The sequence below is a fragment of the Delphinus delphis genome, chromosome 4 (genome assembly GCF_949987515.2).
Source record: "Delphinus delphis chromosome 4, mDelDel1.2, whole genome shotgun sequence".
Taxonomy (NCBI): domain Eukaryota; kingdom Metazoa; phylum Chordata; class Mammalia; order Artiodactyla; family Delphinidae; genus Delphinus; species Delphinus delphis.
Genome location: NC_082686.1, coordinates 143,277,825 through 143,422,003, shown reverse-complemented (window position 1 = coordinate 143,422,003; position 144,179 = coordinate 143,277,825). Strand labels below are relative to the sequence as shown.

General features: G+C 43.3%; 1 protein-coding gene across 1 annotated transcript; it reads right to left on the bottom strand.

Annotated features, from left to right (window-relative positions):
* Nucleotides 1-26,414: 26,414 nt before the first annotated feature.
* Nucleotides 26,415-121,069, bottom strand: LRRC3B (leucine rich repeat containing 3B). Its single transcript, XM_060010112.1, has 2 exons — nt 120,772-121,069; nt 26,415-27,668 (listed from the first exon to the last, which is right to left on the bottom strand). The coding sequence occupies exon 2, from the start codon at nt 27,502-27,504 to the stop codon at nt 26,725-26,727; it is 780 nt and encodes a 259-aa protein (XP_059866095.1). The 5' UTR covers nt 27,505-27,668; nt 120,772-121,069; the 3' UTR covers nt 26,415-26,724.
* Between the last annotated feature and the right edge of the window lie 23,110 nt (nt 121,070-144,179).

Below are 144,179 nucleotides of genomic sequence, written 5' to 3'. Positions count from 1 at the left end.
CGGGAGGCGGAGTGGGGGAGCTTGGGAGCCGCAGAGGAGAGCACAGCAACAGGGGTGCGGAGGGCAAAGCGGACAGATTCCAGCGCAGAGGATCGGGCCGACCGGCACTCACCAGCCGAGAGGCTTGTCTGCTCAGCCTCTGCTGAGGCTCCAGCTTTTGTCGGAGCGCCGGGAGAGGACGGAGGTTGGCGGCGTAAACACAGCCTGCAGGGCGTTAGTGCGCCGCGGCTGGCCGGGAGAGAGTCCGGGGAGGGGTCTGGACCTGCCGAAGAGGCAGGAGACTTTTACGTCCCTCTTTGTTTCCTGGTGCACGAGGAGAGGGGATTAAGAACGCTGCTTGAGAGAGCTCCGGGGACGGGCGCGAGCCGCGGCTGGGAGTGCGGAGCCCAGAGACGGACATGGGACGCTAAGGCCGCTGCTGCCGCCACCAGGAGGCCTGTGTGCGAACACAGGTCACTAGCCACACGCCCCTCCGGGGAGCCTGTGCAGCCCGCCACTGCCAGGGTCCCGGGATCCAGGGACAACTTCCCCGGGAGAACGCACGGCGCGCCTCAGGCTGCAACGTCACACCGGCCTCTGCCGCTGCAGGCCCGCCCCGCACTCCGTGACCCTCCCTACCCCCCGGCCTGGGTGAGCCAGAGCCTCCGAATCAGCGGCTCCTTTAACCCCGTCCTGTCTGAGCAAAGAACAGACGCCCTCCGGCGACCTACACGCACAGGCGGGGCCAAATCCAAAGCTGAGCCCCTGGGAACTGTGAGAACAAAGAAGAGAAAGGGAAATCTCTCCCAGCAGCCTCAGAAGCAGCGTATTAAAGCTCCACAATCAACTTGATATACCCTGCATCTGTGGAATACCTGAATAGACAACGAATCATCCCAAATTAAGGAGCCCTGTGGATGAAAGGCTCTTGGTGCTGCAGCCAGGAGTCAGTGCTGTGCCTCTGAGGTGGGAGAGCCAACTTCAGGACACTGGTCCACAAGAGGCCTCCCAGCTGCACATAATATCAAACAGCAAAAATCTCGGAGAGATCTCCATCTCAACGCCAGCACCCAGCTTCACTCAACGACCAGCAAGCTACAGTGCTGGACATCCTATGCCAAACAACTAGCAAGACAGGAACACAACCCCACCCATTAGCAGAGAGGCTGCCCAAAATCATAATAAGTCTACAGACACCCCAAAACACACCACCAGACGTGGACCTGCCCACCGGAAAGACAAGATCCAGCCTCATCCACCAGAACACAGGCACTAGTACCCTCCACCAGGAAGCCTACACAACCCACTGAACCAACCTTAGCCACTGGGGACAGACACAAAAAACAACAGGAACTACGAACCTTCAGCCTGCAAAAAAGGAGACCCCAAACACAGTAAGATAAGCAAAATGAAAAGACAGAAAAACACACAGCAGATGAAGGAGCAAGATAAAAACCCACCAGACCTAACAAATGAAGAGGAAATAGGCAGTCTACCTGAAAAAGAATTCATAATAATGATAGTAAGGTTGATCCGAAATCTTGGAGATAGAATGGTCAATAGAATGGACAAATTGCAAGAATCAGTTAACAAGGACCTAGAAGAACTAAAGATGAAACAAGCAACGATGAACAACACAATAAATGAAATTAAAAGTACTCTAGATGGGATCAATAGCAGAATAACTGAGGCAGAAGAACGGATAAGTGACCTGGAAGATAAAATAGTGGAAATAACTACTGCAGAGCAGAATAAAGAAAAAAGAATGAAAAGAACTGAGGACAGTCTCAGAGACCTCTGGGACAACATTAAACGCACCAACATTCGAATTATAGGGGTTCCAGAAGAAGAAGAGAAAAAGAAAGGGACTGAGAAAATATTTGAAGAGATTATAGTTGAAAACTTCCCTAATATGGGAAAGGAAATAGTTAATCAAGTCCAGGAAGCACAGAGAGTCCCATACAGGATAAATCCAAGGAGAAATACGCCAAGACACATATTAATCAAACTGTCAAAAATTAAATACAAAGAAAACATATTAAAAGCAGCAAGGGAAAAACAACAAATAACACACAAGGGAATCCCCATAAGGTTAACAGCTGATCTTTCAGCAGAAACTCTGCAAGCCAGAAGGGTGTGGCAGGACATATTGAAAGTGTTGAAGGAGAAAAACCTGCAACCAAGATTACTCTACCCAGCAAGGATCTCATTCAGATTTGATGGAGAAATTAAAACCTTTACAGACAAGCAAAAGCTGAGAGAGTTCAGAACCACCAAACCAGCTTTACAACAACTGCTAAAGGAACTTCTCTAGGCAAGAAACACAAAAGAAGGAAAGGACCTACAATAACGAACCCAAAACAATTAAGAAAATGGGAATAGGAACACACATATCGATAATTACCTTAAATGTAAATGGACTAAATGCTCCCACCAAAAGACACAGATTGGCTGAATGGATACAAAAACAAGACCCATATATTTGCTGTCTACAAGAGACCCACTTCAGACCTAGAGACACATACAGACTGAAAGTAAGGGGATGGAAAAAGGTATTTCATGCAAATGGAAACCAAAAGAAAGCTGGAGTAGCAATTCTCATATCAGACAAAATAGACTTTAAAACAAAGACTATTAGAAGAGACAAAGAAGGACACTACGTAATGATCAAGGGATCGATCCAAGAGGAAGATAAAACAATTGTAAATATTTATGCATCCAACATAGGTGCACCTCAATACATAAGGCAAATACTGACAACCATAAAAGGGGAAATCGACAGTAACACATTCATAGTAGGGGACTTTAACACCCCACTTTCACCAATGGACAGATCATCCAAAATGAAAATAAATAAGGAAACACAAGCTTTAAATGATACATTAAACGAGATGGAGTTAATTGATATTTATAGGACATTCCATCCAAAAACAACAGAATACACATTTTTCTCAAGTGCTCATGGAACATTCTCCAGGATAGATCATATCCTGGGTCACAAGTCAAGCCTTGGTAAATTTAAGAAAATTGAAATTGTATCAAGTATCTTTTCTGACCACAACGCCATGAGACTAGATATCAATTACAGGAAAAGATCTGTAAAAAATACAAACACATGGAGGCTAAACAATACACTACTTAATAATGAAGTGATCACTGAAGAAATCAAAGGGGAAATCAAAAAATACCTAGAAACAAATGACAATGGAGACAAAACGACCCAAAACCTGTGGGATGCAGCAAAAGCAGTTCTGAGGGGGAAGTTTATAGCAATACAAGCCCACCTTAAGAAGCAGGAAACATCTCGAATAAACAACCTAACCTTGCACCTCAAGCAATTAGAGAAAGAAGAACAAAAAAACCCCAAAGCTAGCAGAAGGAAAGAAATCATAAAAATCAGATCAGAAATAAATGAAAAAGAAATGAAGGAAACAATAGCAAAGATCAATAAAACTAAAAGCTGGTTCTTTGAGAAGATAAACAAAATAGATAAACCACTAGCCAGACTGATCAAGAAAAAAAGGGAGAAGACTCAAATCAATAGAATTAGAAATGAAAAAGGAGAAGTAACAACTGACACTGCAGAAATAAAAGAGATCATGAGAGATTACTACAAGCAACTCTATGCCAATAAAATGGACAATCTGGAAGAAATGGACAAATTCTTAGAAATGCACAACCTGCCAAGACTGAATCAGGAAGAAATAGAAAATATGAACAGACCAATCACAAGCACTGAAATTGAAACTGTGATTAAAAATCTTCCAACAAAGAAAAGCCCAGGACCAGATGGCTTCACAGGCGAATTCTATCAAACATTTAGAGAAGAGCTAACACCTATCCTTCTCAAACTCTTCCAAAATATAGCAGAGGGAGGAACACTCCCAAACTCCTTCTACGAGGCCACCATCACCTTGATACCAAAACCAGACAAGGATGTCACAAAGAAAACTACAGGCCACTATCACTGATGAACATAGATGCAAAAATCCTCAACAAAATACTAGCAAACAGAATCCAACAGCACATTAAAAGGATCATACACCATGATCAAGTGGGGTTTATTCCAGGAATGCAAGGATTCTTCAATATACGCAAATCTATCAATGTGATAAACCATATTAACAAACTGAAGGAGAAAAACCATATGATCATCTCAATAGATGCAGAGAAAGCTTTTGACAAAATTCAACACCCATTTATGATAAAAACCCTGCAGAAAGTAGGCATAGAGGGAACTTTCCTCAACATAATAAAGGCCATATATGACAAGCCCACAGCAAACATCATCCTCAATGGTGAAAAACTGAAAGCATTTCCACTAAGATCAGGAACAAGACAAGGTTGCCCACTCTCACCACTCGTATTCAACATAGTTTTGGAAGTTTTAGCCACAGCAATCAGAGAAGAAAAGGAAATAAAAGGAATCCAAATCGGAAAAGAAGAAGTAAAGCTGTCACTGTTTGCAGATGACATGATCCTATACATAGAGAACCCTAAAGATGCTACCAGAAAACTACTAGAGCTAATCAATGAATTTGGTAAAGTGGCAGGATACAAAATTAATGCACAGAAATCTCTGGCATTCCTATATACTAATGATGAAAAATCTGAAAGTGAAATCAAGAAAACACTCCCATTTACCATTGCAACAAAAAGAATAAAATATCTAGGAATAAACCTACCTAAGGAGACAAAAGATCTGTATGCAGAAAACTATAAGACACTGATGAAAGAAATTAAAGATGGTACAAATAGATGGAGAGATATACCATGTTCTTGGATTGGAAGAATCAACATTGTGAAAATGACTCTACTACCCAAAGCAATCTATAGATTCAATGCAATCCCTATCAAACTACCACTGGCATTTTTCACAGAACTAGAACAAAAAATTTTGCAATTTGTATGGAAACACAAAAGACCCCGAATAGCCAAAGCAATCTTGAGAACGAAAGAAGGAACTGGAGGAATCAGGCTCCCTGACTTCAGACTATACTACAAAGCTACAGTTATCAAGACAGTATGGTACTGGCACAAAAACAGACAGATAGATCAATGGAACAGGATAGAAAGCCCAGAGATAAACCCACGCACATATGGTCACCTTATCTTTGACAAAGGAGGCAGAAATGTACAGTGGAGAAAGGACAGCCTATTCAATACGTGGTGCTGGGAAAACTGGACAGCTACATGTAAAAGTATGAGATTAGATCACTCCCTAACACCATACACAAAAATTAGCTCAAAATGGATTAAAGACCTAAATGTAAGGCCAGAAACTATCAAACTCTTAGAGGAAAACATAGGCAGAACACTCTATGACATAAATCACAGCAAGGTCCTTTTTGACCCACCTCCTAGAGAAATGGAAATAAAAACAAAAGTAAACAAATGGGACCTAATGAAACTTAAAAGCTTTTGCGCAGCAAAGGAAACCATAAAGAAGACCAAAAGACAACCCTCAGAATGGGAGAAAATATTTGCAAATGAAGCAACTGACAAAGGATTAATCTCCAAAATTTATAAGCAGCTCATGCAGCTTAATAACAGAAAAACAAACAACCCAATCCAAAAATGGGCAGAAGACCTAAATAGATATTTCTCCAAAGAAGATATACAGAGTGCCAACAAACACATGAAAGGATGCTCAACATCACTAATCATTAGAGAAATGCAAATCAAAACTACAATGAGATATCATCCCACACCAGTCAGAATGGCCATCATCAAAAAATCTAGAAACAATAAATGCTGGAGAGGGTGTGGAGAAAAGGGAACCCTCTTACACTGTTGGTGGGAATGTAAATTGATACAACCACTGTGGAGAACAGTATGGAGGTCCCTTAAAAAGCTACAAATAGAACTACCATATGACCCAGCAATCCCACTACTGGGCATATACCCTGAGAAAACCATAATTCAAAAAGAGTCATGTACCAAAATGTTCATTGCAGCTCTATTTACAATAGCCCAGAGATGGAAACAACCTAAGTGTCCATCATCGGATGAATGGATAAAGAAGATGTGGCACATATATACAATGGAATATTACTCAGCCATAAAAAGAGACGAAATTGAGCTATTTGTAATGAGGTGGATAGACCTAGAGTCTGTCATACAGAGTGAAGTAAGTCAGAAAGAGAGAGACAAATACCGTATGCTAACACATATATATGGAATTTAAAAAAAAAAAATGTCATGAAAAACCTAGGGGTGAAACAGGAATAAAGACACGGACTTACTAGAGAATGGACTTGAGACTATGGGGAGGGGGAAGGGTAAACAGTGACAAAGCGATAAAGAGGCATGGACATATATACACTACCAAATGTAAGGTAGATAGCTAGTGGGAAGCAGCCGCATAGCACAGGGAGATCAGCTCGGTGCTTTGTGACCGCCTGGAGGGGTGGGATAGGGAGGGTGGGAGAGAGGGAGACGCAAGCGGGAAGAGATATGGGAATATATGTATATATATAACTGATTCATTTTGTTGTGAAGCTGAAACTAACATACCATTGTAAAGCAATTATACTCCAATAAAGATGTTAAAAAATAAAAATAAAAAAAATAAAAGGAATTGTATATTTAAAAAAGAAAAAAAGAAAAACAAATGACCTTGGGAAAAGCAACACATGGAATTCCTTCGTTTTACAAGTATTTATTGAGCAATTAGAAAATGCCGCGTTCTGGGCTAGCTTGGGCACTCAATGAAGGGGAAAAATGGCTTCGTTCCTGGGAGGCGCTTTGGGGAGGCCGACAGATGTCACTGGTTTTGTGAGGTTCAGGATGAGCACACTCCTCTCCCACCTTCTTCAGAATGGATCGTGTGCTGGGTGTGCATGGAGGAAAGGACGTGAGCCTAAGTTGGGATCAGAGGGCGGAGGGCATGGAAAGCCAAGCTGATACATTTGAACTTTATTTCATAAACCACAGAACTTTATTTATGAAACTTTATTTCATAAACCACAGACTCGTGAATGGAGTCTCCAGGACCTCTGCTAAGGAAGGAGCCCCCGGAATGATCTTGCCACAGTCTCTATTTCATTGAGGGACTGCTTGACAGACAAGGCGATGGTTTGTCTGAGGCCACCCTGCTAGTGAGTAGGACCCCGGGCCTCTGATTCCTGGGCTCGCTGTACTACATGGTTCACATGAATTCCCAAATGCCTGATGGGTTGGAGCTAGAATTACAATGAGGGGCAATGTGACCTAGACAAAGCTGGCTCGTCACCATCATTGTCTGTTTATTTTATTTGCTTTGTACGTTCCGTCACAGCAAACAAGGGCTACAGCCAGCATATGGACTGACACGTGAGTGAGTCACGAAGGGACTCTCATCACCCCAAGGTGCCACTTCCCTTTGCCTCAGAGAACTGTTCAGTGAGCAGGGCGCTGGGCCTGAGCTTGAAGGGACCCAGCTGGATACAGAAAGATGATGCCGTTGTCATGAACATCAAGATGCTACTCCCTGCTAGATGAGGGCATTCTCCTTAGCACAGAGACTCTGTGTTTTTGGTGAAGGTGAAGGTTTTGTTTCTTTTGGCCGTGCAGCTTGGGGGACCTTAGTTCCCCGACCAGAGATTGAACCTGCAGCCCCTGCAGTAAAAGCGTAGAGGCCTAACCACTGGACTGCCGGGGAATTCCCAGGACAGTTCTTGGAGCTGGTTTGAAGGGAGACTTTTGCGCCCGTAGAATGTTATGTTCTTCCATTTCTCCCAGGGCTCTGGCCCCATGGGTCGCCCCATCTAGGGGTGTATCTCCTTCAAGGAGAATGAATTAAAAATAGAACTTAGTGAAATACCAACCTGAGACCTTCAGGCAAAATTGGAAATAGCAATGAGACACAAGTATCTAGTTAACACAATTTAACACAATTAAAACTTTCCTCCCTGGAAGAGAAGAGTCAATTACTTTTTTAAGCAGTAGATGAATTCTGATGCATAAATTCACTGAAGCTAAGTAAGTGTTAGCTTCAGTGAATCGAATGTAGGAAGACCCTGAATTAAGTCAATAGGTAAGGATCACATAGTCATCTTCCAGAACATCGATCAGTGGCTCAAAGATGCAAGAATGATGATGTGAATAGGGCAATAATGGAGTAGACGGGAAGAAGGCAGTTGGTGGCTTGCTATTGACTCTGCAGCCATACGCAACCTGTCACCCAGGCCCTTACTTCATCAGAGATTTTGAAAAATGTGGCTGTCCTGAGATCTCTGAAGATTTCCAGTCAAATCCTCCTGGCACCCTCCACTTTGACCCTGCATTTCAGATGTTCAATTTAGACACCTCTTACTTCTAGTTTTGCTGCTGAACTCTTCACTCTGCCAATCCTGGTAAACTTCTTAAGAAAGCCAGCTTGTGTTTGTTAGAGTTTTGTAGGATCACAGGAGAACGAGGGCCCATCTCATGCTCCCCAACCCATGACCTGCTCCTCTGAGTGCTTGGCCCATGCAACGTCCATCCATTCCACCTACCACCTTGTCTCCAATGAGCTGCCCTTCCCAGGAGACAAGGGAACCCACAACTCTGGTAACAGGATGCTGCCTGGCTATAAGAGATAGGATGGTACGCTAGATAGAAAGCCAAAGGAATTTCCTTTTCAATAAAGGAGGCAAAATTTACCTTCATTTTCTTCAATGTACAGCATTTACGCTATTTTTCCCTACCTATTTTCAGGAAAGATCTCTCCTGGGTGATGGTTAGCGACCTCACTCAGTTATTTCTAGGCAGTGATTTACCCCAAAAGTAAATTGTTAAACAGATAAAACATTACTTTTCTGTATTGTCTAAATATTTTCAAGCTTCCTTGAAAGCTTGAAAAGCTGTCATTTTTGAAATGGCCGATGGTGTAAGTGAATAAAAGAATAAATGAATGACATAAAGCCAGAGAGTTAGTACTTCATCCACCCACCCTTACCTACCACGTGGATTTGTAATTAAATACCCAGGGTATTATTTAAGAAAGGTTATAAAAGTGAGGTCAGTTTTGTTTCGTTTCAGGAATCTTGTCTGTTTATGTATGTATAGATTTATGTATTTATACTGAAGTAGAGTTGATCTAGAATATCATGTTAGTTTCAGGTGTAGAACATATTGATGGTTCAGTATTTTTACAAATTATACTCCGTTTAAACCCCTCGCTCCCCAGGGAGGATCGCCAACCCTGGGGTATCCCCCTGCTCTTCTGTGTGGGTTCTGACCTGGTCGCTTTCTTCCCTCCCTCCCTGATTCCATGCGAATCTTTCTTTACAGCCTTGGCTGTATGGGAGTCTTTCTTCCGGTCTCCAATCTGTTTTCAGTGAGAATTGTTCCACATGTAGGTGTATTTTTGATGTGTTCATGCGGGGAAGTGAGCTTAGCGTTGTTCTACCCTGCCGTCTTGATTTTCATTTCTCCCGTCTTTTTTCCTCCCCTCTTCCAAAAGCACCATGACATGTATGATTAATATGCTCAATATAGAGAAGTCAGTCTCAACAAGAATCGTAACTGATGTTTTTGTTTTCCGTTTGTCTGTGGCTGTTGTATATTTTTCTGTCAATATTATTTGAGAGCTTAAACCCTTTCAGTACTGACATTTGATCCACACTTCTGGATACAAAAAAAAAAAAAAGTTTTCCTTAGTATTTTTTAACCTTGAGGTGCTTTATAAATTCAAATTTTAAATAACTTTTTACTTTAAAAAGCCATCAGAATGTGACAGCTCTAACTTCATATATGGGAGACCATGACCCACCTATGTAATCTATGTCAGTGACGGATTTTACAAGGTCCTGGGACTCCTGCTTTACAAGGCTTTGGGTGTCTTCAAAGAGTTGCTCATGAGATGGACCTAAGACCACCATAGCTAATGTCACTGCCGTGGGGAACCACTAGAGTTTGTATTTATATGAATGGTTCCCCTTCCCCTTTATTCCTTCACAATAAAAAGAGTCCCAGTAAGCCTTCACTCAACAAATATTTATTACTTTTTAAAAACAAATGAAATTTATTCAGAGCCTAGTTTGAGCCAGGCTCTAAGTTCAGCACTGGAGAAATAAGAATAAAAGTAGGGTTATAGGATTAATAGGAATTCACGTGGATTGGCTATATATTGACCCTGAATTGAACTACAGCCCTGATGCCATCTGCCAAATTCCAACGTGGTGGGTCTTTCTGGAGCTGACCACTTATTTTTCCTGGTGTATGAACTCCAGTTGAATTATAAAAATCTCCACCCTTTGGACACCTGCTCATTCTTGCAGAAGAATGCTGTAGAATCCCAGAAACCTCTCAGTTGAAAACAATTTTTCCTTGAGAGGGCATTATTTCTACAAGATTATCACAATTGCTGTAGTTCTTTTCTTTAGAAAAGAAGTGGATCAGTCTTTGTCCTCTTTAAACTTTTAAAGTGATAAAAATCATCTGCAAGCAGAGCTGTAGATGTCAAGTGAAAGTTTCACAGATAAAAATAGAAAACTTTTCTCCCCCTTCATCTCCAGATCCAAAGAGGCTGAGAAGTCTAGAAGCATCTTATAACCCACATGCACCTTCCATTGCAAAGGAGGTATGATTGCATAAAAAGAATCTGTCTCTTTGAAAATTCATGAAAAATCTATTTCTCTAGAAATGTCCTATGGCATATATGTTAGGGTGGTCTGCCCTGGGAAGCAAAAGGGGTAAAGGGAAGAAAGGCTGATGAAACAGAGAGCAAAGAATAAGAACTGAAAACATGAAAAGATAATGACAAACACAAAGAAGGGAAGCAATAGGGTAAATCGGTAATTACAGGGATAAGACAATTTTTTAAAATTGTCTTATCCCTGTGACACCTACTATTCCTTGATCTTACTTTTTAGTGCGGCAATATTTTAAGTGAGATAAAAAACACTTTAAATCATGTAGTGTGTTAGGCAGCTTCACAGAAGGCTTGCTTTTTGAGAATAAGGTAGCAAAACATTGTGGCAGAGAAAAGCTTTTATGAAAGGTTCCCTTTGTGTTGATTGAGGTCTGCAAATCTGCCCCAACAGAAGGGTTTGCAAGTGAATTATCCGCAGTCAACTCGCTGAGTCAAGAAATGGTTTGTCATTTCATCCTGATTTTTAAAAATTAAACAACCTAATGTTTAAACCCCAATCCTAGAATGATCAAATAAAGTTTGTCCATTGGTGACTTAAGGAGCAGAATTCAATGGCTGGGACTCAGCCATTGGGTTGAGTGACTCAGCCACTGTAGTTCTCTACAGTGAGAACTGAGCTACAGTGAGAATAAAAAAAAAAAAAAAAGTCTGGTGGATTGGGTGAGGGATTCATTATTAATTCTAATGAAAATAATACTGTTTCCAGAATAGTTTTACAGTAATTTCAAGGAAACTAACTTTTTACAAATGGGTCATAGCATCACTAGAGACCCACATGTAATAGTTATGAGAACTAACATGTAATAGTTATGAGAACTAACTAAGATATCGTTAGGAAATTCAAGCTGAGCTTCACTTGGACAGAATGAGTGAAGCGTGAAAATGACACAAAGGATGTTAAAGTTTAAAATCCTTTCAAAGATGCTATTTTTAGAAATATGAGACAACTTGATTCTCCTTTCCCACCCAGGCCAGCACTAAGTACTGGCCACTCTGGAGCACACTGGGAGGGTGTGTGCTCTAGTTATCAGCCCTAGTTATCTGGTGGAGATTCACCAAGCCTGTGAGTAACTAAAGGAGGGAACTCCTGCCATGCGCTGGAAGGACCATAAGAAAACCAGTTCACCTTGGTCACCTTTTAATGGACACGAAGCCCAGCTGCTGGTCCCAGGGTCTGGGCTAAGGCAACGTGTCTTGTTCTTCAGTACCAGCGGGCATCTTAGTCACATGGCTGGTCACATGTAAAGATGTCCAGTCCGATCCAAAGTAATTTGCCCAAATCCATCCTCTACACATCTCCTCTTCCAGTCTACTGACCGGGGGGTGAGGGGGAGAGGTACTGATCATGTTTCCAAGGCTTTATTTTTGCCTCTTGTAGTTTATTTTTCAGTGCCCACTTCTTTCTTCAATCTTCCCTTTTATTCCTAGGTTGTGATTGTGAGATCCTTTCCCATCAGTTTCTCTGAATGTCCCCTGGGACGTTTTACCTCCAAGGCTCTGGGTGACTCCTGTCAATTGTACCCCAGTCTCTAGATGAGCACATTCAGCCCCTGCCTCCACTTAGATGTGTGGTTTTACAAAGAAAAGAGGGTCTGAGAAATCCGGAGTCACCTTAAAATTATTCTTTTCATCATAGACAAGACAATGACCATGTAGCCTGTGATGCACCCATGAGTGTTCAGATTTGGCAGTTCTCCTGAGTCTGTCATCCTCTGCTCCTACCCACAGCCATGATCTTCCTAGCTCTCCCCTGACAAAGTGTCACCTACTGCCCACGTGAAGATCCCTGAGAGGATGAGGGACTTGCTCTGCATAGCAACGCTCAGTGTGTGTGCAGGGATCTCTGAGCTGTGAGTCCCCTCCGGTCCCGCTCTTTTCTGAGTGAGATCTGCCTGCCAGTAAGTATCACCCCTGGGGCTGAGCTGACTTTCCGGAGAGCTTGAGGAAATAAGTTCCAACCCACTTCTGAATAATCACTCTTCCCATATTTGAAAATCATAGCAAAATTTCCCCTGTATTTCAAACATCATCGTATGTGTAGATTTGTGGTTCTAATGACAGCCTCCTAAAGATACGGGTTTTGTCAAGGTTCCTCTTAAGGCATTTGTTCCAGAAACAAACATGCTCCTTGTGAAGAGAAGAAGTGAGCACATATGGCTTTGCCTCAAGACTCTGTACTTCATTTCTCATGGCTAGATTATGAATAGATGAAGGACAGAGATCCTGTTTGATTTTCTGTACGCACAGGGTTTAACACTGGACTTGACCTAGATTTTTTCTGAATGATTGAATGAATAAATAACAGCAACCTTACTCTATTGACTTAATTTGCACTTGCATTTCAGCTAAAATGTGCACATATTTTATATTCATTATTTCAGATCTCCTCAACCAAAACTTGGGTTATTGATTTCTTGGACCTAAGGTGTGGAATATTCCATTTATTACATTACAGTTTATCATTTTAGATTTGATCTAATGGACTGTGTCTTTTGCTTCCGAATTCTTGAACACTTTTCAATGGCTGGACAATTGTGTACTAGCTACTTCACGGTGTCCCTTTTCCCACCATTCCACTGAAGGAAGGAGGACCTGACACAGGTTATACTGCAGTGTGTTCCTGGGGAGATTTGATAGCTGGAGAACCCTGCGTTGTCTTTCATTTTATTAGCCACATCCCCACTCTTGGGAATCCTGCCTTTTCCTTACGTTTTCCATGTGAACCTACAAACACCACCTTCTTAAAGGTGAGTTCCAAACTCACTTCTTGGAGTTGCACGGTCATGTAAAGGTAGAAAGTTGCTCTATTAGCCACAGCATAACTAGCAAAAGTGAGACCTAGTGCAGAAAAGTCGTGAGGACCCACAGACCACAAAATTCTGAGTACATTTTCTCTCCTGTGAGCAGGGGATTTAGACTTGGTTATGAAAGAATGTGGTATTGAGAGAGGCCATGATTTTTTTTCCATTTTTATTGAGATATAATTGACATATAACTTTATAATTGTTTAAAGTATAAAACATAATATTGTATATGGTAATGTATATGTTGTGAAATGATGACTTTGGGGTTTTTTCTTCTCCCTCTCTCCCTCTCATCACTGGCAAGAGCACAGGGGCTTCTCTGAAACTCCCAAGGCAGCTGCTGACTTGTACATGTGCCCCTCGTGTCTTACTGACAAGAAAATAGACCAAAGCCAAGTGTTGTCCATGGACCAGAAGTGTCAGCATCACCTGGGACCTTGGGAGAAATGCAGAAGCATGAGCTCCAGCCCAGACCTGCTGAACCCGAGTCTTGATGCTATCAACATCCACCAGTGATTTCCCTGCCTATAAAACTGAGAAGAAATTAAGCCATAGAAACGGGACCTGGAATAACCCAAGAAACTTAAAAAATACTGATACCTGTGTTCTGCCCCTATACAATTCTGACTTAATTTGTTTGGTCTGTGACCTGGCCAGTGGACTTTTTAAAAAAAGAAGTCTCCCCCATGTGCAGCTAAGTTTGAGAACCATTGTCACCCGCAGCATAGTTTCTGTAGACCTACACGTTACCACAGGGGGTTCCCAAAACTCCTAAGCTGCTGAGGGATTGAATCTGTGCTTCCTGGTAGATTCCTGACATGAAAATGTACAAGTGCTGTGATTCACGATCTTGGCTGCATGTTGGAATCACCTGGGGACCTTCAAAAATACTGATGCCTGGGTCCCACCCGTGAAGATGCTGAGCTACTTGGTCCAGGCGTGAACACCAGGACTTTAATGTCCTCCCAGGTGACTGTAAGGTACAGCCAAGACAGGGCCTCCCTGGACCAGATTCTAAAGGCCATAGAGCTCACATCACTTGCCCTAGTCACTCCTCACTGCCTCCCTCTTACCGATCTCCATCCCCTGCTAAATTTTCACAGGGACTGACGACATGACAGACTCGAATGAAGAAACTGCTACAGAGACCTTGTCTCCACGTGGAGTAAGTTGGGCGCTCAGTTCATGAGGCCTGACGGAGGGCGTTGGCTGCCAGGCGTGGTTCCCACCAGCTATTTGACTTGTTGGTCATCCTATACATCATGCCCAGATTTCTTTCTTCTATTGACTGTCTCATATCTATACAGTCAGTTCTGTAACTGCAGAACATAACTGGAATATTAACCGAAGAAGAAGCCCTGTCTCACTCCTGTTTTTCTGCTCTCACTTAGGCTCTCTAGCTACGATCTGTGTGAGGAGAAGCTGGCAGCTTGTAGGGACTCAGCCTTTGTGTGTCTCACACCAGGTAGTTGGTTTCAGATAGAAGCTCCTTCCTTTCCCATGTTGTGTCTAGGGAGCTACATCTAGTCACCAGGGATCAGGAAGGAAGGGAATAGCTTCTCCACTCAGTAGATCTCAAAGAGGCCTTTAAAAAGTCCTTAACTGAAGGGGTTTGTGGGACCACCCCAAAGGAGTAGAGAGCCGAGGTAAGAGGACGGAGGGTATGGCAACCCATCCTACACCCACTTCTGGGAAACGCACATGAAATAGCTAATACCCTGTAAGCCTCAGAAAGGAGGTGTCAGCCATGGACCTCCTTGTTACTTGTTTGCTTTTTTCTTCCCACTTCCTAAACTTCTTCCCCTAAACTTTTCCTACACTTTTTCATTCACGTCCCCGTTGTCCATTTTTTCTTTTGGGAACCACCAGATTTACCAAGAACATGAGGAAATCTTAGTCTCCATCTCCCTCTCCTTTTTTAAAAATTTTATTTTATTGAGGTATAGTTGATTAACAATATTGTGTTAGTTTCAGGTGTACAGCAAAGTGATTCAGTTATACACATAGACATATTCATTCTTTTTCAGATTCCTCTCCCATTTATGTTATTACCGAATATTGAGTACAGTTCCCTGTGCTATACAGTAGGTCCTTGTTGGTTATCTATTTTATATATAGTAGCGTGTGTATGTTAATCCTAGCTCCTAATTTATCCCTTCTCCCCACACTTCTCTCTCCTAGTGTCCTGTAAGTTTTATAATCTTTATAATTTGGACATTGGTTGTCAGTCCTTTTTCTCCTCTGCCTAGTTGCTGTTGCTCTGGTCTTGGTGTCCAAGACACACAGCAAAGAGGTTGATCTCAGCTCCCATGCATTCAGGGTGGGGAAGTACAGAAGAGGGGAGGGAAAGAATGAGAAGGTTGTTCTTCTCCAAGAAATGGATGGTTCTCTCCAGGAGTATCTAAATTCAAACACACCACATGACAGCAAAGTTTAATTTCCTTCCTGGATTCTCAAGTCCGGACAACATGAAACAAAACCAAACCAAACCCAAAAAGCCAACCAAACAAAAAACCCACAACTGTTCCTCATATTAACTTTGACTTTCTTTCTTATGAACTAATAGCTTGACCTTATAATTCCTAAGAAACCATTTACCACTTTCCCTGAGTTCTATTGAAAAGCATCCCAAATTGCCATGACGATGAGACTTTCTAAACCCAAATCTCAAATCCCTAAGCCCTGGAAGAGGCTCAGTCAACACCACAGAATGTTAGTCATCTAGAGTTTCTAACTAAAGGAAGGAATTACATGCTTCAGATTATCTGGAAATTGTGAGATACTGAGACACAAACATCAGACATAAACAGATAACGTTGTCTGTTTGGCTTAAAAATGAAACCTCTATTCCAAAATAATAACTGAGGAACTCTGTGTATGTATGTCTGTGCATGTTAAACATTGATACTCAGAAGCTATTTATAGCAGCCATAAAACATTTTAAAAATATCAGTAAATGGCCTATATCTTTCCTATCTACAATAAAGTTGGGATAAAATCTCAAAATGTAACTATTTTATTTTGAAATTTAGCCATTCTTTTTAGGTTGGTAATATGATCTTGTCCATTAATCCAGGCTTTGGAGACTATATTTCAACTTCTAATCCTAATATTTTGACATAGAACCACACTCCCAGAGTAGGAGAGAAAGAATTTGGCTTCAATTCTTTTCCTAAAAGCATGACTCCTGGTTTCCTATTTCTATAATGAGATTTGGGGGGGAAAGTTTGAAAGGTACCATTATTTTCTTCTAGTGATCATATTTTATGTCACAGATATTTGTCAAGCTTTCATTACACCATGACTCCCTTTTTATTCTGTACATAATGAAAAAAAAAAAACATCAAGGGAGAATTGACACTTTCCATGAGTTTATCCTGAGGCTGGAATTCATGTACATCATATCAATGATATTTTAGTAGTACACTGGGTACAGTAAATTCCATGGCTGAGAACAATGAAAATTGATAATGTTTCTGTTCAAAAGAAAGTTAAATGGGAAAAAATTGCTGTCTCTTTCTTTCTGCAAGAATCCTTTGATTTAATTTACATTCTTTGAGTATGACAATTTGTTTTAAAGGCACACGAGCATTTCCTGCATGACAACATAGACCCATTCAGCCACATTTTTGCTTCCTTCTTCTGGAAACAGGGTGCAAGAAATGTGGAGGCCAGCCTTCAATGAGATAGCACAGGAGTCAGTTCACCCTCCTCACTCCTGGCTGACTCCTTGCTTTCCTCTCCTTCCCTTTTCAGACTCAGTCTAATCCCCACCTTCTTCAAGGAGCCATCACCAGCTCTTCCTTCCCAGTTACTGTCTCTTCAGATTGACTGTAGTCTCCTGAAGTTTAGGGACCTTGTTTCATAATTCTCACACTCTTACAGCATGTTAGGTACACGGCAAATTCAGTTGACTTTTGCATTGAATCAATAACTCATTCAACACATGTTTGTGGAGAGTCCTCTGAATGTGAGAATTCCTCTAAGTACAGTGAAGGCAACAGGAGACAGCACAGTCCCTACACCTTATTTAGTAGAATGGTTGAAACTTCAGGAAGAAGTATCCCTTAGGGAGCTGTAGCAACCAGCAACAGGAGATGTACCATCTCCACTTCTGTCCTCTAAGAACTCTTTACACTCCAGCTTCGCTGGGGGTATAAGTTCAGGCTCACAGAGCAGGAAGGTGTCAGGATGCTGAGACACAGCCTGGCATGTGGGTGTGGTCCTGTCAGATCACGGTGGGGCAAGACGCCCTAGAAATGTTGAGATAATTATCATGGATGGAATCTGACTTTTCATTCCTGTGTCCTTTACATTATGGGTCACGTCGAGGAGGAATCAATCATGCAGGCACCTTGATTTCTCCCCAGCTGTGGTGCTCACTCCTCTCCTTTGGCCCCAGTATTCAAATGTCAGCTCTGGGTAATGACAGATAGAGAATGAGCACCTCTATGTCTTAGAGAAGGGCAACTTTATTAAAGGGGTTTCTAAGAGGCTGAGAGCAATTCTAGGGTTTCTTTTTCTCAAAAACTATGACATTATTTACCATTTATTACTTGCAGTGTGCTAGGTATTTGTTTTCATTGTCTCCTCTTTATCACATTGTGGAGAGAAATTCCTACCTTGTAGGGATAGCCAAACAGAAGACATCCAACAATGGGCAGATCAGGTTGACATATATTTATTAGTCACATGTACTCACAGCCCAGGGAGGAGAACACTGCATGTGTGCAGAGTTAAATAGGGGTTGCGCTAAGAACAGAGTAAACAGACAAGGGCTGTGGAGGCAGGCTTTGTAGTACCAGTGAGACAGGCTGGGACCTGGGACCTGGGCCTCTTGGCTGCAGTGCTTGCACCTGGGCAAACTTCTCCAGCAACAAAATACAAAGAAACTATGAGGGACTAAAAATAACTGCATGCATGCACAGCTGGGGCAAATTATGCACAAGATACAAAAAGACCAACTGCCACTTCTGAGGAGCCTGGAGCAAAAGCAGGGCACTGCGCATGCCCCCTGCACATGACACCACCAAAGGGGGCAGGCAAACCACCTAAGGCACCCCTCCCACCTGACACCTGGACCCGCCCCTACTCTCACCCCATATAAGGAATCAACTCACTCGCCTTGGGGAGTGAGCAAGGGAACCTGTTACTTGTTCTCACTCCCTCCTGCTGAAGCAGGGGCCCCAATAAAGCCTGCCTGAATTTCTCGGCTGGTCTCATCAATTTCTATCGATTAAGGAGACCAAGAACCCTGGCTGTTATCACCAAGAAGGTGGGGAACCCCTGCTTCCCACAGGAAGAAGTGATTGGCTTGTAGGAATAATTCTGTGGGCTGGCAGGAAGCTGAAGCCTGCTATTCAGGGGTAAGCAAGGACCGTGACAGGCTCCCAAGATAAGGAGAGTTGTTTGGCCTGGGGAACTCATCCATGGGAGCAGAGTGGTGGGGAGGGGAATGAGTAGTTAAGCCATTCATGCCCGTCCCAATTTCAACAGCTGTCAAAGCAGCACATAATATTGAAATTTACTTATTCTTAGGTCTTATATCTCAGTATTATAGCTTGACACACAATATCTCATTTAACCTACATAATAACTCCTGTAGTTACTCTTATTTCTTCTTACTTTACAGTAAAGAACTGAAGTTCATAGAATTTAAGTCACCTCAGGTGACTTCTCAGGAAATGGAAAATCCAAGCTTCAAAGCTGAATATTACACTACGGCTGTGATATATACAGTGATACAGCTCTAAGGGATTCTTTGCTAATAAAGAATACCAGGCCATACTTCCAACCAAGAACACATTTTGACACCATGATGTGAACGAGAAAGTGAAGGGGAGATTCTTGATGCTTCTGCCATGTACATAATGTCTTCTCAGGGAGCTGCAGCCCCAATGATGGGAAGCCTTTGGATACAGTGAATACCTTGGGCCTTAAGCAAAGTGCTAATTATCTTATAAAACCTCCGCTCCATGCCCCATGGGTTCAGTGTCCTCTGAGTTTTATGAAGTTTGCAGGCCAGTCTCAGGGAGACACTTTAAAATGTAGACACGTGACTTGGAATGATTCTAATCAACTTTATCTATGGTGAATTTTGGAAATGAGCTAAATATTTACTGATATTCATACCTACAGTTATTTGCTTTTTATATGAGAATCAGATTGAACACAGTGGAGTGACATTTTGATACTGATGAAAGGTTTGCCCAAAGAATTTTACAAAGTAAGGGCATAGCTTTTTTCTATGCACAACACACGCATAGTTTATTTCCCCTTGAAATGAAGTGTGTCCTCCAGTCTTAGAATACAGTAGAACTGACCTCTTTCTCCCCACTGATCCTGGGGACCATTCACTTACAGCAGTAGGCAGATTCCTTTAGGGCACCTTTTTGCTCATCCCTATTGGTGTACTTTTAGGATTATTTCTTAGGGTTTGTAGTAGTCAGCTATAGTGACATAATACCTCATAGCAAACAACCAAAAAATCTGTGCCTTAAAGGAGAGTTATGGACTGAATTGTGTCCCCTTAAAATCCGTATGTAGAAACCCTAACCCCCAATGTGATGGTATCAAGAGGTGGGGCCTTTGGGACATAGGATCAGATGAGATCACAAGGGCCAAGCCCTCACGAATGGGATTAGTGCTGTTATAAGAATCCTGAAAGGTCCTGCTTCTCTCTGCTCTCTGCTATGTGAGGATACCACGAGAGGATGGCCATCTGTGAACCATGAAGTGGGTTCCCACCAAACACTGACTCTGTCAGCACCTTGATCTTGGACTTCCTGGAGTCCAGAACTGTGAGGAATAATAAACTGTGTTTGTTTTTTAAGGCAACGTGTCCATGGTGTTCTGTTACAGCAGACTGAACAGATTAAGACAAGGAGGAAACATTTATTTCTCTTGCTTTTAGTTCTGACAGTCAGCAGGGGTGACTCTGCTTTAAGCTACTGAAAGATCTGCTTCAGGAAGTTTAGGGAGTCTGCTTCACGGGTCTTTCATCTTCTTTGGGCCAGTGGCTACCTGACACATGTTTTTCTCATGATGAGTAGCCGGAGCACAGGAGGGTGAGTGCAAGTATTTGATGTCTTTTAAGGCCTAGACTAAATCAGCACACTGTTCATTCTTTCCAGAAAGAGGTAGTGCTGGTCACATGGCCGCAGATAAGATGTGACGGTAGCATGGTCCGATGTACCACAGGAGTATTTGTTTTCTTCCTATTGGTTTTTTAAATTGGGCCTTCTGAATAATACATTATGTATATGAAAGGCCACTTCAAAGTGTCATTTAGTTTAGGCAGAGCTAAAACTCCAGGAAAAGGAAGACTAAAATCATACAGGGACTGCTTCATCCCCCCAAATGCTTATTTTTTTTACTTTCGATTTTTTTTAGATGGATCACTAAGTTGTGTTTTGACGATATCTCTCCTGTTTAGGAAAAATGAGAAACTAAATTTACTATATACTTTCCCAAGGAAAAGAGTGTGTGTTATGGCTAACAGCACCCAATCTGTCATGGAGAAGAGCAATTGGAACATTAATAAATTGGGATTCAGCACGTACCCACAATGTAATACACTGTAATTTATTATCTTAAGACCTTTTACCTTAACTCCAGCTGTCAACTCTCAGAATGGTTGGCGCTTTCTCAGTACTAACACGTACTGTAATATAGGTGAAAATCAAATATTCCTGTAGTTATTAAATTGTATAGTCTGTTCCTTACGATGGACAAGTTATTAAATCCTGGCAGCTTGGTTAAGACATACAAATTGTTAACCTGGATAAAGTCCAATGTCACTTAATTCACAAAATGTCCAGCTAGGCCTCCCCATGACAGGCGGTAGCTAATTTCAAGAGTGACGACACAGGCTTGGAATGACGTATACTGATACAAGAAGAGGCAGCCTAGCCCTCTGTGTATGAGATGACTGCGGTTATGGTTCCTATTCTGCCTAACTCAATCGTGGGACCTGGTGAGTCACTAAAGGCTGTTGGGTATAAATCCTTATGTAGAGAATGAGGATAATAATTATATATAAGGTTCTCAGGCTTAAAAGAATGAACCCACGTGTTAATTATCATGAGGATGACAAACATGGAGACACGTGTTCGCCTGGCATGGAGCAGTAATGTGAGGCTGCCGCTGGAGTCCGATCATGGTACTGAAATCCCTGCTGTACCTTGGAGAAGTCGTGGCCTCAGTGTGTTAATTGCTCTCTCCATGCTGCTGTTGTGAACTATTATGTGAACCATAATAGTTTCTACTTCAGGGACTTCCCTGGTGGCGCAGTGGTTAAGAATCCGCCTGCCAATGCAGGGGACACGAGTTTGAGCCCTGGTCCCGGAAGATCCCACATGCCTTGGAACAACTAAGCCCATGTGTCACAACTACTGAGCCCATGTGACACAACTACTGAGCCCGCATCTAGAGTCCCTGCTCTGCAACAAGAGACGCCACCGCAATGAGAAACCCACGCACCGCAACGGTGCCCCTGCTCACTGCAACTAGAGAAAGCCTGCACGCAGCAACGAAGACCCAATGCAGCCATAAATAAATTAATTAATTAATTAATTTTAAAAAATAGTATTTACTTCAGAAGGTTGCTCTGAAGAGTAACCAAGGAAGGCCAGGAAGTGCTCAGCATGATACCTAGCACATAGTAGTTGTTTAATAAATGTTATTAGCTGACAGTGATAAATTTCCATTACTTTATGGTAGATGTTAAATTTCTGCAACACAAAAGGGTCCCAGGGACAATTTTCTTATATTGAGTCTCAAAAACGTTGCAGTTAATCTTATTTTTTGGCAACTAGGTTTACCTTTATAATAGAACATTTTTTTTATTGGCCTTTTAGACTCCATGAGATGCCATTTGAGTGGCGTGGGTGAGGTGAAGGTATAGGCGTCTCAACCTCTACTCTCCTGAATGAAATACAGAGGTTGCCCAGGTCTCCCAAGAAGCAGGTCCCCACGTGTGTGGTAGGAGCTAAAAAGACAGAGATTCCAGCTGGTTGCAGCTCTCAGGTCAAGTGTTTGTTAGACGAGGAATTTAATAAACTGCGTTAGCCAGAGCTCAGTCATCTCCCTGCAAGGTGACAAGCAGTTACAGCTCTTGATTTAAAGCCTTCATTAAAAGAGGTCTTCAAACGAAATGAACTTCATCCTTTTATGACAAACAGAGGAAAAATGTAAGACCATTAAATCTGTGATGCAGTTGAAATCAAACCTATTTTTGGCTACATCAGGTTGAACGTGACAGTGAAATCATGTGGCCCGGCTAGGATAATTAGGCTGGTTTCCTGAGGCCTCTTTATTGATTCCATTATTTTCATGTATAATCATTTGACTTTAGGATTGGAGCACGACCCCAGCAGTAACAACTATGATGACGATAGTGACCATGACGACGGTGACCACGATCATCTCCCTAACGTCTCTCTAAGTCACTGAAACTCCATCTCCACTGCCACATCTCTGCCCAGTTCATCAGCGTGTTCTACCTGGATCTGGTGCAATAAATACCTGGGCTCTTCATCCGCAATCATCCTACCGCTCCTGACAATTCATTCTGACCACTTCTGCCAGGTATCTTCCAGAAATGCAAAAATCGACTACCCTCTCATCTGGGCTTGAACTCTCCAAAGGATCCCACCACACGCAGTGGGAGTTTCCAGGAACTTCAAGATGGGAAAGGCAGAAGCCTAGTGGGTTTGGGGGATAGAGGCAAGAGATCTGTCGCCTCTGCTGGCTGCATTGATGCTGTGATAGCCTTTAGGTGGCCCCCTCTGACTGACCAAGATCATACGGAAGGGAGTCTCTAAGCCCAGGCAAGATGAGCTTTGACAGATGTATGAAGGCCTGTGGGTCGTCAACCCATTCCTCCGGCAGATGCAAGAGAGAAATAAAAGTATTTCCTGCATAACAAACTTCCAGTACTCCAACCAAGCTCCTCAGGAAAAGCTTCACGTTATAACTCCCTTAGTTTAAGTTAAATTCCGGGAAGAAATTTGGTTTGGAGAGAGTGTCCATTCATTCAACAAACTCCAGGTATTTAATGATAGAAAGTAAATTTTCTGACTTGATCTGAGTTACTCCCAACCCTGTACATTGTAAAACTGTGTAACTCAAATCTCTCCTTTTTTCCTCAATGCATTTTGTTGCGTATACAGATGCTTATATATGTATAACTGAATCACTTTGCTGTACACCTGAAACTAACACAACATTGTTAATCAACTACACTCCAATATAAAATAAAAATTAAAATAAATAAATAAATAAAGGTTGAAGTTAAAAGAGTGATGCCAAAGGAGAGAGCTGAGCAAAGAAACTGTTACGTGGAATATTTAGAAGGGAAGATGCCATGTGCCTCAGATAATAGTTCGTTTCAAAAACCTTACAGCTCTAAAATAAGTTGCTCTCCATGTAACGTAAACATGTGCAAGGGTTTGGAAATTAAAGAGCATGTTGGGATCAAAACCAGAGTGTGCACATTGGGCCTTTTTCTATATAGCCAGCCGTGAGCTTCAGGAAGCTCTTTCCACACCCTGGCATCATTCCTATAGGCTGATGGGAAGAGTATTTCCTTTCAGTTTTGGCCCTGAAGGGGTCCTGTAGCCTGTTATTTGTGTAAAGAAAGAAGAATTAATTTTCCCCTCCAATGGTTTATATATTCCAATTCATGGCAATTTAAAACATTAGGTTTTTTTAAGCACTTGCACTTATGGCACTGTTAACTGGAAATATACAGGCAGGGAAAGGGTTTAACCTAGGATGTGCTTTTAACTCTACGTATGTGGAGAATTACAAACTAAAATGTGGGAATTGAACTTGGCCACATCTGGACAAGACCAGGACTATACGTCAACACATTTCAGAGGTTTTCTTCCCTTGACAGGTACTTTCACTCGACTAATGTAATTGGGCAGTAGGAAAATAAGCTCTTATTCCTAAGAATATACAGATTATTTTGGAAGAAGCAATCTGAAATGGATTTGGGGATTTATGAAAGATTTTCTGAAATGAATGTGTTTCACACACTCAGATAACACAATTAATTTATTGACTATTTTAAAGGTTATCTTAGCAAAGCCTTGATTTTTCTACTCTTTAGGGAGAAAAGAAAGCGTATTCTGTTAGTCATCTTTCCATGGTAATACTCACAGAGATATATTATAAGGTTGTCCTCCAGGGGGTGTTAAATCTTCAGCAAAGCTCCAGTGTTGCTGAAAGGCGTTCAAATCCAGTTAGCACAGGCAGACAATGTGGCTTCCTCCTCGCGGGGGTGCAGGAGTTCTAGGGCCCACATCCTGAATTTCACATCTCAGGCTTCTACACGAGACCTCATACTTTTTAGTAAGGCTAACGCGGGCATGAAAAGCCGGTGGCCGTGAGGTGCGTGCCACGAGCCCAGCCGTATGCTCTGAATGTCAGATGGCAAATCTTGGGCTGGCTGATCCTCAGGGTTCACACTGCTAAACTTTTCAAGACACTATTGTTATGGATAGAAACCATGGTGCTTTCCAAGGGCAGAAGTGTGATTCCTGAAGGCCCAAAGGTAACCTCATATGAGCTGGAGAAGGCTATGTCCGTCAAAATGGCAAAGGATCCTTCCTTCCTACTTAATCCCCTCAAAGGGCTATTTTTGCTGTTATTTCTTAATGAAACCATCACTTGGGAGTCTGCAAACCTCTAGGTCTGGCGAACCAGCAACTTGCAGTGGTAAAAGTCTATGACTGCAAAGCATACATTATAGCAGCTAAGAGGTCCGTTGGTTCTGCAGTTGACGGACAGGGTTTCAATATCTGCAATACTTCTTACAAGCTTATAATACTTCTCTATAATAATCCTTATCCTGAATTAACTACTTAAACTCCTGCGTCTCTGACTCGTCATTCACAGAAGACTATCTCATAGGGTAAATGGTAGGATTAACCAGGACAACCCAAAGAAAGTGCTTGCTGTATAGTAAGTGTTCCATAAACAGTATTGTTACTTTTATTCGTTAGTCTGGGGTCGAGTCCCCATGCTGTGGCTCCAGCCCTTTTCTCGCTTCCTGTTACATAGAACCCTTCGTCCCCCACACCTCCCTACTTTTATCCCTGTGTTCTGCTTCCTTTACCTTCCTCACCTACAGCATCTGATGAGATCCCACCCAAGTCTCAAGGATGACCTTAACTGCAGCTTAAACCCAAAGAAACACAATTCCCTCCTCCAAGCACCAAATGAGCTTTCTCCTATCTCTGAACAATATCAGGGACAGGCTATCTTGATACACAGGTGTTTGCATTTGTCAAATATATGGAACTGTACACTTAACACGGGTGCATTTTTTAATATGCAAATTATACCTCTAGCAGCCAACCCAGTCAGAACATAATGAGAAGACCTCAGTCTTTGGAGTCAGGGAGACTTGGCTCAAGTTTGAGTTCTGTTACTTTCTACTTGGCAGGTCACTGGACTTCTTTCGCCCACGGCTTCCTCCTCGCAGATGGGGTGGTTGTCACTTTCTCCTCTGGGAGTCAGGGTTTGGAGTCATAGTATACAAATGCCTTGCACCATGCTCGCACACAGTTGATGCTACGTGATTATTAAGACCTTCCTTTTTGGCATGGCTATTTCTATGTTGGTCACACACCTCTGTCCACCAGAAGGTAATCTTGAGGACAGAATATGTGCTCCTTTTTTTTTTTCCCATGTGTCTAGCATAGAGTAGAGGTAGTGTGTTTTGCTAAACACGCCGACTTTTAGGTAGCAAACACCTAGAGACATCCCAATTTACGCCTCTGCAGGTTGCCATGCGATGTATTGCCACTTAAGTTTGCTAAGGCTTAGTATTTTGAAGTCTGACAGGTATTTTACTTGGCTGATAACTCAGCTATGGCGCCCCAGTGTACAATAGAACTTAATAACATCTCTCATTGTGATCATTCTTTAGGTTCTGTTTCTCTTTAAAGCAATGGAATGACTGTACCGTTTTCGGGACCAATAAGTCACTCTGTTTTTCATGGTTCAAAGTTAGGCTTTTATTTGGTTTCAAATTAAAAAAATAAATTTCATTATTAAATACTGAGATGGATAGAACTAAGGTTCAGGGAAGTAGCTGACTCAGGAATATACCACCAGGAGTACAACGGAGGGGTGGATTACCGAAACGCAAATGATTTATGCTGTCATGTTTGTTAAAAGTTCAACAGTGGCAGGATTCAAAAGAAACTGAGATACAAAGTTTCAAATGTTTACAATGGATGAGAGAAGTAAACCACTTATTCTACTGCAATCCCAAACGGATTTCTTTTTCCATGCCAGTCAGTGCGGACACTACACCACTGTACTAATATCGTCGGGTTCGTCGGCTTTCTTTTGCCTGCTCGGCAGGGATTTCAAGTATTCGAGGTGTCTTCGCGCATCTTCCTGATTTTGCCTCACGTAATACACCACATACGAGATCACCATGGTGAACCAGCCAAACATGGTGACCAGCATGGCATAATCAGTCGTTTTTTTAGGGAGGTTACAAAGGTCGGCGTCATTGGCAGCGTTGAGGAACGGTCTCCCGGCGTGTTCATCCAGCACGGAGGTCTTGCAGATCACATTGTGGGCTGTCTCGTGATTGGACACCATGCCCCTCAGAACTTGCTGGAGCGTACAGTCGCAGTGCCAGGGGTTGTTGGCAATCCTGGCCCTGGCCTTCAGGTTATTGAAAGCGTTTTTGTGCACGCTCTGAATCCGGTTGTCAGACAAGTCCAGAGTCTGCAGAGTTTCGGCGACTCCTTTGAAGGCATGCTCATCGATAAACTCAATGCCATTTTTGGACAGGTTGAGAACTCTTAGTTGATGGAGGTCCTTAAAAATCTCATTGGGGATGGATGTGATCTGATTGGAGTCCAGATACAGTAAGACTGTTTCAGGAGGAAGATCTCTAGGTATTTCCTTGAGATTTGCATTGCTGCAGGTGACATTTAAACCCCCAGAGGAAGAACAAAGACAGCCCTTGGGACACATACTGGCGGAATGAAAACACAGTATCATAAGAACAAAACTTTGTAGGAGGAGACACATGGAGAGGGAACGAGTTAACCACAGGTCCACCAGATTCATGCTGGGATGTCAGCATAATCACAGGCCCATGCTGCATTTATTCCAACAAGCAAGTGTGGTAACGCTTCCAGCCCTGTCCACACTGTTGACTTCCTTCTTGCGTGGTTCAAAGGACTGCAGCTAATACACGTATCCCTTCATTATTCCGGTCCATGCTTGGGTACCTAAAGGAAAGGAAAGCAGATGCAATTAGCTCTTTTGCAAAGGGAGGTACATTGCAATTAAAAATGCTCTCAGGCATCTGGCATTTTATGTGGGCAGGAGAGTTGGTTATGCAGGTAATTTCCATCAACACCACTGGGAGTTATCTGCGTAATGGGAGTCTCCTGCTCAAATCCCAGGTCCCGGGGGAGAGGACTGTCAATAAATGACATTTCCAAAGGATGTTGACTTGTTGTTCGTTGTGCAGAATTAGAGCAGACAGTCCAGATTTCTCTCATTTCTACTGGCCTTCACCACATCCTGAACCCTTTGTGAATTTTACAGCAATAAGATTTAATAACCACTTTGCTTCTTCCGGCAATCAAGAGGCATCAAGGCAACCGAGCCCTTCCCTTGGGCAGCAGTGAGAAATCATACCGATATTTTAAAATTAATGACCATAGATAACAATATCTTTCATGGCTTTTGAATGGATGCCCAATTTGGAATCTTTTCTGTAAAGAAATCTCTTACTTGAACTACAGAACGTATGAGTGCATTCCAACCTTCACAACAAAATGTTGCTAAGGACCTACAGCATGGAATCTCCAAAAGGGTTGCCTCCTTTGTGACCTCTTAAGTTACATTATACCCGGAAGGATGTCCTTAACTGAACTTCCAAAGGACTCTCTCTTTGTTTTCTAAACAATGTATCCCCTCTCTAATAGATCTTTAAATATGACACACACATCCAAGCCTTTTTTTTTTTAGTATAGAAAGAGAATTAAGAAATACGAGCCTCTTATATGTAAGTCAAATCATTATGCTGTGCACCATAAACTTATACAGTGCTGTATGCAAATTATATGTCAATGAAACTGGAAAAAAATGATGTAATTAGCGGCCAAAGAAATGCAACTATAAAATGAGATATGAATGTTTTTCTTCTATCAATATAATTTCTGAAAATACCATCCATATGCTTATAAGAATAGTATAATATAGCATCCTCATTAACACATCTTTTGAGAATATGTTTTGGAAAGAAATTTGGCAAAATCTATTGAGAATATTAAATTTTATATACATATACATCTCTCTCTATATATATATATCTTTTGACATTGTAATTTTCTTTCAAGTAATCTGTTCTAGGGAAATGTTCTAAAATTAAACAAAAATTTAAATCCCCTCCAAAAAAGAAATACTAGGCTCTAAGACTTCCTCAATAGCTTATTTTTCTTTCTAATCGTATATATACACATGTATTAGTGTTGGAAAAAGGCCAAAAGTAATTGCAAAACTTTAGTGATATGAGCAAAGTTATGAACTTACCCCAAAATAGAGATGAGAACATAAGTGAACATTCAAAACTACTCTCTCATGTAAAGAGGACAGGCATCCTCACAGGTTAGGCAAGTGGATCTTGGACAGATTATGTGACTTGTCCAAGGTCAAATAGCTTGCAGGTGGTAGAGAAAGGAATCAAGCCAAAGACTTTGCTCTGACTCATTAATCTCACAATTCTTTCCACAATTCTTTCTTTACCCCTCTTTCCCAATTCCATCTGCTCCATGAGGGCAAACAGAATCCAGGGATTGCTGTAACTTCCGATGCTGTTACGTTGCTGCTCTATCCCACATTGAGGACCCCATCGGATCCCAGGAAGGGGGCCCTCTGCCTTGTGGAGGGGATCCATGCCTGACTTCCAAGGATTGTCTCTCAGGATCTGAGAAACAAGGAGAGCATTCATTCCTCTTACAGCAGTGAGCAACAAATGACTCTCTGCAAACTTGTCTTTTCTAAAGATCCCAGATGGATAAATACAGAGGGAAATGACTCCAAATGTTACCAAACTCACAGAAAGGAAGATTAATGTGAGCTGAAAACATAATGAACTGGGTTGTTCATCATGGAAAAAAGTAAGATTAGCAACAGCAGAATGCAATGAATGTACTTTTGGAATCCTGAATCCCTCCAATGCCAGAGATGCTAGAGATGAACCCCTAGGCATACTAAGCCCTGCGTCAACAGCTCATTTCATCTGCAGTGAAACTTTACCTCCCTTCCATGTTTTCCTTCCTTCAAAACTTCATCGCATATCACCTGGGGACTGTAGTAATTGTCTAGATGGGAGAAAAAAAGCATGAACAGGTGTGAAGGGGGGGACACTCAGAGAAGAAAGAGTGTGGCAGTAGGACAAGGCAAATGTGGCTGTGAGGAGGACATGAGAAGGACGCAGGGGATGGGAGAAATGAGTGTGATTAGAGAAAACAAAGGGAGTCCCTGTCATCAAGCGACTTCCATCACCTGAGTAGGTGCGACCTGAGTATGTGCTGAAAGAAGGAACGCCTTCTCTGGAGGACTCTCCACATCTCTCCAGAGACTGATTCCAAGTCTACCTGGAGGGAAGTGTTCTCTAATTTAGACTCTAAGTTCTGGGAGGGCAGGGACTTGTTTCTACCTTGTGTAGAGACAATAGTGAACAATTAAGAAGGAAAAAGTACACTGGGTTTGTATTTCAACTAATCCTGATGAGCATTATGCTATCTAAACCTCACTCCCCTTCTCTTCATATAGAGATTATAAAAGCATCTAATAACAATGTTGACTTGAGCATTACATGAGATAATCCATGTAAAGCATTTTGCACAATGCCTGATAGATAGTAAGTGCACAAGACTCGTTAGCTAGAGTTATTATTATTATTCCAGATACATTCCGAACTCCTAGCATTGTGCCTGGCCTGTATGAAGGGCTAAATGAATATCTATTGTATGAATGAACCAATGAAGTATTGAGCAATCTAGCTGTGGTTTTCTTCCCTATGGTAATTATTTTTATTACCTCGAACATAAGCACTGGCTCATCAAATGTCTGTTGGTCTTACATGTCAAAACGGTGGCCTCTGGAAAAATCACAAATGCACGCTCTTATTTGGAGAATAGAACTTTTTCCCAGTACACGTCTCTAGACTTAATCTATTGTTTCTCCAGAATGATCAGTCCAATGGTCATGGTCACAGACAAGAAGTGGTGCAAAGTTTCTTGAGATGAAATCCTTCAAGCACCAAATGGTCCACCTGAACACCGGATGGAATGCCTATTGGGTGTACAAATACTGAATATTCCTTGCATTCAAAGAGGTTGGACTCAAACTATTTCATTTTCTCTCTACGATTCATAAAAAGGGAATAAAATCTTCTGGGTCTGGCCGGATCACTGGGTTGCCATGACAGCCTCTAGAGCCTCCACTGTCATCCAGTATAAAGTGACAAAAGTTGCAAGATGTACAGAGCTGAGCCCTTAGATGTCCAAATACATCGAATCAAGGTTATCTTCAGCAGGAAGGACAGAAGAGCTGCCTCTCTGCTCTATTGTGCTGAATTACTATTTTCCAAAGGGATTATCAGCTTGGCATTGCCTTAAAGTACTGGAAAGGTAAACAGTGATTCCTAGGAGAGGAAGCTGTGGGGAGATGTGCCTCAGAGGAAAACACGGGGCATTCCGCAGAAATCAGTGATCATCCAGCAGAGGACAGAGCTAAAGAGAAGCCTGGAAACCTAAAGCTCCCTCCTGCTCTGTTCGTCATCAGGTCTACCCGCAAACCCAAAGGAGCAAACGAGCCATACTGCTGGTGGAAAAACTGCCTCCTTGCTAACTTCAGAACGAGCGGGTGGAACACAGTGAAGGCTTGGGGTCACACTGGTGATGCAACAGTGGTGGCAGCAATTCCCGCCTGCCCTCCTGAAAAGGAAGAAGACCCACCAAGAGGAGAGCCCAAATTAAACAGCATCTTTTCTACCTCCTGACTCGCCCTTCAAATTTCTCAACTCATTATACCACCCTATCCTCATATCCTCATTCCTTTCAAATATGTCTGGGGCAACCAAGAAGCTACAGGATTTCTGGATGTGTTGTTCAGGTCTGAGCTGAGCCCCCAAAGAGGGCCATTTTACCCCTCTATCCATGTCTTGCTCCCATTTCCCTGTCACACGAGTTTCAGAGCTACAGCAATTAATGCTGGGATTGGGTGTCAACCATCAAATGCTGTTTCCAGAAGAAAAAAAAAATTCACTTGGCAGCCTGCCTGAGAAGACCGTTCTTTCAATGGCTGATTAAAAACTCTGTCTTGTTTCCTGTTTCTTTCTTCTCATCATTAGGGGATACCCGGGGACACTCAGGGCTTCATGAACTCTTCGGAGATAGCTATATGCCTTGATTCAGAGAGAGATACCAGACACACCAATTTCTTCCATGCAACTCTGCTACCAAACAGAAGGATTTGATTAAAAGGCCAAAAATGGAAAAACAGGAAGGTATTTCAATTTAGGACATAAAATTCAAACCAATAAAAAACCATAAAAGTAAGTACTTAAAACTTCAGTATGGCAAATATACAAAGTGAAATGACCAATGATAAAATAAAAGGCTGATTTCTCTAATATACAAGAAGGTCTTGGGCTTCCCTGGTGGCGCAGTGGTTGAGAGTCCGCCTGACGATGCAGGGGACGCGGGTTCGTGCCCCGGTCTGGGAAGATCCCACATGCCGCAGAGTGGCTGGGCCTGTGAGCCATGGCCGCTGAGCCTGCGCGTCCGGAGCCTGTGCTCCGCAACGGGAGAGGCCACAACAGTGAGAGGCCCATGTACCGCAAAAAAAAAAAACAAAAAGAAGGTCTTCCCAGAGGAATAAGAAATGGATCCAATATAAAAATGGACAGAAAAACAATATATACAAATGGACAATAAATTATATGAAAAGATTCTTGATCTCACTGACAGTAAAATGAATTCAAGTTAAAGTACCTCTCATTTTGGTTAAAATTAGGAAGACTATCTAGTGTCAATGAAAGGGTGAAGAACAAAGCACTCTCAGACACTTGATGAGGGAATAAATGGGGCACTCTTTCTGTAGGAGCAATTTAGGAATATCTATTTCAAATTTAAGAACAAGTTAGATTGACTTGTACTGATGTAAAGATCTCCAAAGATGACCTCCAAAAACAGCTTGAAAAAGGGTTAATAGAAAAGGGATTATAGTATAATTGCATTTGTGTAAAATTTTTATAAAGAGGAGGTAAATATGAAACCACAGGTATATAATTTATACATCTACATATGCATAGATCACTTTTGAAAGGATGTATAAGAAACTATTAATAGTGGTTAGCTCTGAATAGTAGAACTCAGAGGCTGGTAGGGGGAGAAGAGGAATTGTCTTTTTTGTTTTATACCCTTCTGTACGGTTTTAACTTCTTATGGTATAAAGGTGTTTTGTTTGCTTTTGATTTTGTTTTACAATAAAGATTTAACTGATTTAATACAAAAGGACCAGGGGTTAGCTGAAAAAAGCAATCCAAATGTAATGCCTCCGAAAGCAAGTTTTGAGCCCATGAGTTAAACAATGGTGGCCCAGGGGGACAGGCAAATGAGAAGATGATAAATTTTGAAAAGCTGAACATTTTCAACAAGAAAGACTGAATATACAAAGGGACAGTGGTGAGATCCTATATAAAAAGAGAACCCTAACCCACAACCTGCAGCAACCAGCCTGGAAAGTTAAACTATGACCTGTAGTTTGTACCAAAATCGCCAGGATTTGATCAATAATTCCAGCTTCCCTGATCTCTGTCCCTGCTTCCCGTAGGACCAAACCAGGGAAAACCAAATCTGCTCCCATAACCAATCCCATAGGACGCTCTGCTTCTATTTTGCCCACCTCTAGCTTGCCCACGCCAAGAGCCTCCCATCAGGGCATATTTGAAGGTTTTCTTTTTTCCACTATAAACCTTTTACACACCCCTGCCTTCATTTGAATCTCTGCCAAATGCAGAAGACGGTGGTTGACACCCTTGCTATAGAAAGCGCTGAATAAATAGCCTTTGCTTGTTCTCAGTTGGTCAGTTTTCATTAGTTTCCAAAAGACTAACATTTGAGTACATGATATTTTCAATGCCACATTTCCAAAATTAGCTTTCCAACCTATTAGAGAGATTATATACCAATTTCTTTATTCTCTATCAACTAAGCATGGGTTGCATATGCCATCAATCTGCTTAACTCCTAACCAAAAATTAGGGGAAGTGAGTTGGAACCTGAATCATTCAGGTGAATGAACTGCAGAGGTAGTTTTCGCCACTGCTCTTGGAGGCCACGTTTGTATGTACAACGCCTTATTCCACATCTTTAGCACAGAGCCCTGCCTTGAACTTTAGTTCTACATTTCCATCCACAGACACCTACTGTAACAGGGAAGAACAAAATCTGGTCCCACGGTGGATCTGTTTCTTTTACTTTGACCTTTGCTTTCCACTGCTTTTGTTCTGTCTATAGCTATAGGCATACATAATGGCCTGCCTCAGGGAGCCCTGCCCCTCTGCCTGAATGTTACACGGAAGTGCCTTTGTTCAGCTCACAGGGAAACCCCCGGACCCCACCCACCTGTGGATGGCTGCAGAAAAGAAGAAATTAACACATCCCCTCCCTGAGGCCGGCCAAAACCAGGAGATATTTTGCAAGATTCGTGGCCTTTTTACTTTACTTCCTCACCTCCTCCCACACTCTGTTCTATAAAAGAAAGTAGCATCCAGACCCCGATAAGATGGTACTCTGGGACGCTACTCCGCCATCTTCTCAGATGCCCGGCTTTCCGAATACAGTCGTTATTCCTTGCCTCAACACTTCGTCTCCTGATTTATTGGCCTGTTGCGCGGCGAGCAGAGGGAGCTTGGACTCCGTAACATCTATCAGCAAAAGATTCCACCGGGGCTTCAAACTGGGCATCCCTAAAAGCAAAATCATTTTCACCCTTCCACCCCACCCAACGACCTCTCTTCTACCACAAACCATATCCCATATCCTTAACTTGAGATGTCTGGTTTTTGTTTGTTTGTGACTACAGTAATCTTTTGATTGACTACCTGGGGTTTTTTGGTTTGTTTTTTGTTCTTTTTCAGCAAAAACTCCTATGTGTCTGGGCTCCTCCCTTACCTCTTCTGAGCAGTCCCTCAGAGCTACCCGAGAGGCTGTCTCTCCTGGGCTATAGTCCTCAGTAAGGTCCCCGAATAAAACTTAACTGGAAACTTTTAGGTTGTGGGGGTTTTTTTCCAGTTGACACTAGCAAATAAACAGCACCTTTTGTTTGAACCCAGCATCTATCCCTCTCTGGGTACTAACAAAGATTAAAGATAAGATTATATCTTGGCTAACATCTGTATTTATTATTCAACATGCTGCAAGTTTATAGGAAGGCTGAGTGGGAACCCATCTGTCTCAGTTTCCTTCTGCTTCTCTGTTATTATTTCTCCGTAAGTGCCTAAGGCATTTACAACCGTGAGAGCTTTGCAAACTCTTAACACGTAATCTACATAAATGTAGGGTCCCAAAGATGCTCCAGGGTCCAGAGGCAACTTGAAAGCTGCTTTTAGATAGCACTAACTTATGCTGTATTCAGTTGTACTTCTGAGCAGGGTGAATGATTGTCACCATTTTTAAAAAACTTATCCTACTTAACCCTAGCCAATGACTTGGTGGCAAAAGTATAGGATTCAGGTCCAAACCCAAGGTCCAGAAACTGGAGTCAAAGTCCAGCTTCCTTGAATTCTAGGAAGTTACGGACTCACTTACACACCCATGCCTTAGTTGCCTTAGGACTATGACCAATAATATCCACCTCACTGGTCTCATAATTATAAGGATAAAATAAAATAAATATATGTGAAATGTGCTTCAGAAACTGTCAATGACTGTTCAAAGATTATGCTCTGAGTTTCAGTATTTAGTTGTTTTTCTCAAATATCAATCATCATTTTTTCCAGAACTTCACATTTATTTTTCTTAAGCATAATCAACTATGAAATAGTTCTCACATCACTTATACAGTTGTCAATGAAGAAATGTTGCTGCCGTATCAGTAAACAAAGGATGCTGCAGACATCACATTACAGCTGCCAGGTGAGCCCTGAGGGAACTCAGGATAGAAACTGGACGCCTCCCATCAGGCCACCAGCTGCTGCAGCCACCCTGTACCCCCCCCCCCCCACACACACACTGTGCACCCTGACAAGGATGTGGACACACAGGATACTGGTCCCAGAAAGCTGAGGTGCATATCAAAGGAATGATTTGAACAAGCCCAGAGTCTTGCATCTTCCCATACACAGAAAAGCACTAAGTTCCTAACTTGAGATGTCTGGTCTTCTTTAATGAACAGTAATCTTTTGGTGTTCCAACTACCTGGTGTTTGTTGCAAAAACTCCTATATATCCTGGCTGCCCCCTGATCGCTTCACAGCAGTCACTCAGAACGATCTGAAAGACTGTTTCCCAGGCTTAAGACCTTGGTGTTGTCCGCAAATAAAACATAAATCTCAACTTTTAGGTTGTGCTTTTTTTTTTTTTCAGTAGATACAGTATGCCAAAATATATTTAACCTGAATCTAATCAAGAGGAAACGACCTGACCAATCCAGAACTTGACACATTTTACAGGGTGACTGATCAGGATTCTTCAAAGAGTCACTGAAGGGAAAAAACAAAACAAACAACAAACAAAACCCAAATCAAATAAGAACAGGCTGAAGAACTGTTCTAGATTAAAGAAAAAAGAGACGTGACAACTAAAAATGTTACCCAGTTAGTTGCCTGAACCCACACTGGGGTCCTAGCCTGGGCTGAGACCCTTTGTCTTGGCCAGGGAGGTTCTTTCTCTGATCAGGTTTGCACAGCCAATAACAAAACCAGTGCTGAGGCTGGAACAACACAAGCTTTATTCAATGGCCAAGAATGGAGAAGCAGGAACTTAGTTCGCAAGTCAACTTCTCCTGTATATTTATTTGGAGACAGCAAATATATAGGAGATTCACAGTAAAGGGAGGGGTTTGGAAAGAGTGGGAAGAATATTTGTGAGTTATCTGAGAACAGGAGTGTGGTTAGGACCTGAGGCAACACTCCTTTTCAGTCCTTGTATGGGCTTTTCTGGCTGTTGTCATGGCAACTGTCAACTGTCATGGTGCCGGTGGGAGAGTCATTTAGCTACTATAACGAGCGTATAATGAGGATCAAAACCCACTGGAAGTCAAATTCTCTGCCATCTTGGGTCCAGTAGGTTCCATCCAGTTCTTGTTTTTTCCTCTTTGCAGCTTCCTCCTTAAACTTAAGTAAGAGTAATTGGTTTCCATTCGAGGGAGGGGCAGGGATATGATTCTGGGGCAACAGCCTTGGTAACAAAGGTGTTGTGAGAAATTGACCCTTGGATTTAAAAAAAAATGCTAGAAAAGAGCATTTTCGGAACGATTGGGAGAAATTTTGCATAAAAACAATGTTAGCTATTATTGTATCAAATTTAAATTTATTTGGTTTTATCATGATATAAGTAGAAAGAAGAGAGTCCTTGTTCTTTGAAGGTACAAGATTTGGGGGTCAAGAGTCACGACGACTGCAACTTTCACATTGTCCAGCAAAAACAAAACTATATTTATATGTAGAAAGAAAAAGACAAAAGTGGCAAAAGATTAACAATTGGTAAATGGAAAGTGATAGGATGAGCGTGTTCATTGTACCAATTTTTCAACTTATCTGAAAGTTTTGAATTTTTTCAAATGAAAATTTGGAGGGGAGATTCTATGTTTTAAAAATAAACAACAGGGGCTTCCCTGGTGGCACAGTGGTTGAGAGTCCGCCTGCCGATGCGGGGGACACGGGTTCGAGCCCCAGTCCGGGAAGATCCCACATGCCGCAGAGCGGCTGGGCCCGTGAGCCATGGCCGCTGAGCCTGCGCATCCGGAGCCTGTGCTCCGCAACGGGAGAGGCCACAACAGTGAGAGGCCCGCGTGCTGCAAAAATAAATAAATAAACAACAACAAAAAAGAACTTCAAGAGGAGAAGAAACCCCTTCCTGGTAAATCAGGAGAATCTTAGGAATGCTAATCAGAGTTTGACTTATGTCTTCAGAGATACACAAAATGCAAACCCAAGGTGAAAGGAGCAGCGATTCTTTAAAACTGCATTTCATGAATATCAAGACTAGAAAAAGGAGAGCACACTGACATAAGACTCATGTGTCAGGAGGACCTAGTTTTAATTGGGCAGCATGAAGATCATGGCTTGGCTCCTTACTAATTATGTAACCTCTCTATCCCACAGTTTTCTCAAATGAACATGGGGGTAATAATAGTTCGTACCACAAAGGGATTTCATGAGGATTAATTTAGATAACATGTATTACTCAGCCATAAAAAGGAACAAAATAGTGCCATTTGCAGAGACGTGGATGGACCTAGAGTCTGTCATACAGAGTGAAGTAAGTCAGAAAGAGAAAAACAAATACCATATGGTATCGCTTCTATGTGAAACCTAGAAAAATGGTAAAGATTAGCTTATTTGCAAAGCAGAAATACAGACACAGTTGTAGAGAACAAACTTACAGATACCAAGGGGGGAAGGGTGGGTGGGATGAATTGGGAGATTGGGATTGACATATATACACTATTGATACCATGTATAAAAGAGATAACTAATGAGAACCTACTGCATAGCACAGGGAACTCTATTCAGTGCTCTGTGGTGACCTAAATGGGAAGGAAATCCAAAAAGGAGGGGATATATGTATATGTATAACTGATTCACTTTGCTGTACAGCAGGAACTAGAACAACATTGTAAAGCAGCTATACTCCAGTAAAAATTAAAAACAAAAAAAACTTAAAGCTTCGGTTGCATGAAAAACTCTCAGCAAGAGTTACTGCTACCACCACTTCTGCTACTACTACTGTTATTGTTATCATTATCATCCTTTTATATCTTGTCGTCTCTCTGCTAGGGCAATGTGGAGGCTACAAGTGTTACCATCCCCTTAATGCAATGAAGGGAATAATTCTGATGGTGGCTAACATTTCTACTACATGCAAGGCACTGAACCAAATGCTTTACTTTAAAAATAAAGAGAAGGGGTTCCCTGGTGGCACAGTGGTTGAGAGTCCGCCTGCCGATGCAGGGGACGCGGGGTCATGCCCCGGTCCGGGAAGATCCCACATGCCACGGAGCGGCTGGGCCCGTGATCCATGGCCGCTGAGCCTGCGCGTCCGGAGCCTGTGCTCCGAACGGGAGAGGCCACAACAGTGAGAGGCCTGCGTACCGCAAAAGAAAATAAAAATAAAAAGGAATTTTGCCCCAGGGTGGATCATACCTGGAGTCTCCCCATATGTACTTTGAATAATTTAGATGATGAGATTTGGGACTTTAAAGCTGATGCTATTTAGATGAGATTTTGGATTCTGAATTGATGCTGTAATGGGTTGAGACTTTGGGGAATGTTGGAGTAGAATAAATATATTTTGCATGGGGATGAATATAAATCTTTAGGGGCCATAAGGTAGGTTGTAGTTGGCTAAAAGATGCCCCCCAAATATCTAGGTCCTAATTCCTAGAACCCATGAATGTTACTTTTAGGAAAAAGAGACTTTGCAGATGGGACTGAATTAGGGATCTTGAGATGGAGAGATTATCCTGAATAATCTTTGTGACCCTCTAAGTAGGAGGCAGAGGGACAGTTGACACAGAAGAGGAGAAGGCATGATGTCTACTGAGTTAGAGCTTGGAGTGATGTGGCTACAAGTCAAGGAATGCTGGCCACCACCAGAAGCTGGACGCATCAGGGAATGGATTCTTCTCTAGAGCCTTTGGAGGAGATATGGCCCTGCCAACAGACTGATTTAGGTCCAGAAAGACTGACTCAAAATTATGGCCTCCAGAATTATAAGAGACATGTGCTTTTTTTAAACCACAAAGTTGTTGGTAATTTGTTCAGCAACCATAGGAAACCAATACAGTAGAGTAAGTGAGAAACAGAACTCGAAGTCCATTCTATCTGACTCCCCATTACACCGGGTTAAGGACTTTTGCTGCAACTAAGAACCTGGCTTAGCTCTGAGTTTCCAGGTAGCCAGAGGAAGATAAATAATGTCATTACAAAATGGTAATTATCTAATACAGTGAAGGATGACTGGTTATTGACAGAGATAAACTTTTTCAAATTTCAGGATTTTTAGAAGGTCCTGTGAAAGGGTTACCATACAGCATAAGGGATAATATCTTTTAAATTTCACCTTATGCTTGAAGCTAAAGAGGCCCCAGTGAATGGGGTTATATGTTAAATCTAACAGCTAATTATAATTTTGTTAGCTATTTTGGGGTTTTGTCCCCATTTTTGTTCTCATAAACAATGTGGAATTGAAAAGAATGTTTTGCATCAACACATTTATCTCTTTTGGATAAATTCCTAGAGGTGAAATTAATAGGGTTAACGGACTCTCAGCTTGTCATCTGAATTCAGTTCATGGTCTGCATCATTGAAAGGGCCATTGTGTAACATAATGAGCAATGTCTTTAAAATGACAAAAAAAGTTGGTTACATCTGTCCAATGTGTGTTGCATCTGTGTCTACAGCATCAAAAACAAACCATGCAGAGCCGTCCAGTGGGGAAGGTAGCAGCTCCAGGAGGCTAAGTTGGCTTCTCCTCATTTAGCCATCATTGATCTTGGTCATAAAGGCACCTAAGGGGACCAGTGGCTCAGTCATTTTGCTCCCTGGTAAGAGCCCAGCCCACCAGATAAACAGGATACTATTTCTTGGTCAAAAAATGTGTATTAAAAAAAACCCTGCTTAGTTACAGTTCCTATAATATTTTCTTGGCAATAGTACACTATTTTTCTATGATACAGTACCCTGCATTTTTTGGTTTTGTTTTCCATTAGAAACATAACTGTGCAAAGATATATGTATAATATTGTTTCTTCATTGAGGCGCTGTTTGTTATAGCAAAAATATATAAATATATACATAAATAAATGAATAAATTAAAAACCTACAAGGAACCTAAAAATCCATCACACAAAAGCTAATTAAATAAATATGGTACATCAATACAAAACAAAGAAACAATCTACAAATCCTGGTAAAAATGATGCCAAATAAGGTACAAACTTCCAGTTATAAAATAAGTAAATCCTCGGGTGTATAGCATGGTGATTATAGTTAATAACACTGCATTATACATTTAAAAGTTGCTAAGAGAACAGATCTTAAAAGTTCTCTTCCCAAGAAAAAATATTGTGTCACTATTTGCGGATGACATGATACTATATATGGAAAACCCTAAAGTCTCCACCAAAGGACTGTTGCAGGATACAAGATTAACATAGAGAAATCTGTTGTATTTCTATACACTAAAAATAGCAGAAAGAGAAAGCAAGAAAACAAACCAGTTTAAAATCGCATCAAAAAGAATAAAACACCCAGGAATAAACTTAACCAAGGAGGTTATAGACCTATACTCTGAAAACTATACTCTGATGAAGGAAATTGAAGATGATACCAAGAAATGGAAAGATATCCTGTGTTAATGGACTGGAAGAATTAATATTGTTAAAATATCCATGTTAACCAACTCAATCTACATATTTAATGCAATCCCTACCAAAATAACCATGACACTTTTCACTGAACTAGAACAGTCTTAAAATTCCTACAGAGTGACAAAAGACCCTGAATAGCCAAAGCAATCTTGAGAAAAAAGAACAAAGCTGGAGGTATCATGCTCCCTGACTTCAGACTATACTATAAAGCTACAGCAATCAAAACACTATAGTACTGGCGCAAAAATGGACACATAGCTCAGCAGAACAGAGTAGAGAGCCCAGAAATAAACCCATGTGCCTATGGTCAACTAATCTACATCAAAGGAGGCAAGAAGATACAATGAAGAAAAGACAGTCTCTTCAATAAGTGGTGCTGGAAAACTGGACAGCTACATGTAAAAAATAAGTTTAGGGGCTTCCCTGGTGGCGCAGTGGTTGAGAGTCTGCCTGCCGATGCAAGGGACACGGGTTCGTGCCCCGGTCCGGGAAGATCCCACATGCTGTGGAGCGGCTGGGCCCGTGAGCCATGGCTGCTGAGCCTGCGCGTCCAGAGCCTGTGCTCCGCAACGGGAGAGGCCACAACAGTGAGAGGCCCGTGTACAGCAAAAAAAAAAAAAAAAATGAGATTACAACATTTTCTCACAGGATAAACAAACAAACAAAAAAACCCCAAATGGATTAAAGACCTAAATGTAAGCCCAGAAACCATAAAAATCCTAGAAAAGAACATAGAAAGAACACTCTTTGACATAAACTGTAGCCATATATATATATATAAATATATAAATATATATATATATATCTCGGATCTGTCTCCTAAGGCAAAAGTAATAAAAACAAAAGTAAACAAATGGAACCTAATCAAACTTAAAGCATTTGCACAGTGAAGGAAACCATTAACAAAATGAGAAGACAAACTACTGAATTGGAGAAGATATTTGCTAATGATATGACCATTAAGGGGTAAATATTCAACACATAAAAACAGCTCATACAACTCAATATCAAAAAAACAAACAACTCAATTAAAACAGGGAAGACTTGAATAGATATTTTGCCAAAGAAGATACATAGATGGCCAACAGGCACATGAAAAGATGCTCAGCACCAGGGAAATGCAAATCAAAACCACAGTGAGATATCACCACACACCTGTCAGAATAGCTGTTGTCAAAAAATAAATAATAGATGTTGGCAAGGATTTAGAGAAGAGGAACCTTAGTACATTGCTGGTGGGAATGTAAATTGGTGCAGTCACTATGGAAAACAGTATGGAGGTTCCTCATATAACTAAAAATAGAACTACCATATGGTAGTGGAATCTTCCAGCAATTCTACTCCTGGGTATATATCCAAAGAAAAGGAAAACACTAATTTGAAAGGCTACATGCACCCCAGTGTTCACAGCAGCATTATTTACAATAGCCAAGAAATGGAAACAACCTACGTGTCCATCAACACTTGCAAAAAGGATGGATAAATAAAATGTGGTATATGTGTAGACAGTGGAATATTATTCAGCCATAAAAAAGAATGAAACCTTGCCTTTTCCAACAACATAGATGGACCTGGAGGGTATTATGCATAGTGAAGTAAGTCAGAGAAAGACAAATACTGTGTGTTTTCACTTGTATGTGAAATCTAACAAATTGAAACAAACAAATGAGTATAATAAACAGTGTCACAGATACAGAAAACGAACTGTTAACAGTGGGGAGAGGGGTGGGGGAAGAGGCAAAATAGGGAAAAGGGATTAAGAGGTAACAAACTACTAGGTATTAAAAAAAATAAGATACAACGATGTAATGGACAGCACAGGGAATATAGCCAATATTTTATAATAACTTTGCATGGAGTATAACCTATTAAAATATAGAATCACTACATTATATATCTGAAACTAATATAATACTGTAAATCAACTAGTTGTAACTATACATGATGATGGATGGTAACTAGACTTGTAACAATTTTTTGCAATATATACAACTATCAAATCAATGTTGTATACCTGAAATAATGTTACACATTACTTAAATATATATATATTTAATTTATTTAATTAATTTATTTTTGGCTGCGTTGGGTCTTCGTTGCTGTGTGCAGGCTTTCTCTAGTTGCAGTGAGCCGGGGCTACTCTTCTTTGTGGTGCGTGGGCTTCTCACTGCGGTGGCTTCTCTTGTTGAGGAGCTTGGGCTCTAGGCACGCGGGCTTCAGCAGTTGTAGCACTTGGGCTCAGTAGTTGTGGCTCACAGGCTCTAGAGCGCAGGCTCAGTAGTCGTGGTGCAGGGGCTTTTAGTTGCTCCGCGGCATGTGGGATCTTCCCGGACCAGGGATCGAACCCGTGTCCCCTCCATTGGCAGGTGGATTCTTAACCACTGTGCCACCAGGGAAGCCCCCATCAATTATATTTTAATAAAAGGTTTCAAACATATATTAAGTGAAAAATGTACATATATGATCTCATCTGTGTAAACCAAAACAGAAGGATGCACACACACACTTGTATAGTTAAAATGTTATGGAAGAACATATACAAAATGGATAATAGTCTTATCTTTAGAGTATGGTTCTGGAGCTGATGGTATGGAGAATTTTTACTTTTTACCTTATTCTCTTCTCTACTATTGCAATTTCTGCCATGAGCATGAGGATAATAATAACTAGGTAATGAAAAAAGGGATTGGCCTGTAGGTACTGACTGATAAGCTACTTTCTCTTAGGAGCTACAGGGACTACAAAAGTATGTAAGACATGGTGTCTCTTCTGACCAGCTGAGTCATCCTAAAAAGTCACTTAAACTTTCTGAATCTCAGCAAAGGCTACAAGACATACCCTAGGCCTGAAGTTAGATAAAACTAGGGTCAACTTTCAGTTTTGGTACCAGATGGGGGATCTTGAGCAAACAGAGTAACTGCTTGGAGTCCCAGTTTCCTCAACTATCAATAAGAATAGTACCTATTTCACGGGTTTCTGATGTGGTTCTAATAGTGCCTCTCTCACAGCAGATGCTTTTTGACAAAATACTATTGACTCCAAACATACCTTCAAAGGGATCAGAATCAAGGTCAGATTTCCCAAGGGTTCTATGGAATACTAGGCATCTGTGAGTGGCACCAAATAAATGAATATTCTGCAGTTATGGAAGTCTGAGAAATGGACTCATTGAGAATTACAATGGTCATCCGCCTACGTAAGATTCTGAGAAATTACAGCCAAGTAACCTGTTAACTCAGAATTTCCCAAACATACCTGGCCACCCTGCCAAAGGTCTCCCATGTCCCGTAGTTTTTATAGTATAACCACCCACAGAATACGATAATTGGTAAATTCAGATCTAATTAAAGAACACTTAATACTACCTCTACTGCTGCTATTACTCTTACTTTCCCCAAATATTCTGAAGGAATATAGGTGACAAGTTTTGCAAATGAGAATTCTATTTGCACTTAACCCTTCTCAAGCCAAATAATATTACCATACAGAAACACCCACCACCACCAAATATTTATTGCAGGAAGAGATGAAAAAATTAATAATCTATAGCTATCACAAAGGATCATTTTGTTTAGTGAAAGAAATGCCCCTTGATGAAAACATTCATGCCTGTAAATAGACTGCAACAAATGGGCTATTATTGTGTTTGAATTTTCTCCTCTCCTATTTCCTCATCCTCAGGCACCACTTTCATTTTTGAAAAAAATCATTAATAAGGTGACCTTTAAAGGCCTTGAAAACCTTGTAGAGTGGTAATTCAAAGAAAGGGCTTTGGAGTTAGACTTACCTAAGCTTGTCAAACTTTGACATTCAACAACTTATTAGATACTAATTAATGCTAGTAAGTCACTACTTATTAGTTTTACGATTTTTAGGGTATGTTACTCAGCTCTGAATCTCAGCTTCTCCATCTATAAAATGGGCATACTACTACTCATTTTTCATGGAAAATGTTCTTTAATTAATCTGAATTTAGCAAATATCATATTCTGTGGGTGGTTATGCTATAAAAACTACGGGGCAAGGGAGACCTTTGGCAGGGGGACCAGGTATGTTTGGGAAACTCTGAGTTAACGGATTACTTTGCTGTGGGTTGTTTTCAAAAATGGCTCCCACGATCTCCTGCCTTGTGTTGTTCCTGCTTTTTCACCAGGTAACCTGCAAGCTCCTCACACCAAGAGGTGGGGTCTGTTTCCCCACCCCTCGGATCTAGGCTGGCCTTGGGCTTTGCTTTGACCCTAGATGAGGGAGAAGTTACGTTATGCCAGTTCTAAGCCTAGGCCTTTTCAGGAGTCAGTACACGCTCTGGCCTTTGCTCGTGGGCTCTCCCCAGCCAGTAGGGACAGTCCCTGGCTAGCCTACTGGCTAATGAGTGATCCTGTGAAGGAGAGGCCCGCTGTCCCAGCCTAGAGCCAGACACACTCCCAGCATGTGAGAAAGCCCAGCCAGATCCTCAGAGCCACCGCCCTGACCTGCAGCTGACCACAGACTCATGGGCGAACCCAGCTAAGACCAGAGGGCCACCCAGGTGCTCGTGAACTTGTAAGCGATAAATGCCACCGAGTCCGGGGACACCGTTATGTCGCAAAAGCTAGCTGATACGCATGACCATTTTAACCGTTTAAAAAGCTAACATATTTATGTTAATCATCACAAGGCCTGATGGATGTTTAACAGATTTATACCAACAACTGTTAGAAGAGTAAACTTCTTAAAGTCTCATAGAAACCTCATTCAAGACTGTTGTGATGGCTCAATGCTGAAGGACATTAGCAGTTACATTATCAGTAGAAACCAAGTTATTTAATTCTATCTGCTGACCGTGATCATCAATAATGTTCCAAATTGTTATGGGATCCTCCCAGTAGCCCAGGAAAACCGATACACAGATGAAAGATATCCATCCAATGCCAGGGTCAAATCTGAACAATACGTCTAAATACTGTTTGCTCCCATATCCCTTGTGCCTATGGCTCAGTGGCCAGCATGAAGTCAGTGCTCTGTGTGTAGCCCGACGGCGACGAGCAGGGGCTCAGGAGTCAGACTGTCTGAGACGGAACCCCAGTTCTGCCCAGGACTTCTCCTGACTCAGTCTCCTCATTTGTAAATGAGGATAAAAGCAATAGTTACTTCTATTTGTAGTGGATCGAGATTATTTAGGCAAAGCAGTTAAAATAGTACCTGGTCCAAAGTCAGTGCACAATAGATGTTAGGTATTTCTCTTTGTTGAGTGATTTCTGCTTGAAACCTCTCTTGGAGAAGGAGCCTGTGTGGTAGTTCTGGGCATTTCTGTTATAGCCATCCTAGCACTTGCCTGTTTTGCCAGGCTTCAGAAACTAGCATGCAGACACAGAGACAGATATCAAAGAGACAGCTACAGGGAAACCAAAGTTCCTAGAGATTCAGTGAAGAATTTAAATGTCATGTTTTAACAGTCGTGATGAAACAGAACTGAAATAAATAATGTTTTATTAATTCAGGAGCTACTGCCAGCATAGAGTTACTCTGAGATTCTTACCTATTGTTTGTCTGTGAAAGGTTCCCATCCAATGAAACCTGCTCTCCATTACAGACACCTGAAGGTAGAACCCCGAGGGACTGTTTTCTTCAATTTCACGTTGGCCATTCACCCAACCTGGTGACTTCACATAAATTGTCACCGAATAATCCAGGCTGATAACCTGGGGCTGACACCTGAACCCTGATTTCAGTTTAAGGTGAACAGAGAACTCATTTGCACTCAGATTATCCTTCCTTCTAGAACCTCATAATTTTTCCTTTCCAGAATGACTGTCTGTCAAACCAGGTAGAATTGCTACCCCTTCAATCTGTTAGCAAAACCAAGTGGTGTATAAATCATTCTCAGTCTTCATGTGATTTGCCTTTGATTTCAGACTTAGAGTCTTCATACTGTTAAGTACCCTACTTTCAAATTTCATCTTCTCAGTGATCACATGGGGAATCATGCAATATGTAACATTTCCTCATTAATTTTATCCTGTGATACATGTTTTTCAAAAAACTTAAGTCCTCTACTGTGTAGCACAGGGAGCCCTACTCGGTACTCTGTAATAACCTACGTGGGAAAAGAATCTGAAAAAGAATAGATATACGAATATGTATAATTAAATTACTTTGCTGTACACCTGAAACTAACACAACATTTTGAATCGACTATACTCCAATATAAAATTTTAAAATTTTTTAAATAAATAAATATGCTAATCTGCTTTAAAAAAACTCAAGTCCTCCTTAAAGAAGAAGATAGAATGGAAAAAACAACCGATATCAGTAAAGTCATACAAAGAACTTGCTTGGATATTACTGACGACAATTGAATTCTAACAGAAAGATCATCAGACAGGCCACCTCCTGCTTATGAAATTACGCCAACGGGTTAATGAAGCAGTGCTTTTTAGATCAGTGGGTTGGATCTAGTCTAGAATTGTTCTTACCTCTTCCTGTTCTCCACCTGAGTCCTTTATCTTCTCAGTTAAACATAGGTTTCTTCCCCAAAACTTCCTTTTACGTAAGGAAACTCAACAAAACAAAACACGGAAATCAGAACTGAGATCTCCATACTACGTAGTTCACCGAAGTTCCATTCAGAAATGCAAGGCCCTGTGTTGGCTTGGTTTTCCTCTGGGAATCACCCAGAAAAATTAACAGCCATCCAGGGACTTAGTTTTCGTCAACAACAAACCAAATGAAAACTTTCCAAACTCATTTAATTGTCTGCAGGCTGCAGTAAGACTTCCCCATCTCCTCGCTCAGACCTAGGATGCCAACGTAAATGAAACGGAATTTGTGTTCTCCATCCTAGCATTCACTCTATCTTGGGGAGCCAACCAGCCAGGTAACATAAGTAAAAAAGGTAAGAATCAGTCCAGGCGAAGACAAGAAAGTCAAGCAGAGAAGAGAAAGCCACTCCTATAAAAGATAACAAATTCCCATTTTGTCTCCTCTAAATGCTTTTGCACAATTTAAAAAACGTAAACCGTCACAACATTAAGCTGCAGTCATAAACTTCATTGCCTATAGGACGGTTTCAGGAATTGTGACCAAACTGCTAGTGCATTAAACCAAGTTTTATACATATTCAGCTGAAATAATGATTGGTCAGGTGACAGTGTGTTCTTTTTACCCCACCTGCGGCTTTTTGCTTTGCATAGGGTCTCGGGATGTGAGAATGGGAGGGATGTGAGTCTGGGCTGGTCTCCCAACTCCCTGACGTAGAAACAGTTGATCTAAGCATGAGGGGGACACCGCTCCCCACCTCCACATACCAAGCGCTTCTTTCCTTTTTACCCTTTCCACCTCAGCAATTCCTAGAGTAACAGGTGGGAGGGTGGACAGGGTAGAGCAAATGCCCAGGTGTGGGTGGGTGTAAGCATTCCCAGGGCTGTCTTGGGGCCAATGACACAGCAGGTGCTCAGGACCTCTTTGCTCAGTGAAGGGCTGAATGGCTGAAAACAAAGCGGAAGTTTCTCAAGAACCGAAGACCCTGATGGGGTGCAGACTTCCCTCGCTTTCATCTAGATGGCAACCCATGTGGAAACGCAGGAAGAGAGAGAGCACAGTTAAGTGTGAGCTGCTTCTCTTGCAGTCGGGCTCAAAATGAAAACAGGTAGCTTTTCACACTGAGGAAAGGGAGAAGACAGCGACCAATGCAAGAAAACCAGCCTCTAACACATATATATGGAATCTAAAAAAAAAAAAAAAAAGGTTCTGAAGAACCTAGGGGCAGGACAGGAATAAAGACGCAGACAACCAGGCACGGCCACAGTCTCAGGAGGTCGGGCCCTGGGAGGGCTCACTGTGTTTGACACGTCGAGGTGGGGCCCAGTCTCCCAGACACACTGTCATCAAGCCTGTGACATTGGCCTGGCCTACGAGTTTCAGAAACACACAGTCAAAACACAAAGGTAAAATATTTATGGGGAAGCAGTGGCAGACAGAGACTGCATCTGTACCAACTGTGTTTTTCACTTTATATTCGCAGCATTTCCCTCTTTGCCTGTGCCGTGTCTCGCCTAATCAGTGACCCTGAGGGAGATGAAGGGTCTATGAGTCTACGAGGCCTCCTGTGCTCAGCGGCAGGGAATTCCCCAGAATCAAGGAAACCTTGGCAGGACTGAGACACCGAGTGCCCTCCAGCTGCAGAAACAGATGGCACTCATCCCGTGATGGGGAGACCAAGGCCTTGACCACAGTAAGAGCAGACTCTTCTAGTATCCACGTAATAGATTCTTATCTCTTTGGGGATCCAGGTAGATGTGTTCCAGCAGATCAGCAATTATACAGGGCAGAGGCTGTGCTTGCCTTTCTGTAGGCAGAGGTAGGAGAGAGTGATAGAAAAGTCTACTCTAAGCAGTGATGATTGGGGTGGTTTGGAAAAGGTCATTATTCTCTGCTGATGCTGGCAGATACTCCCTGATGAGACTTGACTTTTCCCCCAGCACAATAAAGCAGCAAGCACCCTTCCTTCTGTGATCCTTTATTTTAACTGTATGTCTGTGGAAACCACCTAAATGTCCATCAACCGATGAATGGATAAAGAAGATGTGGTGCATATATACAATGGAATATTACTCAGCCATAAAAAAGAATGAAATAATGCCATTTGCAGCAACATGGATGGACCTAGAGATTATCATACTAAGTGAAGTAAGTCAGACCAAGACAAATATATGATATCACTTACATGGGGAATCTAAAATATGACACAAATGAACTTATCTACAAAACAGAAATAGAATCATGGACATAGAGAACAGGCTGGTGGTTGCCAAGGGGAAGGGGGCTGGGGGAGGGGATGGAGTGGGAGGTTGGGATTAGCAGATGCAAACTATTATACACAGGATGGATAAACAACAAGGTTCTACTGTATAGCACAGAGGACTATATTCAATATCCTGTGATAAATCATAACGGAAAACAATATATATATAAAAAGAATGTATATATGTGTGTATATATATATGTATAACTGAATCCCTTTGCTATACAGCAATAATTAACACAACATTGTAAATCAACAATACTTCAATAAAAAATAAAATAAAGAAAACGTATATCTGTTATCCTCTGCAGAGGAGAATTACTCTTATCTGCTGACTTGAGAAGGGCAGACGCCTGGGTATCTGTTTGTGGACGTATTTTTTTTTTTTTTTTTGCGGTACGCGGGCCTCTCACTGTTGTGGCCTCTCCCGTTGCGGAGCACAGGCTCCGGACGCGCAGGCTCAGCGGCGGCCATGGCTCACGGGCCCAGCCACTCCGCAGCATGTGGGATCTTCCCGGACCGGGGCACGAACCCGTGTCCCCTGCATCGGCAGGCGGACTCTCAACCACTGCGCCACCAGGGAAGCCCCTGTGGACATATTTTTAAAGACCTCTTTCCTCTTAATCTATCACAAAACTTCCATGTTATGTCTTCCCAGGTGACCTCGGGTACCTGAGCCTCTTTCTGCAATGACCAGGATGGAGGCTTCAATGAGGTGTCTCTATAGTGTTAACACCCTGACAGGCAACCTTCCCGAGACGGCTTTGGGAATGTCTCCTTGTTTGGAGGCTCTGCTCCGCGGCCACAAGGTGATACGCCTGCGGGAGGGTATAGGAGCCAAGGGCTAATGTTTGATTAGTCAGACTCTGAATTCTCTCAATCCCGGTTCTCTCTTTCATCTACCTCCTGGGTCCCAGGTCATTTTTCACCCTTTATTATCACCAGCACCAGAGGGAAGGCAGAGGAAATGAAAGAAGATGAAATTCAAGTGAATCAATTCTGCCACTTGTTAGCAGCTCAGCTCGCAAGCATACAAGGGGGAGGAGGCTGCAGCCCTTCTGTGGGTTCCCATTCTCCGTGCTATTCCCGTCCCCCTTGCTGCCAGGCAATATTGAGTGGGAAGGATGGAGATGATCTGTGGGATGACAGAAGAAAGGCAGCGGGAACGCCCACTCCAAAAGCAACTTCTTCAAAGAAAAGGGAGAGGGTGTCACACAGAGTGGCCCGAATTTTATTAAACAAGCTCATGTTTGGACTCATCCCCTCAGAGCTAGAGGAAAAGGGATGCTGAGACCATATTGAGAGCAATTATAATACAGAAGATGCACGGATTGTCATAGCAACAAAAAGAAAGTATTCTGAAAAGATTATGGCAAGGACCGCAAAAGCAGAAACAAGTAAGGACTGTATGAAAGACCTTTAACCCTGCTATCACCCACACAGGTAGGATGGCAGGAGAGGGCGGGGAATGTCCTCTTCTCTCTGAGCTTATGTAAGAGGAAAGGATTGGACTCTGGTTCCCAATGTGCTGTCCTGCTCTGCAGTGGACCCTGTGATGTGCCACCCACACGGCCCTGCAGTGGAGGGCTTGTCCCAGCTACTGGGATGCCAATGGACAGGTTCCCCTTTGGGGACTGTATCCATGGCAGAGTGACTTTGCCTCCCAGGAAGAGCCTACATCCAATGACTGGCCAATGTAGGAGAGAAAGTCCTGGCCACGGTGGCCCGATCTGGGACAGCTCTGAGCAGCTATGGGGCTGGCTGAGGCTGCGGCAGGGCCTGCATCACAGTTAAACTTCTTCCTCTCTCCAGCCCATCCCATCTCACCCACAAATGTTGAGCCCAAAGGTACTTCTTAATAAACCTCTTGGATGTAGAGTCCCATTTCCAGAGTCTTCTCCCCTGAAAGCTCAACAAGGGACCATCCTGCCTGGGATGTACAGCTGATCGTTTTTTTCTGAGCTAAAAGATTTACTTTTGCTTATGACATTGGTGTATACAGGAGAAGCTATAAAGCACAGAAAACAAGAAATAAAAGTCGGGGAGATGGGGGATGGAGGAGAGAAAAAGGCTATGCATGAGTGAAATGGAAACAGGATAACGAGATCGGTCTTCCAATTGAAAATTAAAAGAAGCAGGTGAAGTGACCCTAAGGAACAGGGAGCAGTAAGAAGTCACAGCTGTATCATTCGGCAAATGTTATGGCACCCAGATCAGGTCCAGGCTTTGCGGGGAACAGCGAAGGGGTCAAGCGTGGCGTTCACCTGGTCAGGGCAAGGGGTAGCGTCTGTGTGGCTCCTACACCACAGCTGAGTCCATTGATGGGAAAGTGACCATTTGGGCCAAACCTAAGAACATGGTGCTTTCTATTTAGGGGAAGTTTTGGCAATACAACCGTAAGAGAATGTCTGCCACAAGATAAAGATGTCATAACAGAGAGAATGGACTAGATTATCAGTAAATCTGGACATACTTCCCCACCAAATGGCATTAGACACAGTCTTTAGACTCTACATCTGAGGCGGGTAAGGCAGGAAACAGGTCAACGAATGGAGACGCATGAAACCATGGTCTTCTCGAATTGTACTACAGGAAGTTTTAATCAATTGAACGGCAATTAAGATATGGCCCAAAACCAGAACAGTATGTAGCTATTTTTAAAAACAAGATGAATACACACACATATATGCACAAACATACACACGGAAATATATATATATGTATATGTATATATATATAAAGTCTACCACATCTTAATATTAAAAGAGAAAAGCCAGTTGTATTCCATTTAATAAGTAAATACATATATGGCATCAGGTACTCCATCTGATAATTTCACAATCGCTAACATTTAACATGCATAATCACCTCTAGAGGAATTTACAATTGCTGTCCCCATTTTCCAGGTGAAGAAATTGACGCTCAGAGACGTTAATTTGCCCAAGATCACAGAGTTAGTAACTGGTTAAGGTACTATTTGGACTGGCGTAGAATTCTTGCTAGCTACTTCTTTGTCTCTCTCTCTCTCTCTCTCTCTCTCTCTCTCTCTCTCTCTCTCTCTCTCTCTCTCTCTCTCTCTCTCCTCTCTCTCTCTCTCTCTCTCTCTCTCTCTCTCTCTCTCTCTCTCTCTCTCTCGCTCAATCTGTGTGTGTGTGTGTGTGTGTGTGTGTGTGTGTGTGTGTGTGTGTGTGCGCTCTGTCTCTCTCTCATCTCCAGATTGACGCTGGCCCTTGCAAAGAGGAAGTATAGTGACTCCGCCTGACAGCTGTATGATATTCTAGGGTTTACCATGTACCTTGATGGAGGTGTGCTGTCATCACAGTGCTTCAGAAAATCGTCAGCACTCTTTGAGGAAGGGGGAGGGCTACACATCCCCACCCTCTTTGCAGTTAGTTGTGGCCATGTGATCACTTTGGTGAATGAATTCTGAGCAGAACTTCAGTGAGAATTAAGGACCCTTTTAATCCCCTCCTCTATCTTCCTGGGTCAATAAGTAACTGGGAAAAGCAGATCCTGTCACTGATACAGACTGGACACATAGCATGAATGAAAAAGAAACTTTTGTCCTTCTTATTTATTTTTTTGCTGCTCCACGTAGCTTGTGGGATCTTAGTTCCCTGACCAGGGACTGAACCTGCGCCGCAGGCAGTGAGAGCTGAGAGTCCTAACCACTGGCCTGCCAGGGAAGTCCCCAACTTTTGTCCTTTTAAGCCACTGAGATCTGGGGATCATTTATTAGTGCAGCATTACCAAGCCCATCCTCACCATTGTAAATTGCTTATCCTCCTTCTACAGATAAAGAAACTAAGGTTCAGAGAAGCTTAATGATTTGTCCACGGACACAGGCTAGTAAGTTGAGAAGCCCTTTGACAAGCAGAGACTCAGAAGAGGAATCATTTTAGGAAGCACACACACACGCATGCACACACACACACACTCTCTCCAGCAAAGTCAAGAAGGCAAGAGAGTACATTTGAGCCACTGTAAATATTCCAGTGTGGGGAATGGAGAGCTGCTGACAGGGAAAATCAGAGTTCTGAATTCCACATGAATATCGAGTTCATTCTGAACTAAATGTTTATAGTAAGTCAGTAAGAAAGCTAGAGCAAAGGACTGGAAATTGTCAGAAAAGAGATAGAAAACTGTCAACACAGATGCAGCACACATCCTGCTCAGGGCCAGGACACCATCAAGATTTTCCTACCAACTCACACAATTCCTGACATTGCCTGGTTTTTTTGTTTTTTTGTTTTTATTTTTGGCTGTGTTGGGTCTTCGTTTCTGTGCGAGGGCTTTCTCTAGTTGCAGGGAGCAGGGGCCACTCTTCATCGCGATGTACAGGCCTCTCACTATTGCGGCCTCTCCTGTTGCGGAGCACAGGCTCCGGACGCACAGGCTCAGCGGCCATGGCTCACGGGCCTAGTTGCTCCGCGGCATGTGGGATCTTCCCAGACCAGGGCTCGAACCTGTGTCCGCTGCATCGGCAGGTGGATTCTCAACCACTGCGCCACCAGGGAAGCCCACTGCCCGGTCTTTTAAACGGCACGTAGAATGATTCTCTGACTTGATGCCGCGGGAACCAGCTCCACTGACCAGTTCCAAGCAATCTGCTTTCACCTTTGGTTCCTTGGCCGCTATCAGAAAATGCAAAGCCTTCACAGAGAGGGCTGGAACTTTCCCAACCTTCTTTTTTAAAAGGTTGGCGGGAGCTCCCAAGGGAATTGTTCATCCAGCCATGACCCCTCTGAACAACTTAGGCAAACTGTCTAAACTGGCTGATTCACCAGCAGAAATGGGACAAGGCCACGGCAGGCGCTTCGGCTAGAAGGATCCTGAGAAAATACTGAGAGGAACAAGCCATGTGGGCAGAGGCTCAGCCTCTGTCAGACTTCACCATGCCTGACACTCAGAAAAGAGCCGGCACCAAGATTTGTCGGGCAAAGTGTCATAAGGTAAGAAGAGAGGTTTATTCCCCAGAAATTCTGTTGCAGGTATTTTAGGAAAACTGAGCATCCCAACGCTGTAAAATAAGCAGTAGGATACAAAATGGAAGCCTGAGTGGCTTCTCTCTTGGCCCAGAAGAACTGGTGACCACTGGGCTGGACGGGGTGATAGAAGCAAGCGGCTTGGAGTAGGCAGGATTTTATGAATGTAGTCTGGGAGGCATCCACCGCTTCAACGGGCAGAGACCTCTGGCACCCATGAGTCCACGTAGCCACAGCCCGTGCACGTTGGACCAGACCTCTGAAAATGGCTGCGCTTTCATTCCTGATCTGCGTTCTACACACCCTGGGGGGAGCCCTGCCGGGAACCTCCCTGCTCCTTGGGGATCCAACCCCCGGAATATGCTTGTCACTCCCCTTCTTCATGTTTCTAGATCTTGCTAGAGCTTCTGCTGGGTCCCCAGGAACTGAGGTGCTGCAAGTGCCCAAATCTGGCTTTGCCAGCGGTTAGAGAGTCCAGCTGCTGCCTGTGCTGCGACTCACCCAACAGATGAGATGGCTGTGATGCCAATGCCGCCCTGTGTCAAGCCAGCGTCTGCCATGCCCCTATTACACGTGTGGCCTGAGCTGCTGTCCGCTTCCTGGATGGGCCAAGAGAAGCCTCAGAGCCTCCTGAGTTTCCCTCTCCCAGAACTTGACCTTTCCAAACCTCCCCCCATTTCCCAGAGGTGCAGCTGACTCCTCAGCATGCCTGGGAACTAAGCATGACGAGAATATAAAAGATCTCCCGAACTGAGTTGCCCAGGTTGAACTGGTATAAACAAAAAATGCAGCCAGAATTGTTTTAGCGTGCCGCTCTTCGTACATGCTGCAGAACGCCTGGGTAGAGAAACACGGGTGTCAATTAGGAAATCTCAGATTTTGCATTGTTTGGGGTAAACACAATGGAAAAGGGAAATAGGAAATAACTGATGTAGAAGGAGTAAAAACAGCAAGCTTTTGATGCTGACATTCTGTGGGTGGACACCACGTGCAACTGCAATGGAAGAGGAGACCCACCCCACTGGGGTAACGATGCCCCCGGTGTGAGTGTCCTGAGTGGGGGCAGTGCACGGGCCCAGGGGTGCTTTAGAGTGAACGACGCCACCACCAAAGGGGGTGTCTGCTTTTTCTCCAGGCTGCGGACTGTCTTTCCAGAGGTGCTCGGCCAGGAAGCGTATTTTCCCAATCTCAAGGACAGGACTTCCTGGGGGAAAATAAATAGCTCTTCCTCACACCGGGAAAAAAAAGCAAAAGGAAATTTAGTCATGCAGAAAACCAGGTGACGAGAGAGCAACCAAAGAAGTTCTCTTCTGCAGGTGGCATGTGTGTATACACTGCGAGGGGAGCAAAGGAGAAGAGAATGCATTTAGAGTCTGCAAGGGAAAGGCGGTGATACCTGGATACAGGTAATGTCCAGAGGGATCTAAATTCTAGGTAGCATGTGAGAAAAACAAAATGAACATAAAATAAATGGCTTGAACAAAGAGGAGGGAGTGGTTACAAAACTTTCGCCAAGTCCCGAGTGAGAAGGGATTCGGTATTAACTGTATAACTTGGCCATGGCGTAAAATGGGTGGGGTTAACTGCTAACTCTCGTAAACACACTGCACAGACTGGTTTATGAAATGAATCATTTTGTTTACATTTTTCAAGAGCCTTTGCCCATTTCAGAAATACTTTTGTTTATACCAGGTTGGTCAGCCATCTGGTTTCTACTCTAGTATCAGACAGTGACTGACATTAATGATAATATAGTGATGACAGTGATGATTATAATTGTGGTGGCTGACAGTCATTTAGCCCTTACTTTGGACCAGATGCTCTATACACATGGCATCATCCTATCCCACCCTCAGAGCTACCCAGAGAGGCGGGAACCACCGTCTTCCCTTTCATAGATGAAGGAATGGAAGGTCAGAAAAGCTTGCTTGAGTCAGCGGCACAGCCTTGATTTTGACCCGTATCTGCCAATTCATAATCTTGGGTTCATCAACATTATGGAATATCATCTCTTGCTGAGTGGAATTGATGCGGTTTACATCTATTCTTGCCCATTAGATTGTGAGGAAGAGAGATTTCACGTGCTACCATGTTCTCATAAGTACATTGAATTCAGCCTTCGTTTTCAAATTGCTTTCCCTGTTATAACTACATATTCAATATTACATGTTTTTAACCATAAAATCAACACCTATAATTATGTGTGTTCACACAATTTACTGTGATCTCAGATTACCTGTCGAAAAGAACTTCTTCCATAAACACAAAAGAACAATAAAAAGAAGAAGTAAATGCCAACGAGAACAGAAACTATATATTAATATCTCACCTTCCAATCTTTCCCTACTTTCTCACTCCCTTACAAGCTATTTTTTTTAAAGCCTGATCTAGACCACAGTATTTCAATTGTCTTGTGTAGCATGCAAGTGACAAAAACACATTTCTGAGAGAACAAAAGAACAGATTTTCTCTTATCTGTCCAATGATACCTCTGGGTTTTAGCTTCCAAAAGAAAATGCGATGATTAATAATGCAGTAGGAAAGGTAAAGTCATCTTTCTAGATTAGGATACTTGTCTGAAATTGTTGGAAATCTGTGTTTTGAGATATGCAAAAATAGGTTCTCTCTCTGGGCTGGAACGTACTTTGATTCTTTTGATCACAGTGAAATAAAAGTTCTTGGAGACCAAGAGGGAGAAGCCGGCTATAGTTTCCTCTACCAAATGCAAAGCCCAAAGGATATTTGTATATTACCCATAGGTTTTAGGCAGGCATTCGCTTTGAAGGTGTAAAAAAAGGTCAATTGTTTGAACAGCTCTGAGCTGTGGAGTAGAAACTGCGCTTTTGTGAGTTGGGGTGAGAGAGGCTTAAGGAAACTACAGAATTCCCTTATGTGTGTGTGACATTTCTGGGATAACCTTCCAGCAAACGGATAAAATGTAAAATCCTATGTCCCAGGCCCATTGGGAAATTTACAATCTCTGCCCATGGCATTAGACCTCGTCCAGGAGAAATTCCCATCAGAACTTCTTTATTTATTTGAGAAATAAAGACATAGTCAATCCCTAAATTAAGAAGACATACATTTCAAAATGCAACTTAGCAGGATTCCTAAACATAGAAACTTCAAAAAGAGCATTTATGCATGTCATTTTTTTCTCCATGAATATTTTTACCGGGAAAGTTCTTGAAACTTTGGGACAATAGCCACAATTTATTGATACCTTTGAACTCATATAAGAAGAAAAAAAATTGAAATGGCAAGAACCAGGAGATTCAGATTCCTATGGAAACAACCTAAGGCTCCCCCATCAATTTCAGTTAATACTAAAGCTCTGTGCATCCCCTTCTCAATTTAAAAAAATGGACTATTTAAGCATATTTGACATTTCTTCCATAAAATAATAAAGCAGAATAAAAGACGTGTTCTGGGGTGCTATTTCAGATAGAAGAGTTGGTAGAAGCCTCTCCAAGGAGGTAACTTTTGAGCAGAGAAATGATTTATGAAGCTGGTGGAGGGAACAGTGTTCCAGGCAGGAGGAACAGCATGTGCTAAGACCCTGAGACACCCTCAGCTTCTTTGAGAAGAGTGAGAAGCCCAGTGTGGCCGAAGCCAGGTGGGCAGGGGCAGGGTGGTAATGAGAGGTTTAGGGAGGTCAGGAGGGGCCAGACCACGGATGTCCTCACAGAACATGGAGGGGGCTGGGGTTTATCTTAGGCATGATAAAAAGCCATTGGAGGATTTTACACAGAGAAGCAAGATGGTCTGATTTATTCATTAGAAAAGTCACGCTGGCTGTTGTGATCTCACCAAGGCCACCACCTGCCATCATCTCTCCTACAAAAACCTACAATACCACAGAATGTCCATCCTTGAGGACTTTGTGCCTTCTTGTTCAGATGTTTGATGACTGAATGACTATGCCAATGAATGGTTCTAGTGGTCCAGATTTTGGCTACCCAAGGCCAAGAATCCAATGTTATCCCATATTCATTAAAATCTTTTCTCATCAAATCTATTTGGACGTGTTATAGGCCAGCAGACATGTTGTCAACAGAAAGTCCACCCAAATATTCATGGAAGAGGAATTCTAGTTTTCACTTTGTTTCTAATGGGGAGATAAGAAAAATAGACATTTTTCTCATGACCAATCAGTGATGGAGCGAGAATGAGAATCCGTGCTCCCTGGCCCCTAGACTAGTGTCATTCCTAGTCTACTCCGACACCTTACCCAGCTCCTACTTTATACCGTGATTCTGAGTGGCAAACATTTCCGTTCTACATGTGAATCCAGGGCAGTGCCTATAATGAAGCCTAGACCGCCACCTTCCAAAACCACGCTTCTAGCCCACTGTTCACAGCGGTGTACAATTTGGAAATGAAGCAGACCAAGGACTGACATAGGGTTGCTACATTTTGCCTAGCCAGTCACCACCATTATTTTGTAAAAGTGACATGTTCACCATGAAACTGAGAAGGGGAACACTTAAGAGTAAGAGCTTAGCCCTTCCTAAGAAACAACCATGAAAGCGTTTTACATCACTCTATCTTTTAAAATATAAATTATATTTTTGAATTTAAATGCAGAAAAATTAAAATAACTCTCCTGTATGCTTTGTATATAATTATTAATTGTCAATCTCAGTACCTATAGATATGTACATACAATATGTATACATATACATTCAACAAGGTAAGGAAAACTATTCCATTTAACTTTATTTTTACCCTTATCATCATCAAACCTCCAGTTTCATTTCTGTTTGGCAAAAATGGAAACAACCCTCACTGGGGCTTTTTCACAACAGCTTGGAATATTCTAGGCAAACAAAGAAGTTGAGAATTAATTGTTGCCACGCCACCAGCTGCTTTTCTGACCATCTCTCTCTCTGGAGCGCCAGGAAGGCAGTGGGTAGTTGGCAGATTGTGTATCTGGTTGACGATGGCAAGTGCTGAAAGGAGGGGGATGTGGTACCCAGAGCCACTGCAAAGACCCAGGGCTGAGGGCCCCAGCCAGACTCACAGCCCCGCCAGTCTGTCAGCTGAGAGCATGTTTTTATTCTTTGAGAAAACTTGTTTTAAAATATACCATTCATTTGGAAATTTTAAAGAGCATCCTTCGTTCTTTTTTTATGAGAAAACAGAAATAGAAGCCAAGTGCTGTAATTTGCATAATCCCATATTTTACTTTTCTTCTTTTGATCTATAGCTACATTAGTCAAGAGCTTACATTTTATTTTGGTCCATTTAATTCCAGCTTAATATTTTTCATTCATCAGTACGTGCGTTTGCTTTTTTGCTGTGACAGCATGACAACATATATTGACCAAATGTGCATAATTAACCTGTTGAATTGGAGATATTTAACGTCCCACAGACCTCAGAAAATTCTCCATCAATTAACTTTGGGATATGGTAAACGTCATAGCCACATTTCTGACGGTGCTCCGCCATTAATTCAAAAACTAACTCAACGTAACCTCTCCTGTAAAATGCAGAGTATGCTTGCTCTAAAAATTCGAGTGGTTTACATGACTTCTCTCAAATCATGGAGTTGACTTAGTTCAGAAACCCCTCATCAGCAGATCTATTTGTTTCTTTGTTATTTGTTATTACTTGTTATGTACCATCTACAGAAGGTCAGGGGATGAGACTGGGTCTCCTGCAGCCTGTTTAGCTTTCTGATGTGGTACACAATCCAGGAACAAGGAATTCAGAAGAGTAAAGTGGAGAAGGGTGAGTGTCACTCACCAAGCCACGTGGCTGTGTTTAGAAAACGCCTTTGGCACTAGCAGAGTTCATCCACCTTTATATCTGAAATCAGGTGGGAAAGCACTCCACAGGGAAGGCATCGTACTACAGGACACAGAACACATACATCCAAGCTAGAAAATGATGAGAGGAGGATTCTTGTCCTTTCTGCTTGGGAAATCCCAGGATGTTTCCAATTATTTCAAGTCATGGGACATCAACACAAGAGCCTATATAAACTACTCTGAATCCATTTTAAATTGTATCTGAGCACATGGTCTCCTATAAATAGTGAGGAGGGACGATGGTCTAGGTCTAGGTCTTGGTCTAGGCGAACACCCAGGTGTCAGACCTGGTGACTCTTCACTAAGAAGGTTGAGAGGATGCTATCCAAGGACTGAAACGGGGATGGGGACATTCTCAGGGAGATGGTGGCCAAGACGTCACAGGGCCTATGACACCACAGAAGGAAGAGCAGCCAGAGAGGCGCAAACCAGGAAGAAAGACTGAGGGCACTGCTCCCACCCACCCCACACTGGGGGACCAGGACCACCGGGTTCTTCTCTCTACTGTGTTACAGCCTGGAATTAGGTATGGAACAGGCAAGCACTCACTAGTAGGTCTGAGTATCCACCCCACCCCATGGAGCTACCCCATTTCCTAAGACTGCCCCTTAAAACCACCCCAGGCATCTGAGAAAAACCTTAACAGAAGGAGACTTTCATTGTACTCTGGCTCAAACCTGGTGCCAATCTGGTGCCAAGTTTTTCTCCCCATCTACAGATTCCACAAGCCCCCTTCCATGTAGATGGGCTTTCATCTCACACAGGTACATCTAAAGACACAGCACTGCAGTTACTGCTTGAAATGAAAACCTTAGCCTAAGAGAAATAAAAGACAGTGTAAGCTCGGTTTTAGACAATTCACATTCTTTTTCTGGTTTCTTTTTTAAAGTTATGACTTCTAGGAAAAAAATGAAAGCAACCTATGAACACTTTGATTTTTTTTTTTTGATTTGACGTATGTGCAGAAATGATGGCTCACCACCACAGCACACCTTTGTTTGGACAATTCAGGAGTGATCGCTCAGGTTTGTTTCACATGGCAACATCGACAGAAGCTGAGGCTAGAATTGGAATCTCAAGTGCTGTGAGGCTGGGTGAGTGGGCCTTTTGGACAGTAACTAGCCCACCTCCCACCCAGCATCCTTACCTCACCTCACCTCAAGTGCAGCTTGCTATTTTCCCAATACCACACCGAATGCTTTATGTGGACTGTTGCTTTCCACTCTCCTAACCTAATGAGGTAGTTACTATGATTATCTCTATTTTATGGTCAGGGAAACTGAGATACAAAGAGGTCAAATAACTTGCCCAAGGTCATATAGTGAGCTACTACCCATACCCGGACTCATGATCTCCTTCTACGATGAAGAAACTAATTTTAAAAAACCTAAAAATAGAGCTACCATATGATCCAGAAATCCGACTCTTGGGCATATATCTGGAGAAAACCACGGTTTGAAAGAATACATGCACCCCAATGTTCATTGCAGCACTATTCACAACAGCCAAGACACGGAAACAACCTAAATGTCCATCAACAGATGAATGGATAAAGAAGATGTGGTATATATATACAATGGAATATTACTCAGCCATAAAAAAGAACAAAATAATGCCACTTCAGCAACATGGATGGACCTAGAGATTATCATACTAAGTGAAGTGAGTCAGACAGAGAAAGACAAATACCATATGATATCACTTATATGTGGAATCTAAGAAAAAACAAAAAAAAAGATACAAATGAACTTATTTACAAAACAGAAACAGACTCACAGACATAGAAAACAAACTTATGGTTACCAGGGGGAAAGATGGAGGGGGAGAGATAAATTGGGAGTTTGGGATTAACATACACACACTACTATATATAAAATAGATAAACAACAAGGACATACTGTATAGCACAAGGAACACTGCTCAGTATTCTTTAATAACGTAAATGGGAAAAGAATTTGAAAAAGAATAGATACATGTATATGTACAACTGAATCACTTCACTGTACGCCCGCAGCTAGCACAGCATTGTAAATCAACTATAGTCCAATATAAAATAAAAATTTTAAAAAACACTCAATAAAATAAAATAAATGGCTTTTGCCTTCAGCTTTCTCATAAAATCTTTGATGCAGTAATAATTCCTGATATTTTTATAGCACATGTGATATTTCATGACCCAAACAACCTGGGAATAACATTAGCTCCATTTTATAGGTTAAAAAGCTCAAAGCTCAGGGACTTCTCTGGCGGTCCAGTGGCTAAGACTCCATGTTTCCTATGCAGGGGGCATCCCAGGTTTGATCCCTGGTCAAGGAACTAAGATCCCACATATACCATGGGGCTAAAAAAAAAAAAGCTCAGAAAGAAGAAACAAGACTTCAAGCCTTCAGAATAATAACAGAATGAAAATTCCCTGTATCAACCACTGTGCCCTTCTAGCAAGTAGGAAGGAGGCGATGGGCCTCAAAATCAAATCCCTTGAGTTATTTTGAGTAACACACTGTGTCTCCACATTCTAGGAGACTGCTTCCCATCTCTAAATGCTGAAAGTAAAACGGATGAAATGACTTCTCCTTGGAGCTGAGCATACTCCAGGAAATGTCCTTCATTCTCTAAACCACCCTCACTTCTCCTGTGATGAAAGCAATGAACAGCACATGCAGAATAAAAATGAATGGGACAAAGGAGAGAAATGATGCAGATGAGGCTCTAAACTGATAGCAAACTCAGGCACAGAGAGGGTCAGGGATATTAACTCAAGTAATTTACAAAGAGAAAGCTAAGCAGGGTGTAGAGGGGGTAAACAGCATTTTATTAAGCTTAAAAAAATGTGCTTAGGGATGTTCAAGATGGTAGAGGAGTAAGACGTGGAGATCACCTTCCTCCCCACAAATACATCAGAAATACATCTACCTGTGGAACAACTCCTACAGAACACCGACTGAGTGATGGCAGAAGACCTCAGGCTTCCCAAAAGGGAAGAAACTCCCCACGTACCTGGCCATGTGGCTGACAGGGTCTTGGTGCTCTGGCCAGGTGTCAGGCCTCAGCCTCTGAGGTGGGAGAGCTGAGTTCAGGACATTGGACCACCCGAGGCTTCCCGGCCATACATAATATCAATCAGCGAGAGCTCTCGCAGAGATCTCCATCTCAACGCTAAGATCCAGCTCGACACAACGACCAGCAAGCTACAGTGCTGGACACCCTATGCCAAACAACTAGCAAGACAGGAACACAACCCCACCAATTAGCAGAGAGGCTACCTAAAATCACACTAAGTTCACAGACACCCCAAAACACACCACCGGACATGGTCCTGCCCACCAGAAAGACAACATCCAGCCTCATCCACCAGAACACAGGCACCAGTCTCCTCAACCTGGAAGCCTACACAACCCACTGAACCAAGCTTACCCACTGGGGGCAGACACCAAAAACAATGGGAACTACGAGCCTGCAAAAAGGACACCCCAAACACAGTAAGTTAAGCAAAATGAAAAGACAGAGAAATATGCAGCAGGTGAAGGAGCAAGGTAAAAACCCACCAGACCAAACAAATGAAGAGGAAATAGAGAGTCTACCTGAAAAAGAATTCAGAATAATGATAATAAACATGGTTCAAAATCTTGGAAATAGAATGGAGAAAACACAGAAACGTTTAACAAGGACCTAGGAGAACTAAAAAGCAAACAAACAATGATGAACAACACATTAAGTGAAATTTAAAATTCTCTAAAAGGAATCAATAGCAGAATATCAGAGGCAGAAGAACAGAAAAGTGACCTGGAAGATAAAATAGTGGAAACAACTACCACAGAGCAGAATAAAGAAAAAAGAATGAAAAGAATTAAGGACAGTCTCAGAGAACTCTGGGACAACATTAAACACACCAACAGTTGAATTATAGGGGTCTCATAAGAAGAAGAGAAAAACAAAGAGACTGAGAAAATATTTGAAGAGATTATAGTTGAAAACTTCCCTAATGTGGGAAAAGAAATAATCAAGTCTAGGAAGCGCAGAGAGTCTAATACAGGATAAATCCAAGGAGAAACATGGCAAGACACATATTAATCGAACTATTCAAAAATTAAATATGAAGAAAAAATATTAAAAGCAGCAAGGGGAAAGTAACAAATAACATACAAGGGAATCCCCATAGGGTTAACAGCTGATCTTTCAGCAGAAACTCTGCAAGCCAGAAGGGAGTGGCAGGATATATTTAAAGTGATAAAAGGGAAGAAACTACAACCAAGATTTTTCTACCCAGCAAGGATCTCACTCAGATTCGATGGAGATATTAAAGCCTTTTCAGACAGGCAAAAGCTAAGAGAACTCAGCACCAAGAAACCAGCTTTACAACAAATGCTAAAGGAACTTCTCTAGGTAGGAAACAAAAGAAGGAAAAGACCTACAATAACAAACCCAAGACAATTAAGAAAATGGTAATAGGAACATATATATCAATAATTACCTTAAATGTAAATGGATTAAGTGCTGCAACCAAAAGACACAGACTGGCTGAATGGATACAAAAATAAGACCTGTATACATAGCCTGTCTGCAAGAGTCCCACTTCAGACCTAGGGACACATAGAGACTGAAAATGAGGGGACAGATAAAGATATTCCATGCAAATGGAAATCAAAAGAAAGCTGGAGTAGCAATTCTCATATGAGACAAAATAGACTTGAAAATAAAGACTATTACAAGAGACAAAGAAGGACACTACATAATGATCAAGGGATCGATCCAAGAAGAAGATATAACAATTGTGAATATTTATGCACCCAACATAGGAGCACCTCAATACAAAAGGCAAATGCTAACAGCCATAAAAGGAGAAATCAACAGTAACACAATAAGAGTAGGGGGCTTTAACACCCCACTTCCACCAATGGACACATCAACCAAAATGAAAATAAATAAGGAAACACAAGCTTTAAATGATACATTAAACAATATGGACTTAAGTAATATTTACATGACATTCCATCCAAAAACAACAGAATACGCTTTCTTCTCAAGCGTTCATGGAACATTCTCCAGGATAGATCATCTCTTGGGTCACAAATCAAGCATTGTTAAATTTAAGAAAATTGAAATCGTATCAAGTATCTTTACTGACCACAATGCTATGAGACTAGATATCAATTACAGGAAAAAAACTGTAAAAAATATGAGCACATGAGGGCTAAACAATACACTACTAAATAACCAAGAGCTCACTGAAGAAATCAAACAGGAAATCAAAAAATACATAGAAACAAATGACAATGAAAACAGGACGACCCAAAACCTATGGGATGCAGTTTAAGAGGGAAGTTTAAAGCAATACGATCCTACCTCAAGAAACAAGAAGAATCTCAAATAAACAACTTAACGTTATACCTAAAACAATCAGAGAAAGAACAAAAAAACTTCAAAGTTAACAGAAGGAACGAAATCATAAAGATCAGTTCAGAAATAAATGAAAAAGAAATGAAGGAAATGATAGCAAAGATCAATAAAACTAAAAGCTCGTTCTTTGAAAAGATAAACAAAATTGATAAACCATTAGCCAGACTCATCAAGAAAAAAAGGGAGAAGACTCAACTCAACAGAATTAGAAATGAAAAAGTAAGTAACAACTGACACTGCAGAAATACAAAGGATCATAAGAGATTACTACAAGCTACTCTATGCCAATAAAATGGACAACCTGGCAGAAAATGACAAATTCTTAGAAAAGCACAACCTTCTGAGACTGAACCAGGAAAAAGCAGAAAATATAAAAAGACCAATCACAAGCACTGAAATTGAAACTGTTTTAAAATCTTCCAACAAACAAAAGCCCAGGACTAGATGTCTTCATAGGTGAATTCTATCAACATTTAGAGAAGAGCTAACACCTGTCCTTCGCAAACTCTACCAAAATATAGCAGAGGGAGGTACACTCCCCAACTCATTCTATGAGGCCACCAACAACCTGATACCAAAACCAGCCAAAGATGTCACAAAGAAAGAAAACTACAGGCCAATATCACTGATGAATATGGATGCAAAAATCCTCAACAAAATACTAGCAAACAGAAGCCAACAGCACATTAAAAGGATCATACACCATGATCAAGTGGGGTTTATCCCAGGAATGCAAGGATTCCTCAATATACGCAAATCAATCAATGTGATACACCATATTGACAAATTGAAGGAGAAAAACCATATGATCATCTCAAAAGATGCAGAAAAAGCTTTCAACAAAATTCAACACCCAGTTATGATAAAAACTCTCCAGTAAGTAGGCACAGAGGGAACTTACCTCAACATAATAAAGGCCATACATGACAAACCCACAGCCAACATCATTCTCAATGGTGAAAAACTGAAAACATTTCCTCTAAGATCAGGAACAAGACAAGGTTGTCCACTCTCACCACTATTATTCAACATAGTTTTGGAAGTTTTAGCAACAGAAATCAGAGAATAAAAAGAAATAAAAGGATTCCAAATTGGAAAAGGAGAAGTAAAACTTTCACTGTTTACAGATGACATGATACTATACATAGAGAATCCTAAAGATGCTACTAGAAAACTACCAGAGCTAATCCATGAATTTGGTAAAGTAGCAGGATACAAAATTAATTCACAGAAATCTCTTGCATTCCTATACACTAATGATGAAAAATCTGAAAGAGAAATTAAGGAAACACTCTCATTTATCACTGCAACAAAAAGAATAAAAATACATAGGAATAAGCATACCTAAGGAGACAAAAGAGCTGTATGCAGAAAAGTATAAGACACTGATGAAGGAAATTAAAGATGACAGAAAGAGATGGAGAGATATACCATGTTCTTGGATTGGAAGAATCAATATTGTGGAAATGACTATATTACCCAAAGCAATCTACAGATTCAATGCAATCCCCATCAAACTACCAATGGCATTTTTCACAAAAGTAGAACAAAAAATTTCACAATTTGTATGGAAACACAAAAGACCCCAAATAGCCAAAGCAATCTTGAGAAAGAAAAACGGAGCTGGAGGAATCAGACTCCCTGAACTCAGACTATAGTACAAAGCTACAATAATCAAGACAGTATGGTACTGGCACAAAAACAGAAATATAGATCAACAGAACAGAATAGAAATCCCAGAGATAAACCCACACACATATGGTCACCTTATCTTTGATAAAGGAGGCAAGAATATACAGTGGAGAAAAGACAGCCTCTTCAATAAGTGGTGCTGGGAAAACTGGACAGCTACATGTGAAAGAATGAAATTAGAACACTCCCTAACACCATACACAAAAATAAACTCAAAATGGATTAAAGACCTAAATGGAAGGCCAGACTCTATAAGACTCTTAGAGGAAAAAATAGGCAGAACACTATGACGTAAATCACAGCAAGATCATTTTTGACCCATCTCCTAGAGGAATTGGAAATAAAAACAAAAATAAATAAATGGGACCTAATGAAACTTCGAAGCTTTTGCACACAAAGGAAACCATAAACAAGATGAAAAGACAACCCTCAGAATGGGAGAAAATATTTGCAAACAAAGTAACTGACAAAGGATTAATCTCCAAAATATACAAGCAGCTCACGCAGCTCAATATCAAAAAAACAAACAAACCAATCCAAAAATGGGCAGAAGATCTAAATAGACATTTCTCCTAGCAAGATATACAGATTTCCAACCAACACATGAAAGGATGCTCAACATCACTAATCATTAGGGAAATGTAAATCAAAACTACAATGAAACTAAAAATAGAACTACCATACGACCCAGCAATTCCACTACTGGGCATATACCCTGAGAAAACCATAATTCAAAAAGAGTCATGTACCACAATGTTCATTGCAGCACCATTTACAATAGCCAGGACATGGAAGCAACCTAGGTGTCCATTGACAGATGAATGGATAAAGAAGATGTGGCACATATATACAATGGAATATTACTCAGCCATAAAAAGAAATGAAATTGAGTTATTTGTAGTGACGTGGATGGACTTAGAGTCTGTCATACAGAGTGAAGTAAGTCAGAAAGAGAAAAACAAATACCATATGCTAACACATATATATGGAATCTTAAAAAAAAAAAAAGGTTCTGAAGAACCTAGAGGCAGGACAGGAATAAAGACGCAGACGTAGAGAATGGACTTGAGGACATGGGGAGAGGGAAGGGCAAGCTGGAACAAAGTGGGAGAGTGGCATGGACATATACACACTACCAAATGTAAAACACATAGCTAGTGGGAAGCAGCTGCATAGCACAGGGAGATCAGCTCGGTGCTTTGTGACCACCTAGAGGGATGGGATGTGGAGGGTGGGAGGGAGACGCAAGAGGGAAGAGATATGGGGATCTATGTATATGTATAGCTGATTCACTTTGTTGTACAGCAGAAACTAACACACCGTTGTAAAGCAATTATACTCCAATAAAGACGTTTTTTTAAAAAATGTGCTTAAAGTTGGAATTTACTGGAGTGGAAGAGGAGAGCTTTATCTTCCACCTGGGGGCCAGTTTCCACCCCTAAGTAACAGAACTGAACCAAACCAAACTAAAACAAACTAAACTAAACTAATTGGCTGGGAAGGGGCATCTTTTAACACATCCTGCTTATGGAAAATTCAGGAAATCATCTTTCACCAGCAACCGTATGATTTCAGGTAAGAGTCAACTTTGGAGAAAGAAAAGTAATGAAGTGTGAGATAGTTTTTTCTTTAGAATGGCAAATAGGAAACACTTTCATTTTCCAAGTTATTGGTTTGCTCTCTTCAAATAGGACAGATTGTACTGAGAGTAAATCTTGAGACTACATTTCAAGTAAGTAGCAAAGGTTGGGGTTCAGCCATAGTATCCTTGGGGTCACCGTGGGGCAAAAAGGTAAAAATCACCATCTCCGTATTTTACAAGTAATGGTATATTTATACGATATTTTTGCTTTGATAATCAAATCTTTCATTTTCTGGATTTAGCTAAGCCGGTTAAAGTTAATCCAACTGTGGAAAAAGGATCACCCAACAATGTGAGCAATTTGCTCCCTCTTATGAAAGGATCTAAATGGGAAAATCAAAGGCAAAAGAGGTGTCCTGGGCACACGTGACCAGCGTGGGCTGAAGTATGACATGGTGGAAACAGCAATGACTCTGCACTCCTTCCCTCATCGCATTTTTGTTTTCACCTTTATAAGCACAAGAACCCCTTTGGAACATCAGCACATCTGTGGCCCATAAAACCGTTGAAGTTATTTAATATTCATTGACTGAAAGAAATAACTAATGGCAACAAGCTACTCTAAATTCACTGGGGCTTGTGAATGCATTTGCATGTATTAATCTCAATGAAGAGCATATTTGTATGTTTACCCAATGGTTGAACGTGTGTGCAACATACTAAGTTGTTCAATCTACAGGCAATGTTTGATAAGCGTGTGGATTTGAAGACCCTTATAAAGTAATCCATGGCTCCCCAGGATTTTCAGCTGCCAGACGAGAACTACTGAATCCTTCTCTTCTACTGAAGACTCCATGGTCTAAAAATAGACTTTGGAAGGTATTCCAGCATGTTATCCTGCAAAAATTTGCAGCCTATATGCATTAATAAAGAACCGGAATATCACACGCTTAAGTGAACAATATTCACTGACTAGAATAGTTTAGGGAGGTTTATTTGCTTTGCTGTGCTTTCCAAATTCTCAGGAATAATTATTCATCCCTTTTGTAGTAAAAACAAACAACAAAAAAGCAAAACAAAGAAACAACAAAAGGGCTCCATGCCACTTGATCAGAAAGGCCCCAGCAGTAGTCTGTAAACTTAACAAAAGAGAGATAAGAGTCACAGATGTAGGAAACAAACTTATGGTTACTGGGGGCGGGGGAGAGATAAACTTGGAGGTTGTGATTATCATATACATACGACTATATATAAAATATCAATAGATAACTAATAAGGACCTACTCTATAGCACAGGGAACTCTGCTCAATATTATGTAACAACCTAAATGGGAAAAGAATTTGAAAAAGAATAGATACATGTATACGTATAACTGAATCACTTTGCTGTACACCTGAAACTAACACAACATTTTTTAATCAACTATACTCCAATAAAAATTTAAAAAAAACAAAAACTCAGTTTCTTGGAAAGTGTCCCTAATATCTGCTCCCAGTCGTCCGGGGGACCCATTTCTACAAAGTGACAAAGGAAATTATAGAAACTGTAATGTTCATTCTACCATCACGACATATTCCACAAAAAATAAGTTTCTGGCAAGAACAACTACCTTGTCGTTGCACAAGTAATCCTGTCACGCTTCTGCTTAAGTCCTTCACCCCATTAACTTTTAAGGTAACACCATGGTCCCCCAAACTGCCTGATCCTGTCCTACTAACCGCTCTAGCCTCATACTTAACCACTCTGTTGAGTAACCAACCCTGGATCTGTCAGAACCACCTTACTTGCTACTTCTTGGAAGAGGATGTGCTCTGGAGCAAGGCTCCCCAGTTCTCCTACCAGAGCTCCTTTTTGCAGGGAGAAAGAAAGCCATCTCGCATTCTGAGGACACACTACAAAGACAGCAAATACATTTTCTTTAGGATTTAACTGCAACCCAGATATGTTCCCATCATCTAGTTATTGGAAAACTACAGGTCCAAAACACTGTTTATGCAAAAATTGAGAGGTCCAAAGCAATGTTGAGTCCAAAGACCCAACATGGATGGCGCACTGAGAACTCCTAGTAAACCAGTCACCTGCGTCTATATGTGCATGAGGGGTTGAATAGCGTTGCCAAGTGTGGCAGCGACAACTATTTATCTCCCAGTTTCCAGTCTCATCTTCATCTTTGGTGAGAGATATTCCCTTTTGCCAGGTACAAGACCCCCACCATGAAAATCATACACCCCAGCCTCCTTTGTGCTGGGGAGTGCCCATGTGACTAGGTTTTGTGTAGGGGCTATAAAAGAGGCAGCAACATGCTGTACCTCCAGGAAGTCTTCTTAGAGAGAAGACACACCGTCTTCTTGCTCCAAAACCTATTACATGGAATGTGGAGGTGATGACCAGAGTTTTATCCGCCCCTCCGGATCCTGAGGATGTGGCCACACCCTGGGGATGACAGAACAGTGAGCCAGAAGGAGCTGAAGTCCCTAAATAGGTAATTTCTGTAGCTTCTATTCCAGGTCTGGATTGCCTACTATGCATTGTTCCTAGGTGAGAAAAGAATAAGCATTTTCCTTCTTCAAGTCTCTGTATTTGCAGGCCAATTTGTTTTCAGGCCTTTTTACTTGCAGCCAAACCTAATCGTATAGAATATATGGAGCTTTGCTTGACACCAGGCATTTTAGCAGAATATAGAATTAGAACCCTTAATAAACTGAATAATGCACTACGTTAAGTTAGTGAATACAAGTGTTAGTGATCCTTAAGAAGTCACTTAGAAGGTTAGTATCCTCAGCAAATCTCCCAGGGGCTGAAAGGCCATGGGATTGGGTATACCTGCCTAAACCGAGGCTTTTTTCTTTTTGTTGGAAGGGAGCCTTTACTAGCAGTGAAAAAAATCACAGAGGGAGAATTCCCAGAATTCAAGGAGCCCAGGCATTGCTACAAACCAGTTCATTCTTAGTTTTAAATGTTGTTGCTGGCAAAAGTTATTAGTGATACCTCTTTTCTTTTCCATTTTCACAATTTTTTAATTGAAGTATAATTAACATATAACATTATATTAGCTTCAGGGATAAAACATAATGATTCAATATTTGTATATTGCTGCACTATTTTTTATTTTATTTAACTATCTGTCTATCTAGTTATTTATTTAGTGGCCACACCATGCAGGATCTTAGTTCCCCGACCAGGAATCAAACCTGCACCCCCTGCAGTGGAAGCACAGAGTCTTAACCACTGGACCACCAGGGAAGTCCCAGCTGCATGCACTGTTTCTAAAGGTCAGATGTAGACTATTATATCCATAGCAAAGTTCTGTAAGGTTATATGAGAAAAAGTTAGCGGATGTTAATTCTGGTTAACTCCTCTGTTTGGAACTGGGGACTTTCAATTTCCTTCCTACAGTAGTGAAACCTCTTTTCAGCTGAAATTCCTATCTTTGATGAAAACGTTGCAGTCGATATATTTCTATTAGTATAGCAATTTCCACCCTATGAAATAGCTCATCAGTGATCCTCAAAACTGTCAAGGTCATGAAACACAAGGGAGGTCTGAGATATCATCACAGACCAGAAGAGAGGGTGGCAGGAAAGTGGAAGATAATCTGGATCCTGGATTGGACTCTGGAAAAGAAAAGCACAGTAGTGGAAAACAGGCGGCATCCGAAAAATGTCTGGCGTGTGGTTGAGAGCAATGCACCAATATTTGTAACTGGGACAAACAAACCAAACTAACGTAAGATGTGAACAACTGGGGAAACGGGTGATGGCACACAGAACTCTCTGTTCTATCTTTATAAGTTTGTGTATGTCTACAATCATTCTAATTTTTAAATTTTTGTTTAAAAAATTAGCAATATGTACTGCTAAATAGTCAGGAGGATTGGTTGAGATAATAGGTATAAATGCTTGTCGAAGGAATACGGTAAGTGTTCACATACTTCCTCTCAAGTAAACCCTTAAAATCCCACCAACCCATTTGTTATTAGATAAATTCTTTTTTTGTTGTTTGTTTTTTTTTTAAATTGGGTCTCTTTTAGTAGAAGAGCATATGATCCCAAGACAGTCTCACGCTCCCTCAAAGCAAACTCTTTGCCCTAAAATAGTTTTGAGATGATATTTTCATAAACTAAATATTTATCATTATCATGTATCATTCAAAAGTATGGTTTACTATGACCTATGGGGTTGAGTCCATATCTATCCAGTAGTACGTGAAATTATGCATACACGCATACCTACTTGAACATTTTTCTTAGCTCAATTCCTCTCTCATGGTAAGACTCAGAATTGGTTAACTTCCTCTCAGACTCAGCAGACAATCACCCAATAACTACCCTGATAGAATGCCAGTTGGTACTCACTCCCCCTTCCCTCCTACCTGATGTAAGGAACTTCATTTGTTTTCGTCCATGGATAAAATATTGGATCAGTGGTAGAGTAATCTAATTGGGGCAAGATAAACCACTTATTTCATCATTTAACTGAACTTATCAGATACATTCTTTGACATGTACTTCTGTCTTGGCTGAACAACTCACCCTCTTGTCATAAACTCTCACGAATTTGAAGATGGGTTGTATGTTTTCCAGCCCTTTCCTTCTCCACCATGACTAAGGTATTTGCTGTCAGCTTTTCCTCATACACTTCCTTGAAGGCTTCTCTCTGTAGTCTTTCAAATTTCCACACATAGACTAGATTTAGGATCCACATCATATGTCTTTTTTTTAAATCATTTATTTATTTATTTATAAATAAATTTATAAATTTATTTATTTATTTATAAATAAATTTATAAATATTTACTGCGTTGGGTCTCCGTTGCTGCGTTGGGTCTCCGTTGCTGTGCGCAGGCTTTCTCTAGTTGCAGCAAGCAGGGGCTACTCTTCACTGCGGTGCACGGGCTTCTCATTGTGGTGGCTTCTCTTGTTCCAGAGCACAGGCTCTAGGCACGCAGGCTCAGTAGTTGTGGCTCACAGGCTCTAGAGCACAGGATCAGCAGTTGTGGAGCATGGGCTTAATTGCTCCACGGCATATGGGATCTTCCCAGACCAGGGCTCAATCCCATGGTCCCCTGAATTGGCAGGCAGATTCTTAACCACTGCACCACCAAGGAAGTCCCATAAGAAGTGTCCTAAGGACAAAGTTGCTTTTCTCCATGGGGATCCCCCCTCCCTTCCCTCCCTTCTGGTCCATGAAGATGTGACCACACTCTCGGCATGACAGAATAAGTTTTACACTGAGTAGGTTCTCAGTATGTTTCTGTGAACTTGATTTAAATTACTGAACACCAAGTATAATGAAAGGACCGTTTCACGATTTTTGAATGATTTATTACCTTTGCAAGCATTCCAGCATAATGTCAGATTTAATTACGACACGAAACACTTAGCTCTTTCATATTTATTTCAAAGCACCAAGTTAGACAGGTTTTCCAGTACATGAGCTCCTCTTGTGAACATTAGGTGACTCTGGGAGCTCCATGATCTCTTTCAATCAACCAGGAGGAAAAGGAGATGGAAACTCTCTTAGTAAAATAAAAACATACCTTATGGTTTGACCATAATTCCCACAATTGCCAAAAAATTCCTCCCTATTTCCAAAGAATGCCTGGCAAATCAACAACTTTCTTTTACTCTAGGCTCTTTCTTGCTCATTTAGCAATTTTGGTATCTGGTTATTTCTTTCTTTCACTGTACATATTTTTATGATTTATTGTCTCAACTCCCTTTTCTGTACTTATCAGGACTGAACTCTTTTTCTAATAACAACATTTTGAAATTTTGGTCAATTATAATAAAAGAACACACAAAGGTTCAACTGGGAAGAAAAACATGTCAATAAGACGAAGCAATGGTGCCTCCAGGAAATATTTTTGGCAGAACTGAATGAGGAAGGATAAAAGATGACCAAAGATGGTAAAAAGAAATAGTTTAGTAAGTGTGATTTTCAATCACGGCAAAGTGAAGTTTGGTTTGAATTTGGATACTCAGCTGAGTCAGTCCTGCAAATTGGGAGCTGAGTTAGTTGGATTATAAATGGGGCCAGCAGCTCTCTGCTCTCGAGAGCTCGAATCCTCTTGGACATTAGTCAGAGCCCCCACCCCCTGAAGCAGGTGCTGCTGACGCTCTACCCTTGTCTCTGTGGACCCCTTGATGACCGCTTCTGCTGTGTTTCACTCCCAAGAGCCTGCACGCATACATTTATTGTAGGATGACCCTTGGGTTGCTGTAAACTTAAATTAGTGCTCCTCAAATTGTGATCCACAGACAAGCAGCAACGACATCATGGGGGAACTCATTAGAAATGCAAACGTGGATCCCACCCAAACCCGCTGAATCAGCAACTCTAGGAGTGGGGTGGCTAAATGTAAGGCCAAACACTGTAAAACTCTTGGAGGAAAACATAGGCAGAACACTCTCTGACATAAATTGCAGCAATATCTTTTTGGACACACCTCCTAGATTAATGAAAATAAAAACAAAAATAGGGCATCCCTGGTGGCACAGTGGTCGAGAGTCCGCCTGCCGATGCAGGGGACACGGATTCGTGTCCCGGTCCGGGAGGATTCCACATGCCACAGAGCGGCTGGGCCCATGAGCCATGGCCGCTGAGCCTGCACGTCCGGAGCTTGTGCTCCGCAATAGGAGAGGCAACGACAGTGAGAGGCCCGCGTACCGCAAAAAAAAAAAAAAAAAAAAAAATGGGACCTAATGAAATTTAAAACCTTTTACACAGCAAAGGAAACCATAAACAAGACAAAAAGACAACCTTCAGAATAGGAGAAAATATTTGCAAATGAAGCAACTGACAAGGGATTAATCTCCAAAATATATAAACAGCTCATGCAGCTCAATACCGAACAAACAACCAACCAAATCAAAAAATAGACAGAAGACCTAAATACACACTTCTCCAAAGAAGACATACAGATGGCCAAAAAACACATGGAAAGATACTCATCATCGCTAATTACTAGAGAAATGCAAATCAAAACTACAATGACGTATCACCTCACACTGGTCAGAATGGCCATCATCAAAAAATCTACAAACAATAAATGCTGGAGAAGGTTTGGAGAAAAGGGAACCCTCCTACACTGTTGGTGGGAATGTAAATTGATACAATCATTATGGAGAACAGTATGGAGGTTCTTCAAAAAACTAAAAATAGAACTACCATATGATCCAGCAATCCCACTACTGGGCATATACCCTGAGAAAACCATAATTCAAAAAGACACATGCACCCCAATGTTCACTGCAGCACTATTTACAACAGCCAGGACATGGAAGCAACCTAAGTGTCCATCGACAGATGAATGGATAAAGAAGATGTGGCACACATATACAGTGGAATATTACTCAGCCATAAAAAGGTGAAATAGTGCCACAAACTGTATTTTAATAAGCCCCCTAGGTTCTTCTGATACATGCTAAATGTTGAGCCCCACTGATCTATCTACATGGGCAGCTGAGCGCCTGGGAGTTTATATTTTGGGGAGAGGCAGCCCTGAGCCAATGCTGGAACAGTGGGTGTATCAACACCCCTCTGCCTCACTGCTGGTAGGGCCCTGACTGTTTCCAGAACCCCCTGCAGAATTGAGCCACAGTTACCCTCTGTGGGACTCTCTCAATAGCACAACCTCACCTGGCCTCCTTCCTTTCAACTCCTTGTCTCACTTTCCCACTCCCCCACCAGCTTTTCCTGGACCACTTTCTAATCAATCAATTTCACAGGAATCTTCAGCTCAGAGTCAGCTTCTAGGGAACCAAACCAAACATACCTCTTTCCATGAAAACTTCAACTTCATGGGTTACAGCCTGGTGTCCTGGCAATTTTTTCTACACTAGCTACTAACTAGAGTCTGAGGATAACAAGGTTAGTTAGAACTCTCTCTGACCTCACAGCACTTAGGGCTAGTGGAGTCATGGTGCAGAGCATACACGTGAATGGATCTTGTCAATAGAACAACATTGAAATTCTCAACAGTGCTGGGAAAACATTTCCCCCAAAATTCCTGGAAGAGGTAGTAGGCCAAGCTAACTGCTGAAGTGTGGTTGAGGATCAGTGAGTTAGGATACGGAAAGTGAACAAAGTATTCTTGCCACAGTCATGGACCAAAACATGGAAGTGAGGAACAGAGAAAACCATGCATCACTTGGCATTCCTCTGGTGTTAAATTCAAATTGAAGAGAGGCAGGTGATGAAGTTGAAAAACATAGAGACACAGAAAGACTGCTATGCCCTGCTAACTAGTGGGGCCTTTATTCTGTGCATGGTGGGTTTTCAGCATAAGGATTCTCCTGGCTGAATTAAGAGGGCAACCTGTCAGCAAGGAGACCAAGTCAAAGACTACAGTGATAGTCTAGGAAAGATATGACAAGCGCCTGAACTTGAGGAGAATGTGGAACCCAGGAAAGATTTAGGAGGTGAAACTGGCAGGACTTCAACTGAATAGATGTAGTAGTAAATGACAGGGAGGAGTGAGACAAGGACAAACCCAGGTTTCTGGCTTGAGTGTTGCAATTAACTTAGAGTCATAACCTTTTCTATTTTGCCAAACCTCCTCAGTGCTGAAAGACATAAGGCAGCTCTCATTAGTGCTGGTACAGAATTGCTTAATCAACAAAAACACCAGGCACAATTAATACACAAGACTTTTCAGTTAAACACAATTTAGGGATGATCACTTTAAATGGAAAGTTTATGAAATTTTTCAGTATTTAATTAATGAAATTTTTCAGTATTTAATTAATGAAATTCTAAGTCTTGATAAAAGTAGACGTAAAGACATGCTTAAGTTTACTAGAAGAAGAAACGGTACAATGAAGAGTAATGGGTGGGGAGCAAAAACATAATCGGAGTGATCTGTCAACAAGCAAACTGCAAAATGAGTCCCACAGATTCCTATTTGGATGGAAGCAAAACACAACCCTAACCTTAACCCTAACCCTAACCCTAACCCTATCCCTAACTGTGGTTCATAAAGACTAACCATTAAATGTGCCCCTTTGTCAGAGACAACCCGATCAAGTCAAATGCTGCTGCCAATAGGGGGAAGCCTGGGGAAATGGCTTGGAAGAGGTTGTTTACTGATGTCACTGTGCCTGGATGGGTCACAGCATAACCCAGTTTACCCTGTCCTCTTGCACCTGATGCCCTGGGAGGAAAAGGGACAGAATGGCAGAGCCAGAGCAAGAGTCCAGTTCCCCTTCTGCCCAACTGTTCTGTCTCTTGATTCCTAGAAAGGCCACTGGAGTAACAAAGATGCACACACTCACATGTTCCTTTCTGCTCTATTTGACTTCAACTACTTGGTATTCAAAATGAGGGAAATATCAACAGGAAAGGCCAGTTTCAGGCTTTCCTAAAAATAATGGAGATGCCAATTGGCCTCATCACCCACCATCAATCTGAGAAAAGGCTTCCAGTAAAGGATTGAGTAAAAGCACGAGGCAGTGGTAGGAATCAATGATATCACTACCACCAGAGTAGGTAGATTCTCTCCAAGAAACTTATAGTTACAGACTCAAATTCCAATTTGAATAAAGCAAAGGGTGCTATTAACACACACACACACACACACATCTGTCTATCTTAAGATAGAGACGGAAACCAATCAGTGTGGACAATGTCAAAGCTACAGTAAGTCCCCTACATACAAATGAGTTCCATTCTGAGAGCATGTTCATAAGTCCAATTTGTTCGTAAGTCCAACAAAGTTAGCCTAGGTACCCAACTAACACAATCGGCTATAGAGTCCTGTACTGTAATCGCTTTATAATAGTTTTCACACAAATAATACAGAAACAAACAAACAAACACAAAAAATAAAGAAGACATATTTAATCCTACAGTACAGTACCTTGAAAGGTACAGTAGTGCAGCACAACAGCTGGCATACAAGGGCTGGCACTGAGTGAACAGACAAGAAGAATTACTGACTGGAGAAGCAAGAAGAACTACAGTTCTGCAGCCTGTGAAATAGAAACCACATTCACAGAAAGACAGACAAAATGAAAAGGCAGAGGACTATATATCAGATGAAGGAACAAGATAAAACCCCAGAAAAACAACTAAATGAAGAAGAGATAGGCAACCTTCCAGAAAAAGAATTCAGAATAATGATAGTGAAGATTATCCAGGACCTCAGAAAAAGAATGGAGGCAAAGATTGAGGAGATGCAAGAAATGTTTAACAAAGACCTAGAAGAATTAAAGAACAAACAAACAGAGTTGAACAATACAATAACTGAAATGAAAACTACACTAGAAGGAATCAATAGCAGAATAACTGAGGCAGAAGAACGGATAAGTGACCTGGACGACAGAATGGTGGAATTCACTGCCACAGAACAGAATAAAGAAAAAAGAATGAAAAGAAATGAAGACAGCCTAAGAGACCTCTGGGACAACCTTAAATGCAACAACATTCACATTATAGGGGTCCCAGAAGGAGAAGAGAAAGAAAGGACCCGAGACAATATTTGAAGAGATTATAGTCAAAAACTTCCCTAACATGGGAAAGGAAATAGCCACCCAAGTCCAGGAAGCACAGAGAGTCCCAGGTAGGATAAACCCAGGGAGAAACACACCATGACACATAGTAATCAAATTGGCAAAAATTAAAGACAAAGAAAAATTATTGAAAGCAGCAAGGGAAAAACGACAAATAACATACAAGGGAACTCCCATAAGGTTAACAGCTAATTTCTCAGCAGAAACTCTACAAGCCAAAAGGGAGTGGCATGATATATTTAAAGTGATGAGGGGGAAGAACTTACAACCAAGATTACTCTACCCAGCAAGGATCTCATCAGATTCGATGGAGAAATCAAAAGCTTTAGAGACAAGCAAAAGCTAAGAGAATTCAGCGCCACCAAACCAGCTCTAAAACAAGTGCTAAAGGAACTTCTCTAAATGGGAAACACAAGAGAAGAGAAGGACCTACAAAAACAAACTTATAACAATTAAGAAAATGGTAATAGGAACATACATATCGATAATTACCTTAAACGTGAATGGATTAAATGCTCCAACCAAAGGACACAGGCTCGCTGAATGGATACAAAAACAAGACCCATATATATGCTGTCTACAAGAGACCCAAGTCAGACCTAGGGACACACAGTGACTGAAAGTGAGGGGATGGAAAAAGATATTCCATGCAAATGGAAATCCAAAGTAATCGGGAGTAGCAACTCTCATATCAGATAAAATAGACTTTAAAATAAAGAATGTAACAAGAGACAAGGAAGGACACTACATAACAATCAAGGGATCAATCCGGGAAGAAAATATGACAATTATAAATATATATGCACCCAACACAGGAGCACCTCAATACATAAGGCAACTGCTAACAGCTCTAAAAGAGGAAATCGACAGTAACACAATAATAGTGGGGGACTTTAACACCTCACTTACACCAATGGACAGATCATCCAGACAGAAAATTAATAAGGAAACACAAGCTTTAAATGGCACAATAGACCAGATAGACTTAATTGATATTTATAGGACATTCCATTCGAAAACAGCAGTTACACTTTCTTCTCAAGTGCACATGGAACATTCTCCAGGATAGATCACATCTTGGGTCACAAATCAAGCCTCGGTAAATTTAAGGAAACTGAAATCATATCAAGCATCTTTTCCGACCACAATGCTATGAGATTAGAAATCAATCACAGAGGAAAAAAACGTAAAAAACACAAACCCACAGAGGCTAAACAATATGTTACTAAATAACCAACAGATCACTGAACAAATCAAAGAGGAAATCAGAAAATTCCCAGAGACAAATTACAATGAAAACACAACGATCCAAAACCTATGAGATGCAGCAAAAGCAGTTCTAAGAGGGAAGTTTATAGCAATACAAGCCAACCTCAAGAAACCAGAAAAATCTCAAATAAACAATCTAACCTTACACCTAAAGGAACTAGAGAAAGAAGAACAAACAAAACCCAAAGTTAGTAGAAGGAAAGAAAGCATAAAGATCAGAGCAGAAATAAATGAAATAGAAACAAAGAAAACAATAGCAAAGATCAATAAAACTAAAAGCTGGTTCTTTGAGAAGATAAACAAAATTGATAAACCATTAGCCAGACTGATCAAGAAAAAGAGAGAGAGGACTCAAATCAATAAAATTAGAAATGAAAAAGGAGAGGTTACAACAGACACCGCAGAAATACAAAGCATCCTAAGAGACTACTTCAAGCAACTCTATGCCAATAAAGTGGACAACCTGGAAGAAATGCACAAATTCTTAGAAAGGTATAACCTTCCAAGACTGAACCAGGAAGAAATAGAAAATATGAGCAGACCAATCACAAGGAATGAAATTGAAACTGTGATTAAAAATCTTCCAACAAACAAAAGCCCAAGACTAGATGGCTTCACAGGTGAATTCTATCAAACTTTTAGAGAAGAGCTAACACCCATCCTTCTCAAACTCTTCCAAAAAATTGCAGAGGGAGGAACACTCCCAAACTCATTCTATGAGGCCACCATCCCTCTGATATCAAAAACAGATAGAGATACTACAAAAAAAGAAAATTACAGACCAATATCACTGATGAATATAGATGCAAAGCTCCTCAACAAAATACTACCAAACAGAATCTAACAACATGAAACTAACACAACATTGTTAATCAACTATACTCCAACATAAAATTAAAATTTTTTAATTTTAAAATAAAATAAAATAAAAAAATAATTTACTTCCATGGATTTCTGACAGAAAGGAAATTCATCTCTAATTATAATTTTCATAATTTAATAATTAGGAGGCACTTCCATCACCTGCATCCAGGAGCAAGAGACATAGAAATCCTGGCCCCAGCAACACAAGCAAATCCCCGTCATCCTTCCCTCTCACAGTTCCATATTTTCATAAGTCCCCTGAATTCTTGGGCTGAGGGGGATGTAATAATACAATGATGAGGGAAACCCTATATTAATTCCTAATAAGATTCAGAGGGAGAAAAATGTGTGCATCTGGAACATTAAAACTATAAGGAAAGTGAGGGTTTTTGAAGAATGGTAACTGTGCTGGCATGAGACAAGGTAACAAAATAACCATGATCCACGTCCAAGTGCAAAGTTCTAGGGTGAAACTGATTTCATCAGAAAACACCTTTCCAAATGAAGTAAATGCAAGAGGCGTTGGAAAATCATTTCAATCCAGATGGGCTAACACTTCGGAGAAGTACCTCCAGGGAATAATATCACAAAATACGAGTGAATGAAGTCAGCTGAGAGGCCATCAACTGGTTTTTAGCCTCTACAGAATAGTCTATTTTCAGAAAACCTAAGAAAACAAATCCAAAAATATTTTTTGTTGCTGTTGCTTTTCTTTTAAGGGTCCCGGCAAAACTAGTTCTTCCAAGGAAGCAGCAGAAATATAAACATAGAGACTAAAGAAACATAAGTTGGCTATTTACACAATACTATTCAAAATATAGCAATAGTAATCCAATGCATCCATCTAATCTTTGAATCTGTCTGTTCAGTTGTATATAATTTATAACATTTCACATGCATTGTCTTATTTCAACTTCTCAACAGTCCTGAGAGGTTCCCAGGGCATCATGAGGACAGAGAGACTAGAGAGCTTATTCAAGGGCAAGTACAAATGGCAGAGTCTGAACTTGAACTCACATGTCCTCACGGTGTGTGAGTCCAGGAAAAGCATGATAAGAGCCAGCCTACCCAGATTCAAAACCTGAACACTGGTGATTTGGAGAATGTACTTCACCTTTCTGTGACTCAATTTCTTTATCTATAGAGTCAATAACAGTACCTACTTCATAAGGTTGTTGTCAGAATGAAATGAGTTGATATTTGCAAAGTGCTCGGCACGCAGGAAGCACCACACATGTGGCTGTTATTAATAACGTACAGGTATCTGGTTCCACCTCCTCTTTTAAACATACAAATATATTTGTAAAGTCATGTTCCCAACATTTATTTTTGGATATCCCAAAACTCCCAATGTCTGTGCAAAATCATTAGTAAGTTAGCATCTGAACCCAACCCAGATCCTTAATTTCCTGTGATCCTGATACATCCCTGCTTTTATAGTTAAGGATCCCTTCTGCCGGGTAATTAGTGGTAGTGACGCCCATACCATCACTCAGATGGAATGGGATGTTACCTTCCTGTTCGCTGTCAGTGTAAATGCAATCTTAGAATTGGAGCTGCCTAACTTATGCAGATTCACAATGACCCAGAGGAGGAACTCTGTAAAATACTGTAGATTGAAAGGACATAAAAGATCCCACTTTCCTCCTGATTGCAATTTCTTATCTGTTTCTACCAGTGCAGCCTGGATATTACTCCTTATTACAGAAACTACATCATCTGAAAATATGTATGAAGAGTGAGGCCTTGGTATGTATGGGCCCTTCCTCAACAACTCTTCCGCCTCCTCAAAGTGTGGTAGCTGGACCGAAGCAACCCTGGGGAGCTTGTTGGAAATGCCAACGCCCTGGTCCCACTTCAGGTCGAATGCGTCAGGATCTTCACGGTAAGAAAATCCCAGGTGATTCCTGTGCACATGAAAGTTTAAGAAGCACAGAGTTCCCTCTCTGCAAGTGCTTTATTTGCCATTTCTCTCTTCTTGGAGGGGCCATTTACAGAACGACATGCTGCTAGTTGTTCCGTGGGGGGATAAAGTCAAGATTAGCCTAAGTTGGATCGTCAGTGCTACACTTCGGCAACCATTCTAGAACTAAAGGCAGCCAGTCCCTTCCTGATTTTCTCTACCGTCTCTTGTTACTTGTTAAAGCTTGAAAAAAGCAGATGCAGCCTCACCTGCAACAACCCAGAAAAATGGAAGAGTGAATCATCCCACGCCACAATTAGCAGAGCAAGCTCTGCCTGTCGGTTCGTAGCTGACTGAGCCCAGAAGTGAATGAGAAGGCAGGCCAGATCATCTCTCTGCACGACTCGGCTCAGAAGGCAACCTGGAAGGAAATCAGCGCCTTGGCTGGAATTCAGAAGTTTCAAGAGACTCCAACAAGAGACATAAAAGAGGGAAAGGAAGATAACTGAATGAATCACTCTAATTCTGGAACCACTCAATGCAGAAAGAAAGTATGAGTCTGTGTAAGTGACTGCTATCATATTCAGAGAAGTGACTTAGCAAATAAGAAAGTTGGAATGTGATCAGTCAGGATAAACCCTCCCTTCAAAGACAGAATGGCAGCGGGGAGAGCTTCACATTACTGCCAGTGTCACTAACTATTACTGTGCTGGCCCCTTGGTCACTTTGTCTTTGACCAGATAGTCTATTTGAAACTTCAGGGGCTTCCCTGGTGGCACAGTGGTTAAGAATCCACCTGCCAATGCAGGGGACACGGGTTCGAGCCCTGGTCCAGGAAGATCCCACATGCCGCGGAGCAACTAATCCCGTGCGCCACAACTACTGAGCCTGCGCTCTAGAGCCCACGAGCCACAACTACTGAGCCCACATGCCACAACTACTGAAGCCCACGCACCTAGAGCCCATGCTCCACAACAAGAGAAGCCACCACAGTGAGAAGACTGTGCACCGCAACGAAGAGTAGCCTCCGCTCGCTGCAACTATAGTCCGCACACAGCAATGAAGACCCAACGCAGCCAAAAATAAATAAATAAATGAATAAACGAATAAATAAATAAATAAATAAATAAATAAGAAACTTGAATGTATCAGTCCCAAACTCCCAATTTATCCCACTACCCACCACCTTTCCCCTTTGGTAACCATAAGTTTGTTTTCTAAGTCTGTGAGTCTGTTTCTGTTTTATAAATAAGTTCATTTGTATCATTTTTTAATTTTTTAAATTTAGATTCCCACTACTATATTCAAAATAGATAACCAGCAAGGATCTACTGTACAGCACAGGGAACTCTACTCAATATTCTGTAATCACCTAAATGGGAAAAGAATCTGAAAAAGAATAGATACATGTATATGTAAAACTGAACCTCTTTGCTGTACACCTGAAACTAACACAACATTGTTAATCAACTGTACTCCAATATACAAAAAAAAAACAAAAAAGACACACTATTTACATTTGACTTGTTTATAAAAAGAAAGAAACTTGGGTGTAATTCAGTGAGCATCAATTGGGCAGGGACTATACACACCTGGCATGATGGGAATTTCAAACATGGAGGTGATTCAGGCAGTTCCCTCAGAAGTTTATGGTCACTCATGGTGTGTGCTGAGACATCTATTTCGATTTTTTGAAAAAAATATGATTTTGTGCATAAATGTCCTACTTCATTCAGTCAGGTGGAGAGGATAAAGCAGGGAGTTTGGGTTCAGAAAGCCCTCTCCAAGTAAAATTGTCCCCAGTGATATCAAAAACAAAAATTTGACATGTAATGAGTTTCAAACACTTTTGCACAGGCTGCTGATTTGTATATGCTCTGGATCCCTATAAAGAAGGTAAGGTAAGTGCTTTTCCTTCTAACTTTACAGAAAAGGCTTCCCAGCTCAGAGACCTCAAATGAGTGAGTCATGCTTGCACGGCCACGGAGTAGTGGAAAAAGGAATATCAACTTGGATTCCACGTCCCAGTCTAGAACTTTGTCTGCTCTCCCATGCTAAGTCTTAAGTTGCTTATAAAGCATGCCCATATATTTTATTTAATGCTAATTTCGATCTTAAATTATCCTATGGAGTAGAAAGCAGCAGGGGACGGTGATTCTGATTTTCAGATGAAAAACTTATCGAGTGGCTCTACAATGGGCCATCAGGACTGAAACCTCAATCTTTGGATTCCTGACTGGGGAGCTTTCTTCTTCTTCCCTGGTATGAACACTCTCTAAAAGCTATTTCCTCTTCTTCTTGCATACCTGGCTTGATTACATTTCACAGGCTTCTTTGCAATGAGCGGTAGCCATGCAACTGAATTCTAGCCAATGAAATGGGAGTGCAAGGCCTGTATGCCTCTTCCAAGGCTTGGTCCGTCAGTCTCCCAGGTACACACCTCTAAGCCTGCTCTGCTCCTGGCTGAGTGCAATGGAGACAACAGTGACAAACTTGGAAGCTACGTATTGAGGATAACAGTGCCACAGTCCCTCTCGGTCCCTGCATGCGTGGAGCAAAGTCCCCTTCCCACCTCACCACCAGCCTCAAATTGCCCTCAAACTGGACAACCACGTGATTAAGAAATAAACTTTCACTGTGTTGAGTCATGACACGTTTTGGTGGATCAGTTACGGATTTTCTTGGCTGGGATACACAAGCTGTAGTGAATGCCAGCTCAGTGGGGCAGCAGCTCCGTGCCTTCTGCTACTTCAGAGACTATCAAATCCATCCCTGCTGTGACGCCTCAGGGCATTCGGGGATCCGAGCAAAGCAGGCAGAGCCATTTGGAGGCGGTGCAGAGAAGCAGAAGAGACCAGGCTTTGTGAACACACCTCGGTTTGAAGTCCTGCTCTATCATTTATTAGCTACGCAAATCCTGGCTGCTCCCATAGCCTCTCTGAGTCTTGGTTTCCTCATCTGTAACACAGCGATACTAAACAGCAATAATGTTACGGTGAATTTTAAGCTATGTCATGACTTGAGTGACATGCTCGGCACAGACCCTGGTACATAAAGGATATTTGGTCACCAGGAGGCATTATTCATCTTCAACGTGTGCACTGCTGAGCTCTTCTGTCACCACAACACCAGTAGAATTGTAGCTGAGGGTAATGTGGGTGGCTAATAGTGGAGGAGTAGAGACTGCAGCTCTTCATTTGTTATTCTAAAGAGGACGCAGCTACCAAAGACAGTGAAGACAATTAAAAAGGTAAAGGTAAGCGCTGTTGATGCCACGGGGACAGATGAGTTAGTGAAATGAGCAGAAACGTATTTGTCTCCAGTGCTACCGGCTTCCACTAATAATTCTAGGTCACCGTGCAAAGTAAGATCTACGATCAGCAAAATGGCTTAGCAACGTCATCGTAGGGGGCTGTGGATTGGGTTTTACTAATAGTCTACGTAATCAAAGCAGCCTGTGACCCAAATACAGACATGATTACACCTCTCAGAGTCCTTAAGAGAACGCCAGAGGGTTAGAGAGAATTACATCTCCGTATCTCTTGGCCACTGACTTTAAAGATAGGGTCATAATATTTGTTCTCTGACTGCAGGCTTATTTCTTTCATTACTTTCTTTGCCTAGTCATTTCAAAACTTTACTTTGGAAAATTCCCGTTTACCCTAGTGCTTCGTGACCATCTCTCACGCACATATGGACACAACAATTTTCCCATTGCTTCAAACCTAATCCAACCATCACCAAAATAAAATGTGCCCATAAAAACAAGAGCCATGCAGTACACGGTTTTCAAATTCCATGGCATTTCAAATTCTTACGTTACTCAATATTGCATTTTAAAAATGACACTCTCTAACTCCAAGTATGTCGAGTTAAATTACATGTTACCAGCTCAGTTCATTCACAGTGAGAACAAGTGCATTCTTCCTGGGATTATCAAACCATTGCGAGCTGCCTTTTCTGCAGGCAGAATAAAAGGGGATGATTAGATCTGAAAGCACTTTCAGAGATTTGCTGTTGTGATTTTTACCATGTTTCTCAGCCAACCCCTTGTAGGTATCTCAGCAGTCAAGCTGACACACGGCAGGCTCTGCATTCTCCGGGGCAACACTGACGAAATGCCCATCACCCCGGGCAGAGTCAACAAGGGTCACTGGCCAAAGCCCGGCTGTGTCTGTCCCTGAGCTGTCTCACTCCCAGCCCCGCCCCTCCATCCTCACTGCCACCACCCCACTCAGGGCTACTCCATCTTTAACACCGCTTGCAAATCTCCTCTTGCAAAGAGTTAAAGGTGTTAAAGACAGAATCATTGGCAGGTGATGGTATCCAACATGAAACAACTTTATTTTTATGGTACTGGTCCCTAAGGTTAAACTTCTACGTATGAATAGTGATACCAGTTTTCCACTAAGATGGTATCAGCCTCGCATCCAACCCCCTTTCCAGCATATTCTGAGGCTCCCCGACATTCTCCCCTGCTCTTCCTTTACGCTTCCATGCTCTGGCCAACAGGAACTTCACACCGGCCCACTACCTGCTTTCTTATTCCTGTTTTTGCCCAGGTTGTACCTTCCACCTAGCATCCCCTCCTTACTCCCTGCCAAAGAAGTCTTTGCTATTTCTCTTTGAAATACTCCTTGAGCTACTTGCATTTCTCATGAGCATTATTATACCTTGCTCTTTTTATAGCCATGTATCAGAACCACCTGGGAGATATTTTAAACTACTGACGCCTTAGCGCCAGCCTTAGAAATCCTGGTTTCTAGAGTAGAGCTCAGGCCTTGGAGGACTGTAGAACCTCTGCAGGAGACTCCAGTCTGCAGCAAAGTCTGAGAACCATTGCTATAGACACTTGTGATCTTCTCCAGGCCCCCTGCAACCAGATGGTCAGTCTCATATTTGCTCACCTTGTAATGGATGGAATGGCCGAGAAAGGCTTGAGCATTCATTCCAGTGTCCTGAACCCATCTGGGCCTGGGCTTGCTAAGTCCTCCCTGGTCTGGCTCCAGGACACCCAAATCTCTGATGGCTTTTCAATCATGACTCTATTACATTATTGCACGCATTATTAAAAACAGCCCACCAGGAACAGGAAGGCAGCACAATTCAGCCAAGCATTGGACTGCTTCCACATCTAGGAAAAGTATCATGCAGGCTATTTTAGGTTGTTAATTTAGGTTGGAAAAACCAATAGCCATCTGGGGCCACCAAGTATGGACCCTAAAATGTTTTCTCTCCGATTTCCACATGATATAATTCACCTCTATAAACTAAATGCTATCGATTAGAGAAAGCATTGTTTTCAATACGGCGTCTCTCAGTGTGGCTGTGCCCGACTCCCTCAGGGCATACAGGTGGGGACAGTCCGTTCTCCGGAAGCGACAGTTCAGAATGAGTTTAAATGGGGGCCATTATAAGTCATGGTAAAGTCTAACACCGGGCCGCGAGTTGTAACCAGAGAAATGATTTAAGAGCCTAAAATACCCAACATGATCGAGAGCTCTCACAATCTCTGCCAGACTTCGGGTTATCTTACTGCTGTTTAAAAGACACTGTCAGCTTTTTTTCTGTGAGTTCTTCTGACAGTTTACAGGTTTCGCTTTATACTCCATCTCTCTCAGCCTCCCAGGTTCTGAAATCAGTGAGAAATGGCATGTCTGTTTCTCCTAAAACATTATTAATGACAGACCAAGGTCTGCAACATCTGAACTCACATGTATATCCAAGTACACATCTTGGAGAATATTTTAAATCATTCTTTGCCATTTTCATTACTCTGCCTGTAGAAAAATGCCAGACATCCTGGATTTCACGGAGAAGCTGTCCAGATAGAGACTGTGGCTAGTACAAGTCAGCCGAGCTAAATGTCAGGGAGATGCAAGTCATTTTCCTTTCATTAATTCCCACTAATATCTTCTCCTCCCCTCATTCTTCTCTGTCCCCACCTACGTTCCATGTTTTGTATTCAGTCTTTTAGGCCCTTTTGTTCTCTCTTCCTTAGAATCTTCTCTGACACCTCCTTCATTCTTTAATCTCACAAGCTCAGCCTCTGGTTTGGGGGAGACCTCTCCTCAAGTGTGAATCTACCAGGGATGCTCTCACCCCTTCAGTTCATCCTTGGCCCCGGTGATGCCTTGCTTGTACTGGTAGCCGTGGAAACAATCCCATCTGGAAACAGATCCTAGCACATTAAAGATAGAAGCATATGCCATAATAAAAGCGGGAGTGCATATGTACAACGACTGGAAAGGAAAAGGTCCAGAAGAAATGGAAAATCTTTTGTAGTGCTGTGTGCAGATGCTTTGCTTACTTTCCCTAGTGTTGCTATCACTTCGTTAGTAGAATTTTCAACTTTGGAATTAAAAAAAGCATGCACTTTTGAAAAAAGTGACTTATCTCTCAAACATTTATAGAGTGTTAAAAAAAAAAAAAAGCAGGGCTCTAGGGTGAGGAATTCAAAGAGTGAGACAGAAAATAACGAGAACTTCTGCAGAGGCAGACTTCACTTAGTACGTGGATGCTCGAAAACGGCCCGTCTTCCTTGCGCACAATGACTCTCTGGAATCAAGGCTTCGTTACACATCCTTCCCCAGAGGACCGTCTTCTGTATTCTTGCAGGATTGGAGCTGACACCGCTCTCCCACCTCTCTGAAGCCTTGCACTACGCTCCCCGGCTCTGCTGTGCTCTTCCTTTTGCTTCTCTCTTCCGCCCCACTTCCCAGCTGTGCGGTGATGCGCTGACACCTAACACTTCGCGGTAGCATATGCTGGCGGGAGCCGGTGCCAGAGCAGCAGAGGCTGTGAGAGATGGAGAGGATCCCGCGAACGGCCGGGCTCTGCCTCGCGGGCCCCAGCTGCTCTTCCTTCCTGGTCCCTGGTCCTGGGGACGTGGGGACGGGGCAGGCCCAGATGACCACACTGGTGGCGTCATTTTCTCATCTATACGATGGCTTTTTGAGAATTCATTGAGATAAGACATTTTAAAGGGCCTAATTATAGTACATTGTCAATATATGGTCATTTTTATTATACTGCCACGTTCCGAGTTAGGTTTACAGGTTAAACGGATGTGGAGGGAAGCTGAGGCAATTTTCCACCTACCTCAAGAAAACCACGTTCTTTAAGATCGGCAAAAGGTACTTCTGGAACCCGTCTGAAGGTCTGTCCATTCTCTCCACTTCAGATGGGCTCCGGAGAGAAGAAAATAAACGAAAGGCCTCTGTGGGATTTATTCTGACACTTCTCTCATTCGTTCATTTATTCATTCACTCAGCAAATATGGATTGAGCATCGACCACACGCCAGACCATCTGACAGGCGCCTGGGATACTGCATCGATAAAACAAATTTCCTGACCCTATGGAACCTGAGACTAGCAGAGCCGACAATACTAACAAGTGAACACACACACTCATGTATAATATATCAGGAGGTGATAAGTGCTATGGAGAAAAACTCACTGGGATAAGAATGCTAGAGATCGGGCAGGAGAGGGTAGAGAGTGAGCACATCTTGCAGATACTGGATAGAAAAAGCCTCTCTGACATTTATGTAGAGCCTTCTCTGGAGACCTCTTTAGAAACCGTTCTCAGTAAAAGGAGCACAACTGATACACAGAAATTCTTATAGTACTCTCAGGGTAATTCGTTTTTAACATACCCCTCCTCTATCTGAAAAAGTGATTTTCAGTGATAGTCATGATATGCGCCCTCACCAAACGAAATCACATACGTGAAGTATCCAAATGATAAACACAAATAAAAACGAAAAGTGGCCTCAGAGGATGACAGAATGCATGTAACTCAAGGTTTATTCACTTTTATAATCATTGTGTTCTTGTGGCTTATTCCAAAGCTACTATTTAAATGCAAGAATATCAAAGGTTCTGGAGACCTGAGCTGTGCCTGAAGCAGGAGAAAGGTCCCAGAACGGGTGTGTCCTGGGACACACGGGATGATTGGGAGAGCGGTCTGCATAGCCGGGACTTCTCCCCTGGAATTAACTTCCGCGTAGACTACAGCTTTTATTAAATAATAATAACAATGTGCTAATTTGGAGCTTACGTATATTATTAAAATTTAACAGTAACCACAACAACACATATTTTGGGGAAGAAAGAGTATTTTATCACTGACATTATTTAGATACGCTAGTGTTTGGTGATGATAAGAAACAAAACAACTGAGTCCATTTCACATTAGTTTTAAATTCTCTATGTGCCTGCTATCATTACCTGCCCCCAGGATGTGCCACTCCCACTGCCCCCCTAGAGATGCCACCGATGGGCTGAGATGGGTGACCCCTCTCTCCTCATTTCCAGATCTAGCAGGATCCCTTCTTCCAAATACGTTTCACGCTTTCCTTGATGGACCTTTCAGAACTTGGAATACAGCAGCCCGCATCCTGCAAGTAAAGTGATCTGACATGGTTGTTGAAGCTCAACAGAAAAGCTCATTGGACTCCTTCAAAACGGAAGCCACCCAGCCTTCCTGTTTATTAGAAAGAGCACTACCTCCCTTTTGAGAGCAAATAACAGATATTACTGAATACTTATAATGTGTAAGTTGGTGAGATAGGCAGTGAATGGGGGTACACAAAGTTATGAGACGTGGTCTGGGACCCTAAGACATATATAGTCTTGGACACAGCTTATGAAAGGCGAAAAACATAGAGCAAATAAATTCAAGAGATAGAAGTTTATTTAAAAGGAGGGATTACTTTAATCAGGGGTGGGGAAGGAAAACTTCTGCATTAGTGTTTGACCCAGGTCTCAAAAGGATGCAATGGCTTTGGATAAGTAAAGAGGAAGAGGAGAGAGAAGATGCAGAGTGTGTTACAGAGTCAAATGACAGTTTGGATGACGGTCCAACATGAGATGCATCATGAAATATATCAGGAGGGTAAAATAGGGCCACGGGGGCCTCGAATGCCGGGTTTAGGAATCTGACCTTATAGACGACTGAGAGTCATTAAATGCTTTAAGCAAAGAGGTAACCCACTCAAAATGGTATTTAAAAAAAAAAAAACGAATCTGGTGAAAATATAAAGTAAGAACTGAGCTGAGGAAGGGGGTAAAGAAGGAGCAAATTTGCATACATAAAGGCAAAAAGTGATAAAGGCCCAAACTGAGGAAATCCTCCTTCAAATAGAATGGAAATATATGACATTAGACAAGGGATCAAACACCACAGATTCAAACTCAGAGTCTGAATTTATTTTTAATTTGGAGACCATGAAGATAAGGGTATGGGGAAAATAGTCCCACAACTGGCATCTAGGAAAGTTCCTTTCGATTCGTTGATGCAGTATTCTGAATCAAAGATGAAATGTTCTGACCTAAAGGCTCCCGAAGAAGCAATACAGAGAAGTCTGAGGAACAAAGAATCTTCTTTGAGCGTTAGAGCTCAAATGTTAGTTTCTCCACAAAAGCCAGTAAAAAGCTTTCCATCCTCCAAAACAAGCAAACAAGCAAAAGGGTCACTTAAATAGTGTTCAGGAACATTCTGTCTGGTGGTTGGCCTCACCCAAGACAACCTGGCCTAGAGTCAGATGATGTGAAACCCTTAGTCCCTTAGGAATTTAGGATCTACCTTCTGTTTCTAATTCTTTCCTTGAAAACATACGTAACTTCAATTGAAAAAAGAGGTGTGTTTTAATCCTCTGAAGGAGCCGTATTTCAGAGCTGTTTTAATTTGTGATGGCTTCTGTGCTAATTAATTCAACTCTCCTCTTTAAAACTCCGTATAAGAATCCTTAAGTTCTCCAGAAAAGTGCCCCATTCTTATTTATGAGTTGACTTAAGGGAGGAATGTAAATTTAAGAGTTTATAAAGTTTATAAACTATATTTATCTTTATTACAGATAATTAGCTGATTTTAAGGCACAGTCCATGTTAGAAATTCGGTGTTGCCGTGGCCATGACCTTCAACGCCCCTGGATTCTCTTAGCTTCTCATTAACACTAGCAGTCTACCTGTCTAATGGTATAATGTTTGTAAGACAAAATCTATAAACTGCAATAGTCTTAGCCTCTACTTAGTAGTAGATGAAAGCGTGGTTCTTGTCAAGCAAAGTTAAAGGTTCAAGTATTTATTTCTAGATACTGATAAAAAATTTAGTCACTTCTCCTACGCTCAGTTATTTATTACAGATAAGTTAGGCTCGAGATGTTGTTAAAATGAAGTTCAATTCTAAGAACAGATATTGTCCATTCTTCAAGTTTACTCATTGTATAGGGAAAATCGATGAAAGTGTTCAAAGGGTACAAACTTCCAGTTATAAGACGAAAACATTCTGGGGATGTAACGTGCGGCTGGTGACTATGGTTAACAATACTGTATTGTATACTTAAAAGTTGCTAAGACAGTAGATCTTAAAAGTTCTCAAACAAATTTTTATAAATATATGAAGTGATGACTGTGTTAAAGAAACTTGCTGTGGTAATCATTTCACAATGTGTACATATACTGAATCATTATAATGTACACCTTAAACTTACACAATGTTATAGTCAGTTATATCTCAATAAAGCTAGGGAAATTTTTGCTTAAAAAAGAAATTTCGTGTTGCATTGTTCATTCTAATTAAAAATTAAAAAGAATATAATTAAAATATTTTTGCATCAAGCCTCAACATCCTTGTGCTATATACTTTTTTTTTTTCCAGTAGATATGGACATTTATGTGAGGAGTTTGACAAAGAAACTGCATGTCCCAGGAGGCGGACAGGATCTGGTCCTCTGGGGAGGGGAGAGGAACAGAGTGGATGTGCAATTTCCTTTTCTGACCCAGTTAACCAAAATCCTTACACTTCAATAAAGGGGAGACTATCCATCTTGAGAGCCACAGGTAAAGTCATTTTTTTCCCAAAGTCAAGGTCTGTTTTCATTTTCTTAAACTAGAGATTCCAATTTCCACCGAAACTTGAATCCCTTTTCATTTCCTGGAAAACCTGAGAGGGAGTGGAGAGAGGAAAAGGCACAGGACCCTTGCATACTGTGTCTACAACGAGGTGGCCAAGAGGGCTCTGGCCATCCAAAATCAGCGCTGTTCGCTGCCTGACCCAGTCTCTCTCAGGATGATTGTCACACTTCCAGAAAAACACATCTTTCTAAACATGAATCATGGATTGATATTTCGGAAACCCCCTTCTTTTCGTTCCACAATTTAAATGAAGCTCTTTCAAAGCCAAAATACTGCATCTTTTTTTTTTAAACATCTTTATTGGAGTAGAATTGCTTTACAATGGTGCGTTAGCTTCTGCTGTATAACAAAGTGAATCAGCTATACGTATACATATATCCCCATATCCCCTCCCTCTTGCGTCTCCCTCCCACCCTCCCTATCCCACCCCTCCAGGTGGTCACAAAGCACTGAGTGGATCTCCCCGTGTTATGAGGCTGCTTTGCACTAGCTATCTATTTTACATTTGGTAGTGTATATATGTCCATGCCACTCTCTCACTTTGTCTCGAGGTGGATGGACCTAGAGTCTGTCATACAGAGTGAAGTAAGTCAGAAAGAGAGAGACAAATACCGTATGCTAACACATATATATGGAATCTAAATACTACATCTTGATTGAAGCCTGAAAAGGTTATAAATGGTAAAGGTTGAAAATTTCCCACAAAGGTAGGTAGATGTGGAAAAAAAAGTTCTTACATTGCACCCAGGCAGGATGTGCTTAGAGGCTCATGATCAGTGCTGCCCTCCTGGATCACAGAACTGTTGTCTTGAAGGAACGTGAGGAACAAGGGCTGTGCTCACCTCTGAGCTGAAATCTGTGCATTTGTCTCCTCCTCCCCAAACCAGGCACAGGATGCCGTGATCTTGAAGCCAAACTTGGCACAGGGCAGCTGTGTGGAGTTTGAATGCTGGGCATCACTGCAATGCTGCAGGCTCTGCGTGCTCTCCGGCACCGAAGCCGCACCTGGGAACGGTTTGCTGATGACCAATTTCCAAGCCGAAGAATTTTTCCTCTTGCTTCAAATTCCTCCGAGTTTCATTTGAAACTCCTGCTAATGAGATGTATCAGGAGTTAAGGCATGTGTCAGAAATGCCAGGTCTTTACAGAACATGCTGCAAGAATATGAAGAGTATGCCTTAGTTTGGGGCAATGGGAAAGGGGTGCTTCCATGGCAGGGAAGACTGAACGATGTGTTATTTGCATAGAGTTTTATAACTTCTAAAGTCCTCTCAGAAACCTCGTACCATCTGACCTTCAGACCGGCTCCACGAGGCCCCTCCACCTCGCAAGGAGTCCCCCGTAACTCCCATGCAACTAATATTTAGTGAGCAACTAGTATATGCCGGGGGCTGGTGCACCCACGGTAGTCAAGGCCACTGCTCCCACAGAGCTCAGGGTGGAAAGATCATCAAAACCAGCAAAGGAAGCATCAAGATAACTCAGGAGAGGGAGAGAAGCCACAAGGAAAACCCATCAGGGTAATGTGTTGGTGTGAGCGAGGGTGGGAGCTGCTCTGAGCGGTGACGTCTGAGCTGAGAGCTAAGCATGAGAAGCAGCCACGGGTGAGCTGAAGGGGGGACCCAGGGAGCAGCATCAAGTGCAAACGCAGCAGGTTTGGAGCAGGAACATGCTCAGCGTCTCCGACAAACAGAACGAAGGCCAGCAGACTGGCCGGGGCTGAGCGGGCGGATGGTGAAAGGTGGGTGGGAGTGTGAGCCACCAGGCATAAAGAGACAAGACGGGGGCTTCCCTGGTGGCGCAGCGGTTGAGAGTCCGCCTGCCGATGCAGGGGACGCGGGTTCGAGCCCCGGTCCGGGGAAGATCCCACGTGCCGCGGAGCGGCTGGGCCCGTGAGCCATGGCCGCTGAGCCTGCGCGTCCGGAGCCTGTGCTCCGCAACGGGAGAGGCCACGGCAGTGAGAGGCCCACGTACCGCAAAAAAACAAAAACAAAAGAAACAAGACGGGGGGTGGGGGGGAAGGAGGAAAGCGGGTTCATGTCTGCAGAGTGTTTACTCTGGGCCAGGCCTCGATCCAAGTTCACAATTGTAAGTGGAGGGGCTGGACCTCGGACGAGGCTCTCGGACTCTAGATCCTTTATGTGTTGCACTATGGCCCCCACCCTGCCATCCGGAAGGCCAGCTCTGGTTCACCTAGGTGGAAACGGGAAATAAAGGAACACAGATATCTTGAATCCTACGTAGGATCTTTTCTACCTGCCAGACTATCTCCTGAGTGCTTTTATATGAGGGACATAATTTTGGCCTGAATTTTAAAAATTGGAATTTCTCTAATGCTTAGGAATACTGTCTTCACTTCCTGTCCTTGGCGGCCTCGGGCTAGAGAATCAGCTGACTGATTCTATGCTCTGGGATAAATTCAAGCACTGCAGATAGAATATAATTATCAGATGAAACTGAAAAGGTGGCTGAAAAGGAAAAAATAAAACATATTTAATGCTTCCAGGAAATGAATCTCAATGGATCTTGCTTGGTGCTACGAGGAGAATGTCATAGAGTTCTTTCCTCCACCCTCCTCTACGCAAGTTTGAATAATCTCTCTGTCACCGCTTTTACATGAACTTGAATTGCTTTAGAAACCTGTCATAGTGAATTAGCAAAAGCAGATAGTAATTCAGAGGGGTGCCAGTGCGTCGTTCCTGAAAACTGCTGGTTGGAAGACTTCCTGCAGCATTATTCGGAGACAATAACTCACTTTCATCACCATGTGTCAGTGTGAGCAAACGATGGGCTTTCTGTGGTTTTTAGATTTAACTTTCTTAAAAGTCCATCATAAAGATGAAAAGTGCACGGAGAACATCCGCCTTCATCAAACAAGAGAACGAGGAAACGAGCACACCCTGCAGTCACTTGGCGTGGATAAACCAGACGCACAGACCCCATGGCAGCCCGGCAGGCACTCAGGTTTCAGAAGATCCTTGACTTTGACATCAAGGGCAAACTTGAAGGCTGGCGGAATGAGGAGTCAGTAACAGAGACATGTAAAGTAAAACATTCTTCCTCGTGAGCTTGATGATGGGTCACCTCCTCGGAGAAGCCTTCACGTCATGACTATCCTGTCGCACCTGCCTCATCACTCTCTGTCCTGTTACCCTCATGATTTTCTTTTTCTTTACAAGACTTAGCAATTTTTGAAATCACCCAGTCCATCTCATTCCTTGCTTAGCTACTTCTATCCCTCCCACCCAGAGCACAATTTCCATGAGAAGCAGGATCTCAAAGGTCTTCCGTGAGCCCCGAGGAACAATGCCTGGTGCGTGGAAGTCCTTGATGAGTATCTAGTGAAGGACTTCTGAATTCACAAAATTCTTATTATACCAGAGGCTATCCTGTACGTAACAGTGTTGTTTGATCAGCGGTCATAGTAAAGCCTGTGCAAACCAGAATCCAGGCAGTCACCGTGAACCACCTTGGCTCTGCTGGTCAGAGACCGACTATGTCTAACGGTTACTTGGAGGAGGGAATCTTAGCTGTGGAGCAGCTGTATGTCTATGCACTATGAAAGCACGTGCCTTAGTGAAACCGTGCACAAGCCCCTGTTTCCCTGTCTTTTGAAGTAAAAGGCTGAATCGAGAGTTAATGATGGGAAACGTGAAGATGGAGAAACAAAGAATAGCTGTTGGGCTGGGGAACTGGTAACACTTTAGACTATAAATCCGCCACAGAGCAGAGTCACCGAACTCCCAGTTCCCTGAAAGCTATAGATAAAGGCCTGACACGCCTTCCTAAGTTGTTTGTACAGGAAGCAGAACCCACCAGATGAAAACTGCTGACTGCAAGGACAGAGACCCCAGACTGGTTGAAACCAGAAGGTCAGTGATTCTTGAAACTTCACCTTGATGCCAACCAGTCTGAGAACCGGGCACAAGCTAATCACGCGCCTACAGCCCCCTCCCTTCCAATGCCTTTAAAATCCCTTCCGTGAAAGCCACTGGGGAGCTCGGGTCTTTTGAACAAGAGCTGCCTGTTCTCCTTGCTTGGTGCCTGCAATAAACGCTGTGCTTTCTTCACCACAACCTGGTGTCAGCAGGTTGGATTTACCGTGTGCGGGTGAGTGGACCCAAGTTTGGTTTGCTAACAGTAGTAAGCTCGAGAAACTGTTATCCACATTCTCAACACTTACGTCTTGATCTACTTGATGAACGTCTTAGATTAGCGCTGAGATTTCTCTACTTCACAAAGTCTAATCGTTTCTGCAACTTTTTATTTTGAAAAAAGTTTAAGTCTGAATCTATGAAGAGGGTACAAGAATTGCACAATGGGCACTTTGGATGAACCAACTGTTAATTTTCTGTCACACTTGCTTTCCCTCTCCTTGCACATATGTGAGTGTGTATGTGTGAAGGTAGGCATGTGTGTCTATGTATATGGGCAGGTATGTCTATGTCCATGTACGTGCATAAGTGTGTCTTTGTGTGTTTTAATCTGTGTGTATTTGGGCATGCATGTCTACATGTCTATGTCTATGTATGTGCATAAGTGTTTTTGTGTGTATGTATCTGTGTGTATATGGGCATTATGTGTGCATGTGGGTATATGTGAATGTACGTATATTCTGGCTTGAACTACTTGAGAGTTAGTTGTAGACATTAATGTACTTCATCCCTCAGTACTTCACCATGAGTCCCCTAAAACCAAGAATAGTCCCCTATAGGGCTTCTCTGGTGGCGCAGTGGTTGAGAGTCCACCTGCTGATGCAGGGGACACGAGTTCGTGCCCCAGTCTGGGAAGGTCCCACATGCTGCAGAGCGGCTAGGCTCATGAGCCACCGTTGAGCCTGCGCGTCCGGAGCCTGTGCTCCGCAACAGGAGAGGCCAGAACAGTGAAAGGCCCACTTATCGCAAAAAAAAAGAATAGTCCCCTATATAACGATTATCACACTTGGGAAATTTAAAATCGATAACTCTATTCTTGTCTAATAAGCAGTTGATTTTCAAATTTCCCTAAGTGTCCCAACATGTCCTTTATAACTTCTTATTTTTTGATCCAGGGTCCAATCAAGGATCACGCATTATCTTTAGTTGTCAAACTTCTAGTTTCCTTTAGTCTAGAATGGTCCCCAAGCCATGGCTTTCTCTTTGTTTGTTTTGGAGAGGGGTGGTGTTTCTGACGTTGCCATTTTTGTAGAGTACAGGGTCAGTCGTTTTACAGAATTTCCCTTCATTTTAATTTGCCTGATTCTTTCCCTTAGTTAAATCCGGGTTAAAATCTAACATTTTAAGTACTTAACATGACCCATATAAAGTAGATATAAAAAGCTCAGGTCCCCAGAAGGAATTTTTAGGCTGAAATACCAAACCCATGAAAAATAAGAACACTTCTGACACAGGTATCAGGATCAGGGATCACGTGATAAGACCGTCTCCTTTTCTGAATCTGTTAAAAGCCTCATTAATATGATTAAGTTAATGTTACTCACATGTTAGTCACTCACATCCTACCTTCAAGAATTTTGCTACAGGGTTTCCCTGGTGGCACAGTGGTTAAGAATCCGCCTGTCAATGCAGGGGACACAGGTTCGAGCCCTGGTCCGGGAAGATCCCACATGCTGTGGAGCAACTAAGCCCATGCGCCACAACTACTGAGCCTGCACTCTAGAGCCCGTGAGCCACAACTACTGAGCCCGCGTGCCACAACTACTGAAGCCTGGGCGCCTAGAGCCCGTGCTCCGCAACAAGAGAAGCCACCGCGATGAGAAGCCCACACACCGCAATGAAGAGCAGCCCCTGCTCGCAGCAACTAGAGAAAGCCCGCATGCAGCAACAAAGACTCAACGCAGCCAAAAATAAATAAATAAATTTTAAAAAAAAGAATTTTGTTACATCCAAGTTTTTCCTGCATTAGCATTTATGCAATCTTTTTAAAATTCAATTTACTTAAACTCTTTCTTAGCCTATGAAATAATACCAATATAAATGGTTTTGCTATGCTTGCTGTATTTTTCTATACTATCAAAGTATACATAAATACCATCTGTGCACATCTAAAACCACCTCCCATTGCACACTTGGGGAATCACTGAGCAGAGTAGGGTCAAACTGCTCTGTGTGCACACGCGTGTGGACAGAATTAGCACAAAAGGCTTTCTCAAGGACTAAGGAAACAAGAGGGGGCCAGGTTGCCAGGCCAAGCCGGGGACCACATTCAAACCAATGACAAGACCTGCAGCTCCTGAGAGACACAGCTGCTGTCCCTTGACACCAAATGGATTGCTTCTCTGTTCATTTCCCAACCCCTCAGCAGGTGAGATTGAAAACGGGGCCAGGAAAACATTACTTGAGCAAATGCTGACGCTGATGGAATTGCTGTGTCCTCCAGAAGATCACTCTTTGTGGCCTGTAAAATACCTGGATTGGATCACATGATTCCTACGTTTCACACCCTCTACGTTTCCCAGACAAGGAGCTCGAGACCCTGAGATGCCTAGTGGGTTGTCCAGGGTCACACTGGGAGTTGGTGGTAAACCAGGACCTTCATCCACAGCTTCAGATGCCCAGGCCAGTTCATTCTATCCCCCAGAATTGCCCCACGCAGCTCCCTGAGCCTTTATAGCTATTTATATATAAAACCATACACACCATATACATATATAAAACCGTATTTATACACATATATAGAGAACACACATATACACATACACATGCGCACACACACTTACATTGTGTCAAACCACATTCTGGCTTCCTGAGTGACTTGTGAACGCTCTTTCACCACAAAGGCGTCCAGTCCCAAAAAGAAGGGCGTTCCCCAAACCTCAACCCTTGTCATCTTTGCTACTCACCAAACAGCCTTCTCTCCCTGTATCCCTGCATACATGAACCACGCAGCCTGGAAGGCTTTCAGGAACTCTGCCCATCCTAAAAGATACATTCCTACCAAGGTATTATCATACCATAGAAGGCAGCTTTAGACCTGCAGACAATTACTCTAGGGCTGGACCTGACACCTCCCTTCCCCTTAAACTGTGATCCTGGGGAACAGACGCCTGGCCAGCTCAGGGCTGGATACCAGCAGCTGGTGGATCTCCACTGACCCAGGACATCCTCAGGGCCTCTCCCCTCTTTCATCCCCACATCCACTTGGTTAGTTCTGTGGCATCTGTCTCCTTAGCATCTCTCGCTCACCCTCCCTTCTCATCCCCGCTGATACACCTTGATGCAGGCCCTCCCTCACCTCCCCCAACACTGTTATGAGGTCTCCTCCCCGTATCCTGGTCACACTGCCTGCTCACCAAGACACCCTCCTCACCAACGGCTCTCAAAACATGGTCCAGGGACTCCTGGGGGGTTCCTGAGGCCCTTCCCAGGGATCGGTGAGGATATAAGACTCTTTCCATAATTCTGTAGATATGACTTGACTCCAGTTATGATATAGACTATTTCCATAATACCACAGACACGACACTGAAGACATGACTTGCCTTTTCTACTCTTCACCTATCACAAGTGGACTGGGGTTTTCCCAAGGCTTTCTGCCATGGGCTATCACAACAGAATGAACACAGAAGCAGGTGTGGGAATCAGGTATTAATGTGACGTGCAGAAACGTAACATGATGCCACTCTCCTCACTTAATTCTTGTTTTGGAAAATAAATTATTTTTCACAAAAAATTGCTTTTATGTTAACACAAAATGTGCTTATTATTGTTATTTTTAATAAATTAGTAAACTTTTTAAGTTCTCAGTATTAACTTCTAATTTAGCATATTTGGTAAATATGGATAATATAACCCATGTAAACAAAAACTCTTTGGGATCCTCCATCACGGTTGAGACTCTGAAATGTGTCTAATGCCAGAAATTTGAGAACCACTGTCTGAGTTATTCTCGTAAAGAAAATTCATTTATCAGGTCACACCTCCAATGTATAAGCCATTGCTCTCCACAGGTAAAGTCCTTATGGATTTAGCAGGGCCCTCGAGGCTGGGCATCCCACCCATCACCCCACTCCCTCCTGCACGCAGCCAACCCCAGCACAGGTGTCCCAAGGAGCTGCAGTGGTTTTGTATTGGGTTGATTTTGCTTCATTTGGCCTTGTTCTCCAGAGTTCCCTTGCCTGTGGGTTTCAAGGGAAGGTCAACCACAGCAGAAATCTGTGTGAACCATGGCAGCGGAAGTGAAGCCACAGCATCAGACTGGACACCTCTGCGGCATGTGCAGTTGGGGCATATTATGGACAACAAGCTACAAAAAGACCAAAAAAAAAAAAAAAAACCCAAAAAGCCAACCGCCACTTCTGAAGAGCCGGGAGCAAATGCAGGACACTGCGCATGCCCCCTGCACGCGACACCACCAAAGGGGCGGGCAGACCACCTAAGCCACACCTCCGGCCCCACCCCTGGCCACAACCCTACCCTCACCCCCATGTAAGGAACAAGCTCACCGCCCCCACCCCCATCCCGGGTAAGAGAGCAAGGGAACTTGTTGCTTGTTTTTACTCCCTCTGGCAGCCACCGCAGCCCCGATAAAGCCTTGCCTGGATTTCTTGTCTGGCCTCTGATCAATTTCTACTGATTAAGGAGGCCCAGAACCCTGGTTGGTAGCAGGTCTCTGAAGCCCTTTTGAAGCGATTCTCATCAACTCCCGACCCAGGTGCCTATATGACTCTTGTCTTCTTCGTGTCCTCAAGGTGCCCAGCACATATATGTGGCGCCCCACCTGTAGTGCTTTATGACCTCAGTTTTCCATAAATCTGCCTCTCCCTCCTATGTCTACAAGCTCTCTGCAGTCAGAGACAGGATCTCACGATCTTTATTTCTCTTTCCCCAGTCCCTGGAACAAATGCATATTCGTTAAATAACCCTAACACAGGGAAGGTAGAATAAATATGGCAAGTGGGTTTCTAAAGGTCAGACATGGGGGAAGGGTGAATGAGAAAGGATGGAATTGAAGAATTCCAAATTTCTAAGTGGGAAGGTCTGCATAAGGTTTGTTTGTTTGTTTACATCTTTATTGGAGTATAATTGCTTTACACTGTTGTGTTAGTTGCTGCTGTATAACAAAGTGAATCAGCTATGTGTATACATATATCCCCATATCCCCTCCCTCTTGTGTCTCCCTCCCACCCTCCCTATCCCACCCCTCTAGGTGGTCACAATGCATAAGGTCTAAAGCCTTTAAACTTTAGTAGGCATAAGAATTACTTGGGGAGCTTCCTAAAAATGTCAATTCCTAGTGTCACACCTTCAGATATTCTGATTTAGCTGGTTTGGGGCAGGGCCTACAACTCTTCAGTTTAAGGAGACACAGGGCCCTCTGATGAAGAGGGTCCTCAGAACACACCTTATGAACCACTAGCAAAAAGAATCGTGGGAGGAGGGATGCTTAGGTCAGCAGTTCTTAAACTAAGCTGTTCTGAGTCACTTGGTGGGGGAAGGTAGGGAGAGCAAGGAAGACTTGATAAAAATGCAGTTTCCTGGGTTCCACTCCAGTTTTTCAGAATCAGATTCAGAGGTACTGGACATCCAGTGGGGCTCAGAGTCAGAAAACTGTACTCTCGGTCTTGAGAACCTGGGGCAGAGGCATGAGCTTCCGGTCTCCAGCTAATCACCTACGCTGATCCCTGAAACTTCCTTCTGGGAGGCAGAAGCCATAGGATGCCCCTGGATGGAGGAGATCAATAGTCCTAAGAAAAGGCCCTTTGCGGCGGGGGGGCGGGGATCATATGAAAGATTCTAAAGAAAAGATCAGGAGCTTCTGGAAAAATACTGGATTAACAAAAAGACTAATAGGACTGATTCACAGAAAGGACAGACAACTGCAAAGAAAAACCTCTCTCCGTAATTTTGCCAATGAGTTTTGACTGTCTGCTTGGTGCCTGTGGATTTCTCTCCAGTGGTGTCCCATACAGTTGTTTTTTTTTTTTTTAATTTTTATTGGAATAGAGTTAATTTACAATGTTGTATTAGTTTCCAGTGTACAGCAAAGTGACTCAGTTATACATGTACATAGATCCACTTTTTTTAGATTCTTTTCCCATATAGGCCATTACAGAGTCCTGAGTAGAGTTTCCTGTGCTATACAGTGGGTCCCACTTGACTGTATACAGTCTTGACCTGCACCATCCAGTACGATAACCAGCAGTCACGTGTGGCCACTCAGCCCTGGAAATGGGGCCTGCAAGACTGAGAAGCTAAAGGTTGAATTTTAATTGTGATTTATTTAAAGTTTAAAAACGAATACTCATTCAGTTATTGGAAAACGTTTAAGTATATCTGCTACAACTTGGATACGTAAATCTGATCTTTCAACAGTACCTTTATGAAATCTAAATATAGGTCAAGTGTTTCTGATGAAAATTCAGTGTCCAAAGTGCAATGTGCTGTGGGTATAAAATACACACGAGATTTCAAGGACTCGGTGTGGAAAACATTTAATGAGTTTTAATTTGGATTTAAGTTTAAATGATACTTTTGGAGATACTGGGTTAAGTAAAATATATTATTCAAACTAATTTCACCTTTTTCTTTTTACATGTGTAGTGTACTACTGGAAAGCTGAAATTGCATAGGTAGCTAGCATTATGCTTCTGCTGGACAGTGCAGTTCTAGTCAAGACTGTGTAAACTGTGACACTGAATATTGTCACTAAGTATTTTGAAACCGTCTTGGAACGTTACTCTATAGAGCGAAGTGCGTGTATAAAGTTGTCACCCCAGAGGACCAAAGGCTGACTCCAAAAATGCTATCATTTTAGAAACACAGTCTTTTCTGGATCTCATCCCTACCCCACCTCCACCCGTGATGAAGCAGCCTTCAGGGTAGCTGGCGAGTCCCCTCTGAAAAGAAGCCTTGGGATTTTCAAGTCCCAGTCTGGTGTCTACACACCTTGACCACCCTCTGCATTCAACAGCCTTACTTCAAACAACTTTGGCTTATTTCAAACCACCCCAAAACGGTTTAAGAATTAACACTGATGAAAATATTCAAAATATTATACTCCCCGCTCTCAAAGAAGACCCAACACTATTTTAGATCAAATCAATGGCGTGTCTCTCTGAAGGGACCAGTTATGAGGCCAGCCGCACTCCTTAGCCATGTTTGTTAAATAAACTACCAAACAGAAAATGACACTCTTTTATAATCCCTTCTAATGGGTTTCATCCATCTGAAAATTGCTTTGTCTGTTACAGGTGTTTACTCACACCTTGAGACAGAGGTTTTTAACTCAGGGTCCATGCCCTACCCCTCCCTATATTGTGGCCATAGCTAGAATACAAGGGATCCACAACCGTGGAAGGTCTTTTCTGATTTTTTTTCTCCACTGATCTCCAACTGGAATTTAGCTTTCCTTCCAATTTCAAGGCAAGCAACAAAGTACATTAGTATTATCGGTACCTGTGGCATGAGCAGTAAAAAAAATCACAGCTTTTTTCCACACGACCACACAGTTGTTCCAGAAATCCTGAAATATCGTTTATGTGCATCATAACTTTATGGTAGTTAATTCTTCCTGACTATAGCCCCTCATACTATACAGAGGCAACTCTTAGTCAATTTCTAATCTGGTCATCGTTCAGCTACAAAACAGGGAAGGTGCATTCTCCACCTAGCGATCAGACAACTAGGATGCTGTATAGCCTTACGTATCTACGCTTGCTTGTCCTTCATGAATACGTGGGAAGAAATCAGCCATTTAAATTATTTGTTAGAGTTTCGCAAAACTGGACCGTTCAAATGAGAATTTTTAATTCTTCGTAAGTTAACACTGTCTTTTGAAATATGAGAGGCATGTGGGCTGCAAGTCTATAACAGGCAAGTTCAGACACATCTGATGGTTAAGCTAACTATTAAAGTGTGTTATTTAAAGTAATTTTTAAAATATTGTTGATAGATTGGGCAGTGATATAGGTCATGCATACATCTGTAAGCTCTGTGAAAATCAGTGTGTTTGTGTATTTTTTTTGGTTCTTTGTAATCCTACATACTTTTTACATTTAAAAATGTTTTTTACATTTTATTTAAACAAATTAAAAATATTAATTTTAATATTTTACATTTTATGTAAACACATATTAATTTGTTGAAATAAAATTTTTTCAAAATAAGAAGAGATACATAGGTTTCACTAGACTGCCAAAAGGAAACATAGCAGGAAAAAAATAGTTAAAACCCCCTGACCTAAGCATTACATTATTAATCCAGGACTCTGAATATCCATGTGTTTTTTAACTAGAGGCACCTGTATCTAGTAGAATCCACAACGTTACCTAGCGCCCGTCAGGTAACACTCACACTGCCTACTCCACCCACAAGTGAGGCTCTCTGTATTTCTGTCTCTATTCTTGTCGGCACACAGAAAAGGTGGAGAAAGGAACATTGCTTCTTAAAGAAGTAATGGTGCACAGCTTCACCTGAGAAAGCCCTGGAAGCTGATGATGACAGAGTTTTCGGAGCTTGGGAGGCAAACAGTAACTACCTAGTAACTCAATAAAATGCCATTAATTTTCCTGAGAAACCAGTTGGCTCTTCCACCTTCAATATGAAAAGTGAATTAAGATTCTACCTATTTCCAAAGCTATTTCCCTCCATCCATCGAGTACAACACAAATGTGTATTTAGAAACAGTACAACCCTTGCCAATTAAAAAGAAAGTTATGCGGGTAGTAGTGAAACCAGGCTAGGCAGAAGAAAGTGACACGTATGGGAGGTCCACATTTCTCAGCACTGTTGTCCCAACATTTAGAAAACACCCCTGGCATAAAAACAACGCTGTCGCTTTTAGAAATTTTCTTCTGTTTGTTTTTTTTTAAACACCAAAACCAAGATTCAGCCACAATTTAACACTGTCAATACTTATTCTTCATTATACAACTGGCACGCCAACTGTTACCTAAGCACGTCAACTCTTCAAATCCCACACCCACACATTCTTAACTCCTCTGCACCCAGCTATGAATAAGGATGAATAGCATCTTGAGGAAACAGTATCTCCATTCTCAAATTGCAAAAGCCATGGAGCAAGTCCTCCTCGTGTCTGAAGGATCTCTCAGAGGAACAAGAAAGACCCCGAAAGCCACGATTTTGTCAGAAAAAAATCACTTCCTTCTATGCAACCTGCCCATTGGGTATTTAAAATGAAAAAGGACCTCACGAGTCCTTTCCAATGTTGAGGTTCTATGATTCATTTATAAAGAAATGACTTTTCTTTGTTATTTTACTAAAATTAAGTTAATTATGTTTTTTTGGTGGGCCAGCAGCTCAACTCAGCATCTCTTCACGGAGAACTGCTCCAGGAGACCCTATGTGGGGTGAACTAGTAAAAAGTTCAGGGTGTTAACAGCTTCTTCTCTAAAAGAATTTATGTTTCCTTCATCTCCAAACCACAGTTGCAGGAAATTTCCCACACTCAAATTAACCGTTTTCTAAATGTTTGTTTATAAATTGGACGTTTCCCACTCCATTCATTAGTGTTCACTCATTCTTTCATTCGACGGGAAGTTACTGAGTGCCTACTAAGTGCCAGGCTGGTGGTAAGCATCAGATACCACGGTATAAAAAAGGCACATCTTTGCCCAGATATGTTTCACAAGGTGGCTAGGTGCCAGGCTAAATTATAGTAACCTCCTATATTAGTCATCTCAGGCTGCCTGTTAATTTTGTTATAAATTCCATAGGTCGGGTGCAGCAGGAATTTATTTCTCTCAGTTCTAGTGACTGGAGTCCAAGATCAAGGTGCCAGCATGGTCAGGGTCTGATGAGGGCCCTCTCCTTGGGTTACAGAAGGCCATGCCCTTGCTGTATCCTGAGGTGGCCTTTCCTGGGTGTGTGTAACTGGAAAACAGGAAGGAAGCTCTCCGGTGGTGTCTGGCCCTACCCTCCTGACCTCACCCAAACCTAATCACCTCCCAAAGGCCCCATCTCTAAACACCATCACATTAGGGGTTAGGCCTCCAACACCTCCGTCACAGCAAATGTGCTATTTGACCCATAATGTTAACTCAATAAACTTAAGTGTTTCAAATCCACCTCAGAAGAGTAGGACCTGGGTTCCCCTGGGGTTTGGTTCCTGAAGTGGTTGGTATGGGACAGGACCCCAGACACCAACAGGGGGTGAGAGCTACAGCAGCACCAGACCCCTCAGTCCTGAGGGCCCAGGGGGGCTTAGGGCTTGGAAGCCCTCTGATGTGCTTTTGTAAGTCAGGTGTCCTTACTCCAAGGCCTGCCTGCAACTCCAAAGCTTCTCGTGATCAAGTTCAATCAGACAATACGAGGAAACAAATACGGATAACCCAAAATCAGAATAACACCAGGATTCAATGTATTATATCACAAAGCTGCAATTACAGAGTGCTTTTCATCAGGCCTGATGAAGCAGGCCGGTGGCCTAGCCACCTCTCTACTTCGCGGAAGCCGGCATCCACCAAGCTCCCTCAACTAGAAATAATTCCACTCTTCTAAGGTTTGATCATTTTTCTTAAAACCTGCTCAATCAAAGCCAGCCTGGAATGGAAAGTACTCAAAAGAGGGGACATTTTGGGCTTCCCTGGTGGCGCAGTGGTTAAGAATCTGCCTGCCAATGCAGGGAACACGGGTTCGAGCCCTGGTCCGGGAAGATCCCACATGCCGCGGAGCAGCTAAGCCCGTGCGCCACAACTACAGCTAAGCCCGTGCGCCACAACTACTGAGCCTGCGCGTCTGGAGCCTGTGCTCCTCAACAAGAGAGGCCCGCGACCGTGAGAGGCCCACGCACCGCGATAAAGCGTGGCCCCCGCTTGCCACAACTAGAGAAAGCCCTCGCACAGAAACGAAGACCCAACACAGCCATAAATAAATAAATAAAATTAAAAAAAAAAAAAGACAGGAAATTTCACAAACGTAAGTGCAGCTCTTGACAGGACCCCGACTAACACCTAGCGCGGCTGACTGCTTCTCAGAGAATCTCCCCCGCCTCGAAGGAACAATCAACACACCCCGCATAGAAGTTGAGTGCACCTTTTCCCCAGGATCTTAGATCCAAGCAGAAGCAATCAATCGCTCTCAGCTGGATCTGTGACAGCCAGCCTTCCAGAATGGAATGTCAAGTTCCTTGTGATGTTTTTAACAGAATGAAGGGGGAAAAACATACTCCTACATTTCTCTTCCCCCATCTATTGTTAAAATTAAAAAGGCAGGTAAGGCTATCCGGGTATCTTTGGGTGACTGAGATCAGGCTTGGGCTCTACTGAGGGGACATCTTTGCCACAGTCCAGTCCGTGGGTTCTGGGAAAAATTCTAACACGTGTCAGGTTCTTTGCAATGGCTTTTATCTCCATAAGCCAAAAGGTTCTCTGTGGCGAGGCCGTTTGGCAGAAAACCAGGGCTCTGAGACCTTGAGGCACTCTCACCTGTGGGCCACACAGCGCCGAGCAGAACCACATTCGAAGTCAGGTATTCAACTGCAGACCTTATCGTGGCACAGCCTGAGGACCTAGAATCCCATTCTCCCAGAGGAGCCTGGATATAGCCTCTGGGTAGGCTTTGTTGTGTTAATTTTGTTTATTTTTTGATCGAATGCGTTCTACCATTAACCATTACCCTTACGAGCTTTCGCATAGAAATCTGGACGTCTGACATTTTTTGGGCAAATCCGAAGCTCAGACCCGCACTGCTGCAGGCAACAGACAGGCAGAAATAAGAGGAGACCGCAGCTGACTCCCCGGTGGATGTTACCATAACCCAGATACGATCAGAGCCCCTCTCCCTCCATATGCCCTCACGCTCAGCTACACAGAGACTTAACAGACCATGCTGTCCCCTCTTGTGTGCAGGTGCTCATGTGACTCTGCTCCTCCTGAGATGCCTCTGTCTGTCTTGCCAGTTTGGTGGGTTTTTGCCATCAGTCTTTCAGGATTCAGTTTCAATGCCGCTGACTCCATGAAGTCCATTCTGATATGCCTGGAAGAAGGCTTTGCTCAAGGCTCTTAAACCTTGTCTTGTGCTTGTTTTGTTGAACCTCTCTTCCTATGTGCAATATTCAGTGCCGGGTACGTAGCAAGCGATCCGTAATGCTGTGATCAATACTAGAAACAAAGACTTTTAAATGGTACTTATCACGTACTATTCACAGTACCTTATACGTATTAACTCATTTAAGCCTCACAACGACCAATGATTATACCCATTTTACGTAGAGAAAACTGAGGCACATTAAAAGTTAGGAAATTCTGCCAGATTCACTCAACTCGACTGTGAAGTGGCAGAAGAGGGATGAGAACAGAGTCTGGCAGCCTCTATATGAGAAGGTGGATGGACACTTAGAAGGAGGGGAGGGAGGGGAAGAAGAAGGGAAAGCAAGAGAGAAGGAAAGAAAGACAGATGAGCTGTCAGCAGTCCGGAAGAGCAGATGGAGAGAGGGGAAAGAGAAGCTTTTGTGGCAGGAAGTGCAAGTCTTTGGGAGAGGCAGGGGCAGTGGTGTGTGCTAGTCAAGTTTTAACAAGGGACTGTCTGGGAAAACAGCACTGCTTTATAATGCCTGTCAGGTTCTGTGGTGTAGATGCCCCTGCCGTAGCTGATTTCAGGCTGCCGTGTGGCATCACCAAGGGCAGAGTTTCAGAGAAGAAGTGAGAAGCCTTGTCACTGCTAACTAGTACTAACACACCAGCTCGAACACACCAGGGCGTAGGTGTGCCCAGGAAAATGACAGATGGAGAGACAGGCAGGACCGGGTGACGAAGGACCTATTAAACCATCGTAAGGATGTAATCCTCCTGGAGACGACCAGGAGGAACTGAAAAGTGTTTAGCAGGGACTGACATGATTACATGGTTATAAAGAGTTAGACACAGATGAACACACAGTCAAAATTTTAGGAACTCATCTTCCCTCCAGCTCTCCTGAGCGATTATTATTGTTCCAAAGTTATCAGTTGGTCCACTGCTTTCCTAGTCTATCCCTTGGCCTCCCAGCTACTCTTCCCACCCCCATCCCCTCACTCTAGTCACAGACCCTAAGGATGGCAGAGTGTCTCCATCTGTCATTGTTGGATCTGTGGTACGTAGGGTCTGGAAGCTCTGAGCAAGAAAGTGAGCCTGGACCCGCTTAAAGACGAAGGCCAGCGAACGGAGTATAAATTAAAAAATGCCCTCGCAGACCACCGCACTGGAAGGGGCTTTAGAAACCATCTAGCTTGCAAGCGTCCTCTGTCTGAGGAAAGGGAGCAGAGAGCAGTCATCCTAACCAGCCCATCACCACCAAGCTGGTTAGGGCCAAAGCTGGTTGCCCGGCTCCTGACCAAATGCTCTACATGCACATAAAGACAAGGTTCCTGAGATGCTGCATCCCCCCTGCAGAGTCAAAGGCTTTCTTAGAAGAGACTTCTTTTCTACTAAGCAGGTTCCACTTCACCAGTCGGCACAGACAGACGCACGGCGATCCCCAGGCTCAGGGACCTGCTGTCATCTTCCCCCAGCACAGGACAACATGAACCACGTGCTTAGGGACCACTCCGTGACCTCGGTCCGTCTCCGTCACTCGAGGCCTTATGATCCAGTTTAAGAATTCTCCAGATCCTGGCCTCTTCCCATGGGTCTCCATCCACCTGCCCACACTGACGCCACTTCCTGATGAGTAAGAAGTGGGTAGGGACAGGAAGTGAACCTTGAAAAGCCATTGTGGCAGCTCTGCTTTGAAAAAAAAAAACTGTTGGGAGAAGTTGAAACTGTGGGCTGAAATGCACCGTAGTCTAATAATTCAACCTCACTTCAGGAGAAATTGGCCGAGGCTTCAGGACATGCGGCCAAGACAGCCAGTGGGAAATGAAATGCAGGCCAGTGTTCACCCAGCCAGGAGCCAGAAGCCGCAGCTGCTCCAAGGAAGCCCATTTTCCAGTTCTCACAAAGGCATCCCATCGGCCGGCTGTGGCCCTGACACGTGGCTCCTTTCACCTAGAGCGGTTCTCCACTTCCCAATGCCCATCAGAATCTACAAGGGTGACCCCTAGGAATAGGGTGGATAATGCCAATTCCTTGGGCCAGAGAAGTGAAAACTCATCTGGGAAGACAGACCCCAAGGAGGTCTCCACAGCTGAGGGCCCCTGTGCTACAATTTGCCCAGGCCCATCCCAATTCACACCCACTTCTTAGAGGAACAACTATACCCCCTTTTACTCTCAAAAGTATCCCGGTCATGAATGATATGGTCACCCCAGTCGCAGACCTCCAGGCATCTATCAAGTGGATTCAAGCAATCCAGGAACCCGAATGGGACGAAAGTCATGAATTTGTTTACTAATGTTGAACGACAATTTCGCGTTTCACTCTATTATAAATGCAGGCCACAGGCCTTGAGCACAGTACCGGGACCGGCGATGTTGCCACCCAAACAGACAGGTGGGATGTTCTCCTATCACGGTGCAGGTCTGCAGTCACCCACAGCAGCATCATACTCATCCCACGGGTCCACCATCAGATCTTGTTGTGCGTACACTAGTAGGTCACAATGGTTTACACGGCTCGTGTTATAATCTTATGTACTGCCATTTATATATCTAAACACATCATTCTAGGCTCCCTAAATGTGTCAGACTGCCCAAGGGCGCCATGGCATAAATAAGATTAAGAGCCCTGGGCCTGGTGACGGAGAAGCCACATTTACCAAGGACAGGGAGTGTGGGAAAGGCAGCCTGCCCTCTGGCTGAGGTCTCAGCTTGCCTTTGGGTTGGACTAGACCTTGAGGAATTATTTAGGTGCATTATTAATAACTTGTACACCTCTTCTTCAGGCCTTTATCACACCCATTAGCTTTCTTCATCTTCTCTTATTTTTACGCCTTTTTTCCTTATCCTTTGGATTTGGCTTTTAGCAAGTATCTCTCAGTCTTCCTGTATTAACCGCTGGGCCCCCTTCCTTTGGGTGGCCCATTTCCCCTGATGTTTGCGCCTCCTACCCCCTTTCTCTCCTACCCACCCCCCCCCACTGCTTCTCTGTGGCCTCTCTCCTGGGCCTCCTGACCTGGCTGGCTCTCAGCCATCCCTCTCTCATGAGTTTTGTAGCAGATGCTTTGAGCACCAAGAGTCTACATTATACCTTTCGTTGGGGAGGGGTATTAATTTTGTTGGTAGGAAGTGTTTTTGAGAAGCAACTAAAACACAGACCGACCACCCAAATAAATGACTACAAAACACTCCACGGCAGGAGATGACGCGACTTTGCCAACCCAAGCTTAAATATAATCTGTAGAAAGGATGGGAAACATTCCTGCTTGGTAATTGCTCATGACCAGATGTCTAGGGAAGGTCAGCAAGCTGGACCAGGATCCTCCTCAGAGCATAAATTCCCAGTGTAGCCAAGGAAAGGATACTGCTTAGTCACTGCTACCAGGGTGAGCCCGCTGTATGCAGGCCTATGCAAGGACTGCTTTTCTAGACCAGAACTGAGGTTAAAAAACTAGAGGGGAAGCCAGGACCTTCGCGCTTTAGTTCTGGACAAATATACAAGTGCCCTGTGCCTTCTTCCGGCTACTACCAGGGGAAATATTTGTCCAGCTGTCTCTGCCAGCAAGGTACTGATTATTTACATGCAGAATGAAAATTCTATCAGTGACCTAAAAAGAAAAAAAAGAGGAAGAAGAAGAAAGAAAGAAGGAAACCAATCTAAATTTGTATTATTCCATGCTTGAGAATGACTCACAATATTTTATTTTTTATATTTGTTTTCCATTTCACTTCTAATAAAAGGCACACGGCTTCCCTGGTGGCGCAGTGGTTAAGAATCTGCCTGCTAATGCAGGGGACACGGGTTCCATCCCTGGTCCGGGAAGATCCCACATGATGCAGAGCAACTAAGCCCGTGCACCACAACTACCGAGCCTGCGCTCTAGAACCCGCGAGCCACAACTACTGAGCCCACATGCCACGACTACTGAAGCCCGTGTGCCTAGAGCCTGTGCTCTGCAACAAGAGAAGCCACCGCAATGAGAAGCCCGTGCATCGCAACGAAGAGTAGCCCCCGCTCACCGCAACTAGAGAAAGCCCACGCGCAGAAACGAAGACCCAGCACAGCCAAAAATAAATAAATAAAATAAATTTTTTAAAAAGGCATAAATCCTTTTTCAAAAAGTGTCTTAGATCCTTTTTCAAAAACTGTCACTGGACAAGTATTAATATAAAAGGCATCTCAGAGAGCTTAGGAGAAATTGAAACCATAAATTTTATAAACTTATCTGTTAATTTATCCTCTGAAAGAGAAAAATCTTGTTTTTATCCCGGTGGTTCTTTTTCAATATGTATTCTTGTTTTTTTTCTTTTTTTTTTTTAATGAATTATACAGCCCTTACTCTTAGCTTATTCACTTTGGGAAAATATGTTCCAGGCCTGTCAGCTCTTGAGACGGTTGCAGACTTCATTCTTATATCAAATGGTCATTTCATATGTCATGTTGTGATGTATTAATTCACCAGGTTTTTACAAAGCACAGGTAGGTAGATACTAGTATGGCAGGTACAAGGGCTGCCATCATGGTTCCCAGTCACTTGTAGAATAAAGCTCATGGAAGCCACAATCTGAAGATAAAATACTAACGCTATTAATCCTACGGATTATTCAAATCTAAACATAGATTAAGATATTATGTTTTTATTTAAAATAAAATCCATGAGGGAATAGCTTCTCAGGTTCTACTTGCTTATGTTTTCTTTTTCTTTTCTTCCCCCTGCTATCCTCTTCAAATCCCACAGATCCTTATTATTTGGCTTCTCTTGTTATTAAAAATTGGTCAAGTTCAGATGCTCTGGTTCTTGATTCTCTTTTATTTTTAAGTATCTCACCAAAACCAATACTCCTATCAATACTTCTTACTGTGTATTGCATACAAATATTTATTCATTGTGTTCTGAATAAAAAGGTTTCGTTTTTTTAATAACCTTTGCCCAGAGCCTGTTGCTTAATAATAATTGTTATTCTGTCAACAAACTTGTGTTTATATGATTAAAATAAATACACCCCCAACCAATTGCCCCATTAGAAGTGTTATGTGGGCCACACAGGAATGAGTAAGTAAGTAGAGGGGGTATAGACCACACTCATGGGATAAGGAGACAGCTAACTCCCTGACACCCCTGAAAAGCTAGGAATTGGAAACCAGGATTCTGCCCAGGTGCAAAAGAATTCTTCTTCCTGAGGTTCCCAAAAAAGAAACCATTTCTCTGGGACGTTGTCACACCTGATTTCAATGCCACATCTTTTATTCTCTAACACTGCAGTAATCCAACTAAAGCGGTATCCCCACCTTCAGAAGATCACCCTTCTGGGATGATCTGAGGTTCAGGGCTCTCCCTGAGGACTGAGGCATCTGTGCACATTTTCCCCTCCTTACATAAAAACAATATGCGTTTCTAATGAATTCTCTAGAAAGTGAATGCTTCCCCTGAGATAACTGAGGACGCTGGGATTCAGATCAGTCAACCCAACACAGATGGCGGACTGAGGAGGTGGGTAGGAGGGGAAGGGGGGGAAGGACAGCATCTCTCAGTGCAGGCTCTCCGGGGTCATCTCTGCCACCCCAAGGCCCTTCATCAGCCAAGCCTCCTTTCCATACCCCTCATCCTCACCTCTTCCTCCTTCACGCCAAACCTACCCATCACTGCCCGAGGGCCTCTGTCCTCGTTTAGCATAGCATCAGGGATGGAAATCTTATTTCAGGTGACATAACAGGCACCAAATTTCCACCCTCCGCCTGTAACTCTTAGCTACCGCCCACCCCCCAAACACACACACACAATGTGACTCTGAGAAACAGGCTTTCCCAATTCCCCTCTCTGTTTACTGACTTTTTGTTGGTTCAGCTCCAGGGGGAGAACATCCTAGTATTGTAGCTACAGAGAAAAGACATAGGATGCTCTTAGAAATCAGAATTCTGTCCTACAAGAATGCCTAGGGGCATATGGAATCCCTAAACTGCTAGAGAAAGTCCCCTTGTTAAAGGGACTCAGGGAGTGAGAAAGGGACAAAGAATTATTTTCCCCTTTCTGAGCCTCAAGTATGTCCACTAGAAAGATGTGATTTTGCCTCAAATTGACATCGGCCTAAAGTTTAACGCAATGGTCAGAAATCCCGAAGAAATAACACCAAATCATCTCATTGCATGCAAAAGGATTTTTCTCTCTGAGGTCCAAGATTTTCTTTTTTTTTTGGTGGTACGCGGGCCTCTCACTGCTGTGGCCTCTCCCGTTGCGGAGCACAGGCTCTGGACGCGCAGGCTCAGCGGCCATGGCTCACGGGCCCAGCCGCTCCGTGGCATGTGGGATCTTCCCGGAGCGGGGCACGAACCCATGTCCCCTGCATCGGCAGGCGGACTCTCAACCACTGCGCCACCAGGGAAGCCCCAACATTTTCTTATTTTCACAAATAATTGGGTTTGGGGCAGGACAGAGCCACTCAACTTAACAGAAGGACTTGGCTAAAATGGTTGAGAATGCATTAAATTTTGTTTAGAATCATCTAAAGGGTTGCATGGTTAGTTAATCTTTTTATTGGAAGGCTTATCAGTAGCATACTGCAATGTTTGGCAAAAGACACACATTTGTGGTGGCTTATCCACTCTATGATAGCGGCTTTTTCTGGTTATGCAGATGGAGGCATTTATGAGAAATCAGCAAAAGGGTCTACTTTTTAAATAAACAAGCGTTTCCCTAATTAAATTTTCATGAATTAATTCTAAGATGCTGAAAACAGCCACAGTGAACCTAATCTATACATGCATAAACAGAGCTTATTTTGACCACGGGTCAGAAGACAGTGGTCTAGTACTAGTGGTACCAGAAACACACCGTGTGGCCCTGACCACATCAAGAAGGCCCCTCCCGGCTTCTGGATTGGGATGGGTGATACCTGAGCCGACTCTAATGTTCTGTGATTCAGTCACTAGAAAGGGACTCATTTGCAGAATACTGTGTCTACAGCGTGTGTCCCTAGAGCAGAGCCCTGCTCACATTCGGATCCCCCTTCCATTTCTCCTCACGTTTACAAAGGGAATGTCCTCCAGAAGATTCAGAAAAGAAATCCAGTGCCAGCAGCCAATTCCCTAAATCTGCTTCCGGTGCCAGGATCCCATCCTCTGGAGGTGCGCCCCGTGGGGCTCTGAGGGGGGATATGCACCATCCGTCTCCCCAGGGTCACAGCTACAGGGGCCTCCAGTGCAAGGATGGCACTGCCAGCATGGCCTGGGGTTTGAGTAGAAAACGGGGGGCCTCACCCCTGCTTCCCTGGGACAAAGGTTCTTTGGTACCAAATGGGGTTCAAAGAAGGGGACACACCAGTGTTCTCTACCCAGTCCCACCACTTACTGGCTGGGTGACAACGAGCAAAGAAATTAATTTCTCCTCGGCTTAGTTTCCCCACCAATAAAAAGGGAGTAATAACTACTTTCCAGGGTGGTTGTGAGGATTAGTGCCCATGAATGAAATCTTCAGAGCCTGGCACAGAGTAAATGTGAATGCTGGTGGTTATTATTACTACCTGTCTCCCCAGAATAGCTCAGCAATCTGAAAAAAAAACCACCTTGGTGTGGATTTTAAGTCTTCCTTCAAGAGTCGCCGAGGGACACGTTCCAATCTGTTTCTACAGGCAAAGCAAGTGGCCCAAGCACAAAACCAGGCGACAAGCACCCAGAAAGAACCAGGTCCTCGGGTGTCCAAAGTTCAGTGGTGCCGAGTGAGGGACTTAATTCTGGGATCCTACCTCAGTTATCCAGGGAATTCGGAGGAGGCCAACGCTCTATCCCCCTCGACGCCTGGCCTGGGAGGGTGTGGAGTTTGCGCTCAGCAGGTGCACCCCAGCCTGTTCCGAGGGCATCCCCTATCCGCTGCCTGGGACTCCGGAGCTTGCTGTAGGGAGACAGGGAGCTCGCGGCTGCAGGGGGGGCCCGGATGGGAGTGACCGAACTCAGGATTCCTCCGGAGCCCTGGCCAGTCGACGTCTCTTCCGGAAGGGTCTGGCCAGGGCGTAGGGCCCAGAAAAGGGGACTGCGCTGAGCTCTGCTTTCTCCCAGCTCGGGTCCGGAGAGCAGAAGATGTCCGCAGGGCAACCGCAGAGCCGGTGGTGCCCCTCAAAGCCTGCACGTGGGAGAGCTGCACAGGAAGGACCAGAGGGATTTACGGGGCTCCTGACCTACGCAACCTCCAAATTCGCCTCCTATGGAGCCAGTTGGAACCAGCCGGGAATTGGATTCTCAGCCCAAGGCGCCACTTTGAGAGGGGCGTGCACCTCCTCAGAGAGAGAAAGGTTAAATAAGGTGCTTCCAGGCCTTTGACAGCCCGGGGTGTTCCCCGCCAGCATCAGTGGATCCCAGGAACTGCCCTTGCCTCGCCACAGCAGTCTAGGCCCCCTTCCAGATTGCTGGGGTGCAAAGGAGGAAAGCGCCTCGCCTTTCCGCATCCGCCAAAGCGTCTGCAACAACCAGAGGATCTACCTGGGGGGCTGAGAGCTGGGCAGACAAACCTCTGCCTGGGGCCCCGGGTCTGAGAGCCAGGCCTCCCCTCACCCGATGCTCACACTCCTTAGCCCAGCGCCCTGCGTTTCGCCGCACGCCCTTCCGTGCCGCGCTACCGAGCCTCCCGGGTGTCTGGGGCTCCCCGGGTCCCTCGCTCCGCCCAGGTGCGAGGTGGGGAGGGGCGGGAGAGGGGGGGCGGGGGCTCCCACTGCAGCCTCCGCCCCCTGCGCTGTCCTCCAACCAGTTGGGACCGAGGTCTACTCGCCAGGCGCTGGGACTATCCCCAACCCACCACCCAAGCCTGCCGCCGGAGTACCGGAATCCCCTTCCCACCCTGAGGCCGTGGAAACATCCCTAACTCCCCGGTGCGGGGCAGGGACTGTGGGCGTGGGAAGTGGAAGGGTGTGGAAGCCGGTGTCGGAGAAAGGAGGGGACACGGGGGTCCTCTTCGAGCAGGGAAAAGCTCCCCTGGTCCCTGATCTGACCACTCAGTCACCGCCCAAGATGCCAACGTACACAGAATCGGGAGGTCTGTTTCTCCCGGGGAGAAAGGTCGCCCCATCCCAGGCACCCAGAAGCCTGCCTTCCCAAGGCCTCCGGGGCCCGGCATTCCAGAGCTCGGGTCTGCCCCTCTGCTTTTCTCAGGTATCAACCCCTCCGCCATCTGTCTGTACGCACCCGCCCCCCCCCCCCCAGGCTCAAATTCCTTTTCCTCCACGTCTGAAGGCGACCTGGGGCCGGCCCCTCGCCCCCTTTAGCAGAGCCTTTTGGTCCACCCTCAACCAGATCCATACCCATCCTCAGCTTCCTCCCCCCGCCTCACCAGCACCCTGTCCCTCCCCTAACCACTTACTTCACCCACCCGCAGCTGCACTTGCCTTCCCACGGCGCACAGCCTCGAGCCACTCCAGGGGGTTCATTCCCGAGCTGGAGGTGGCAAATGGAAGAGCGGGCCGACTCCCGCCGCGCCGGACGGAGCCCCAGGGGCGGGGGAAGCCTTCCCCCACGTCCCACCTATACTACCTCTCCATCTCCGCTCCCACTCAACCCCTACAGGCAGGATCAGCCCCGCTGGGTCCCAAACCCTCGCCTCTCTAGCGGGAGCTGCAGGGAGCGAAAAGTCGACTGGCAAGAACGCACGGAGAAACAGGCAGATGCCTAGGGCGAGGGGAGGTTCGGGGTTGGGGTGGGGAGAGGAGTGGGGGAAGGGCGCCAGCGAGAACTGGACACGCAACTTGCACCGCACTGGCTGAGCAGCACGCAGGGAGGGGGCACAAAAGTTTGCAGACTGTTGCACTGCAGCCAGCGGCACGCGAGCAAAGAGGGTAGACCACCCACCCCCGCCCCCAACTCGCCAGGAGGGAATCTCTCCAAGGATCTGCGCCAGGGAACCGGGAGGGGGCGGGGGTTGGACAAGGCTCAGAAATGGGGTGATAGTTGTCCTCTACCGGTGCCGGGAGGGATGGCCTAGGCGCCCGGGCCGAGGGGACGATGCCGCGCTTTGCGAAAAGCAACAGGCGGCTGCACCTTACCTTGCGCCGGTCCGCGGCCGGGGTGGCTGCTCCATCCTCGCAGCGCGGGGAGCACTGCCAGACCCGTAGCAGCCGCCGTCCCCACCCGACTGCCAGCGGGGCTGCCGGCCTCCGACCCGGCCGGCCGGGTGGGCTGGTTCTCCCGCGGCGGCTGCGGCGTTGGTGCGCGGGACGCGGGCGGTGCGTGGCTGGGCCGCTGTCCTCCGGCGCCTCCGCCGAGAGAGGGTGCGGCCCCGGGCGGCCGCGCCGGGAGGCACCGCTGGGCTCTCGCCGCTGCGGCGGCCGCTGCAGACCCTGCTCCGGGCCCGGAGCCTCGCCGGAGGAGGAGACAAAGCCGGGAGGGGGCGAAGCGCCGCTCGCCCAGAAACGCTCGGCTCAGTCGCTAGAGGGGAATCGCCTCCAGACCCGGGCCGGGGAGGAGGGAGGAGGGGACTGCAAAAGCTGCAGGGGACGAACGTGACCGCCGGAGCCTGCCTCGGCGGCGCGGGCGCCACTCTCCCGCCTCCCGGGCGGTGGTCCGGGATGGAGAGAGAGGGCGGGGGTTGGGCGATTGCTGCGGGGGGAGGGAGCTGAGGTGGGAGTGTTCGCTCGGCCCGCCGCCTTCGCCGCCCTCCCTCCCTCCCCCGGCCCCCCCGCCCCCCGGCAGAGCTCCACTCTCAGGGTACTCCGGGCCGATGCTTTCCCTGCTTTTCTAACTCTGGAGATCGGAGATGAGCCGAGCTGGCAGAGGATGCATAACGTGCTGATAGGGGAATGGTCCTCTAACAGGGAAAAAGGCTGATGCATGAAATCCTTCGGACAAACCATTGCTTAACCGGGTGCTAAGTATTGCGCTAGGCGATTTTGCGGTAGGGTGAATAAAGTGGGATACCCCCGCCCCGAAGACTACAAGATAGACCCCAGAATGGTCCCCTGCAGCTCCTGAAGCCCAAAGTTTTGGGACTGAGTCCTGGGCCCTGAGCCCTACCCCCAATCAATCCAGTTTCCCAAAGCAGAGGAGGTGTGAGAAATTTCAATTTTTCCTTCCTCTTCCAGGATGACTTTGAGCGTGCAGCCGAAATGGAGTCTGTATGTCCCCGAAGAAAGTGTGTGTACGATTAAAGCAAATTATTGGTATTCATAATGTTACTGTTTCATGATTGCAATTCTTTATCAGATCTACACCCAAAGAAGAAAAAAAAAAAAAAGGTCCATAGGACCCGGCCTTGCCACGGTCTACAGATACAACCTTCTTTTCCACCCCTATCCTCATCCCCTCACCAGGTAGAATTAATCTTTCCTCCTCTTTGCTGTCACAGTTGTATTTGCCAATCATTCGCAGAATTTACATATTTATAGATTTTTTTATAGATTTCTATTGCTTCACTGACCTGTATTATTATTTTTTTTTCCACTGCAACATCCAGCCATGTTTTGTATCTAATGGGTAACGTACTCAAGGAAAGCTTAACCAGCGGAAGGTCACTTTCTCCTTCAAACACAGCTAAATCCCAGTGTCTCTAAAATTAAAGGGACTCAGCGATGAAATTTTTCAGAGTTTGGGTGGAAGAGAAGACACAAAAAGTTAAACTCACAGCCCCTATGACCTAGAAATGTAACACTCTTTAATTCATTTTTGTTTCTAAACAATCTTCTTCTCCCACTGACCACCCTGCCTCTGTTTGTGGAATCTCCAAAGGCAAAGAAAACCGAGCTGTTGCACAACTGCATACGGCAAGTGGTATGTACTCAGCTGCCAAAACCTAGAGCAAACCCATTCCAGGTGGAGAAGGACCAGAAAATCGTTATCATTTTGTGACCTGTGTCAAGTATGTTGGAATCCCGCCGCGATCTCCTCATTTCCCCATGAGTCTCTCCTATTCTGGATGCATTTTTGAACTGTTAGAGCAGTATTTCATTGCTGACTGTTTGTGCTTTAGGGATATTTTAAATCATCTTCTCTGTCTCCACTTTCTGTGAATTATAGGACAGATACCCCAGACCAGGTATGCACTGTGAAAAAGGTCCATAATGTGTAGGAGATTAGAAAAAAAAAAAAAAAAAAGACTCCTAAGATCTTTTCTATTTCTAAGATGATACTGAGATTGGAAAGGTTGTAGTTTTGTTTATTTGGGGGTTTTTTTGTTTTGTTTTAAATGAATTCACAGATCAATAAATGGCAGGTGTGTAATTTGGTATAGTTTTTCTGAAGGGAAATTTTACTATTGAAAGCATAAAATGTTTGTATGTCATTGCCCCGATGACTCTATTTCTAGAAATTCATCCTCAGGAAGTAATTAAGGATGTACAACAAGATTTATCTACCGGGTATTTATTGCCGTTGTTTATATTGGTACTAGTAGAAAATTCAAAACAAACAAAACCAAACTCAAATGTCTTAACAAGAGAGAAATGGTGAAATATTTTGAAGAACTATGAATGGAGTATTAGTCAGACATTCAACAGTTGTTGTAGTGGATAGATGAATATTGTCAGGAATGATGGTTATAATACAATTTTAATTGAAAAAATCAGCTGCAGGGATGAGAGAATAGTGAAAATTAAAATCTGGAATGGACAGATCTCAGTTTAGAGTCAGACATTTCAACGTGCCAGCCGTGACCGTGACCTCCAATAATTGGGTTGATGTTATTTCTCTCATAGTGTTGTACTTTAAATGAAATCGTATTTATGAAGAACTTAGTGCAGTGCCTAGGGCATAGTAAAATCTGCATATGTTTTTCTTTGGCAATCGTTAAATGTTTAAAAATGAGTTTAAAGTATAATACATTTTTTATTACATCCATATGTATTTAGACTCCTGTCTAGAGTAATATGCACTCCAGTATTAAGAGGGATAAACTGTGTTTATCCCTCTTAATACTGGGATTATGGGTTTCTTTGTAAAAATGTATGTAGTAATCAGAAGCAGTGGAATTAGTTTTCTCTTAATTAAAACAAACAATTTCTAACTATGGACACAGGAAATCTCTACACTAGGATGCTTTCTGCTCTAGTCGATTCACATAATCAACAAGACTTGCTGACTCTTGGTATCGCGCATGCTATAAAAAGAATAAATGACAGGGCATGGAGTTTGTCACCTTTCATATAAACTTAGATTTGTTTTGTAGCAACTAGGAGTCAAGTCCCAGCTCAGCAAAATATGCTGCTTAATGTGAAGAGCTGCTGGTTGCTGCCCCTGCCTTATCTTGAGAGCCAATAAAAAAAGCAGAGGAGAGAGAAGGGATCAGAAGCTATATTCGTAACTTTTGATTAGTGAATCGGAGAAGAAAGCCTGGCACTGAAGGGCCATGAGAGTCTGTGACCTTCACATCTACAATAGTGGGCCCTCTGGGTCGGAGGTGGAGCTTTCGTAAAACTTGCCTGTGACTATTACAAAGGCTACAGAAATACAGAGGCAAACATGATTTACTGGTGTTTTCAGTTTAACTTGTTTAGAGGTAGTCTGACTGCCTCTCCCCCACTGACTGATGGGAGTTGATGGGTAGAGAGTCCACACAGCTCCTCTGCTGTTATGACTCTAAGGCACGTTCCACACTGTCTCCCAGAGGCCCTCAGCATCACTGTGCCCCAATTATCCGCAACGCTAACTAGCTCAAAAGTGAAGCCTTTATTGGCTTCCTTGTTTCACTTTCCTGGACCTCTAATAGAACTTTCCAAAGAAACTGAACTCTCACCTTTATCTCAAGGGTCTGCTTCTGGGGTAACCTAAGTCATCTCTCTGGCCCCTACTGATTCCTAGAGGAGCAGGTCAAATGACCGACTTGATGAATTTGAAGAAAGAAACAGCATTATCCATTACATTCCCCCCTTTTGGTAATGGTAAATCCATAGGCCATGCGTGTTTGGACTGCCCCCTGCCATGTGTTTGAGGACTTGCCCTCAAGGAAAGGTCTTTAATTAGCATCTGGATGGATAAGTGAATTTAATTCAAGAGTGATATATTAGGACACCCTCCAGGTCCTTATAGATCTAAAATCATGTTCTCCAATCAGCTTTGTTAGCAATACAGTAGACATTTTGATTATGTTTGATTCTAGAATAGGTCTACGTGATTCATAAAAGCCAAAAGGTGGAAACAACCCAAATATACATCAAGTGACAAATAGAAAAATATGTTATATCCATACTGTGGAATATTATTTGGCCATTAAAAGAAATAAAGTACTTGTACATGCTACAGCACGGATGGGCCTTGAAAACATTATGGTAAGTGAAAGAATCCAGTCACAGAAGACTACATATTGTATAATCATATTCATATGAAATGGCCAGGAGAGCTATAGGGACATAAAACAGATTAGTGGTTGCTTAGGGTTGGGGTGGAGGATGGGGAAGGAAAGTGATAGCTAAAAAGTATGGGGTTGGACTTCCCTGGTGGCGCAGTGGTTGAGAGTCCGCCTGCCGATGCAGGGGACGCGGGTTTGTGCCCCGGTCTGGGAAGATCCCACATGCCGCGGAGCGGCTGGGCCTGTGAGCCATGGCCGCTGAGCCTGCGCGTCCGGAGCCTGTGCTCCGCAGCGGGAGAGGCCACAGCAGTGAGAGGCCCGTGTACCGCAAAAAAAAGGTATGGGGTTTCTTTTTGAGGTCATGAAAGTGTTGTAAAATTGACTCTAGTGGTGGTTACCCATATCTGTTAATGTACTAGAAAAACCATTGAACAGTACACTTTAAACGGGTGAATTATATGATATGTGAGTTACGTCTCAAAAAACCTGTCAAAGTTAGGTCCACCTGGTGATGCTAAATGTTAAGATTAGGGGAAGCTGGGTAAAAGGTCTATGAGAATGCTCTGGCTTAAACTTGCAACTCTTCTGTAAGTATGAAATGATTGCAGAATAGTTTTTTTAAGTGGGTCTAAACTTGCGAAGGTCCAAACGGGGAGGTTCAAAACCTTTCTGACTCAGTTTCTCTGCTTATAAGGGACAACATTTTCTAATAATCCTCTCATGTGGCGGTTTTAAGAATTAATTGAGATAGTGTATATGACATCAAGAGATAGTGTATATGACATCAATGTATTTGGCAAACAGCCTCTCTCTCTCTAACTAAAATAATAGGGACCTAGGTGCATAGGACAGAATCATCACGGTGTCTCAGGTATCCCATTTGTTCCTAAGATCTCCGTTATCTTCCACGCCCCCCTGTTACTTTTCTGCTATAAGATTCGGCCTGACAAGGTGTGGTCAGAGTTCCAGCAGTGAGGTTAATCATTTTATGACTACAGTTTAATAGACTGCAATGAGCCAGCTCAGTTTGCAATGCCAGAGATTTGGGGGGGAAAAAGCAGGGTGACCTTAACAATAGTCGCCCAAGTGGCCCTCCTTAGCAATTAGTTGTAGCTATCTTTGTTATTAGCTGGATTTTATGCAAATGGGATCATTCCAGCAGACCCACATGTGAAGCTCTAGTGGCTGATGCAGGCTTTCTTTTCTCCTTCTGTAGCTCTCATGGAAGCCAGCGCAATATATCTGCTAATTGGTCTGGAGTCGGTGCTGTAACTAATTATGGGGTTGGTTTCCTTCTTTCTTTTTTTTTTTTTTTTTTTGCGGTACGCGGGCCTCTCACTGCTGTGGCCTCTCCCGTTGCGGAGCACAGGCTCCGGACGCGCAGGCTCAGCGGCCATGGCTCACGGGCACAGCCGCTCCCGCGGCATGTGGGATCTTCCCCGACCAGGGCACGAACCCGCGTCCCCTGCATGGCAGGCGGACTCCCAACCACTGCGCCACCAGGGAAGTCCTGATTTCCTTCTTTTGCATTAAAGTTTTCTCCACCCACTGGGGGTGTTAGGGATTTGACAGGGAAGCTTTTCCTATCGTCCCTGTTTCTTTGCAAGAAGCCAGGGGTGTAGGGGAAATGCCCTTGTTGGGTTGGAGGCTGAGGTTTCAGTCCTCTCTCTAAACTCAAGGGACAAAGGAAGTCACAGTCAAGTCACTTAATCCCCTAGGCTTCAGTGATTTCCTCTGGAAAACTAGAGGATTGGCCTAAGTCATCCGCGAAGTTCCTCTCAGGCCTGACGTTCTCCAAAAAAACAAGTATTTTCCTGAAGTTCACTGACAAGTGGTTCCCAAACACCAGAGGAGTTGCTGAAATGTTCTTAGCTACTATTATCCCTCTGTGTTTGCAGCGTCTCGATGGGAACTCATCCCTGAGAGCAACTTGGTGTTCCGGTGTCTGCTCTGAGAAAAGGCTTAGAGAACACAGGAAGAGGGAATCCTGGAGAGAGTCGGTCCCTCCGACGTGGTCAGGGATGGTGCTGTTGTGATGCTTAAACAGACACACAGAAATCAGCGGCAGGCTGGTCTCGGTACCTGGAGGGTGAGCATTACATAAGTGCAATTTTACTTTCTGTGTTAATCTGTGCTGAGGTAATTGCCTCATTCTATTTTCGGTGTGTTTTTGGCAACGCTGCCTGGTCTACTGACAGTTGTTCAATAAAAATAGAGATCATACCCAAGAGGAAAAGTGCAATATTCACACATGGCCAGTGTTCTGCTTCTGTGAGCGATGGTATTCAATTCCTTAAGAGTTCAGCGGGGAGAGGCGTGTGCTAGAGAGTTTGACCAGGAATCAAGCCTGCGTTACAGTTGCAGGCTCCTGGATATGTGTGGCACACAACTTTGTACCCAAGAAGTCATGCAGCAATTCCAGCGAGGGGGGATCTCTTCGGTATGAAGGAACCTGGAAGGCATATTCTTCTCTTGCATATGCATCACATAACAGAGCCAAGTGTACCTCCCAAATAGCTCTCTAATGGTCCACACCACGCTATCAGGCGCCCTCTGCTGCTGCCTTGATTCGGAACATGGTCATTTCTCACTTGAACTCTGAACTCCCTCCTGAAAGGCTCTCTCCCCCTCCCTCCCTTCTCAGCACAGCGACTGGAGTGACCCTCTAGCCTGCAGATGTGACTGTGACATGCCATGCTCAAAATTCTTCAGTGGTTCATGATAAAAGTCTGCACTTCCCATACAGCCTCCAAATTCATGATCTGCTGCTTCTTTCATTAGCCTCACCTTCTACCACTCCCGCTTCTTCTAGGTCCAGCCAAGCTTAGCGGCTCACGGTTCTTTCAAATGCCCCACACTCGTGTGCCTCTCACTGGGATCCTGCCTGGCATCTCCACTTTTTTTTTTCCTAATATAATCTTTATTAGATTATCATTGCTTTACAATGGTGTGTTAGTTTTCTGCTGTAGAACAAAGTTAATCAGCTATACGTATACATATATCCCCATATCCCCTCCCTCTTGCGTTTCCCTCCCACCCTCCACATCCCACCCCTCTAGGTGGTCACAAAGCACCGAGCTGATCTCCCTGTGCTATGCGGCTGCTTCCCACTAACTATCTATTTTACACATGGTAGTGTATATATGTCCATGCCACTCTCTCAATTCATCCCACCCTCCCCTTCCCACCCTGTGTCCACAATACAAACAGCTCATGCAGCTCAATATCAAAAAAACAAACAACCCAATCCAAAAATGGGTAGAAGACCTAAATAAACATTTCTCCAAAGAAGACATACAGGTGGCCAACAAACACATGAAAAGATGCTCTATATTGTTGGGAGCCAAGAAGTTTTCGCCATTAGAAGATGGCCGACACCCTGCTTCTCTTCCTGATTTATGAGATAGAAGTTCGCGCCTAAAATGAAAGCCCGCGCACGCAGCACCAATGATGATTAGCCAAGTACTTCCCTCATTCTGAATCCCGCCCCCCTTTCTCTGCAGTGTATAAATACAGCTACCGCAGCAATAAAAGTTTGAGGCTTGATCAGGATTCTGTCTTGCCTCCATTCTTTCGCGTCTCCTGCCCTTCCCCCTTTTTTCAACCCCCACAGGTTCCTCCTCGGACTCACAAGGATTTGTCCTGCTGTTCGGGACTCCCGGGGACGCCCGGGGCCGTACACACTATATCACTAATCATTAGGGAAATGGCATCTCCACTTCTGCAGCCAGGTTCTCCTTGCTTTTAGGTTTCTGTCACCAACACCCTCCCCAAATTGTCTTTCCTAACCCATCAGGAAGACCTAAGAACTATTTCCTCCCCATTGTCAGTGCTCCGTGGACATGCTTTCAATATGGCAATCATCAGACTCACATGGCCACGGAGAACACGTGTGATCACCTAAAGTCTGGAGCCGTGTGTTGGGTCTTTAAGCCCCTAGCACCAAACCTGATAAGAGGTGTTAAATAAGTTCCTAAGAAAGAAAATGGAAAGAGCATTTCCTAGGCACCTAAGATAGGACAGGCTCCGTGTTGGATTTGGTAGGGGAGAGAGGGGCTGTGAGGGACAGGAAGGGAAAGGAAGGAGTCTATGAGCCACATCTGGCAGAATAATAAAAGCAATGAGAGGCTGGGCAGAGACATCAATAAACAAAAACCATGCCTATTGAAAAGTCGGTCAGCTGGACACTCTTCCAGTCTTGGGTAGAACTTAATCAATCATGGAAGGGAAGGCAAACTAAGGGTAATGTTAAGGAAATACGAACTTTGACTCCAAATGACTCTGACTCCCTCAGTGAGTGGAAAGACCCCGGAGTCTGCACAGCAGCCTCCCGGCATATTTGAGGATGACCTTGATAATTAAGTATCTAGCACATGGAGTAGATCAGAAAATGTAGACGTTCCAAATGAGGGGAATTCCAATAATCATTTTTCATGATCTGCAGAGATATTGAAAGGAATTCTTAAGTAGATGACTTTACACCCAAAGAATGTAATCGTTGGTCCTAGCAACCGTTGGTCTCTAGCAATACTAAAGAGAATCAGTATTCTCTTTAACGTCGAAGATGTTGACCTTTTTTTTTTTTTTGTAGCTATGCTGCGTGGCTTGCGGGATCTCAGTTCCCCGACCAGCGACTAAACCTGAGCCCACGGCAATGAAAGCTCAGAACCCTAACCACTAGGCCACCAGGGAACCCCCCAACACACACATCAAAGACATTGACCTTTAATGGAGAGTGTTGGGAGAGCTGGCGGGACAAGTAGTAGACAGGAAATTTCAATGACGCTTGAAGACTATACTATACTATGGCGTTAATATTTTAATATTAACATTTATCATGAAGGATATGAGGAACCATTAAAGAATTTTGAACAAGGTATATGACAGTCGCGTTTGCAGGCTAGAAGTCTCTGACTCTCTATGCAGGATGGAGAGAGGTGTAAATGGAGGGATGGGGTAGTGAGGTCATTTAGGACTCAATTACAGTCCTCTAGGTGAGAAAGGTTAGTGTTCTGAATGTAGACAAGAGAAAGGGGGGTGAGGCGTGCACCCGTAGAGCGAGATGGCTCTGACATAACCTAAGTGACACGTGATAGGATGGATGGCAACCTTCCCTTCCCTGTGCCAGCTCAGCGGGGTATTCCTAGCCCTGCAAGATTTCCATGGCCAAGAGAACGCCAGCCCCACTGACGAATGCAGTTGACTGCCCAGCAGAATGACCATTCTCCTCCCCAGCATTCTGCCATCAGAGCCCGTATCCCACTGTAGCGGCTGAACACTTGCAACCGGAGTCTAGCCTCTGAGCACCAGTTCTGAATTAAATCTCAGAGACAGAGTTTTGGGTGAAGTGGAAGAGAATAGCTTTCTTGCTTTGCCAGGCAAAGGGGGCCACAGCAGGCAAATACTCCCAAAACTGTGTGTCTCAACCTGGAGGGGCAGTGAGGAGTTTTATAGTAATGGTTCAAAGAAAAGGATGAGATCAGCTGGTAGACATTCTTCTGATTGGTTAGTGGGGAGGTAAGTGGGAGTCGGCATCATCAACCTTCTGGTTACATCTCGTCTGGGGTTTACATGCCTGTGGGCAGCATACCTTAACTTCTCCCACCTCAAAGGGTTTCAGTATCTGCAAAACAGCTCAAAGATATTGTGATGTATATCCCTTGAGGGGGAACCAGGGCCCTGCCCCAAGGCTGCGCTATTGTGTCTTGGCTTCTCCTCCCTTGTCTCTGCATCCCCTCCCTTCCCTGATTAGCAACTGTTTGAACCTGCCCTTTGGAACTCAGGGAAGGTCATGGAGGCTGAAGCCTATTCCCTACAAACAAGAAACTGGGCGACACAGAAAGGCTTCCATGCCCAGGAGCCCCACAGGGTCCTGCTCGGCTTCAGACTCACTTTCCCCGCAGCCTTTGCAGTGAAGGACGGGCATCAGACACGATTTCAGTCAATGGAAACTAAGGGGAAGCTTGGTGCCAAGAATTTTTTAGTAAAGGACTTTCTTCCTATGAAAAGAATCACAAGAGGAGCACTATTCATCTTCTGCTGCTCATGTACTTTGTCATGCCTGTGTGTGATGCCTGGAGCCCTGGCAGCCATCTCGAGACCTTGAGGGAAAAGCCTGAAGACAGAGCCATGATGCTGAAGATGGGGAGAAGAAGAATGGAAAGCGCCTGGGTCCTTATGAATGTTGTTTGAGCTTTTAAATCAGCCCTGTCATCACCTACCTCCCTCCGAACTTTTGTTATGTGAGATAATACAAAATCTTGTTTTAAAAGTCCATGCTGCTCAAAGGGTGGCCACTGGACGAACTATATCAACATAACTCCAAACGTGTTAAAACTGCAGAGTCCTGGGTAACACCCCAGAAATAATGAATCAGAATCTGCATGTTAACAAGATCCCCAGCACCAGTTTAAGCCACTTTTAATTGCGTACAGTGTTCTGTTCGTTGTGGTTGAAGCCCCCACATTAAGATACTCACTAAACACATCTCCTTTCATAACTAGAACTAACTGTACTCTTTTCTGTTATTTTGCATATGTGACCTCTCCTCTATCACTGGATGAGTTTTATTTTGTCATGTGTATGGAGTCCAGTGAGAACTATCCTTGTCAGTCTGAACCATACGACTTCATGAACTCCTTAAGAGAAGGCCTATGTCCTATTGAGTTTGTCTTCCCCTTTCTGCCTAGCAATAAGCTCTGTGAAAACAAATGTTCAAATATTTGTTGAAGGAAAGAATAAAGGGAATAATCATTTCTTTGCAATTCCTCTGCCGACGAAATTTTTAGAACTTCCAATAAGTAGACCTAATGGCTTCTCCGGTAGGCTGACGACCTGCCTGGGGTTATAAATGTATTCTGTTTTCTTATTCAACCACCTTTCCAGGTAGAACGCTGATTGACAGAGCTCTTCAGAGGCCAGATGCTCGACAAATGTTGGGCCTTCTTCATGGTGGACCACATCACTGCCATCTCCGTAGAGCTTAGTTGTCAGAATAATGAAAGTCATCTCAAGGTTTCTCCTCTCAGTCACCGGATACGGTCCTCTTGGGACCACTCTGTACATATGCTGCTTAATTTAATCAATGTCACAAATCAATCCACCATTTATGAGTATGGCCTGAAAAGAAATGAGTATGGCCAGGAAAGAAATCCCTGGCCATCTAGAATTCAGGAAAAGCCAAAAGAGGCCGGTACATTCAGCTGACTCTGCTTTCCTTAAAAATCTCTGGCAGTGGCCAAGCTTAGAGACGCTAGAATGCAGACATTACATATGGAAAATTGATTTGTCTTTTTCATTTAGTCAAAAGCATCCGTAGATTTCATAAAGTAGAAACCCTGCATATAGGTCATCCAAATAGAGAACACACACACACACACAGAATAGCTTTCAGCCATCTTACAACACATACACAAATATATAACAATGTGGTTTGACTTTCTGTTGTATCCATGGTTTTGTAAATACACCTTCATAGCCCATGGTAAATCTGTGTGCTGACTTGCTTCCTCAACATCTGGCAAAAAAGCAGACCTTGCAGTTGTGCCCAGCAAAGCCCAGACCTCAGAGGAAGAGGCCCAGGCTGTGGTTCCAACTCCACGCTGCTTAGAGGAGAGACACAAGCCCATCTCAGCCTCAGTTTATTCAAATGAGTGCCATCCTTTTGATCATGAACACCTCTCAATCACAAATTTCAGGGTAGATAAGAGAAAATGTACCATTATTACCTACAGCTCTAATTGGGCAAAGAAGCAGATGTGATGTAACAGAATAATCCCTAGCAGTGTCTGCCATAATTCAATATTGTCAACACATAGCTACACTTTATTGGACCAAACTGCCCAATGAGGACCACAGAAAACCACACATGGACAGCTGAGGTTATAAGTCCTCAATTATCCTGGAAACTGCAGATGATTTTTCAGAATCTGGGAATGCCTATTAGCAAATATTCCCTGTTCAAATTTTGGCCAACATTGAGAAACTGAGCTGTATAATTGGTGGGGACATTTTTTCACTCCCAAAAGAAAAACTAATTTTGTGTTTTTATTAAGATATTTTTGAGGCACTGCTCATCTGAAATTTAGTGGAAGTTAATTCCTTAGAAAGACAGAGTTGGTTAACTAATTTATACGGTTTCCAGCTTGGGTTAGCAGACATCTTACTCACACGTATGATAAACACAAAGGAAAAAATTGAGCCCTGAGAGGCTCAATGACTTGCCCAAGGTCACTCCAGTAGAGACAGCTTCAGTGCCACCTTTGCTGAGAGCAGTGATTCTCCACTGGTGGCAGTTTTGCTCCCTAGAAAAATTGCACAATGTCTGGAGGCATTTTGGGTTGTCACGCTAGGAGGAATGTACTACATGCATCATACTGCCCTCTTGCATTCCGTGTGTAAAGGTCAGGGATGTTGTTAAACATCCTGCAATTGACAGAACAGTTCTCCAACATAGTAGTTGGAGTAGTAGTTTCCTCGAGGCGAGGAAACCCAGGGATAGAAGTGACACTCACATGTAAAGGCTTCCACACAAGCTCACGTGCGCGCACACACACACAAATGACACACAGAAGAGGATAAAATAGCCATGTGCATCATTTCTAACATGATAAGCAAAACAAGAACAGTCATGGCAACAGCAAACTTTAACGTTTTCCAGGACACTTCCAACATCAGCATATCCCGCCAGCTCCACTTTCAGATTCTGCCTCGAAACTAGCTGCTTCTCACCACCTCCACTGATACCTCGTAGTCTGGCCATTATTGTCTTTCACCTGGACCACTGTAAGGACCATCTAAATGGTTGATCTTCTTCAACTCTCCACCCATTCGATCTGTCTTCTATGCAGCAGCCACAGTGACCTCAACTATGTGAACCTGATCGTGTCACTTCCTTGTTGGAAAGCTTGGTTCTTCACTGGGACTAATCCCACATCCCAGTGTGCCACTGGAAATCAGCAGGGCGTATTTTTGATTGTCATAATAAGTAAGGTGTCACTAGCCTTTAGTAACGGGGGCAGAGGAAGCCAGTTGTCCTGTAATCGGAGGGATTATGAAGAACTGACATGATGGAGTGGGAGTTTGGGATTAGCAGATGCAAACTATTATATGCAGGATGGATAAACAACAAGGTCCTATTGTATAGCACAGGGAACTATAGTCAATATCCTGTGACAAACCATAATGGAAAAGAATATTAAAAGAAGAATATATGTGTATGGATAACTGAATCACTTTGCTGTACAGCAGTAATTAACACAACATCGTAAATCAACTCTACTTCAATAAAAAATAATAAAAATTTTTTAAAAAAGAACTGACTTGCCCACGCTATTTGGCACCTCCGGTAAGACACATCAGCCTCCTTGCCGACCCCATGTTCCATCATGCCATCTGTGCTGCACTCAGCAACCCTGATGCTCCTTGAACCTGCCAATCATGTTGGCATCTCAGGGATTTAGCACTAACTGTTCCCTGACTCAAAGCTCTTCCCCCCAAACCCATCTGCCTGGCTCTCTCACTTCATCCAGGTCTCGGCGAAATTGTCATCTGACGAGAAACACGGTGTCACAATTTTATCTAAATTATCATCTCCTGCATTAAGGTGAGGGGTTATTCTGCTAAATGTTTCTTCCTTTCATTTATCAACATCTGATATCATAATATACTGTATATTTATCAGTGTATTCTGTTTCTTATCTGTCTCCCCATTAGAAAGTGAGCTGCAGGAGGGCAGGGTTTTGTCTGTCTGTTGTCTATTCTCATCTTTGTATCTTCAGTACCTAGAACAGTGCCTGGTCCACAGGTGATATTAGACTAACAAGTGAGGAATGAATAAATAAATGTGTGTGTTCACTTAGAAAAAAAAGTCCATCTGGAAATGGGGTCAGAATAAAGAGAAAAAACATAAATTTCCCTTGAACTCAATGACTGTGTATTTTAAGAACCTGACATTACCAAAAAAAAAAAAAAAAAAAAATCCTGCATTCACCAAGGACTGTTTGCAGAATTATGATTAGGAAATAGCTCTAATTGTCATTTTAATTATTTGGTGACCATAATCTGTCTTTGTGAAGAGAGGAGTATAAATAGATCAAGCTATTTCTCTAGAACTTCAGGGATCATGGAAGAAAAGAGTAACATTCAATTAGATCTGTTCGCATAAGACATGATTAATAGTATTGTTAAGGGATGCAGTTTCACAGACTACTTTGTGTGGATAATCTTAAATGTGTAAATTGAATAAGAATGGTTAAGTAAGAAAAATTCCTCCCCATTAACCTTGATGGGAGCTGGGTGTCTGGCAAAGCTCCCATTGCCTTGGGGCCTGGTTTCAGGCCCAAGAGACAAATTGCTCTCTCAGGGAAAAGTTTGGGTTGGGAGAGTCAACCTCCCAGCAACCCTTTGCTCCTCAGGTAGAGCTTGGAATCCTCTCCGACCACACCTGCCTGAGTTCCGGTGGGTCCCCTGCATCTCCTTTGGGCCCCTGGCTGTAGTGGAGGGAAGAGAGTGTGTCGTGAAGAAGGACCTGGAATACCACTCATCGTTTGGATTTGCTGACCCCACGTGTTTTGGGGCCAGGTTCCATAGACCCAGAGCCCCAGTGGGTACTTTTGTGAAAGTGATGTATCGGGGGCTGCTCTCAGGAGAAAGGGAGTGTAGGGCGTCGAATAGAACAGGGGAAGAAATCTAAGCAAAATCGTAGCTGGCGTCCAGCTGCAACCGGATCACATGGAGAGCTCTGGAGTATGAAGTGTGCCATGGAGATGGTCTTCCTTCAGGCAGGGGACCATCCTTTCACAGCCCTTTGTCAGTCTGAGACAGGCTGGGACCTGGGACCTGGGACCGTTTGCTGCAGGGCTTGCACCTGGACAAACATCTCCTCCAGCAACGAAATACAAAGAAACTATAAGGGACTAGAAATAGCTGCGTGCATGTCCAGTTGGGGCAAATTATGGACAACAAGATACAAAAAGACCCAAAGAACCCAACCGCCACTTCTGAAGAGCTGGGAGCAAAAGCGGGGCGTCAGGAGCAAAGGCAGGGCACTGCGCATGCCCCCTGCACTCAGCACCACCAAAGGGGGCGGGCAGACCACCTAAGCCACACCTCTGGCCTGAGCCCTGGACCCGCCCCTACTCTCACCCGATATAAGGAATCAGCTCACTCCCCAGCGGGGAGCCAGCAAGGGAACCTGTAACTTGTTCTCACTCCCCTGTGCTGCAGCAGGAGCCCCCCAAAAGCCTTAAGTGGGTTTCAGGTCTGGCCTCTGATCAATTTCTATTGATTGGGGAAAGCCGAGAACCCTGGTCAGTAACAAGTCCATCCTGGGCCTCTGCTCCGTAGGATGGGGCATGACCTCCCTGGAGGCAGCCATGGGTCCTTAGCAGCGAAAAATCACAGTAGCTGGACGCCCTATCTTGTAAGCGGACTGGGATGGGGCACCAACAGCATTTGCTTCTTGTCTGCCGGAGTCCCAAAGGGATGTGAATCACAGCTTAAAAAAAAAAAAAAAATACCCCGGAACTCTTCCTCTAAGTATCACTGCTTAGCACAGCATAATTCACAGTAGCCTTAAGAATCATGTCTGGCCCCTTGAGCTTCTTCTCAGGCAATTCTGCTAATGTAGGGCAATGTCCACGTGGTATTTGCAGTGTCGAATAGCATCTCCCTCTCTCCTTGACATGTTCCAAGCATTTTACAAAAAGCCATATTAACTAGTCTCAGAGAGCAGTGTAAGAGGTTAAAAATAGATGTTAAATCATCCAATTTAAAGATTAAAAAAAAAAAGAGTCCCATTTCATCAGCAACATTGAATAATAATCGAATGAAACCATTTCAGCAAGTTCTTTAGAAATCTTACTGTTACCAGTCAGATTTCTTGGCCTTCCCCAATCAATAGAAATTGATAAGAGGAGACAAGAAATCCAGGCAAGGCTTTATTGGGGTCCCTGCTGCACAGGGGGAGTGAGAACAAGTAACAGGTTCCCTCGCTCACTCCCCAAGGGGGTCGAGCTGGTTCCTTATATGGGGTGGGGCCAGAGGGTGGGGCCAGAGGTGTGGCTTAGGTGGTCTGCCCACCCCTCTGTGGTGCTGAGTGCAGGGGGCATGCGCAGTGCCCTGCTTTCTCTCCTGACCCCCTGCTTTTGCTCCCGTCTCCTCAGAAGTGGCAGTTGGTCTTTTTGTATCTTATTGTCCATAATTTGCCCCAGCCGTGCATCCACACAGTTATTTTTAGTCCCTTATAGTTTCTCTGTATTTTGTAGCTTGAGGAGATATTTGTCCAGGTGCAAGCCCTGCAGCAAACGGTCCCAGGTCCCAGGTCCCAGCCTGTCTCATTATATGCATGTATTTCCTTTTCACTTATGTTCTTGAAATAAAACAAATAAAAACACCTCTGAAGCAGTGTGATCTCACCCAGGGTTCTCAACCTCGGTACCATTTACATTTGGGACAGGTAGTTGGAGGCTGTTCTGGGCCTTGTAGGATGTTTACCAGCATCCCTGCCCTCTACCTACTAGAGGTTAGTGCCACCCCTGTCCCACCTCCATCCCCTCACATGGCCAAATGCCCCCCAGAGGACAAAATTGCTCCTGGATGAGAACCATCAATAAAGCCAAAGAAACTATGTGTCTTGAGCGAGCTAACGAGCTATTCTAAACCTTGGTTGAATCACTCGTGACGTGAGGATAAAGCGACCCCTGCAGTGCAGTTGTGATGATTTAAGTAGAGAACCTCGCATGTCCGTCCTTATGGGTCACCACGCTTCCTTTCCTTCCGGACTAAAGTACTTTCAAAAGTGGTTTGCATTCTTACGGGTAAAAGAGTGACTGAAGGACCATTTTATACCAGTTAGGACAGGAAGAACGGTTTAACTTCAAAGATCTAAGGTTGATAGGGCAAAGACTTCTAACTGGAAAAGATGCCACACCTACTTCTCCCCTTTCAGGTTTTACTAAATATTCTTGGGGGAAAGTATATTGGGAGTTTAAACACGCATTTATTTAACATTTTCTGAACACTTAAATGTGCACCAGATACTGTTCTAAGCACTTTATATGGTTTATCGACTATCTATCCCCAAGGTATAGACGAAGATTAAGAAGCAGAGAGCACTTAACGAATTTCCCCCAAATAACAGAAAACGATGGGGCTGGAATTTGTACTGAAGTGGTCTATTGGAAAGTAGAAGAGCCAGGTCAGCTACTAAAAAGACGGTGGTTTGGGAAGAGAAATAGCCACAAGACGTTGACAGCCCTTTGTCATCCTGCCTGTAAAGTCCAGTCCTGGAGACACAATTCTTCCTTGAATTAAGACCTTGTAGGCCCTAAGTATGGAAGAGTTGCCCCCCGCCCCCGCCCCAACCATGCCATATGCAGTTCAAAGTAAAACAACTAAAAATATGAAATAAATTTAAGAAATCCCAAGAAAGTTCTGATTTTTCCCATGATGATGATTTTTTGGAAACATCTAATATCATATTTTTTCAAAAATATTTTCCCAGTATTTATTACGTCTGTTGGGTATGCAGTACTGGTAAGTGAGTACTTTCATCCTCTTGCAAATGTGTTTAATTTGTATCAGTTATGTTGACCTTGACTTTGGAATGAAGGGTTTATGAGCTTGGATTGGAGAACTTAACCTCACGCTCTTAACTTTGGTTAGACACCCTCATTTGGATCCTTCATGTTCCTTTTGATCTAGGTGAGGCATTACCAGACTTTTTCTGTAAAGGGCCAGAGAGTAAATACATTAGGCTTTATGGGCCACTGGGTCTCTGTCACAGATGCTCAAGTTTGTCACTGTAGTTCAAAAGCAGCCGTAGCCAATATATAAACAAAGTGGCGTGGCTGTTTTCCAATAATATTCTATTCACAAAAATAGGCAATCGTCCAGATTTGGCCTGTGGACCATAGTTTGTCAACCTCTGATCAAGGACCGAGCTATGACGCAACATTATGCAAAATTACACAATAAAAGCACTAGGGCTTATAGGGAAAAAATAGGGTTAGGGGAACAACAGTCCAGAATTCTATTCATGACACATTAAAAAAAAAAAAAAGATGAAACCTAATAAAATCAATGTTACAATGTACACATATTAACCAGTTAAGAAGTACACAATACTGCAATAAATATAGCACTTTACCTTGAAAAAGACCTGAAGTTTGCCTGTAGAAATGTGCTTTGGAATCACTGTACTTTGTGAGTTATTGTGAAGTGGTGGAAAGAGGGATATGTGAAATCATTCAGAAACATGTAGCACTATAAAACATTATCACTCATCATGGTTTCACCCATACATAAAGGACAGATTTGCTGGATATGACTTTCCCTGTGAACAATCAGAGAAACTAATTCTACCATGTCAGATATCTATTGCATTCATGGGGCGTGAAGCATAGTAATATGTTGTAATTTCCAGTTAACTAGATATAAATTGTAGATACAAAATATTAGCCCTAGTACTTTCTTCTATTTATATTATATCAAACACTTCACTACATAATATGGTTGGATAAAATCATGTCCTGGTTGGTTTAATTTTATTTAATCATCTAAAATTTCATACACGCTATATGTATATGTATTCATTTTCAAAAGATTTAAAAACTGATAAATACACTTACTAGTGACATTTTAATAAATAATATCTAATCATTTTGTCACTGATAACTTAAGAAATACTTCTGAACTTGCAGTTACACAAAATTGTGTGATTATTAACAATAATTACCACTGCACTGGTGAAAATTCAAAGTACTGGGGACGGGACTTCCCTGGTGGTACAGTGGATAAGACTGCACGCTCCAATGCAGGGGGCTGGGGTTTGATCCCTGGTTGGGGAACTAGATCCCACATGCATGCCGCAACTAGGAGTTCGCATGCCACAACTAAGGAGCCCTGGAGCCGCAACTAAGGAGCCTCCCTGCTGCAACTAAGACCTGGTGCAACCAAATAAACAAATATTAAAAAAAAAAAGTACTGGGGAGTAGATTCCATATAGTCAAAGGCTTAACAGAAAAAAAAAAAAAGAAAAGAAATGTGTAGTATTAGATGTGGGTAGGAGTGGCTCATAACACAGGTGACCTGAGGTAGCTGGTAGATGTGTGAAGTATGTATCTGTGTGTGTATGAAGTATGTGAGTTCTGATATTCCTGTGTGGCTTGGTCCAGTTCAGTTCTCTTTTCTGTATCACCTAGTGCTTCTTGTGGATGAAATCACACATGAGCAGACGCAAAATTTTGTTATTCTCAGACTGTTCCTTAATGTGTTAATAACACTGGAACCAATTCAAGGTTTCAAAATAAGTGTTAGAGCAGAACTGATGCCTCACAGATGTCTCAGTGTCAACACATCACACCGTAGTATGTCCAGTTATTTTTCTTTGCAAGTCTTGTTTTCTCCATAGAGTCTGTTGGTGCCAACAGCTACCCAACTGCCTCAACAGAAACCCTGACAGGGTCTTCCTACCTCCCTCTCACCCCCTACCTCCAATTAGTCGTCAACTACTGTGTCTAGAATCCATCCTCTCTTCTCCATTTTGGGAACTGCACAAGTTCAAACACCGTCTCTTGCCAAAACTCTCACAAGAGTCTCCCACCGGGTTTTCCTGTCTATTCCCATCTCCCTGCACCTGATCTTCTGTACAAGCATCCTAGAGATCTTCCTTAGAGCAAGGCTTTCTAAGAGTAAAGGCACTGTCCCCACTGTCTGTATGAGCTTGAGTGACTTACTTTATATTTCTACCACACAGTTTCCTCATCCGGAAAATGGCAATAATAGTAAATCTTGCATCATAGGATTGCTGTGAGAATAAAATGTAGGAAGTGTTTAGCAAAGTGTCCAGTATATCCCAGGTGCTCAGTGAATGGTGGCTGTGATCAATATCATCATTATAGTTGTCAACAGCATCATCTTCATCATCATCGCTGCCATCATCAGGATATCATCATTCCTGGAGAGTTTCCCCACGCTAAAATACTGGACTTTTGCTCTTTACGTCATTCACTTTGATTCAGTGCAATATAACACTTACTGAGTGTCTACTGCATCCGAAGCAGTATCAAGGGAGATGCTCAGTGGAATGGTACCTCCAAAGCTGAAAAAAATATCATATTAATAAATCACTTTAAAGTGATTGTCATGATGGCTATGAATAGGAAAGTTCTAATGGAGGATTTGGGAGGCCTTTGGAGAGATCAGATCTGACTCGTCCTGAAGGATGAGAGTAGCCTTGAGAGGTAGTTATGATGAGTAAACTCTATTTTAGAGCCATCGTGAGGCTTGGATGTGGCTGGAAGAGGAGAGCTTTGTCTGTTGTGGTTGAAGTGTGTGTGGGATATGGGATGGCAGGAGCTGGGATAAGACATGGATTACTGATGGAATGGTACAGGGTAAGGGGTCAGTGGGTCCTGTACACTCTACTTCCAAATGAAATTCGAATTCACCCGTTTGTCCTCATGTCCACCATCCGGCCCAGGATCCATCGCTCACGTGGAATGCTGCAAAGGCTTCCCGTGGGTCCTCCTTGCTTCTGCGTTCACCCTTAGGGCCTGGCTCGCGTGCTTTTCCGTACGTTGGTCAAGGTAGAAATCATGCTATCTCCTCCCTCTGCTGTTTCCCGTTCGTCTTATAAAACCCTAAACCCCTTTCTCCGGCGTGCACAACTTCCCCCATCTTGCCCTCACCGTAACACACATGCATTAACCGCACCTCCCCTCTCAGGCCTATGACCTTCTTATGTCCCTCGAACAGGGGAAGGCCGTTACCTCCTCCGGGCTTTCCCCTTGCTGTTCCTCTGGCCAAAGTTCTTCCCTCATTCTCTGAGTGGTTACCTCCCTTTCCTCATTCAAGACTCAACACAAATGTCTCTTTCAGAGAATCCATTCCCAACAAACCTATAGAAAAGACACCACCCTACCCACAATCTCTAACGTCGCCTTGGCTTCTTACCTATTCATATATCCATCACCTGTCTATGCCACCAGGACACATACCCCCCCACCCCGTCTGGTTCACTGCTGTATCTGCAGTGCACAAAATAACGCCTGTGCAGAGTACAGTCAGCCATCCAAATCCGCCAGTTCTGCATCTGTGCATTCAACCAACCGCAGAGCAAAGATATTCAGAAAAAAATTCCGCAAAGTTCCAAAAAGCAAAACTAGAATTTGCCACGTACAGACAACAGTTTACATAGGTTAGCATTGTATTATTAGGTATTATAAGCAGTCTAAAGATGATTTAAAGTATATAGGGAGATATGCCTAGGTTAAATAAGGGACTTGAGTATCCCAGAATTTTGGACTCTGTGAAGATTCTTTACCCAATCCACCGGGAATACTGAGGGGAGACTGTAAGTGCTGAGAAGTTCCGATGCAATGATTGCACGACTGTAGATCAAGACGGCTACCCAGACGGACAGGAGAGGCCCTAAGTGACAGACTGAGAAGTCCAGGCTTTGCTCTGTGCTACTGGGTGCTTTCTGAGTGGATGTGTTTTATCCTCTTCTTCTTGACCTACCTAAATCCCACCTACCTAAATTTCAAGGCTCTGCCTGGGCTCCACCTTATAATGGTGATTAACCTTGGTCACATCAGCTGATAGGCTCTATCTTTTTTCTCCTCTGCACCCTGCAGTCATTTTTCTTATTTATGTCTTTTTGGCACACCTATACGCTGCAGAGAATTGCTGAGTACTTGCCAATCTGTTTATATTTATCACCTCAAATAGATTTCTAGCTCCTTGAAGAACTCTAGGTATGATCTATGTCTTGTGGCTCTTAGCATGTAAGTCTGAGGTGCCCCGTAAGTTTTCCCAACCAGTTGCGGCCAGGACCATCCTGTGATAAAGAGTCTCCAGGGAGTAATGGTGTTGGACTGAACTAGTGGTCTACCCGCCCCCATCCCAGTGAGCACCCCAGCCTGGGAGCTGCCGAGCCGTCTCTTGTAAGTCCTGCTCGCTGGTGGTTTACACCATCATGAAGCAAAGGTAACCCAACCTGGAGGAGCGGGGCCACCAGAAATGGCAGCTTCACGTTTCACTCAGTGAAATCACTCCTAGCCTGACTCAACCCCCAAGCATTTCTGAAATGTGTTTGGCATCAGCAACTGCAATTCCAGTCTCTGGGATGTGCTTGCCACACGGACGTGGCGTGCAAACAGCACATGGGAGACACCAACTCAGACATCCTGAGAGCCTGGGTTATGCTCTGTCTGGGTGACATAGGTGTCAGTGCAGGGTCAGGCAGGGTGAGACAACCGTGTCTCCATTTGCCACACCAGGAAGGGACAGACCCAGTGCGGTGTTGCCTTAACGAGGATGGTGAGGTGATGGCCCAAAGGCACTGTCCTAGCCCAGAACTTGCTCAAACTGTTTTCTGATACAACAGAAGCTACGTGGCTGAGAGCTGGCAAAATTCACTAACCCCTAGTTCTTACCCTGGGTGCCCGCGCTTTAACTATTAGGAACCAGGCACTGAAATAGGATAGGAAAGAGAGATCACGGGCCACGGTTCTCCCTCACCCTGGAGAGAGAATGCAGCCATCATCCCGTGACGGGGCAGGGGCTTGGTAGATAAACGCCGCCCAGCATCCCTGCCCCGCGCAGAGACGGTTCTGAGGTGCCTGTTAAGGCTCCAGAGTGCCCGAAGGGCTGAGTCCCAGGCGCCCGCCCCGGGACCCTGGTAGATGATGATGCAGCCTCCGCGGGGGGCTGTCTTCTCCCTGCCCCTCCCCCGCCCCCCACCGCGCTAAGCTTGCTGCGTGGTGTCACCTCTCAAGTAAACCACTGGCGCTCCATCTCTGTCTCACTCCTTGGAGGGAATCGCCAATATAGCCAGAGTAGACTTGAAGGAGAGAATCGGGCCATGGAAACTTTTTAAAAAGGCAGAGGGGAGGTTTCAGACATTCCCTGAAAACTTAAAAGGAGGCAGGTTCTCTGCCCGGTGCGCGCCCTGCGCAGGACTGGAATCTGGAACCGCGCCGTCTGCCTGCCCGCAGCCCTCGCCCCTGCACGAGGCTGCTTCAGCCCTGCTCAGACTGAATGTTCGCGAAGCAACTCCGAAGCGCGAGGGCAGCAGCCAACCCTCACCCCTCAGAGACACAACTTTCAGGCACGTCTGACCCAGTTTCCCAAAGCCCCCCGCCCCCAGGTCGGCGTCTCCTGCGCCCAGAG

Bases quoted from the DNA above. Each gene is read 5' to 3' on its own strand.
- LRRC3B (XM_060010112.1), bottom strand. From the start codon at position 27,504: ATGAATCTGGTGGACCTGTGGTTAACTCGTTCCCTCTCCATGTGTCTC.